Source organism: Dromaius novaehollandiae, chromosome 5 (assembly GCF_036370855.1).
Source record: "Dromaius novaehollandiae isolate bDroNov1 chromosome 5, bDroNov1.hap1, whole genome shotgun sequence".
NCBI classification, from domain to species: Eukaryota; Metazoa; Chordata; class Aves; order Casuariiformes; family Dromaiidae; genus Dromaius; species Dromaius novaehollandiae.
In genome coordinates this window covers 21951788-22073683 of record NC_088102.1, presented here as the reverse complement: position 1 = coordinate 22073683, position 121896 = coordinate 21951788, and the positions used below count along the sequence as shown (strand labels likewise).

Below are 121896 nucleotides of genomic sequence, written 5' to 3'. Positions count from 1 at the left end.
CCCACAGACCTAATGGTCCCTGACTTTGGATATATTCAGAATTTGGAGCTGGATTTTTTTTAAATGTCATTCCTTTTACAAGAAGATAAGAATAAACCAGACTGAAATGTCTTGTATTGTTCAGTTCTTAGGATATGAAACCCATCTTTATAACAAAATAAACTTCTAGTAAAGATGGGTGGAAGGAATCTGAGAAGAGATTAAGCAAATTGTTCAAGTCACACTGCAAATAAATGACTAAGTGACTAACAAAATTCAGAAAATCACATGACCATTCCCCTGCTCTAATCATGAGACAGAGGAATGCGGTCTCCCTGTAATAGTTATTATCATTATACATACTGAGGGAGCTGAAGGGATGTTCTATTTACATGTTTTTTTCAATTCTTTTCACACATCTCATATGTGATAAAAATGCATTAGCATCATTAGTTTGTGTAACATAATTCATTTGCACATGGCCAGGAGGTCTACAAGTACAGGTGGCTGGGGAATTCTTACGTGTCATTTTGTAACATATCACACGGCTCATTAGAAATCTGCAGTGCAGTTGTGAGCAGACAGATGCCCTACCAAGAGGAATTTCACCTGGCTGCCAGTTAAACTGTAGCCAAAACAAGTTTCATCATCAGAATATGGGGAAGGGTTATAGAAAGTGGAGAAGTGAAATGTGAGTACTCTTATATTATATTTATATAATATATATACTCTTATATTTTTTCCACCTTGCCAACCACACAGAGCCAGGATAAATTTAGATTTATCCTTAAAATCCACTGGGGGTAACAGTGAAGCATTAAGAATACTTCAATGCTCAGCAGCAGCTATCTTTTTTCAGTTCCTTCTATGCAGTACCAAAAGTGACATTATGTATGAGACAGGATGGGTAGCTGGGAGGATACCAGAGTGCCTTGATGTGGAGGAGTCAGGGAAGCCAAATCCATCCTTGTGCTTCGCCAGTGCACATACGCAGCCCATGTTTTTACAAAATGCTCTATGCTGCAAATTCCTACAAGTCAGTTTCCTCAGATATAGGACAGAGAATAACCAGACAAGAATAGAAAAGATCAAGTTTCTGTTCTTTAACACTTAAAAAGTAAGATTTGAGGAAAGAAGATTAGTAGGATTTTCAGAAGCAGCCATATGTATCAGTTGTCGTTTCTGAGAGTTGTTTTCTGCTTTTCAAATACAGTCATACGTTGTAGAGCTTCCTATTCTCCATACTAGAATGCCACAAAATATATTGTTCTTCAATCAATAATTCTTCAATTTCTTCTCTTTTTTTTTTCTTCCTGAAATGGAATGAAATAACTATAACTTCTTTCTGCACACAGGTATCCCCCCAGAACAATATTCAAAATTCGCTTGATAAGAACTTAAGGCTCCATTCAAGTGCTCAAGATTAGATTTAATGTGATAGTAATATTAGATCTTTTCAGTATTATCATGGAAGTATCAGCACGCGATACGATCTTAAGATGTCAGATGTCCCATTCCTCTTATCTGAGGCAGGATCAATTATTTCTACAGTATTTCCGGCCACCAGAAATGCTTTCAAAGATCTCAGTCCTTCTTCCTGAAAATTATGCTGCTTACTTTTTGTCCTACAGTGGTAGACTTGGACAATATTTGACTACTTTCCTCTCTATAACAACCTGTTACATTTTCAAGCATTATCATATTCTCACTGTTCAGGCTCTTTTCTAGACTAGCCAGATCCAAGTTCTGTCAATTTTTTTCCTAAGATATCATGTTTTGTAAATGTCCAAACTAATCCTTTTTTGAATTCTTCTGTATTTCAAAGCACTTCATACTTAAGGTGCAGAGCCCAATACTGCAAACAATACTGTAGGTGAGGCCTCACTTGTGCTGAGAAGAGCTAGATAATTATTTGTGACACATGACTGAATTATGACACTTCCACTCCTGTGCTACAGAATCATGTTTGTGTTCTATTCTTTTAATTTTACAGGAGCATCTTTTGTATTGACACACATTTTCTGTGGTATTTGCTAACCCTCATTCACCTTTTGTTAATGCTTTGAAATATTTCCCCCTTTATTTATTCCCTTTTTCAGATATTCTTTTTTTATTAGGCTGTTTGTTTATTCTTCAGTGTAGTTCCTTTGCAATGATCTTCATTGAATTTCCTCTTCCATGTTTTAGACTCATTTATCATTTTATGGCTTTTTGGATTCCAGTCCCAGAATCTCACAATACAAATTTTAGGTGCAATTTACTCTGTTAATAAAGACATTGAATTACTCTGGAAAAGCCTCTGTGGAATTCACCAATGACAACAACCTTCTATTGGTCCCATAAGAGTTCAAGAATAAATTTAATCAGCGATAGCTTAATACATCGAACTTGTTTATGTTTTATTTAGCCTACTAATTTTCTACTGTCCTGTGCTCCTACCACTTTGTTGTTAGGCTTAGCTGTGTTAAGCATCAGATTATAATGAATTTTGTGAAGATGAAAACAAAAGGCCAATGAACACTTCCTTCAGCCATTACTATATGAAAATTAATTTTGAAATGAAAAGAGAAAAGGTTTTATTTTTAGAAGCTTAAAATGGAATATTTCAGATGTCTGTATTTGTGTTGCTCTCATTGAATTTGTGGGGTATTTACTATTTCCTAAGTAAAATGTTGTGATACAGGAGTGTTTCCATTAAAACCAGTTTCATTTTGGTCACATCAAAAATTTTCAAGAGGAGAATGTTTCACTGAGTGCAGTCAGATCTAGCTGTACACTAAAAGAGGGATGGTTAGCACAGCTTTCAGTTTGCTTGTCTCCTGCTTTGCCTTTCAACACTAGATGCCTCTCACCATAATTTAATTTACTATATCCTTTGCACACAAAATTTATAGAGATATTGTGTAGTATAAGAAGTACTGAAAACTAAATACAACTTGACTGAAAGACAAAGGCATGTAGTTGTTTATTTATGCATTATAAAGATGTTCTTTTTTAAAGAAGATGATATAGCTGAGTGGCTGGTACAGAATAGGAACTTATCAATAACTTGTAGTCTGTAGATCTGTGTTCTAGTGTTTCCTTTTCAGCAGAATATTGAAAATGTAGCATACAAAGTTATTTCAAAAAATTTTGCCTGCTATGAGAATTTAAGGAATTAATTTTGTTAAATTTTATGTAGAGTTTTTCATAACTTAGGAATTTAAATAATTTATTTATTTAAGTTTTTGATGACTTAAAAAGTTTCACGTTTGTTGGCGCCTGAAGATTGTTTGAATAATTCTCAGATGAGGGAATAGAATTAGTATCCAGATAAAACATTTGCATTTTAAAACCTCCTAAGAATAATTTAGGAACCTTAGGCCTTTGGGCAATATTGCCTCAGCCTCCTCTGCAGTGCCTGTTGTGGTGGTGACATCAGCAGAAGGTGCGTCCTTGCGTGGCTGTGGGTCAGGCAGGCTCTCCAAAGATAATCTTAGAGGGGAGATTCAGTTTTACACATGGTAGGTTCCAGGGCAACGTTATCTGAGGAATAAAATTTCCCTATGTATATTCAGCAAATTCAGTTCTTTTGCTCTGAAGTTCAAGATTTTTCTCCCTTTTTCTAGAATTCACTACCTTAGTGGTTCAGATGAGATCCTTGGCCTTATCTTTGGCCTCACGGCATGCCTGTAGGCCCTTGCAGGTCTGTAAGTCTTAACAGTGATCCAGCAGTGTGTGTCCCTTGCAAAAGAGTCCTCAGGGTCTGTCTGTGCGGCCACTGACAGGAATTCCGCACTCGGAGTATCTGCACATGTATCCGGTGAGCCTCAGGGAGCCGTGACATACTACGTGGCACACCAGCTCCCTGGTCACACCATCACCACCATTGCTTTATTTTCTGTGGCTAGGCAGAGGACTTGGATAAAGTCCTGAAGAACCACTATCAGGAGTGGTTTTCATCTGGCAGCTGACGAAGCTGATAGGGTCAGAAGCAACTATGACTATGGAATTTGTTGGACTAGGTCAGACACTCTTTGGTTACAAAGAGGACATTCAGCAGATGCATGGTATCTAGAGGTATAGCCTCCAAAGCAAGCCCAGCTAGCAACTAAGAGCATTTCCTTACCTTAAGAGAATCCCAGTTTTTCCTACATCTTGTGCTCATATTCCCCCAAGCACACAAAAAGGATGAAAATATTGGGGAAGGCAAGGATCTGCTGATACGCAAAAGAGATCTCAAGAGTCTTCTGTGATTTGGGGCAGATAGATAGGAAGGATTTATTACAGTAAAGAGCAGTCTAATTGCCCATACTGTTAATCCATGAGCAACAGATCTTTTCTCATTATGTGGAGTGGGAAATAGTATAAATGGAATAATATTTTATATATTATTATTAATGCATTAGCGGGCATCTGAATTTGCTTAATCTGTTTACTGTGAAAAGAATTCTCTGTAATGTCAGTCTAGGTGACAAGTAATGGTAACTCATTTTGGTAATGCGATATGATTTTTTGGAATTTTTTGAAGTGGAATAGCATACCTTGTGTTGTTACTGAGTGAAATATCTGTGCTTTGATTATAGTATTTGTTATTAATTCTTCTGGTGGATAAAAATATTGCCAACATGAAGGACCGAAAATACATGGATTGTGGCTTAGAGGGTCATGCAGCAAACTTAAAACAATCACACTTTTAGATCACGGTAGCCATTGGCTTTTTTTTATGGCTTCTGATGTTTTGAACCTTCACAGATTCCAATTTTTAGCATTTATTTTTTCCCAAAGAAAATCAAAAGAAAGGTGAAACTCACATCTTATTGCAGGATCCAAAAAATGAAGCTTTAAGAAAAACACCAGATTCATGTCAAGCTCAAAAGAACCAGCAGCATTACAACAATTTTATGGTCAAGTCATGGAGAAAGGCCAGGAATTTGCTCACTGCACTTTTATTGATAAGGAGGCATTTTCTGGATAGTAGATTATGCCATGCACTCAATACTCTGCATAAAAATCACATTTCAGTTTTCATTTTCCTAAGGTCCATTTCTCAGTCACCTAGACAAGATGGAATATGGTTTTATTTTATGTGAAAAAGGAGCCTCAAATGGACCCTTATCCTAAGTCCACTTAGTGGACTTGGGAGCTGGTCTAGAACTATGACTTATCAATTATTTCTGTGGAACTAATTTTGTAGAAAATGAACACACAAAAAAAGGTGCTATCCACACATCTAGGTACCTCTTTTTTTCTGTATTTGTCCCTATAAAAATACATCCCTGTAGAAATCGTTACTTTATGAAATAGAATTAACATGGTCTTATCCCTTTGATTAATTCAGCTCGTATTCCTCATTAGAATTGGAATTGCTTTGTCTAAAAATATCAAGAGCATGAGTTGACCTCAATTAGGTAGAAGTCAGAATGTGGCTGTTGGTCACAACTGTGCCCCTGGTACACTGCCTCAGCCTCACAGCAGGACTGACACAAACAGCAGCCTGACACAATGGTATAAATTGTACTGGTAGAAGTGTTATCCTTAAGATAAGATACCCAGAAGATGGGTTGTTGCTTTTGGATGCTCAGGAAATAATCATTAGGAATATGGAAAAATTAAGGTCTGTGTCTGGCCAACAACCCTGCACACTAAAAGAGCTTCTCTGTATGGAAAACTGTATAAGCAAATATCTCAGAGCAAACAGTAGATACACCAGTTTTCATTTGCAAACAGTAAATATCAAATGTATTGATTATTTAAATTATTAACATATTTTTGTTTTTGTCTGTGACTAGTTCCTCTTTGCTTCACCCAAAGGAACACTGCATGTGGTGAAAAAATTATTATCAATGTTCCCGATTCCTCCATCATGTGACTGGACAATATCTTCATAGATTTGATGCAACATTTTTTACCACATGTGCATATCTCTGTAAGTTTGCAGATAGCCAGCAACATCCCCAATATGTAACTAACTACAAAAGAAACAAGTTTCCAAAGATTTTTTTGTTAACTGAGGCTTGAACACCTGACAGAGTTCTTGTGCATTTGTACACCTAGGCAGTCACCTGCAGTGAGGATCTGGCTGGCTATGGCCAGAGATGGGCATGTGGCAACTTTGAGTGAGAAAAGGGGTATGTGGGAGAAAGTCATGATGTCCTTTATAACTAAAGGCCATAAAAATTAAATACTCTTCACTCTGTAACTCGATAATGAATAACCTATTCTGTTCTTATTTTGTACCATATAGTTCTGAAACTTCAGTCACATTATATTTGTGCACGTGCACACAAATACAAGTCTATCTGAAAATTTGCTGTTGCAATTCACACTAGCTGAAAAGCATTACAACTATCATCAGTTAAGAGTACCAAGTATTTTTATAAGTATTAAAGTTTTCATCATGGTGCAAAGTAAATGGAAAAAGTGACTAAACTGTTTGATTTAATTTATTCATTACATTTAGTTTGGCTAGTTGCTCATGTTAGTATGAAGTTTATAAATTTCTTCTGTTAAGCATCTGTACAAGCAAGGGTGAACCAGCAGTAAGGCTGAACTGATTGTTACTGAATTCAAGGCTTGTGTAGTTCATAAAACACCTCTTATCTTGGCTCTGACCAACACATCCTAGTGGTCTACAAAAAAACCTCAGTCTCCATCTCTTTTTAGTGTAGATATTTCTATCTGCAGATTTATTTTCTTTTAGAGGCCTGAGCTGGCGAAGCAGCACAGCGCTCAGCCATTCTTGCCACCACTGTGTGTGCCTTTGGGGTAACTTAAGAAAACATGATGTTTTGCATCTCCACATCTTTTTCCACTGTGGATTAACTTGCCATATGAAGTCAAGAATGCTTAGTGCTGGAAGAGGCTGGGGTAAAACCCTCTGAATCGATAGCATTTTTATTTAACCCTGTCAAGCTCTCTGAAAGCAATTTATGCAAAAAACATTATATACATTCAAACTGTGTCCTTGCACTTTTTCTCTCTGCGTTTTCTCGCTATTCTATTTCTATCTATTGTGATATCTCTTGAGCTCCTTTAAAACAAAACAAAAACAAAAATAACCTTCTTATGGCTCACATGCTCTGAAACAACAGAAACTATCAGTTTCCACTCAAACTTTTGAAATGAAACATTCTTTTAACCTGGGGTCAGCGCACACATACTGTTACAATCCCATGCAAGCCTCAGTCCAAAAGAGCTTATTTCTGTGATCTGATTGGACCAAGTATGCATCTGCCAGGAAAATTCATCATTACCAAGGTCAGCGCCATGCCAAATGTAAAGAACCAAACATTTAAAACCTGAATAAAGAGGAAAAAAAAAAAGAGCTATGAGAAGAATACCTTGCTGGTACTGCTTACTGACTACAAGGGGCAATTTGCATGGTTTTAATTTGATATTGGTTTGTAGTAGGAGTAGAAAGGACTTTGACAACACTCTTTCTCATGTAAATGGAAAACATGTTTCTGTTAATGGGGTTTTAGTCGGCTGTGCCAGCTGGTATAGCACAGCAGTCTAACATTCCTGGTTATTACATAGGTGTGTGTTCCAGCTTTTGTCTTATGAATTTGATAGGTACAAGGTTTGAATTCTGGAAAAGGCAGGTGAAACCATGCATCACTGGCTTCTTTTAATTACTTATCCATTTTTTAATATTTTCTTACCATAATAAAATTAGTCTAAAACTTAGTTTTTTATGAAACCTCTAACCCAAGATTTTCAAACTTAAATTCTCATTCGTTTGGGCACTACAGTCTTCACTTACACACTTACTTAACTTTAGACAGACATCTGAAAATGTTGCCTTTAGCTCTAAGAATGGCCTTGTCCTCACCTGTGCTTGCTTGTAGCCATAACTACTCCAGGGACTAAATCTGTGGGTAGGAAATGTGCCCGAGCGCCAGAACATGTGTGATCACAGCACCAGGATTTTAGTCCTTCCCACCTTTTCAGACTCAGACAGATACAGATTCAGATTGAGTCCTGTTCTGCCAACATATCCCTTGTGTTATCTTCATTCCTGCATGCTCATTATCTTTTTTATTCATTTCACCTTTTAAAAAAAGTATTCTGTTTTTCATAGTGCTTTTATCTGTTTCTTTTTTTCATTGGGCAATAGATTTCTACCTGTCGCTCTACTGTATCTTTCTCTCATGGTTACCAAGGCCCTACCATTTATTATTCTGGAGTTTTGAAAGAAATCGGCAATCATTCTTTCTGAATGCCTCTGACAAACAGTAATGAATTCATATGCTTCACTTAACTGTGCCTTCTCTTGGGTTATAAGTGAATACACTTTGTCCTCTTTGCCTTAACTTATCTCTTAGTGTAATCAGAATTCTTTCTTTTTTCTTTTTTCCATCTGAGATGACTAATTACTAACAAATTGGATGAGGAAGTGTCATTCCAAATAAAGAGTCAGTCAGAAGTAAGTGAGGGCAAGAGAGGGATGTCAAAGACAAAATTTCATAAGCTGTTTTTATAACTTCTCAGTTCAAAGAAGGAAGAAATTTTATGAGATGATCTGCTTTTGCACAGGTTTCACAGTCTGAATCATAGGCATTCTCCTAAATCAGCCAAGATTTCAGACAGTTCTGATTTTTAATCCTTTCTGTTCAAAGACAGCTGGAACAAAAACTGTCAAGGTATGTTACAATCTAGGGATTGCTTCCAAAACTGTCTGCAAATGTAAAAGGGATTCAGTGTGAGTCTGAGGTTTTGCTTTTTTTTAAAAAAAGTCAAAATACGTAGTGCATCCTAGGATGCATATATGTCTCTATCTAGACATCTTTGAAAGTATCTTAACTTCCATTAAAAAAAATAAAAAACAAACCCCAAATACCAACCTCCCTTAACACCCAACCACGTAATGTTGTATTGTCTGTAAATGTCTAAGTACCTACTTACTGTTTAAGGAAGGTGAGATTTGGAGGGACACAGATCTGCATTTCCTTCTTGTATCAGTTGGTCTAATAACTTCTCAAAAATCTTGATCTCCTTAAAGAACAAACGTTATCATTTCCCTTTTATTTAATATGATTCAGACTTGCAAGGACTAAATAACAACACTGCTGTTCCTTTTAGGATCATTTAAAAAATCACTTAAGGAAGCTGCCAGTTCTCTAGATTCAGGAGGGTTTCTGGCTGCCATTCAACAAAATAAAGGGTGTTGAAGGCATGTCAATGATCAGGGAAACCCAAAACAGTGGGTAACAGATATTAAGTTCTTAGAGTACCTCTGAGCTATCCAGATAGCCAGGCAGTGTGCACTGTATGCCAAATAACGCAGAAAGGCATGTGCAGCTTATCTCGGCTGTGTGCAGAGCAGTCTGTGAGCCAGCTGGTTGATGTAGTGTAAGATGGAAGAGGACCCTTGGGAGAGGCAAGATATCAAAACTACAGTTATACAGCAATATTTTTTTTGCTCCTGACTGCATTCCTTCCGTCTGTTGTTGTTTCTGGCTTTTAATTTTAAATATAGTTGCATTAACTTCTGATGAGATAATAGTTGGTCCATCTCCGGACAGTTATTCTGGGATGATATCCTCTGTTTCTGAATAGTTGACTCACAACTTTATTTTTTCCAGGAGAATGTGAAGGATGGAAGATTATCAACCTGGTAACAAGTATTTCAGTTCGTGCTCTGATTTTTGTCCTTACTGATATAATTACTAAAAAAGAACAGGATTTAAATGACACACAGTTTGTTATGGAGTTTTAAAGCACCATTTGCTCTGGGCTATTATCTTTCTCATGTTAATGGAGGCTTCAATGCAAAGAACATAGGTGTCTTTAAAATACATTAGATTACCTAGACATGCACGTGTATATAACTCCCTCTAGAAGATGCTGACTGATTATGCAGACGTTTTTATCCTGAATACATACTGCCTTGGTTTCCTTCTGTTACTTGTCATGATGTATCTATACTTTTAATGCAAACTGTATTTACATTTCCACAACAATACAACCAAACAGAGGAGATTTGTTTGTTTGTTTTGTTTTGAAATTAAGTTAAAAGATACGGGCTGTACAGCCAGCACCATTATTCCTCCCACTTAACTTTGGCTATTTGCAAGTTTGCTTCACTATCTATTCCAGAACTCTAGGCCTCCTAAATAGACACTAGAAAAACACAAAAAATCATCAAAGAGCAGATCTCAAATAGTTGTTACTTCTTTTTAAAACCAGATAAATTGCCCTTTGGATATGCATCTTTCAGCAGTATTTAATGCAAGAAACTAGAGCTTATTTGCTTAGACCAGATGCCTAACCTTTAGATAGTTAAGGTTGGGAAAAATGATTTTTCTTTATGAGGACTGAAGACTTCCCACTTCTGAAAGATATGTGGAATTACAGGGTAAGTTTTCTATATCCTGTCCTGCCACATTTTAGAAAGATTTTTTTTTCTAAAATTGAAAGAGAAATTCAGTCTCTATAGTCATAACGTGTTTTGCAACCCGGGTGATATTCCCTGCCAGTGGACGAAAGAGAATGACTTGGAATACTCTGGTTGCAGGGGTTTAAACATATGTTAATTTTGAGCATGGACACCTTCAGCTCATTTTCTACCAAACATCTTCAGATGGCATCAGCCTTTTGTTTCCTAACAATTTGGATCCAAAGCAGGAATCTGAAGTAAAAGCCTTTATGCACCCTTATTAAGCTCTTGGGTCTTCCTATTCCTCAGCCACAATATTTATTTACTTACTTATTCATTGTGAGTGCCAAATTAGATGGAGTTATGCTTCTGGATAGTTGTAAAATATGTCATCGGCTGCTAAGGACTTCCTAACCTGAAAAACAAAAGAGATACTAACTAAATTCCTGAGAGAGCAATGCTACCTCCCTCATCTGCTTCCAGCAGGACTCTCCATAACCGATACGCTACCACGAAGGTACATTTGTGGTTCTAACCAGCGCTTTCCTAACGCTGGCTGTCACAACAAAGTCAGTGTCCCTTCCTGGGGGAAGGACCTGCTAACACTGGTCATTAAAATCTGTGGGCACTGCCCATAAAAACATGTGCAAAAATCTGACCTCGGATTTTCCAAAGATGGTTTTGCATTCTGACCATAAACTCCAGAGTGGCAGCTGTTGGCTGCAGAGTGGTTCTGGATCCTCACACCCAGAGCAAGAGTGGTTTTTAAAATCTGTTCGCACTCACGAGTGGTGAACTTGTAAAACTCCTTCTTGAAAAAGGCAAAGCTACATGATCAAATATTGCTTTCCAAAGTTCAAGCTTAATTTTAGCTTGCTTATTATGGCTTAAATTTCTTAAAATACTCCAAGCAAAGGAGGGGATTTGTTTGTCTGCAACATCAACAGAGGGCAAACAATGATACACAGATTCAAGCTAAAAATAAAGAGAGCAGCCATCTGTGACTTATAAAAAAAATCAAACTGCTGGGTGGAATATATATGGGTGGAAGCTCACCAGAAAATATTATCCTTCAAGAAAAAGAATACCATCCATTCTCAATGACTTAAGCATCCGTGTATCTTCTATCTTCTTCTCTCCCTAAAGCAACATCCTCCGTCATTTGAGCTATCTATAAATACTGGAAGAGGTAATTTAAGCAAGTCATCTACCCCCTTAACGACCAGATTGAGCAGCGGGGAAGGGGAGACCTTTTTGTGACGGGTTCACTACCTGTCTCTAAAGCATGAATATGCAGATATTGCTCCCATTATATCTCTAATCTAATTTCTTGCCTATACAAGCATATGGAAAGATAGCCATCTGTTGGAAGAGACTCTTTTGCCTTGGCCTGTAGAGGTATTAATTTTATAATGTTTTATTTCCCCTCATGTTTTTCTTGCTGTTTCAAACTTTGTGCATCTCCAGACTATATTTCAAGTCTAATTAAAAGAAATCTGTCCTCTAACATGAAAGATATTTCAATCTTTACATTTTATTGTGAAGAAAATCAACATAAAAAATAAATTGGTCTCAGGTAGAATAAAACAGATTAATCAACAACTACAGGAAAAGCTACAATCTGACAGTATCTCAAGTCAATATTTTAGAAAATATTAAATATAACCTTTTCACAAACATTTTTTGAATAAAATGTTTGCCTACTTGAAAACATTTTTTTCACTTTTATGTGCAAAATATCTACAGAAATGTTCATGTCAGAAATTTGTTCCACAGAACAGAATTTTCATGTGTCTTTGGTGGTCACATAGTCATGGAGCAAGAATGCTACTTCAGTGACAAAACTCTCTGTTCAAACAATAAGTCACCATCAGCAATACTTAAATCATTTATGAGCAAAACAGAAAGTGAAATTTGTTTTCATAAAGTTATGACATAAAATTATGAATAATTAATTAATTCTCCATGATCAAAGGGAAATAAAGATCATCCAAACTGCAATCATGTCTATGATTAGGGAAAGGAAAAAAAAAACAATGACTGAAGAAGTAAAGTATACTAGTTGGCAATTCTAATCCCTAACTGCTAATCTCCTCAAAGGATACACACAAATAGGATCTTCTTGGATAACACATTCAGGACACTTGCAAGTTTTTATGTATTTCAAGGTCTATCCTGAAAATAGTTTGATTATTCTACTCTTTTTTTTTCTAATAGAAAGATATTCAGAATCTTACTAGAGAGACAGTTAAAAATCTACTGTTTTTTACGCTAAATGTTTTCATGGGTAGTATTGCCCATTCCTTCACTTCCCAGTGCTGCCTGCTGGAACCCTCTCCCATGGAACCAATAATACTGCTTCCCTCCATTTCACTAGGAAAAAAGGAAAAAAAAACTCTAAATGCCTTTAAATGTTTTGTGGAAAGAAGTCTCTTTTGCACCTACCATATACTTCGAGACAGAACATTTTAACAAAACATTTTTTAGCCTTCCCTTCCCTTAGGTGAATGGCTAAACAGAGGCCAAACTGGAATGGGGTGATTATACAAAATGCACTGTTACTATCACATGATTGAAACTGTACACATCATAATAAGACTGTAGTGTAGGAGGCTAATGTCCCCTTAGCTGTCTTGATAAATCCAGGCCTTGTCACTTCCACCAGTGACAAAGTGGAATAGTATTGCAATTTGTTAAACTCTTGAGCTTTCCTGAGGATGCCAGTGTACCTTTGCCCTGTCCACACCATTTAGAATGAATAGAAGCAAGGTCATCCAAGATCATGCCACAGCCTCAAGTTAGTAATGTCGTCCACCAAAGATTGTCTTGACTTAGAAAATGATGCATGAACAATCTACTGCGCATTCCTTTGAGACCTTCTTTGTGATAGATCTCAGGCATGCATTTGTTAAAATCTAGTAAATAGTTCTGATTATTACTTTCATTAGTACATAACTGCCTGAAGAACTGAGAGAAATTAGAGGGTAGGAGAAAGGGAACAATGAAAAGGGACACTGATAATTTTCCTGTCTCTCAGGTGAAGGTAAAATATTTGCAGCTCAGCTGACTGTGCATGGAAGGCTGCATTGCATAGGCCTGCTTTGGTAGGAACATCACTTGGGACAAATTAGGTCCTGTGTAAGTACTAAGTATTGCTCACAGTCTTTAATTAAGCAAAAATGGTTGTTTTTGTCACTATCCAGAAGTAGCTTGAGGCTTCTACATGAATTGACTTTCTTCCCTCAGAGTAGCTTCTCTGTCTAATCAAAGCAAGACTCACTTGCATTGGACTATGTTAATAAAGTACCAACCTGATACCATTCTGGCAAATAAGTAGTTAATATCAGATATATATTCCATGATGCTATTAAAGTTCTTTCAAATGCCTAGACAGCTAATTAAAGATAACAAAATCAGGTGCTGTTTTCCTGTATGTTCCCTTGATTAATATGATCTCAATGATCTTACATAATCAAAACAATGAGATTTCCTTTGAATAAAATTTTTATATGAAATTTACATCTATTCAGTGCTCATATACCAAAATAGCTTTCTGAAGTGGTTTGATATATGAGAATGAATACAATGAGCTTCTTTTCCTTTTTATTTAAAATAGTGGGGGCTTTGACATTAAAAAATATTCATCTATATAATATAAACTTGAAATCAAAAGTCAGAAATTAAAAAAAAATGAACTGATTTTATCATATGAAAAAAGAACTACACCAAGGAAACATGTTCAAATAATATTCTAGAGTTTTAGCCTCTTTCTCTGAGTTCAAGAAAAAATAATGATTTCCTCAGTCAGTCATTTTCAAATATTCTGACAACTAAAAATACAGTTTTCATGATCATGACTTTTTGTAGACAGTATCAGTATTTATGCTTTTTAAAACTGAGATCAGCCAGAAAAGTCATATGGTCTTGTTTCTGTTCTGTAGGTGAATGCATAAGAAAGTGTTTCTACTGTCACTACTTGACTTCTGTGATTACTCACAGACAGGGATCTGGAAATTGAGTTCCAGAAATATTGCAGCTAGTAAAGTTCCAATTCAATTGAAAATGAAAGCCCAAAGGGTCAGAGTATCACTAAAGAAAACCACTTAGAAACCTCTTTTGAGTAGAACAAAGCGTATAAAAATAATGAATAGTGTAGGCCATGTAGGTGCTTGTAGCCCTTAGTGTTAATGGAGCAGAGCAGGAGAGAGTAAAAATTTAATACACCTCTGCTAACAGTAGAAGGCATGTAGGAAGTGTCTCGGAAAGCAATGAATAGTGACTTATTATACATACCTTTTCAGGAAATCCGATTTCCATCCTGAAAAACATTTTCTAGTTTTCAAAAATTTCTGAAACCAAGGAAAAAGCTGACATACCTCACAACAGCAAAAGGATCACTCAGGACATGACTCAGGTTCAAACTTCTCCCCTAATTAATACATATGCAAAACTCAAAAGAGATAAAAAGAGATCCTCTCCTGAAGAACATTAAAAATCCATCTCGAGTATGGGGGACTGAGGTTAAGTCTTTGCTGAGTCAGACAAAGCAAAGACTTCAAAAAGTTATTCCTTTCCAGGCTAGTGACCAAACTGTCTGTTCTGGATTGGACTATGTTTTCCCTTTATACTCTAGAGGAAAAAATCCATACCTTTCAGAATGGTCACGCATTTCCTGCAAAAAAAGGTGGCTTTGATTAATCAACTTTTTCTGATAGCAGAATTTGTTGTCAATACATTCCTGAGGAACTTCAGCTACTAGCCAGTTTCACAGAACCATTATTTATTTCAATTACTTTGTCATGGAGTTGCTGGGGGGGGGGGGGGTTCCCCCCATCATAACACAAAATAAAATAGTGCTCCATAAAAATAGGAGAAAATATCTTTAAAGTTTCAGGTATCAGTTAGCACATGATTGTGTAAGCCCTGGTCAAAGGAAATCACAAAGTTGATTTAAGCAATAAAATTTATACAAACCAAAACAGGATATGAAGATTCACTATCTACAAAAATAAGGATATGGACTATTAATCAATCCTCATGCTTCAGGACATAAGATGATCACCAGCTGAGGTCAGGAAGAAAATTTCCCCAATGACCTATTTTGCTCAATTAGGATTGTTTTTTTTTTATGTCCGGTATTGGCGAATGTCAGACGCAAGTTAACAGACTAGCTGGACCATTAGACTTTTCCGGCATGCCATCATCTTTCATAGTGATAAAGCCTCGAGCTTGTCATGACAGGAACAATATGGAATAGAGGTGAGACTTACAAGGTTAGCACCTTTGATTACTTTATTCTAATCAGGCTCGTTATATGGAGTTCTTAAAAGCTCACACACCTCACTTCTTTGCTCTGAAAGGAGGATTCCACCAAGAAAGAAAACTGACAGAAAAAAATCCTATATATGTCCTGCAGTCAAAAAACCAGTTCCCAGAACTGTTCTCAAATAAGCCAAATGGAAACAGTCAAAACACTGTGAGAGTGACAATTAAATTTATAAGCCAAGAAAAGAAAAGTAAAGGTAAAGAAAGTTCAAAGAAACAAGAAAATAAATAGCAATAAAGAGAAAAAAAAAAGAGGGAAAGTCAATGTATGTTTCTGTAGTTTGTATGGAAACTGCATTTATCTCAATGGTTCTGGACTCTGCTCTGCTCCAGGGAAGGTCTCACTACACACTATTCCTCAGTCTCTTCACCCATCACTAAATATAGTTTTTCAAAGGAAAAGAAATAACAGATTGCCTCCTCGAGGGCCCTGAAATGAAGGAGATGAATCTCTATGTTTTTCCCCCCTGTGTAGTGGCTTGTGTGCTGATTGGAGCAGACATCAGGAAATTAAACCAAATGGTGGTGTTAAATCCATTAGCAAAATGACATGCCCTTGTGAAGAAAAAAAATTACAGAACTTTAACAGTTTGGGCAAGGAAAAAATGTACAGCCAGGACACTTAACTCCTTTGTGAGTTATTATTCTGCTAAGTATTTGTTTAAAGTTTCACCATATGTAGAGATTTGGCACATGCTACAGCTTGTGTTCTGAAGTTATTTAACAGGCGTACTCTAAAAACAGATCATATAGTTGGAACGTTAGCTATTTGGTAAATAAAGCTGCTTTAAGAGGGAAAAAAAGCTATATTCCTTTGACACGGATGTCTAAGGAATTTCTTTGTGAATGCAATATATTAAACATGTGGCACATGATCATTTTTAAGAGAATAGAATTTTAGGTATAGAAACTACTTCAATTGGTCTCATAATTAAAAGAAATTAAAAGGAAGGCCTGTATATGTATGTATGTAATGTATATATTTCTAGAAGAACATACAAAATTATAGCATTCTATCTTACCTTCTCCAAAGCAGGAAATGTTTAGTGCTTGAGACTATCAGCTTTAGGGAAACATTATCACAGTTCTGACACTAAATTTGAAACTGCAACACTGAAGTCAAGATAGGAGGGAGACCCTCCATGGTGTGGTCTGCGCTCCTGGACCCTTGGTAAGTTTTCTGGTCACATCCTGGCTGCCTGCTAAGGGGAGAGCTGGTGCACGCCTGTGTGCACTGGTTCCCTTGGGGAGGTGGCTGGACATATTGACCATGGAGAGCCAGTATCCGGGGACCGTAAAACTGGAGCCTCCAGTCTGGACTGCAAGGGTCGTGGGGTTACTGTGTGTGCTGTGGAGGACTCCAGCCCTACAGTACAAACACAGTCAAAGAGAGCTATGCAATAAACACATTTGGGAGAAATGAAGGCTTAGGATCTAAGAGTAAGAGAACAAAATGGCTTTGCGGGGAAAAGGCTAAAAAATTAAGGACATACATAGCAGAAGGATGGACTGCCAGGCTTCTTTAAAAAGGAGTTACTTCTTCCTGCAAGGAAAGGCAAGAATACCTGTTCCTGACTAGCAAACTCTGGCTCATGGTCCCCAAGGACATACATAGCAGAAGGATGGATTGCCAGGCTTCTTTAAAAAGGAGTTACTTCTTCCTGCAAGGAAAGGCAAGAATACCTGTTCCTGACTAGCAAACTCTGGCTCATGGTCCCCAGGGGGTTCCTAATGTGGTCTTTCCCACTGCAACTGCATGACCCAGCTCTCACTGTTGCTACAGTGGAAAGGGATCTTGGTGCTTGGCACAATATCATCCACTCCTGTGATTGCTCTCACTACATTTTCAACCAAAGCACTTTGTAGCCCATCTAACTGCAAGACCATTGCAGCATGTGGTGTGTCACGTGGCTGGTGTGCATAGAGGAACTGTGGTTGCAATGCATATAGTAGAGAAGTATTGCTGAAGATCTCATAAGCCATGCCAGGAGCCAATTTCAGCTTGGGGTCAGAGGGAAGGACAGGGAAATTCACTACATTTTTGTTTGGACTTCTAGCAGCCCACAAATGATTTTTGTCAGGTTTACATTTGGGTGCTTTAGTTTGCATTTTTGAGACATTCAATGTTATTTTTAACCTAGTTTCTTCAGCAAATGCACCTTATTCAAATGTGTTATCTTTCTGCCTGTCTTTCTTTTGCTAACAGTTTCATGTCTTACTGACACTTGACAGAGACTTCACAAAGAAATTGAGTCCCTATGAGTTTTGTGAAACCAGGCAGCCACATAAAAGAAGAGACACTGTCTCGCACTGAGGGAAAGGTTCATCTAAATTATATTAAAAGATACCAGAGAATCCGTATGGGAGAAAGATTTGATAAATGAAAGCCACAGAAAAGGAAGCTCCTTAACTTCTGCTGCTCTTGGAACTACCTGTTATGTGAGAAATTTTGGTTCATAGTTAGATCACAGTGGTGGAGACAGAAGCAGGGGCATTATAATTTGCAGGATTTCTCTAGAACTCGACACTTTTCTGAACTGCACTTTTTGGCAACTAGTCATGTAAATGATCTCCTAACATGAGCTCATCCCATGGTGTCCCAGTCTTTTTACTAGGGATTGTCATTAAGGGAAATAAGGTGATTGGTGAGGCTGAGTGCAGTGTGGTGTAAAATGTTCTTCTTATTATAATGCTGGCTTTGAGGTTGCAGTTTAAGACTTTTGGCAGGTAGCCTGATGTGGCGCATAAACAAAATGTAGTATTCCTAGAAAACACCAGAATATCTGCTTTCAGAATCAGTCTATCGATATACGAACAAAAAAGGCACGCATAATTCAAAAGCAACCTGTCATCTATTCTACTGTAATACTGTGGTATCCCACAAAATCCGTGGAATAACTTAGCCGACTAAAAGAGGGTTTTCACACAATGAAAGAGGGATATTTCACTGCATTTACTATTTTCTAGTAGAGATATGATTGTGCATAGGGACTGTGGAGAAACCGATCTACACGTGCCAGGCTGCTGTGCAGTAACTTCTTCACACATCCACACCTAAAACGCGTACTAACTGATGCTGGAAAAAATAGCAATACTAGTGGCAAAGAGGTACTTTTTCAAGAAGTTTTACAGTATCCATCAAAGACTCTCCATGACTGAATCTTCCAGCTCATTTTTTCAGTGCAAAGATGTTCTCTTATATTAGATAGCCCTCATACCTGTAGCACCGGAAGAAGTAAGCATATTGCTTCTCTTTGCAAAAAGAGCGTATGATGATTTTGTTTTCCTACACAAGCACAGTTAATTTTACTATAACAATTTAGTTTTGCACTGCCTGTTTTGTGAAATCTGTCTTGGAGGCTTGGCATGCTCCACAGATCATCTGCACTGAGAAGCTTTTGTAAACAGGAGATTAAGCTGGTGAGTCATGAATTATAGTCCCTAACTCCCAGTGTGATGTGATTTCCTATTTTATTGAGAAAATACGTTTTTGAATTGGAAGAGGAAAAGCAAAAATGCATTCAGAAGGTGGAAATACATCCTCTCTATTTCAAGCTAGACAGTGACAATATTCAGAAGAAAATAAAGAATTTACCACAGAAGGGTGCATAAGCCCATGGCAATGCCCGTGTGTATAGTGCTATACATTTCTGAGATGAGCCATTAGCTGGTACCAGCTGAGGCAGATTTGAAGCACAGTGCAAGCATTTAATGCGTGCTGGTTTTAGTTAAGAGTAAGAAGCCCATTAATATAAATAAAAACATAGGTTTTCTTTAGATACCACAAACTCTTCTGACATAATCACACCAATGAATCTTGTGGTGGTCCAATGAATTTCATGCTGCTGAAGAAGTGGATAGCACAATACTGAGCCTTCACTGAGGAGATGCTTTATATGTATTTGACATAGTGTAAGTAATATGACAGGCAAAAACATCAGTCTGAATTTTTTTCATGTCAAGTGAATCTCCAGTAGAACTGTGAGAATATTAACTAAGCCAGTACACACACATACACACCATAAGACACAGAAATATGCAGATGGCTACAATTTTCTTATTGTCTCAAATAGAGCGTGAATACACAGTCAACCAGCTGCACTATGGTAGTTTTCCAGAGACTGTAGATAATTTATCAGCTGAACTTCAAAGTCATATTTGGACTTTCATTTCTGCTATGAAGTAGACAAACATGTAACAGTTTAAATGTAATAATTTTACTTTAAGTGAAGATCAGCAGCTTTGAATTGCTGTACAGTTTCTGAAATTAGGCTTCATTCCTGCCTTCTTGTTTCCTTGAGCTTGCACATATTTAATTATTTGGAGACCTGAGTAATAGAGAGCTCAGCTGAAGCCAATTGGTGGAACATTTTAAGGCTAAATTGTACCCTTATAATCACCTTGTTGAGGAGCAGTATATTTGCCATCTCAAAGAGGGATCAAAGAGGGGAGTATGCCAGGCTACCAGGAGAAAGAAATCTCTGTCTTTCTGTCCAGGCTGGTACTATTTGTTCCATTGAGCCAGTTCATAACAACACATGCAACAGTTCTGCACCTTTTCAGCACAAGTTTGGCCTGAAAACTGTAATGTAGTATATGTCTCTTACTAAAAATGGACCTCTTTTTATGTTTTGTATTTTCAAAGTTTTCTCTACAGTCATAAAGTTTATAAATCTAATGAATTATTTCAGTGAAAAGCATTAGGCCTTCTCATGAGAATTCCCCCTGCTGTCTGCAAGGCTAGTATTTTGCACGTGATGATCTCCTGTGACCTGCTACATTGGGAAGTCACCACCTCACTCTCTGCTTTTTTTGTGTGTGAGTATTCAGATAAAGCATTACAGTAGTTGCGAAAATCACATATTCACAAGGAGGAGAGTCAAGGGAGTTGGAACAAAATGAGTGTAAAGGTTAAATGACGAGATTTGAGGTCCTCTTCTTTAGGCCTAAACAGGATATGATAGTTTACTATCTTCTATTATAGTTTGTAATCTTATGGTATTTTACTATCTACTATTTAGATGTACCTGCCTGCTGAGCCCTGTGACTTTCCATACGTATCTGATTAGTGATTCAGTGGTTGCTTCTGCATGCAGAAGTTAGAAAATATATTTAAGCTTTCAGGATATTTTACAAATTTGAACATATTTACATGAACATATGCTCAAAACTCATAAAAAAAGAGTAGTTTGTTCTCAGAAAAAAAATCTGTGAATGAATATTTAGGAAGTCAAATGTGTGTTATCAGGGTTTCAGGACTTTTTCATGGCAAACGGGATTGAGTTCTTATCTCCAGACGTATCCCGAACCTGATGGATTAAAGTATGCTTTGTTGTAACAGACAGTTGAAACAATCTATCCACATTTACATGTTCCTGGTTTGCCCAGAGAGCTTGTTGGTATAACCCCTGGAGGATTCCTCATTTTGTAGCTGTTGTTAATACTGATCACATAAGTATAAATGTCTGAGAGATACAAAGTCAGATTAGTTGACCTAGTCAGCTGAAAGCCAGGGATAAACTCTCAATATCCTCACTCCCACTGACCATTTTATAGATTTTATTGAATTCTCTTTTGTTCCCAGTGTAAAGGTAAAAGTTTATGGTATATATACTAAAGTATATATCAAAGTCATGTTGTGTGTAACTTTTTAATTTACAGCAGTGCAGAGGCTGGGTAGTTATCATACCTGAAGATATGAGGTTTTAAAATACTTCTTTAGTACAGGCTAACCAAATGAGGAATGTTTTATTTTTCTAGCAGAATTTCCAGATAATAATAGACTGGAGAGAAACAATCCCTGCATATTCTGAAAAGCAATTGTAAATTAGCTGTAATCTGTTCTTCCCTAGCATTTTCTACAAGCGCAATGATAAGAAACGAGAGCCAATCCAGAAAGCAGAACACATGAAGTATAATTACCTCTTGTAATGAAGATAACAGCACCTCTGTGTGTGATCAGAAATAGATCCTTTTCATAACAGAAAAGGTCCCCAAGTCCAGATCACTTTGATTCTGACTGCACATTCAGGAATATTGATATACTTGCATATTAAGAACTTATATATTAAGACTGTATGTACTGGTGAATGAAAAGAATCCTAACAAAATATTTGTGCCAGTTACTCTAGATACTATTGGTCCTGAAATATGAAAATCCACTGTGAACCAAAGGGAACTCATTTTAAAAATAGTTTTTTGTCATAACTTGCATAGAGGAATAAAAGTGCATGCAAAGATATCAGATGAGATCTTTTCCTTTTTATTTTTACATAAGCTTTAACAATTTGAATCCTAACTACATCTTTTCCTCACACCTCATGCTCCTGCTGACCCACTAACGACTCCCATTTGAGACTGGAGAGAGTCATTTTCAAAAATATTTGAATAAAGACAATTTATCCTCTAGGCCTAGAAAATGACAATCTTATTATCTCACAAAAAAATCAATGGTTAATATGGGAATCTAATTAGGCCTCTGTTATTTTTAACTTTCACTGTAAGTAGAAAAATATGCTGAATTGCAACAACCAGCAGTGGAGAGTGCTTGAGCCATTCATGAAATTGGTCAGCATTAACTGCTGCTTATTATCACAGTGGCATGGCAGTCAAAATTTACACATTCTGAGTCATAACATCTCATCTCTCCCGATCTGCAACCTGTAGATCATTACGGGAGACTATAAAACAAAATAATATACTTTGTTATGAAATCTCATGAATTTTCCCTTGTCCTTGTGCTAGGAAAATTAATGGGCAGGGTATTTACCAAAATTTAGTGCTACTTAATTACTCCTGAGCTCATTCTCCCTTCTATGTTCTGTGGTAAGCAATGCTAGTCAGTGTCAAAAAATTGAAACTAGCTAAATGTGGCAAATCTAAATGGATTCAGGTAAATGATCAAATGTGTAACTTACTTTTCCATCCCAGATGGTGACAGAACTGTTCATAAGTTCTTGCTCACTCAGCTAAAGGTGATTCTTTATTACAGGGTTGGTGGCAGAGAAGTGCCTCAGCTCCCCACAGTCACTGGTAATAATTTGAGAATGTAAAGATCCCAGAGGGTGCCCCCTCTTTGGTTTCCATTTATTGAAATAACACTTAGAGAAAAAAAAAAACTTATTTATACTGATCTTATGTGATATCAAAGCATCTGATACGCAAATCTTCAGCTACGCTTTCTCAAGGCTACTGGTACGTGTTGGTTTTCACACTTTGCCCACATGGTCAGGCCCTCTGAAACTAGATGGAAGCTTAAAGAGTGATACCAGGCTGACAATAACACTTTCACTTCTATCTCCTTTTTCAGCAGCTGATAAACCTACTGTTAGAATAACCTGATTACTCATGTGGTCATCAAACATATAAAATCATGAAGGTTATTAAATCTACCCTAATTCCCTCAGGAAGCTTCCATTAAAAAAACATTGCACTTGCTTTCTTCTTTCCTTTAGTAAAAAATCCTCAAAGAATATCAGCTTCTATTTTCATTTGGCTGAAGGCATCCAGAACTTTTTCTGTAGATGAGGATTGGTTTAATTTTTTTTTTAGATAGAGTGGAAAATTTTTAGACAGAATATTCAGTAACTGCATATGTTATATAATTTTTCTATAGCTTTTACCAAACTTTAAAACTCCTTTAATAAATCTTAAAGTTATTATTGCGTAGTGGAGAGTCAGTTAGTAGACACATACACACACACAAATGCAGTAATGAAACAAAACTAAAAAACCCAGACCAGACAGGTATCGGAGGTATTCATCTGTTTTGATTTTGTTTATACTAATATAATTTAACTCTACAGATTTCAGTGGACTTTAAGTGACTTAAAATAAACATTATATTAAAGAGCATCCTAATAATTTATTTAAAGTAAGCAGGTCCTGAACTGTATCTAAAAGTGGATGACCACTGAAAAATCATTCATTCATTCAGCTTCACTGTCTGTTAAATAAAAGAATGTTTGGTTCCCAAAAATGTTTATGGTGTGGCTGGTCCTGAAATATTCCGTTATTCTCTCTTCGGGAAGGATTTAGTACTTTTTCTTTGGGGTGTGCCCAGATAAGTTGTCAGGTCACTGAGAAGGCTGCTCACAAAGACCAAAGGGCCTTCGTGGAATTAGCCCAACTCATTCTTTATGACCTAAAGAGCTGAAATCATAAGTATTTCCTCCTTTTAGGCTACATAAAGATGAAAGGCTGTGTACTAAAGTGTCTAGTGTTGATCACAGTTTCACAGGCATCACTTCTTTGTGTTGCTTTTTATAAACAGAACAAAAGTCCTGTTGAGCAGTGACAATTCTTAATATGAAACTTCTCCTTCCTGTCATTCAGGTGTAGTAAGATATAATTCATATCTTTGAAATGAAAGAAGAAAGGTTAATGATATGCTGTCCCAAAAATTAATTCAGCAGAGCTAGTATACTTCTACTGTATTGAAAAGGACCGTTGGGCTTTCTCTCAACAGCAGCACAGGATGGGCATGATTTTGTTTATTATTTATGGGTTCAAATCCTTATTCCAAGTAAAATCTGTATGTACATTTAGATTTCATGTTTATGTATACATATTTTTCAAACTTTATATTATATATTTATTTAAATGTTTAATGACCTTCAGTGTGGGAGTGGAAACCTATTTAGCCTTGTGTTTAACCCAGCCTTTCCTACAGGTGAGCAGAAGTTATTTCTGGAACTCCACCTCCTGGCTTATTGATATATAATACTCTACTATACTTTCTAGCCTCTCAAATGGTTTTCCAGATTTTCTGGTCTTCTACAGTATTATTCTAATACTCTGTTGGCAAATCCTTTTTGTTTGGCTCCTTATGTTTCTAATCCTTCAAATTATAGACTTCTTTTTCTTGTACAAAAGATCTTGTATGTCTAGCGATATGTTATTTATAAAGATATAGTCTTACTCTTCAATTTTAGCAGTACCATTAAATTTGTTATCCCAGACTAACATGAACTAAACTGAGATACTTTCTATGTACTGATAATGCCTAGAGAATTTCTAATGGCATATATGGTACTTGAGGCTTAATTCTAGTTAACTCACATTAAGCTAAGTGATAACTATACAGAAGACCAGAAGAAGTACACATAAACCTAGTGCCTTTATACAAAACTATAGCAAAAAGGAGATAAAATAAAATATTTAGGAGGAAATTGGCCTTTTACAATGACATTGTTTTCTGATTTGTTTTGGCTTTCTGTTTAGTTGGGTTTGGAAACAAAATGCACACTGATTACAGTGGCATGAAAAACCCCATCTATACATGAGAAGCAATTTAAAGTACCCTGACACGTGCTTTTTAAGGTGTACGACCCTAGTCAGATCTTGGATGGATCAGCAAATAGGCAGTAGAATTACCAAAGTGGTGATATGTAGCCACTCTCTTATCAGTCACTAGTTCAAATTTGGCTAAGTCATGTTTAATGGCTACAGTTTCACTACTATCCGATCCGATCTGTTCAAAGCCCTCTGTGTAATGTGTTGCTGATTGCAATCCAGTTCCCAGTGGAGCTGTATCCAAGTCACAACACACATCATTCTAATTGACGCTAAGTGTCACTCTTGTTGGCAGAATTGGATGGAAGGTCAAGGATTAACTACAGCACCGGGATCAAATTCCCTTTGCAAGAGACAGTCCCTACAGAGGACACTTGAGGCTGTAGGGAAAATCCTGCTTTCAGGCTTTTGTGGCGGAACTGAGTACTTGCATCAACAATATGTTGATGTTGATCAACATATGGTAGTTTACATTTTAGGAGATAAAATAATCTGTCCTCATATAATCATCTAGAAGTCACAATGATATCTTTTGATTTTGAATAACTGTTCTGCTAACCAAGGTGCTTCACCAAAAATTGCTTAAATCAATTTGTTCCAAGTGCTTTCTCTGAAATACCCCTTTATTCTTTTATCTCATTGCCAGAATCTAGGAAGTCACATTGTGGCATTTATCACAGTATGCTTACATTGTTCCTATACTTTTCCCTAAATGCCTATTAGACTGAAAAGAAATTACTAAGCTTGATGATCCAGTGCATATGTTTCCTTGTTCTTTATAAGTTCATATGTGTTTTGCAACTTACCTACTGAATATCCTAGCTGTTGCTAATTTCTCAAAAAGTAACACAAAGTAAAGCATAGAGAAATCAGAAGCCAAGAATCATTAGACTTCATAAATATGGTGATATTTTGAATAAAAGGAGAGAGAACTTTTTTTAATTATTCTTTTCATTTGGCTCTTGGTATCTCAGTCTCTTGAAATACTGTCATATTTTTAAATTTTATTTGCTCTCTGTGAAGATCAGATATAAATCCGTTATCTCAAATGAAAATGGATAATTTTTTTGCACTTTGTTCCTATGCTGGGAGAACGTAAGTGTCTAGGAGATCAGAAGTAACCTAATAAAATGACCAAAACTATCATCTATTGCTGCTAAAATTTCTAGTAAGGATAGCACAAAACCTTTCTTTTTAATTCGTCACTTTGGCTAACTGGTTACTGTTTCTTTTTGTCTCTTTATTGCCTATGTTGTGTCACTTAAGTTCTCAGAATACTGTTTCTGCCTCTTGGCAGATAACTTAAGCAGAACATGTCCTTGAATGAAATGACTTCAATATTTTTATCTGATAAATCATTTATTCAAAAATTAAACTTCAACATTTTTATAGTAGTCCTGCCTGGAAAAGCACTGCAGGATATATATATATTTATCTGCATTTCTGTTGGTTCACTTGCTTTCTGCTCAACCCTCAGTCCTCCCTTGCCTTCCCATTTGTAATATTCACACTAAGGTAGTGACATGATAAATTTTCTGGTCCTTTACATATTGCCTGCTCGGGTGCCCTCCTGAAAGCCTGACACTGTCTTACAAGATGCAAGTTGCCATGCGGTACAAGTTCCAACAAAATGAACTGGAATCTTTTGTTCTCATAGATAATCGCAAATAATTTTTTATTCTGTCATGTACACGCTTCACTGGAAATTGAGACATGGTTGCAGGTGGACTCTTTGCTCTTGATATGCTGATTTCTGTAGTCATAGGACCTCATGAGCACATGTGTGTTGGGTGGGTAAGGAGGAGTAGGGGAGGACTAAGGCAAGATGCAAGAAGGAAAATTTCCACTTTCAAAGCTTTGTAGAGGGAGAGCAGGCCATTTTCCAACCTTTTGCCTCACAGTTCTGTAGAGAAATTTACCTGTGTGTCCATGATGGTATGTATTTTGCAAATTTTCCTATTTGTCTGATTGCTAGAGAGAGAGGATGTGTGTGTGTCTCATGTCACTGAAATCCTCACTTCAGAAGATTTGATAAGGTTTGAAATGTGGCTTTCATTCACTTAGTCAGCATTGGAGTGCATAGAGCTTTCAAAGCAGAAATTTCAAGGTATGGAGAGGGAGCAGCTGAGCCCACACTGTCTGTAATAAAGGATTGCAAATGGGGACCCGAAAGCAAGACCGGATTGCAAGTCTTTGCAAACTCTTGGAGCTAATGTAATGCTATGCCATGTGCTCCTGGAAGGCCTTTTGTTTGGGTTACCATAGGGCTACCAATACTGTGACTAGTGTAAACCCTGAGCATAAAAAACTCTGAATATTGGAATTGTCTGGTGTTCTGCCTGACTGAGTATTCAGTTACATAGCACAAAAAAATGAAGCACTGAGGATCAATTGTCATTACTTTCATGAGTGAAATTGGAAAGCAAGACTAATTCTTAGAGGTCTTAGGCTCCAGCATGCCAATCAGATAGTGTAGAGGTGATCCGTATTTGGTCAGCCAGTGCTCTGATATTGGACATAAGTCAGCAATGCACTGTGCAAGGACTTTTGCATGCAGTTACTCTCAACATTAGTTGGAATTCATGTTCCTCCTTCTTGGCTTTCAGAGGTTACCTAAGAGACTTAAAATTTTCTGCTACCTAAAATGTCCTGGTTTTGTTTTCAGAGGGATAAAAATCAGCCTCCTCCATTCTTATCCATTGCCACAGTAGCATTAGATAAATCAGTGTTTTGAAAGGTCTTGATGTTTCTTAGTGTGTAAGCTGTGAGCATAGTACCTTAACTTCTCATACGTTCCCCACATAGAACAGGAACTGCTAGCAAATCGTTTTGCACTAGATTTCGGCATAAGAGGAGTCCTACCTGAATTTAGGCTTCCTTTTCAAGATTAATTAAATAGTTGGCAATCTTTGTCAGATGTTTACTGGACTTTCAGCTTTTGGCTGATACTACTTATGTAGTAGTGTGGCAGCAGAGTAAGCAGAGTGGCAGCATAGTACAGGAAAACATAATACCCTCTCACAGATCACTTCAGCTATGGGAGTGTGTGATTTGTCAGTGAACCTACATAACTTTACTTTTGGGACTGTGAATCACTTTTCAAGATACTTCACACCTGCTCAGCTTCTAACAACACATTCTCTGTAGATTTAACTTCTGTGTGCTGTACTGAGTACACTGTGTAAAATTAATTCCTGACGTAATACCACTCAAGTAAGAGGAATTATATCCAAGTTGAGTTTGAGCCATGATGTTTGATTATCGTATGGCACTTTCAATATAATATTTCCTCCTGTTCTATTTGCACCGCATCAATTTCTGGTTATTTTAAAAATATGCTTATCAGGGTGCAGGGATGTCAGCCAAACAGAGTGCACTATTATATAACTGTGTATTATATAACTGTAATCTCAAGGTTTCTTCACATTCATATGAAAATCAAATTCAGTGTAGACATTCCTCAGATGAAGCAAAAGTAGACAGAATGGACAAGGCATGAAAGATCCCTAAAATGGAGTCTATAACCATTTTTCAGAGGTATTGAAGAACATCATTATAATGTAGATGACCAAGCTAATGAAAAAATTCAGGTAGCAGACACACTCTCACTGAACAGTAGAAAACTCTGTGCTGGTATAGGGTTTGGTACTAGTGCAAGGAGACAGTGTCCGGTACCTGAGCTGGTAGCTTTATAATCAAATGACAGTTTTCAGTGTAAATATACCATAGATAATTTGGAGACTGAATTTTCCTGAATATCTTTTAAAAGCTAAAACAGAATTTACAAACTGATCTCAAAAACCTAACTTGGTTTGTTCAGAAAATCTGTTTTTCTGTCAAAAGATTCATACTGGATAAAACTGAAATGGTGTTTGAGAATCTATCAATTTCACTGGCCCTTCAATAGAAAGCTGCCTGTTTTCCTACCAGCTCACCCACTCGTTGGCATCCTGCGTTGCGCTGCTTCCTAGCCAGGAGTCAGCATCTTTGGGAATGCCAACTTATTCCCTGTGAATTCCAGCCAAAGCCCTCAGGACATTTACTTTCCATGATACATAGAAAAGTACAGCTGCTTGGTCTACAGGCAACTCAGGAAGCCTCATCAATTTGATTTTTTGAAATGGAAAAATAAATGAGATCCCACTTTTTCTAAACAAAACTTTAGAAGGGGAAGATTCAAAATATTGAGTATTAATTTCAGTCCAGAGGACTTTATGTTTATTTGAGAATTTTCTGTTTTATGGGGTGCCAGAATGTGAACACCCCTGAGCTACCCCTAGAGGCTTTCAAACAGGTCATTCCAAATTTTTATATTTTTGTAATGTATTTTATTATAGTATTTGTTCACGGTACTGTCCAGAAGAAATAGCACTAGTGTTTATTATAGGCAGCTTCGAGTATAGTAGCCTCTAATTTATATGAACAAAGTTTACTGTATTATGAAAGCTACCTCCAAGTATTTTTATGATTCTTATCACTGAGGTACCTTGCTGCGTAAGGTACAAAAAGGGGGAAAATCTAAATGGAGTGCTCTATAATTTTATTTATTTTATACTTCCCTTTCAACACCACTGCCACCTCTTACTGTTCTTTCATGTTTACACTATTGCTATTTTAATTCCTAAAGTACAAACTTTGATTTTGAGATGGCACCTGGATTTAAGATTTTGGGTTTTTTTGCTTTTTTTTGATGCCAGCAAACCTGTGAGATTTCAAACACCCTGAGGTTCATTACTCTTGAGATATGCATGAATTCCCCTCCATGTTTCTGCCTGGTTGAAATGAGACTCCATGTGAGGAAATCTTCTTTCTAATTCCCACACTTCAGCAGAATGTGAAAACGGAGTTTGAGTTCTTCCTGGCCCACCCTGCTCATGCTGTTTCTGATAAATACTGTTCTTATTTCTAGACCAATTGTTGTAATTATGTTTTTGTTGGCCTTTTTCATTACATTTCATCTCCAGATAGTCCTCAATGTGGGATTTTGGCTTAGGTCCTCAGGTTAAAAAAAAAAAAAATTACACATTTTTTTCCCCTCAATCAAATCTCTGTAGGCTTCTTTATCAATGGATAGGCTTTAAGAGTGTACCCGTGGGATGTTTCATATCTCAATTAATTCATTATGAGAGAGAATGCTTTCAAAGATCTAATTATTTACTTCAAACATAACATTTCATTTATGGTGGTGTGATGTATTGACTTGGAATATAACATCGATGCTCTGTCAGCCTTTAACAAATTTAGATATATCCACAGCTTGATCTTGGGCTCGTAAACTCTCCTTCGTGTGCCAACTTTCAACATGATTCTATGGCTGCTTTTCATTATATTGGGACAACAATGTACTATAGAAGGATAAGAAGGCTGGATTTTGCAGTGTGTGTGTTTTCATGTGTCTGTATCCTGAGTAGTATTAATGCTGTTCACTTGAAAGGAACCATTCCTCTAATCGACATCTGTGTCATTTCAAGGTTTTTTATGCTATTTTCAACTGTTGGCAAAAAAATAAGGGTTTGCTTCAAGGATTTGCTTCAGTAGCTATTACCAGCCTGAAAATCCAAGGTAGGGAAGGTAGAGGAGAGTTTTTATTTACCAATAATGATTTAAATCCATAGTTTAAAGCTTAAAGCCTTTTCTTTCTTTCTTTCTTTTCTTTTCTTTTCTTTTTTTTTTTAACAGTGGACCTAGACCACAACATATTTTGTATATTCCAGTTAGATTACTTCTTACAAATTCTACATATTGGAATTTTCCATTCTTTCTCAACTGACAATTACAACGTTGTTTTCAGAGTAAATTCTCAGACCACACCCGTGCCATTTCTTTTAACTTCTTGTTCTAAATCTCAGGCTTTGCTGCCTGCTGTTAAAATAGCTGACAAATTTGACTCCAGAGATGCACTTCAGTGGTATATGAGGGAAAGTTCCCATGAACTGAATTATGTTGAGTCAATCTACTATAAACTTGGCTCAAGAACTTGAATGCAAATCAAAACCTTTCCTACAGCATAACAACTTCATGCAAGAAATACTAAAAATAGCCAAAATAAGACAAATTTTATTAACTATACATCTTGTAACAATGTAACAGAATTGTTGTCAGGGGATATTTTACTGCATATAAGTCTTTAGGTCTGGCTGACATATAAGTGAGTAGTCATTAGGGTATTGGTCTGCCATATGTAATCTGCATCTTCATCTCAGAGTGTTTATTGTAGTGATTCTTAATTTTTAGTTTTTTAAAAGCACATTTTTATTAATCACATGTAGTAAAAAGGACTCAGACATGTTTTGGTCTTTCTGTGTAATCACTTTCTACTATGTGTTCTTCTTTACCGATCATTGACTTTCAAGCATATATTTATAAGAAAGTGGAGCAAAACATCTGATTTTGAAAATGATTTGGGAAAGGTGCTCAAAAGTACTACCTGACTGTAGTTACAGATCAAATTTAATGAAAAATGCAAGTGCTGCATCCATGTAGAAAATATAGCCACTGTCCCACATGTTATATATGTACAATAATCCTATCTGTGGAGAGAACCATGTTGATTTCTGAGCATAGTTTCAAGTCTGTCTGGTGACTGAATTGCACTGCTTCTATGGCTTTAAAATTGCAGACAGTATTATGAGGACAGAAACTATCCTAAAGTCATCTCTTTAATATCCAAGGCCTTGTCGCTGCTTGTTTACATGTGGTGGTGAATTGGAGAATGAAAGTCCAGGGAGGTTTGGCAATCAGAAAAGAGGAGAGTTTTGGTCCAAACTCAATGGATGTCAAGATGATCATTGACTCTAGTGAGCTTTGGTTAAGAATCTGCGTGCAAGTCTCTCTGTGTGTGTGTGCCTCTGTGTGTGTGCGCGTTTGTGTTATCTACATAGAGACACTAACACGCTACTGCTTTTTCACTTAACTTTCCTCTCCAGTGTTCTTTCTTGCAGAAGAGAGGTAATTATTGAAAAGCAAATAAATTTGGTTATGCACAGACATAATTTGGAGGAATGAGAAATGTTCTAACCAAATCCATTCTGTCACTAAAACTCTATTGATCTGAAATCTGAATTAACCTGTAGAGGAAATAACTTCATCATAACAACATCAAGGAAATGTAGCTAGTAGAAAAAAAATCTCAAAAGAGTCACATTAAAGCATTCCAGATTTTATGAAAATAACATTATTTTATCTCAGGGGTTGATTAATGTGTCACAGCAGATCAAATGGACAGGGAAATAGCATACAGAAAAAACAGTTTTTGTAAGCTGTATCTACAAAGACTATTTGCAATGGTACAACCAAATATCACATTATGAAGAGTTAAGGGAAGAAAGTTTGCTCAAGATAGTGTATTAAAGCATGGCCTTCTCTTGTAGAGCAAGCAATAGATCCATTAACATGACAGATTAATGTTCAAGCTAACATATCATTCCCACATATTCTGCCCTGTTTCTGTCTTGCATAAAGAACAGACGTAGATTTATTGCTACACTGTTCTTTGTCTGGGAAAAGTGAATTTAACTTATCAGTAAAGTGAACAGACAGATACCTGTATCATACTGTTTTGCACAGATGAGTCTGGAGGCCATCAAACAGTTCTTGCTCCCTATTCGCTTCCCATGTGAATATCATAAATGTTTCCTAGTCTCTAACTGTAATTCTTCGTTAATTATCTTCAGAAAAAGAAATCAAAAAGTGAGCTGAATCTTGCTACACTTATTCCATCAAAGCTTTGAAAATAAGAAAAAGCTACAAATTTGGCCCAATGTTGTCTATCTGGCTTATTTCTATAAGACCTTTGGCCGAGTTTGGGAAATGGTTATGGAGGAAAATGTAATTACTGTTGCTGCACTGTAGAGCTTATATTTTAATCAGACAAGATTGATAGAAGGCAGTTGGAAAATATTGTTATTCCCATTTTTCAGGTAGAAAGCTGAGGCAAAGAAAGATTAAATCATTTGCCCAGGAGGGATTCTCCAGCAGAGTCAAGGACAGGTATATTTGGAAAATATTTTGTGTATGTTTGTTTTCCTGCAGAAATGTGTTCCTTCTCACTGTAAATTAAAAATGTTTTACTCTGCAACATCTTACTTTAAAGCACCAAGGTGAAATAGTTCTAATTGCAACTAATAACTATATTCCAGGGGACTGGAAGAAGGGAGAAATTGCTGTTAAGTGTGATTTTGGTAAAACAGTTCTGGACCAAATTTTCAGATCATGTAAATCAGTAAGATCTTCCTAAGTCACGAGCAGGCTGGAGCATAACTGTCGGACAATACCACAGTAAACAATTGACTTGAAAGGTTGTGTGTTTTGAGAACAAGCCTTGTTTGAATGGTTGCATCTTCCTCAAGCATTTCTGACTCCTTGCAGTATGTTACCCAGGATATTTATAGAAATTTCATCAATTTCTATCCATAGCTGATAAAATGTAAAATAGTAAGTGTTGACATAACAGAACATTAAAAACAAATAAAAAATAAGAGGAATGACTGGCAATTTCACAATAATTAAATTTAAAGTGCAGAATGCTTTAAAATAAAACAAGATATCTCATGATCAGAATACACAACCCTCAGAAGTGAATGATAGCTCACTTGGGTGCACTGTGACAAGTTAATATTTATGTATGTCTTACAGCTTTTCCAGTGTCCCTTTAAAAATGACTTCCCCGTGACTTCCCCATCAATTGGTTGTGAGGTCATTTTTAGGGTCAGAAAGGAATCGTTCCATCACCAGGGTACGGCTGTGCTCTTTAATTGTATGCCTAGACGCACGCTAGAGAGAAGTACATTAAAGATAACTTTTATTAACTTAAAGAGTGATCCGTTATGTTAATGGCTTCACTTCTTGCCATGTGAAAGAGGATTATACATTAATAAATCAAGGCAAATGTGTTCTCTTCTTTAAAAAAAAAAATGAAGCAAAGTATTTGGTGCCCAGTCTTTATGGCTCCTATTAAAGGATAGTCACTCCAGGCTGGCCATAGCTGGATAGTATTTCTGGTATAAGAACCAGTCAACTTTAACGCAAACTAAATGAATCTATTATTTGTACAAATTGAGTTCAGTAATGTTTGCCTTGATACAATTTTAGAAAATATGTTTCAAAAGGTAGAATAAGTAAATAATTCCTTATGTTTCACTGCTGTAGAGATTCTTGTTGTTCAGACAGTGAACAGTGGGCCTGAAAAAGAACCAGAGAGCAAGGCTGTCTTCATAAATCACAGAGTTTTGTATTTTTTTCTTTTTGGCAGTCAAATAATAAAACCTGCAGCTAGCAGTTCTCTTTCATTAAAGAACTATAAACTTGTTTTTTCAGACCAAAAATATTGTTGGTTAACTTAATTTAGCCAAAAAATGTCATGGCCTTGAAAAACAATGTGAAAAGGAACCAAATTCAACAAAAATATTGATTCAGGTCTTTCACAGTGGAATTGACACAGAAAAAATTTGGACACCTCTTTTTCCTAGGTAATGGGACTACATCATACGCATGGGCATTGGCAGCATGGCCAGTTTCAGTAGTGCAGCTGGGAGAATCAAGTATTTCAGAACATGTCTTGTAAATATAGCTTGTGATTTGATGGGATGACATTTGTGCTCCTTTTACCTGAATGTGCATATCTGCATGCAGTTATTCATGACCAAAGTACACAAAAGTTGGTCATTTAGAAATCTGGGACCCATATGAATAGCTGACTGAAATGTCCTTTCCATGCATCTGGAGGGAGGAACAAATGGAAATAGCCTAGATATCCTTATGGTTGCTGAGTCTTTCTCTAAAGTGCTTCCCACTTCTTCTCTGTCTTAACAAGATCAAATGACCCAGAATATGAGATGACCTCCAAAGATTACAACTGCTTCTTCAGACAGGTATGACTATGCAATTTTAGGGGTCTCATGAGTCCCTACTTCACTGCTCCACAAAAATCTATCCAACACCAAAACAAAACCCCAAATCAAAACCCCAAAGCAATAATATTCCTAATATTTTCTCTGTACACCATGGTATATAGAAATATTTCAGTACTGACATTTGAAGTGATGCTGAGCCAAACTGTTGAACTTTGAGGGAGTGTTTAAAATTTCAGTCTAGTTTGCTCTCTGACCTTGGTCACTGGCCTGGGTCCAGGCCAAAGCTCCAGACCGTATACTTTGGAAAGCTGACAATCCCGCTGCAGCTCTGCACTTTGCCTGTTGGGATTTTTAATGAAAAGCAGCTAATTTAAGGCCAATTTAAGGCTAAATTAGCCACTTCTACACAACCCACAACTAGAATATAGCAACGACTGAAGAACAAACATGTCCTCAGAGAATATAGTTAAGTTGTGAGTTGGAGGTGATTGGTAAGTTTTTGATGATATATTTTTTCCATTGGAAAATATTGGTATCCTGAAGTGGATACTTTTTCCCAGAAATACTGTATTTTTAACTAAACTTTCACAAAAAAAGTTCTATTTGGGGGTGAGAGGGGCAGGGGGAGGTGAGTGTCTGTGCAGAACTTGTGGCCCAAAATGAGAGACAGAGTGTGGCTAGAGTGCTGTGGTTAGAACAACAAACCTTTCTTTTACACCCTGCCTCCTCCTTTGCACCTACATTTGTGAAACAGAATAAAAACACCCCCAGGACTATTATTTCAGTCATGCTGGAACCTGCTGGATGCTTAACCACTGCGAGATAGAGAAATGCTACTTATTCTCTCTTCCCTTGTGAGAGAGCACAGAACAAGTGAAATTCTTTCCCTTATGTATTTACTATAACATGTTTCAGCAGTATGTATAGGGTGAAAAGTCCTTTTTTTGAAAGGGGTGCATGCATTGATTCTCTCTTCTCTTTTACTGGATTAAGTCAGTAATTTAATTTGTCTGATAATTAAACACTAATAGACCTATCTTCTGCACCATCCCTAAAAGAATGTTTTGGAAATATCTGTTCAGAAGTAATGATATCCAAAATAGCTCATATATATATATATATGCATATATATATATGCATGCAGTTAAGCTTGGAATTTTATCCCGTTGTCATTATAGCATCTTCTATTAATGTGCACAATAAATATACACTCTTGTTGCTCGCCTGGCCTATATAGCATTCCTGAATGCTGAAGTAGTAGGCTTCTAGCAATTTAGTTCAACTCAGATCTGTTCCTTTAGCACTGATGATTACCACTCTAGACAAAATAATGATATACAGGAAGATTATTAAATTACTGTACATTCACTTTCTTTGATAAACTTAATTTCTTGTTTGCTAAATGTGTTTCCTGCTGATTATGCATGGATTATTTTCTAATACAAAGAACCAGATAGACACAGTGTCATAATATTCTGGAAGAGCTGGGCGGCAGCAACAGGGTAAAACAGTAATGAAGAAAATCTGGTTGTCTGACAGGGAACTGGCTAGTTGCTTCTGGAAGTGATTGAAAGTAATCTGTCCTCTGAATGCAAACAATCATGTTAGGAAATGTGGATATACACACATGCAAACATGTACATACACACCGCAGCAGAATGGCTGCTAAGCTTAGATTATATAAATGAAGATCTTATCTGATGTCTCAATTCTTGTTAATCAATTTTCAGTCTTGTAGTCTTGTTACTCCGGACTTTCAGAATGTCAGACACTTCTCAGCAGTTCAAACTTGCCTGACCACTTGAAGGACTGATCTTTTCCCGCTCAAAATGTTATATTATTTTCTTGATCCAATTGTGCTTTGTCAAAATTAGTTTTTAGCCCCACTAGCAGTTGAAAAAAAGTCCCTATTGTTTGGAGGCCTTTTAGGATCTTTAGCTACAGAACTGCTTTGTTGTGCTCTGTAGATTCATTTTTTTCCATAGTGGTATTTCTTCTGCTGAGCTACATACACTAAATTTCCTATTGCTGTTTCATTCATTTTTGCTTCCTGCTCTAAACTGTTATGTATTACTTGGAGATATTGTCCAACAGCCACTCTTTTCAATTCCAGAAATGTCTGCATCTCAAAATGTCAGATACATGAATCCTGAACAAATAGTGCCAAAAGGGGTAATTTAGATTATAAAGCGAATCTTTATTCTCTGAAAAGTCATTCAGTCAAATTTTATCATCCTAAACACCGACAGAAAGTTGAAAATTCTTTCCTACAACAAACTTTAAAATTATGTTCCATGAGAATGCATAGTACAGATCTGTTTATTAGCTTATATTCAAGCTAGAATTAATAGATTTATGTAAGCAATCATAACTATACACTGCAGTTTGAATTATAACTATCCAATACTTTATAAACTAATAACAGAATGTAGAGTCTGACTTTCCACATTTTTCTTATTTTGAATAATAATGAATGCATTTAAAAATCAAATGTTTTGTAAAAGTCCTGTGAGCTGAAAAATGGGCTTACAAATTTTACTACAATGTGACTTAAAATATGGCATATACATTTTAATAAATTTATACAGCTCTTTGCAAATATATTATAATAGGTCAAAATGAATCATTGTGATTTTCTATTATTATACTTTTATTGCTACTAATGATTGCTCAGAAACTGAAATAGAACAAAACTGACAGTTGTATTCCTCTATGATTGCTATAACTGTGCCTGTAAATACAGCTAATGAAGTATCTTAGCCACTGAAGCTAACTTTGATATCTTTGTATTTCTTACCATGTTAAAAATGTTACAAAAATTGTTGAAGAAAAGGAGGAACTGGCAGGAAATAGAATGGGTGGAACATCTAGAAAATACTTATTGAAAAATCACATGCAACGGGAAAAATGGAGCTCTCTCCCATAGTTCATCTCCAAAATTGTGTGTAGTTACATATATATGCATGCTACAGATACTGATGAAAGAACTGTCCCAATGGAGAACTGGCCCAAGTGGAGATTTAGATCAATCAAACCATTAATCAATCTATTGTAGTGGGAACCTTTGGATGACTATCATCTTATTCATCTGAAATACATGTTGGAATTGATAGAAACAATTTATACCATGTAGCAGAGATATGAAAATACATTAAAAATATTTTGAAAGTTGAAAAGTAAAAGGTTTCACATCAAAATTTTCTAATATTTGTTTTAAGATATTAAAAAGAATAACTAATAATAAACAATATTTTTGTTGCTCTGCAATGAAAGTGATCCTTCAAAAGATAATTTTTCTTCCAGGAAGAATGTTTTAGATAAAATATTTTCTATGAAGTTTAAGTAAACAAATAGAAGGCTCAGGGGAGATCTTATCAATGTGTATAAATAGCTGATGGGATGGTTTTAACAAGATGGAGACAGACTCTTCTCAGAGGTGGCCGGTGACAGGACAAGAGGCAATGGGGATAAACTGAAAGATAGGAAATTCCTTTTAAACATATTAAAACACTTCTTGACTATGAGGGTGGTTGAACACTAGAACAGGTTGCCCAGGGAGGTTACTGAGTCTCCATCCTTGGAGATGTTTAAAACCCAACTGCACATGGTCTTGAGCAACCCTGCTTGAGCAGGGGGTTAGGACTCAACAGTCTGCAGAGGCGCCTTCCAACCTCAACCATTCTGTGATTTTGTGGAATCCTCCCCCCCAAAAAAACAATCATTTGCCCAGATTTTGTTATACTTCCTTCTCACTGAATACTTTTAAAAAGAAAATTGTAATTTATATATACACACTTATGAACTTTTGAAAAACTACATTGTAGCTAACAAAGCCAACTTAGTTTGCCTTTAATGTTTCATATGTCATATAGGTAATTAATATATGTTTACATTTTGTTGTTGTTGTTGTTGTTGTAGTCTTAAGACAGGTCACTGTACAAATGTTTGTGCTCCAGAATGTTTATGATCTATGTAGAAAAGGTAGAGAGTAGAAACACTGTTTTCATCCTTAGCAGTACAAAGAGCTGAGTCCAGGAGCCATGTGGACCTGGCTGTGAAGACTCTGCAAGTTCTTACAATACCAGTGAGTTCCCCAGGACACTGTGGAAATTTCCCCTCACTGTTTAGTGCCTAGATTCTTATAAGAAACACCCAGCACATGAGAAATCTTTTTCAAAATCAGAAATGGTACCAAGTTCTTCTGCATTCCTTTCTGTCTTTACATGTTTATTTGAATTCCATTGGATACAGCAAAGATGTCTCTGTAGCAGGTTAGGCTCCCTAAGCGCCCCACACACAGACGGAAGCTTTTCTATGAGCCAGGGCAGGAGTTAACTCTCTGTCTCCAGATGCTCAGTCAACAAAAGGCTTGTATATCTGCTCTCGACCTTTTCTCTCTTTTTTTTTTCTTTCTTTCTTTCTTTCTTTTTTTTTTTTTTTTTTTTTTTTTTGGAAGTATGTGCACCAGAAGACATTGAAGGCTTTCGGTGTAGTAAGGCATACATTTTAGAAGGTACAAACATATAAAGTAGAAGAGCAAAGCAACTTTTTAAACAGCACAAACCCACGGCTGTTCAGCTAACCAGATTAAATAAAGATCTGAGAAATCCTTCCTTCCTTGTCCACACAAGATGAGTTCTTTTATTCCATCCTTCTTTGCAGCTGATCATGTTTAGTGTTCTCTTATGCAAGTGCCACAGTGTATTGTAGTTCACTAGAAAGGTGTTTTGCTTTTTGTCATCTTTAAGGCTTGGCGATAGATTTCTCTGTTGCTACAAGCAAGACCCCTGCTACTATGAGGTTGGGGCTGATCTACCCAAATCTGAACACCCACATCTACTCTAGTCCTCTTCAGCTGCCTTTATTACAGTGGAGACAAGTAAGCGTTTTTACAATGTGATTTGTGTCTTTCTTATAGATGTGATCCATCTATATATGGTTAGATGAAAACTGCACACCTAAAAAGTGCCTATTTCCTCTTATTTCCCCATTTGATATAAAAGGAGATAAGGATATATAGCTCAAATGTAGCTCTGTTTATCATCAATGACTAAAAACAGATTAAATGGATCCCTCCTTCAGTCTGAATTTGTGCTTACTGAGTTCCTCATCCTCACTCAAATCCAAATGGTTGTCGCAGCCTTGCAGTCTTGGTTGCTCCCAGAGAAGCACAAACTTCCCTCCCCTACAGAAGGCTCCTCATAACCTGCAGGAAGCAATGAGGACCAGGTGAACTGCTCCTTTGCTCTCTGCTGCCCTGCCGTAGGCTTGGAAACCAACCCCAAAAGTTTGCAACACCATGTAGTAAAATGTAAGCAAAATTATCAGACAGTCCTATCAACTATTAAACTCAGATTTTATTATTCTCTGTAGAGTTTGGCATCACATTATGGGCTTCTTTTAATTAGATACACATTTATGTTAATTACACACTTGCAGTTACCTAATGTTTAATTACTATCTTGAATCCTTTGGCTATTGCTGAGTTCATTAAATGAATAGGCATAATGATTAGTGTGTCTCTTGACAAAAACAGACTTGTTTCAGGTTTCTTTCTTGTCTCCTAGACCACCTAGCAATGAGATTTCAGATTCTTGCATTGATTTTAGAATGTTTATTAACAGAAACATTGAAAAATATACAATTTAGTGGTAATTATGATCATATGTCTTGACAGATTCTGTATTTTTTTCTTTTCCATCTTAATTTCACCAAGGAATATTTCCATGAAAATGGGTTCTTTTTCATAAAATGGCCCTGAACATGCTACTTCTGTTTCCCACTAAATTTTCCATTTCCATTTTTCCATTTTCCAACTATTCCAGTATCAGAGAGAGTCTGGGGGGAAAAAAAAAAAAAAAAAAAAAAAAAAAAAAAAAGCTTTGAAATCATTAGACTGTCAGACTCTAATACAAGTAGTTGGGAATTTTCCAGTGAAAATGTTTGAAGATATATATTAGGGAATGTATCAATTTCTCTCAGTTTGCATCTATTCCAAATGTCTTATTTTAAATTTCTCTCAAAGATACCTTACCAACATTTTTCCTGTTATCTCTTTGGCTTTCAGCAGCCTTCTCTGGTCTTTTTCATTCACAGAAACACATGGCCACACAATAAAATAAATATGCATCTTGCTTTTGCAGCTTAAGCCCTGGAAAACTCCGCATTCCACATAGTTCAGGTCTTTGGCTGGCTTGTCATACTGGTCTGTCATTTGAGTAAGAGTTTCCGCTGTATTAGTCACTATATAAAATATAGATGTTTCTTTATTTAGTCAAAAGGAAGACTGTTGTGCTCACCAGCTTCAGTTTCTTTCTTTATAGGACATATTTTTTTACCAGGTCATCCAAATTAAAGTGTGTTAGGAACATGTGCCCATAGAATATTTTCATTTTTACATATTTGGCATTTTTTTCACTCTTCTCTCATCTCCTTGCTAGAATAGCTTTCCCTTGTTTTCTGTGAGCTAAGCTGTTGATACTTAGTCTCAATTTTTTTCCTAGCCATCCTTTATCTTCCTGAGAGGAAAAGTTTAACTTTTAAGGTCTTTCTTTCATGATGGTTGAGATGCTACCCTGACTGCAGGTAAATGACTTAAATCCACCCAGAATGCCCAGCTGATTCAGCTTTTCCCTTCAGGAAACCTTTTGAATATGCTTCCTGTGAAATTCCTTGATAACAGGCATACAGCCAACACAATATCCTCTGGAAAATGCCTATTCTACTTCAAAGTATGTTGTCCGTTAGCTTCATGAAGCTGTAACTTCCTGAAAAATCCTCTCCCTTCTGCAAAGGATTGATGTGGAGGACTTTCAACATCTATACTTTTCTGTAGGGAGCACCCAAATATGGAAAAGGCTAGTTTCTGAAATCAGAGATATTATTGTTCCTGGTATAAAGCTGCATATATGAGTGAGGGTGAGGGGAGCAGAGGGGACTTCACTTTGCAACTTGTTCATGTGTTAATTTGAGTCAGCACACACCACCAAACTACCAGAACTAGCCCAACTGTGGTTCATTTGAGTGATTCGTAAGGTTAAATGTAAAGAATCAAATTCTAAATTCTAAACATGTTTAATAAGGCTGTGCTTGTTTGCAATCAATAGAGCCAAACCAGCTGATACTGAGGCCCAAATTAATTAAATTCCCAAAGTGTAAATTGTTAAAACTACAGGATCATTCTACAAGCCTTTATGATGAGTACTGATAGCTGAAATCTCATGCTAGAAGATGGTGCACTTGATAAAAACTTCGGCCTTGCTTTGGGGAAGTAAGAATCAGAGCAACAATTAAAAAAATACCACCCATTATACAAGGACGATGTTTAAATGTGACACAAGAGTGCATGTTTAGTGCAACCCAAAACGCCGGTCTGGGCTGAGCACCCAGGTGGAGCAGTCTGCAGCTCCTGTCTGACCCCTCAACTGGGTTTCGTTTCTTCAGAAACCAGGGCACAAAGGATGGGGGAGGAAACACAAATCCAAGTGTTGCTGTGTTATGGGCGTCATGTTGCAGGAGACTGTGAGCCCAGAAGGCCACCTAGACCCTTTTGGGCATAGCCAAAGTGAGACAACATATAAATGCAACAAGGTGAACTTCATCATAAGGAATGAGTCTTTGTCTATCACTTTCTTCCCCCACACAGAGAATTAAAAAAATATACTACAAAACAATACATTGTCAGTGATAGTAAGAAGCTATCATACTACTGATGGTTTTTGCCATTATATAGGGCTCCTTCAGTAACGGTACACAGCAGTGTTTCATAAAATGCCATTCCCATTTGGTTCTTTACTGAGATGTGAATATTTCTTTGATGCTGTACGGTCATTTCCATCAGTATCTCTGAGTGTTTTTCATGCTGAAGGGTGAGTCTTTAGACATTTCTGACGTATCTACTGGTGTGAAGAATATAGATGTATTTTCCTCTAATACAGAAGGGGAAATGTCACAATCAGGTTATGTCTTTTACAAGCTGCCAACATGAGTTCATAGGGACACTGGGCCAGATTCTACCATCCTTACACCAAACTAATCATAAAATGTTGAATAAAACATGTGAGATGAAAATAAAGTGAGTATTCACACTAAGGAGAGTATTAACTTCAGTCATCTGATTTTAGGTTCCTTCAGAAGGCAATTGAGAGATCCTGTGTTAACCTGTTGCAGATGGTAAATCACAGCAGGAGCCACTCTTTCTCCCTTGACTGTAGCAGAAACTAACCTAATTTAGGCTGTGGTTTTACGGTCACTTGAAGTCTGCATAAATCTCCATAGCCACAAAAATGGACAATCTGTGCCTCTTCCCCCGCATGTTGCACAAATCCACATCTGGGATGACTAGAAACTGACCAAAGAGGGGAAGAGAAGAGTAGTTTTTAGCCATGTCAGTTCCCAGATCCTGTTCACCAAACAGCTGCATGAAAGCTTTTGCTGACAGAAGGGAAGAAGTGAGAACTATCAACCAAGGATAAGAGAGAGGGGAGACTGCCTCTTTGGGCAGCACCATGATTTTATGCTCTATTACAATGAATGTGAAACCAGGGTGTTAGTTACCTATAGGCAGTATTTAACGTTAGGACGTGTTAATAATGTACGTCTTGGTAGATCTGATTATGGAATAAACTTCCAAAGGATATGGAGCAAATCTAGTGTTTCATTACACATTAGGAGTGCTGCCAAATCTTCACCCCTGATAAAAGGCTTCTACCTGAAACAGTCATATTCATGATATAAATCAACCTTGCTCATACCTGAACTATCAAAACATTTCATGCTAAGAAGAGTTTCTGTAACCCTGCAAAAGAAGTGCCAAAGGCTATAGGAGTTGCTGCAGCCTTTGTGATCCAATTTATGTGAAAAGTATTCAGATGTTACAGAGCCGGGAAGACATAGTACTTGCTCCTACTTTCGGAGGAGTGACTCACAAAACATTCCTCAGCATGTGAGAGCTCCAAAGGCTCTCACAATCTGTGCTTAATATTCAGCAGTGTTTTACAGATGTCATCACTGCCTCTGTTGGGCTCGGTTTGGGATTTTTGTGGTTGAAAGCAACATCTGAGCATTTCTTGGTTACACATTGCTGTTAAGGAGTTCAGGCCACTAATCTATGGTGTTCACAATGCATTGGAGGTCCTCAACCTATTACCTTAAATTCAGAAGACAAATATCAGAAACCTGTAAGTCAGAATTATGCCTTGAAACTGGAGTACCTATACTTACTTGAAGTATCCATACAGCTCATCTGCTATGAGGAATTATAGCTAATACCCATCACTATACAGCTAAACAATGGATAATATTGGAGAATATTTTCAGTGTGGAAAAAGCAAAGTAACTGACTAAGGTATTGACCCTGCAAAGAAGCATTTTATGTAAGCTGTTTTGCTGAGGAATGAACACAAGAAATCATATTTGCACAGTATAAGGAAATATAGAGTTTTAGATACTGTTCATCTGTCTTCCAGGCTCTGAGTTCAATAGCAGAATATAGATCCTTTTTTTCAGTCCTTACCAAAAGTGAACTCATGGTTAAAATTGCTCCAGCTTCAAACATAGCTGAAGAATTTTTATATATAAAGAATTTTTTTATTATCCTCAGCACTATGCTTTCATCATTTAGAACCAAATCCTTATGTTTTTACATTTTCCTCCTTATTCCTTCTTACTCCCATTACAGAAAGTGTGATTTTTTTTCTACCCAAAGGATTAAGTTTTAAAACAAAGTGCTTGAGTTGGCCTATTAATAATAATGTAAATGTTCAGCCAGTAATGGAAGAATAAAACATTAGCCCCTTCTCATTTCCCTCAGAGAGCTCAGCAGTCTTAATTTTGTATTTGTACCCTGAATTCTTGAGCTGTTCTGAATTTTAGCATCCAGTGATTTTGTTATATTCAGCCTCTTCTGCTTCACCTAGTGCTGGATTCCATTTATTTCATTTATGGTAACATCTAAATCAAGTTTTAAATTGATGTAGCACTCTAAGCTAATGGCTTTTTTCAGTATTTCTTTATACTGTGTTTATACAAACTTAAAACAAACACAGTTTAAATTCATATAAGTGGATGAAGCATAAAATAGCTACATGACAGATAAAGAGAGTAGGAAACCAAACAAACCTTTAGAATAATTAAGTGTTCATGTTGAAATATGCTGTTATTGTAGGAAGTAGAATGGTAAATCACTTTAGAAATCCTCAGAGGTGAATTCACTCAGAGCTATTACAAAGCCAGAGTAAAATACATACACACACATACCCTCTCCCCCCACCCCCATTTTACAGCATCTGTTAGTAACCCCAGAATTACCCACAGAGAGGAAGCAGTAAAATAAAACAGTATCACCAAGGAACAGTTATTACCCTATAATAACAAGGTAGGTGTCCATGATCAAAATGCACCCTTTAAATATACAATTAATTAGAAAATTCAGGTAAAAAAACAGCCCTATCAAAATTTTGTCAAGACTAAAAACTGTAGCCAACCATTCGAAGATTTGAACTTCTGGACTCTCTATTGCTAGTTACACTGTCCTCAGCTGCTTTTGAAATCCCTAAGGTAAGTGGTTAGTTGTTGTTTTCTTCTTATTTTTCACATCTCACACTGTAACCTGAGGGTTACGTTTCTGGACAATTCAAAGGTTTATGGGAATGGAACCACAGAAGGCATATGGGACAGAGGGAGAGAAAAGAAGAAGGAAGAAAAGAAGAAAAGAAGAAAGGAAGGGAGAAAGGAAGAAAAGGGGAGAAAGGAAGGGGAGAGTACCCTGAACAGCATTACAACCATTACAGGGCTGTTTTGCTTCAATAGACAAAGTCCTTCAACATGCAGCGTGCTTGAACTTTCCATGATTACCATCAGTATGCTTCCTGCTGGGAATTTAGCTGTGCATTCTTTTTTGCTTCTACTTTCAATTGCAGTCTTGATGTACCGATACACAGATTATTCATAAATACTCAAAAAAGGAGATGATGTAAATAATTAGATTGGCCTGCAATTAGTCTGGATCTCTGTGTGCTTTTAACTAGCAAATATTAGCAGCATCTCTCTAGACACCTGAACTGTGTGCTTCTATTTCTCGGTACAATATATAAAAAATAAGCACTTCATATAATAGCTAAAAGATATAACAAAGAATAAAAAACACATTATAGAACAAACTATCAAAAAGAATAATTAAATCTGCTAAACACTTGGGAAATTTTAGGGTTTTATATTTCTATAGATGTCCAGAAGCAGCCTAATCAGCTGAAAATAAAACAAATACACCTGAAAAAGACAAACTAATTGCTAGCCAGTTATTTATTCGTGTCAAGGCAAGAAGCCATTTTATCCAATAATCTTTGTGATTTCAAAATAATATTTCTACACATCATCTATGAAGAGGGTTAGATACTTAAAAATGGAGTCATATCACTGGCTAACTTCATGAAGATGGTATAAGAGCAAGGGACTCTACCACCCAAAAATTGAAGGATCCCCCCTCCCCAGCTCTGGATTCACAGGCTCTCTCCTAGAGCTATGTGCCTACCTCTGCCCTTCCTTCACATAGACAAAACATGGTAGTTCCATACAACTAATAGACCAGAAGTCAAAAATCTTAATGAAGGCCTGGGAATCCAGGCTGAAGTCTTACCTGTGCTTGCTTGAGCTTTTACTGGCATGAACTATGAGCGTGCTGTGCCACTGGGCTACAACATAAACCAGACTGAGTACTTCTTGTCAAAGATGACCCATTTCGTAGCTTGATTAATAATTGCTCTATGGTCCAGTCCAGTGACAGGAGTTCTCATCAAAGATATAGAAGACAGTTTTAATTACTTTCCCTTTTGAATATTTAACGATGGATATCTATTTATACACCATGAAGCAACTCCAATAGGTATGATGTTAATAAGGAATAACTAGGGATTTAGAATGCTTTGCAGCACAAGACTGAGATTCCAGTCCAACTTCTGGATTTAATTAGGCAGTAAAGAGACTGAACCTTAATCTTTCATGTCCTGTGAGTGCAGAAACCACTGGACTGTAAGCTGTTCTGTGGCACATAAGATGGAATCATCTTCTTTTGACCAAAAATGCCATTTTTGTTGGAATGTAATAAGTTAGTGTGTTCTAACAAGAGAAAATTCATTTCATCTATGATAGCAGGATCATATTTTTCTGGACTTCCAACATGTTTGTTCAGTGTTGCCTGTAAAGAGCCCTTTGGCTGAACACTGGTATTTCCTGCCCAAACATAAGCTCGAATTTGTGTTTTCCTTGGGGAACAGGAGGAGTTTGCAATTGGAATTGGGCATTGAAATAAACAAATGCATTACAATGCTTATAAATCGCTGTTGGATTAAACAGACACTATTTTACATTACATTTAAACACTTTATACTGTACTTGCTATAAGAGGGAAATGAGCTTATGACCCTTGAAACATGTCTGATTTCCTACAATTTATGCTTAACGGATGGAAAATAATGGAAGCTACTCCAACAGGAGACATTAAGAGAAGATTTTCCTGTCAAGGTGGATATGCAATTGTCCAGGGCAGGGTCTTCAAAATTAAAATAGGTTTCTTTTTTTTCTTTTTTCCCCCAGTATTTCAAGCCCATTTTTCTGCCTTTGATGCTGTATTTAACCCTTTTGTTAGTAAGAGCTGAGCTTTTTTCCGTTTCCTCCCCATAACAAAACAAAATGCCACAGTTTTAATATTATTTACTCCTCGGAAGATTTGGATGATATAGTTGTCCTGTCAAGACAACAGGACAGACCCTATCTGATTCTGACTTTAATATTTTATGAACTTTGCAACTGACCTCTTCGTGGAAGACAAAACAAAGTATACCTGAAGTAGGCTGTACACAAACACATTCCTACATTTAATATCACTTTTTTGTATTACTGAAATTTATTATCACTGAGAATTTATTATCAGTCACTGAAATTTATTATCACTGAAATGTATTATCATGTTTCAGGGCACTTTACAGAGAATGAGGTACCTGCTACACATATAGAAAGAACACAGACCTATTACCTGGTGAAAACATCTGGTGAAACATCTAGTCTAAAGAGGACATCTGGCAATCTTTTGTAGGTGTATATGAGAAGGGCTTTGCATTTTCTTTGTAAGCAGATTCTATAATGCCATTCTTGCAGGAAAAAAACAGATTTTTCTATGTGGCAGATTATTTCCATTTGTAGACTCATTGGTTGCTAATTCATAGTCATAGAGCAAGTCTCCGATAGCTGTTTTCAAAAAGCATTATCTATCAAAGACATTGCTTTCCTGGTAGGCTTTGTTTAACTGAGTCAGTCTCAAAACTTCTGTTTCCCTCACATTCTTTGGAGCTGTATTACTCTGACAGGGCAGGCTTTGGCAATGCGTACAGGGAGCATAAATAGGACCAGATGTGATTAGCTATTACAGTACCAAAACCCCATCATGCTTCCTTTCCATGAGCTGAGTGCCTTGTCTGTCAAAGTACTCACCATTATCAAAGATGGGGAGGATGAGGGACATCTGAAATGTCAACAAGAAAAGGGAATAAATGTCCTTTTATTACAACTTAGTTCAATTGTTATTAATTATATTCAGTCAATAGCAGCAATCTGATCATTCTCATATTAAAAAAAATGCTAGGACAAGGTCAAACACAGGTGGGTAGGGAATGAAAAGTGTTTTATGCATTTATTTTAAACCAGCTGTGCAGTTCTCACATACTTTGGTAGCATTATGTCTGATGATGCTTTGCTGAGAACTCGAACCTGATGATACAGCTCGACTCATTCCATCTGATGCAAGTACCTAATTTGTTTTGCTGCTCACTAATGTCTTTTGCCCTTTTTGGTCTGTTAATCACAGAATCATAAAATAACTCTCAGGAAGTCTCCAGTCCAAACTCCTGCTCAAAGCAGGGTCAGCTACGAGATTAGACCAGGTTACTCAGGGCTTTATTTGGTAACATCTTAAAAACCTCCAAGGATGGAGATGGCACAACGTCTCTGGGCAACCTGTTACTATGAGAACAGATAGGTGGCTGCTTCAGTTTGCACAGTAGGCTTTTCAGCAATACCCAGTTATTATCCAAGAATTGCACTGTATGCCTTTCAGCAACACCTAGTTATTATCTAAGACCTACACACATTACTCTGCAAACAAGGCATGGACATAAGGGAGATTGAAGCTGAGCATGGTCTCGCCTCCATGTTTCAAATGCATTGTAAAAATTTACATATATCTGTAATACAACACAAAACCTAGGCAAAACTGCCACATCTTGGAAAAATGTCCTCTCTCCGTTGGGTTATTAAGGGGAGTTCAGGCAATGGCTTGAATGTAGGCAAAACTGGACTCAGTAGGAGAGCGTAAATGAGAGATGCTTTAAGTTAAGACTCATCTGTAATGTGAATCTACTCTCCAGTAATCATGACAAGAGATTTTACTATGAGATACTTATTTAACTATGAACTTAGACAGAGCCCAGGACTTTTCTGCTTTGTGATACCTATTTTGATTATTTTAAAACCAATATTAGTGGTTAGTAATCTGTGTTACAAGCACAGCAAATATTAAGTTCACACAGGACCCTTATAAACAAAATCATTGTGTCTTTCCCCACACTTTTAGAGCTCCTAATTTATAAATACATTGTTTCATTTTCCTATTTTTGTTCTTGTCAGTTTTATGTGATGGGAGAGGGGAGAGCTTTTTAACAGATAATTCAACTAGACAACCGCTAAGTTTTTTAAAGGCTAAAGAATCCTCTGTAAACATTTAATCAATTTTAAATTTCATTTTAAATTTCTGCTGTCAGAGACTGGTTTGAAACTGTTACAACTTATGTGGTTGACTGACATCAGTTAAGTCAACCACATTCCATTAGCAGCACATGAAAGCAGTGCAAGAGGATCATGAATAATAATTACTATTATGTAATTTAACACTTCTTCTCATCCATGCATTTACTGATTTTTACATTCTCATGCCACCTGTTTGATCTAACTATTTTGAGTCAAGAGAAGGGTGTAAGGAATTCCCTTAACTTTTAAATCTTGATCAGTATATTTTTTCCAGATGTGAACCCATATAAAGATATGAGAGTCAAAATTCTAACTAGATGTCCTGAAATTTAAAATGTGAAGTTATTATAACATTAATAGAGCTGTATAATATAACAGATCTCTCAGTCTAAACAGTTGAACTTATATACTGGAGTAAAGAAGATAAAGATGACACCACTCATTATAATGTTATATTTTTGGGGGGAATATATTGTTGGGATACATTGTAAAGACAATACAATAGATATGTTGTATTATTATATATGAGTGAGCAGATGTGGGCTGAGGTCAGTCTGTATTTACACGTGAACAGGAAAACTACCTTCTGTGCCTTGATGAGGAGATGTAGAGATATGTCCACAACTAGAGTAAACTGTGAAACTACCCACTCAAGCTTTGACTGTCCTCTTCAGTTAAATATCTGCCCCCAGGTGCTATTCTTGGCTATGTCACAGAATCTTCTATAATCTTACCCAGAACGATAGACCTGCCAATTCCTAAATGTCTATCTGAAGATTATTCAATTTCAACTCACAGGGAGAGTTCAACCTCCTGTTATAGAAAAATGCCTTAAGAACATGGCTAGTAAAATACTACAGATGTGTACAAACTTCAACCACTTTTTTTCAATCCCATAAATGGGCAGTGAGGTAACATTTGAAGAATTCACTCAATCAGAAGTAAAATGAGAGGCAGAGACCATTGTGGGGAGAAAGGAATGTGGACCGCTCCTTTCCATCTCAGCCACTTATGGGCATGCAAAGGGACCACAAAGTGAAAGAAAAATAATGCTAAGCTACCACATTTTCCAAAGCCAGGATGTAAGAGATTATAAGAGGTTTAAGGCAGGGAAGACAAGCCCTCTGTCTATTCACGGCCTTTTACATTCTTCCTTCCCCCATTTTTAAAGGTACCTGCTCCAGGCAGGATTCTTCTAACCCATCTCTAATTAATACTTCACCTAATCTTCTTGTAATTCTGCTAATTGTTCTCAAACAGGCGATTTAATCAACACTCTGCTAACAGGCGAAGCTTTATTCTCTCCACTGTTTTGTGCTTCGACACAGGGAGAACTTAGGCAACTGTGTCCCAATTGCTTTGTTTCCATGTAATTTAACAGCAAGATGTTATTTTCTCATAAGAGGTGCTTTGAATTTTTACTGCTAATGAATAAATTAACTAAAAAAGGTTAATCTGCCTACATGTTTATGAAACATTATGCAAATTGCTCTCAAAAAGGTTTAATGGTAATTGAAAGCAATTGAAAACCATGGTACATTTCACTCTATTTTAACTTTTTTTTTAAGTATACAAATTGCACTCATTTAAAATTTTACAGATGTGTAGGGCACAAGATCATTTTTATAAGTTTAGAGTAAAAGGGGAATTCTTATGAATTTTCAATTTGCTAGATTTCAAAGGTTATGGTGATTCAATTGAGGTTAGAGCAATGAATTGGAATGGACGACTGTGGTTTAATATTTTAATTACTAAACCAATAACATTGTTTTGACATATATTAAAAAAGTTGACAAAATGTTTGCCATACCAGCTTTCTAGAGAGATGGTTTAAGATCTACTCTAGGGTAGCGTGCGTTCACAGGGGCTGAATCTTGCAGCTGTGATGCAAACAGCTCCCACTAAACTAAAGGTTAGTGCTCTGAATAAGATGGCACTTCTTTAACACTTAAGTAAAAGTAAGTCTCTCAGTTTCCATGGTTTTGTTCCAGATTCAACAAGGGAATACATTAGATCTGGTCTCAGAGAGATGCAACATGTTTAGAAGTACAAAGTAAATCCAGATTTTTGCCTTTATTGACACCCCGTACTGTCTCTTTTGCTGCAAAAGAATGGAAGATAGGAAGAAAGGGGAGAGAGAAAAGATATTACAGCAGAATTTGGTCCTATAAATGTTTGTAAAACATATTCATGAAATGCAATAGGTCTGTACGTGAGGGTTTGTATTCAGAAAGAACAGGATAAAACAGCTAGTCTTCTAATTGTGAAAAGAGATACCCTTATGGCTTAGGAAACACAAATTTGCAGGTAAGTGCCTCACATTTATTTCATTGCTGTATTCCCTGTTTAGGTTGGATTTGAAAACAATTAGGATATTTGTTATATAGGGGATGATATGCATTTCTAAAAGACAATAATAACTTTACCTTGGAAATCAATGCCTGATTGGCATATCAGTTAAAATGTTTTATGTATTTCAATAAGCATTTATGTTTTAGTAACAAGATAAAAATAATTTGTTTGTTTTTTGGTTTAAACTTTCCTAAGAATTTATAAAAAGACTCAGAATATTATAAAAATTATTTTAAAAAATGTTATCAATCTTCTTTCATTAATATTTTTGGAAAAAAATTTCTCAATCTGCTGTGATTTTTAAAACCTTTCCTTTTTGATTTGATAATTTTCCTTTATTTTAACTCTTTTTTTTCCTGTCATCCTTTATTTTCCCTACATTTTCCTTTGCAGGCAGAAATTGGTGAGAAGAAAAGTGAAACAAAAGAAAAAGAAAATGATGAAAACAATAGTTTATTCTGAACATATTCAGTGTGAAGTAAAAGGACATTTATCCACATAAGAATGCCTTTGGAAATTTTCAAGCACCTCTGCTTGCAACTGTCTAGTTCAGATATCAAGATCGATTTGCTACATTGAATGCTATTTAGAGCGCTGGCTTGTATCTATTTTGGAAAGTAAGAATGGTGCGAAATGTGAGTTCATAGTGCATGTGGTCTGAGCTGACTGCCAACAGACTGAATTTTAGGGGATTGTCTTTGATGTAAGAGCTGCTGATTTCACATGGTCACAGTGCAAGTCGGCAGAGCTGCTGAAGCCGGCGCTGTGCGGGCTGAGAGGGAAAAGGTCTGCTAGCCGATCGTTCTTTACGAGTGGCCTTTCGCTCTGAGATTCACTTCTTTCTTTGCTTCTGGTAGGCCAAAGCTGCTGACTCCTGCATTTCAAACCTTACTGCAAGCATATCGTCCTCATGTGATCTTTTGCTGAAGGGCAGTTTTGCTTTCAGAATTGCAGTAATTTTTGCCATTTCACTTTTGCTGTGAGCTTCTGCTACTCACTATCATTTGCAGTGGAGAATATTTCTCATTTTCTACTAGTATCTTAAATAACTGACAAGAGATCCTTGAATTCTTTTACTTTCTAGTATGTTTTTATCAACAAATAACCACAAACTTAGGAGTCTTTTTGCTGTTGTTTCAGGCAACCACTGTAATCTCTTTTGAATTCTATCTCAAAGTCGTTGGCGTTCTTGCTCCCACTTCTAGGCAATGACTTGCACAGCTAAAACTCTCTCATATTGTTTTTCTGATTTCTCCCATAAACATGGATATTTTATATCCTTTTCTTCCTGTACTTGAATAAGTTTTATAAATCACTGATGTTTTTCTGATTCTCCTCACTTCTAGTCATAAAGATAAATCTTTTGTCCTCTAGCCTCTGCTGTTTGTTTTTTTTTCCTGCCTTTATAAATTTTGCTGTCCTTTCCCCTCATAATTCCAAACTAAGTTTGTTTGAACACAGGGGATCAGAAATCTGGTTAGAAAGAGTAGATCAAAATGTTTCAAAGGAGGTCCTAGAAGTACATTTAATAATGTTATTAATACTTCCCTTTAATTACCTGAAATACCTCACCTGGTGTGTATAATTTGGACAGCGATAACTGAATAACTCAGATTGAGGGAACAGATCTTCATTTTCAGCCTGGGTAGGTTCCTCTGTTTCCCACATTGTAAAGAGCTGATTTGTCTGTGAATACACATTACAGAAGACTTAGAGCTGCTCAGACTCACAACATCTTGTGAGGCAGGTGGTGAGGATTGCTGGAGCACTTCCCACTTTGGCAGCTGCCACACACCTTCATCCAAGAGGATAGAAGCGAATAAGAGTGTTTGAGAATCAAACTCCCAGCTTTTCATAGGGTAGATAAGTACCCAAAGGGCTCTCTTCAATATGTAGGCCTTCACATTTGGGGCATGAGTCACCACAGAATAATCTTTCTTATAGAACTTACAACATTTTCTACTCCTACCCATGTCAGAGAAATACCATATGAGAAAGCTTTCTTTCAGCAGTTTTTTTCCCAGAACTGGCTTGTGGCCAAATGTTCAAAGTTCCACATTAGTGCAAAAAGCAGCCATGTATTTCTCTTTTTTTTTTTCAGGAGAAAAGTTTACCTTGTTTTCTGCTCGCAGTTCAGATGACTTTGATCGAATATATAGAAGCCGGTCACCTGGTCACTCCTTCCTCCTTTATGACTGTCTGGAAATCTGGCAGAAAAAGATACTCACTTGCTTCCAAATCATGAAAATGATTTGGGGTTTCTGCTTTATGCTTCGTCTTGTTGCAGTAAGCGCAATATATTGCTCTCTCTGCTTTCCCAATAGTTAACTATATCATTAGTCATTGCTATAGCAATGCAGCCCAAGAAGCAATTAAAGACTGTAAAAGTGGTACTGCTCAGACCATGATGACTGTTTTCCACCCATTGCAGTGTTTGGCACACTTCAGAGGCAAGAGAGGACATGGCCACTTTCCACCTGAAGACCTGGGCAGAGGACCAGACCAACCCACTGATTCCAGGTGCAGAGCATGGAGACATCAGTGACTCAGTTAGCTATATCTAACCATAGACTGGAGTAGTGACCTTATGACTTCTAGATCACCCTTCTTTCGGAGCTTTTTCTGCTTCCGGTAACAGGAGACCTGGACAGCAAATAAAAGCTATTGGAGAGGTTAGTTATACAATCATAAATAGATAGCATATACCCTCAAATATTTAATAAATCTGAACTAAAATATCAGACTTTCCGTCATCACTTCTGATCTGACTTCTTATCTCACAGTCCTCAGCAAGACTAGAACTTCAGTTGGTTTGGACTATTTACTGCCAAAATGTTATTTTTTTAATAAATGAAGCTTTTTTCAATTCATAGAATCAGAGAAAAAAGTGCCTTAGTTTATCTATATTTTTGTGACTCAAAAAATGTTGAGCATTTTTTACTTTCCCTCAGACCTGAGAACTCTTATGCCAGTTGATGCCCAGGGGAAAATATTTACCTGGTGTTATAATGGGAAGCCTGGCAGGTTTAACACATTTCTCCAGTGTTTGCCTCAATTAGATCTTGTTTCTGTTATTGGACACATTTCAGATAGTCCTGACCATCGGCCCCTTGTAAACTCACATTGCTCACAAAGTTACCCAGGACAATATTATTGCAGAATGATTTAACGGTCTCCAGATACGGCATATTAGCAAGGCATACAAAACTCTATAAACTTAAGTATGAATGATTTATATTTTTATAGGGATTAGCAAAGTGATTTGGGCAAAACAAGAACCAGCTAAGGCTCAGACTTTTTTTCCAGATTTGAAGTTGATCAGTTAACTTCCCATTCATATTATTGGCTTTTTCTCAGTGTCTTCCTATTTTCACTCATACCTCTAGCAAATCTACTGATAACTTCAGTGGGATATTACTTGAAAAAAAGATTGAGTATAAACAGGATAGAAGTAAAAAAATTTCTTTTTTGGAGAAAACTTGCAACAGAGAGAGAGAACATCTGTAAATATGATGGACTCATAAATCAAACCTTTATGTATATTTTTCCCTATTTGTAAATAATACTCTGAATCAAATTCAAGTAGCTATATCAAAGGAGTGACTTGGATACCTAAAAGAGGAATTAAGTGAAATACATATAAACAACAATAAAAATGTATACACAACACAAAACCAAAACATGTACAATCCCCACTTCCCAGTGTGGTTTAATTCTTGGGGCGTGGACTGTTCCATGCTAACCAGATAATTCTTTCCTATAGGCCTGATGGGGCTCTAGATGGCACGCAAAGTGGCACCTAAATCCCTTAATCCTGTGAGTATGTCCAGCTTACATTTCTGTCACTGAATTTGGGACAAACCATCGACTCACAGCTATTGCCACTAAATGCAGTACTAATGATGACACTGTTTGACTCCTATATAATAGTTCTATAACCAGAGACCTCACATGGGAGTGGGAAACTGTTTACCTTTCTGAGTCCCCTCAGAGTGGATATTTTCAACCTTTCAGAAGAAGACTGGGATGGAGAATGAGTTCTCATTTAGGTGTCTAAGGGATCTGACTCTGAATTTTTGTTTCTGCTCTAAGACTTTGGCACATAAGCATCTTTCAGCTATTGTGGTGTTAGATGTAGTGGCAAACCGTTCCTTGGCTCAGACTCAAGAGACAAACCCCTTGGACTTTACAGTGTTCAAAGTCTGACCTGGATCCCACATTCTTAAAAAAAACCTTTTGATCTCACCTGTGGCATTTCATCCCTAAAAATGGAGCTAGCTTCTCTTTCCCTCCATCCTTCTAGCTTCTGTTATGGACTCAGCTTTCACAAAGCTAATAACTTGGCCCATAATTTAAAAAAAACATGCATGGCATAGAGTTCTAACTCTGCAGAACGTATTTTACAGATACATTATGTATAGAACTTAAAGCTAGTGTAAAGTATGCAATTAGCTCTCTTTAAAAATCTAATGTACAATTAGTAAGTATTTCACAGTAACAGTCAATACAAGTAAATGAAGCTAACAGTTCAGTGTAATCACGCATCAGCACATCAAATGCAGACAGATCAGCTATATTAAATGGAGTAATTTTTTTCTGCTATTGATTTCAACGGAAGCTGTGTTTGCTGACCTACATATGCCACGTTGAACTTAGTCCATAGACATTACAAGCTGTAGGATGTGATGTTTGAATCCAGTGATCATATTCCAAATGAGCATCAAAGAATGAATTTGTATTTCTGAACATTTAGGACTTCAGCAACCCACTAGCAGCCTATTAACAATGTGGGTCAATAAAAATAAATTGAGATTTTTGGAATTCTGTTTTTCAGAAAGTCAGACATGTCAACACAGAGAAGTATTTTTTTTTTTTTTTGAGTTATTACACTTGATGTTTGGTGTGAAGCTATCTATCTTCACAAAAAAGGCAAATGAAAAGATAGAAGAATCCACCATCTTGCAACTGAAAATCTGCAAAGAGCGATCAACGTATTTGATTCTAATTTCTCTTGTGTGTTGTAGTAAAGTTGGTAGGCGTGACTCACTCATGACTTACACTAAACATGCCTGTGTGAAACTGGCCTAAGAGGGGAATCAGATTTAACAAACTAGCACTTGAGAGGAAACACACACTCTGCTATGCTACTGTGCAACCTCTCCCTCTTCCCTATTGTCTTTCATGTTATATTTAGGTGATCACCCTTTTAGAGCACAACTCATCATACTTAGATCTGTCAGAAAGCTATCACAATGTAAACAGCAAACAGCAGCAATATTAAATGTATGCTTCAAAAGAAATTCCGGTTTCCTCTGACACATTTATGGTGCTGTCCCTGTAATCATGGAGTTTCAAAATAATTGCTCCAACAGGAAATCTTACATTATAACTTGAACAATCATTTTGAAAACCCAGTCACCTGAGCGTTATCTGCATTTTAAAGAAGATTGCCCAAGTATTAGTCTTGCATGAAAGTTAATTTTCCTTCAGGTTGAACTGACAGAAACTTTGGTTTCCTTTGGTTACCTGTGTTCCTTCCCTGTAGCTCACTTGGACAGTGAGTAGATTACTATTCAAATAAAAGCATATACAACATAAGAAAACAGAAGGAAGCAGAAGGAAGAGGAAAAACACTAAGAATTCATAGCAATGTAATGGCACCATATTCTTGTCTGCTTTACATTATAAGAGTACTGTGCTGAACTGTCAATAGTTTTTTATATGGGTCTAGAGCCTAAGTGGCTTCTGGCTACTCCAGTATGAACTTAAATAATTTTTAATAAAATATGTGCAAGGGATAGACTGGAAAACAATGAAAATGATGAGATTTTCATGGCCACATAATAGTAAGTTATTTGATCTCCCTGAAATTCCAGATGCAAAGCAATTCCATTCTCATTGTAGGATGTTGCCCTGCAGCATGTATTAGAACTGTCGCTCTGCTGTTTCACTTCTAGTGCATTACATATGTGTACAATATAGTTTTGCTCCCCGAGGTTGTTTTGCTCATTGTACAACCAACACCCTGAGGGCTAACACATACAGTTGAGGAAATATTATTTTGTCAATTTTGCTATAGAACTCTATCCAGCCATGTGATGAAAATTTTGGTTTACTATCCTACTTGTGCATGTGTTCTTTCTCTGAAACAGATTATTTTAATCTTGTTCATTTTAAAAGGCCACACCAAGGAAAAGAAGTGGAAATGTCATCTGTGAATAGCATTTTCATGCTGAGTGAAAAAAGGAACAAGGAAACAAAGATGAGTTAACTTTTTTTAATCTGCAGTAGGCATTGTCTGCATGACTGAACACTGCAGTCAGTAGTAGAAATGCTGATATCCAGATTTATCATGTGGATGAGTTCAGTTCAGATACCCAAATTCATCAGTTCTGACATATTTGAAATAGCTGAAACCTCTAAGTTTAACGTTATGGACTCCTGTGCACTGTATTAGCTTAAATGGCCAGTTGGTATTAAGTGTCCCTCAGCTAGGTCCTTTTACAACCGTTTAACATATATAGTACCCTCTATGCTCTCTGCCTTATGCTCCAGTGATAAACACAAAGCAGCAGGCTATGTTAAAGGTTAGCTTGAGATACATCAATAAGGGTAAGTCATAAATAGAAGAAAAAGAACATGATGGAAGGCATCCATCTTTAAGATGAAAGGCAGCAGCCATCCAATATGCTCAGCTGTAGTACAGGATTAAAGAAATGGTGCATGTCCAACCCAAAGTGCCATGAGATTTTCAATATTTATGTACAGCATCTGTAATTCCATTAATGACTGGATCTAAAAGTTTCCCTATCAAAAAAAAAAAGTTTGTTAAGAATTGTGTTTGCATCTGAAGGAAGATGGGCTGAATTGAATATTCACTTATTTTAGACTTTAGTCTAGATTAGAGTACAAGTGCCCTAACCTGATGCTTTGACAGTTTTCTTTTTTTTTCCTTTTTTCTTTTATCCAAATGAGTTAACCTTTTTGTAAAGAAACATAAAAGGTTGTATTGTGTTGTGTATTGTATATTAGACATTGCTAGAGGATTGTTCTTTTGAAAACCAGTTAAGTATGAAATAAGAAGGTCAGGTGTATCAATGATTTTGGTCAGTGCTACTTCCTTGGGCTTCCAAAAGGTTTATCTAAAAATAATGCATCTGCAGCTTTAGAAAGAATTAATTATGCTGTCCTTTTAAAGTGTTTCACTTAGTTAAATGATCTTGAACTTCTGAATGTTTCTTAGATAACTATTGGTTATGTAATACTGTCAATTACAGTGGCATACATTAAAGATCATCCAGGACAACAGTCGTGATGGGGCAATGGAGTTGTTCTGACTATGGCATAGCCTCTACAACTATTTGCAACATTTAAAGCTAATACATGAGAGGCAATGAAAGAAAACGTCTTGGATGGATTGGGGATAGCCTGAAATATAAAATGATTGCTTCATCTACACTTCTTTATTTTATTTACAGTAGTGTAACTCCATATAATTGCTTTATTATATATAATTTACAACCTTAGCTTTCATGGAGCATACAAGGTATTCTAATGAAATCAAAATGACTAATTTTTTCTCTAACACTGTGTTGGATGGGTCAACAGAAATTCCTCATCGAATATGCACTATTACACTGTGGAAGCAGTTTTTCATCACCTCACCCTTAATCTCCTGTGTTAAAATAATCTATATGATATCTGAAAATAATATAATGATAGCACATCTTGAATAGGCTTCCAATATCTAAATGTAAGCCAAAAGTTCTCAGCTCCTGTATATCTGTTGTAGGCTACCCCATCTTGTAAGGTCTTATACCTGGGAAATACAAAATATGCATCTACACCCTTCTATGGGGTTCATTTGGACAATCACAAGATTAGCTTCCATAAATTCTGTAATCATCTAGCTTTAGCTAGTAATGTTATAAATTACTGACAATCTTATCAAATCATCACTCCAGTCAATCCTTCCACTAGTGGACAGTGCACCTTGTGTCTGTGGGCTTGTGCCTTAGGAAATATTGTGATGCAGTGACACTTTCACAAGTTGGCAGAATAAACTACCTTAATTTTTTTCATCAACATATATGAATGAAACATTCACAACATATTGATGATTCAAAACACGTTCATGTAAAAAAGCTTTGGAAACAAATAGAGTCAGCTATGGTGCTTGCCTTCCTCAGCTGACTACCAATATCTAATGGCTGTCAAAAAATATTTTGCAAAAGAATAGTAGAAAGATATTCAAGACAGTATAGTTACAGAAAGGTAGTAAAATTTAATTCTTTTTGGTCTACAGAAAGCTATTTATATTAATTTCTGAAACTGATTATGAAATCCATGGAGACCCAAAGCTTCAGATTGTGCAGTAAAGATGCCAGCATGGCAAAGGTGTTTGAAAAGATGCCTTGAACTACTTGACATTTCACAATTCTGTGGAGTAAAAAAAAAAAAAAAGATTAATATAAATGATCAGTCAACGTGGGCTAAATTATTAAGCCTGTCTAACTATACCGAAAGGGGGACACAAAATTAATCTGTAAAAATTAAAATATGTGAATAAAATCCTGTTAAGGAGAATTGGCATAAGATCTGTCTAATAACAACCCTAGCTACTTCAGATAAGTGATAGTTATTAGATAAAATAATAGCAGTGAATCACAGAATCTTGTAATTGGAGAACAGAAACAAAATCATTAAGGAAAAGAGCTTGCATAAAACAACTGTTCCAAGAACCAAAAGGGCACTGAGAATCCCAATATTTTTAATTATTACATATTGGAAAGGTCTGAGGTTAATGCATTAGACTCTCAGTAGAAACAACATCATTTAACGAAGCAATTCAGTTGGTCAGTGGCTTTATGTTCTCTCAATGAACAGCCTGGTATGATATTTATTTTCAGAAGAATGGCCAGCACTTATGGAAAAGTTGCTTTGAAAAATAATATTGGAATCCACAAATCAACAATTTCAAGGCCAGGGGTAAGTTAATTAAGGCCTGAGGAGATTACAAATAGTGGTAAAATCTGTGTTTGAGATAGTGGGAAAGGTTAGGAAGAGAGAAGTATATGAATGAAGAGGATGAGGAAAAAAGGAAAATACTAAATCAGTTATTAAAGGAAAGTATGTTGTGTTTCTCCCCACAAATGCTAGTATAACCCTATCAAGGAGGTAAAGAAGCTAGATAGTCTAGTAAATAATGCGGAGATCTATATATATCTGTTACTTTAAGTCTGAATTCAGACTCTCATCTTAGTTTGACACAGAGAAAGAAGAAAGTGATAAGAAAATAGGCTAGGAAAGGCTTGTAGGCAAATATAAATAACATAGAAATGTTTTATTAGACCATCTAGACAAGGAGGAGTACACTGGAATAAATCAATATCTACATAAAAGGAAAATCCCAGTCCCAACACTTCCTTTCTTTTATGTGATTTTTCAACTGGCATTTGTTGAACAAAAAATAAGGCAAACTGTTTCAGGTTTAAATTCCAGTTCATTTCAATAGTCCCTGAGGGGTACTTCTTTTGGCATACATGTCAAAATTAGGACATTTTGTCTTGTTTTTCCTGTGATATGCCCTAGAGAGACTCAGAAAGAAGTGAGAATCATTTGGGTCACGCACTACTGTCCAAGAATCATATCAAGCCAGACAGTGCTTGTTAGAGTTAGTCATGGTTTCATTGTGAGAAACATGTATTTTTTAAAACAAATCTATATAAACAATATATATATATATAAAAACCCCAAACCTAATATATCCAAATGTAGAGAAATGTTTAAAGTAATCTGATTCTGGTATGTCCATTGCACCGATGGAGAAGAACCTAAAAAGGATGTTTTGAAATAAAATGCTGATTTTTAGTACAGTCTTTTGGACTGAGGAACCTGATGTTGTCACTTTTGGAATAATATATATTTATAAGAGCTTTCAGGCCTCTTTGTACCATTGAATGTTTAGTTTGTTTGCAGGCTCTGGGGCAAATGATCACTTAAGCTAAATTTATGAGAGTTCAAAGTAGCACTGTTGATCCTGACCTTAAGAGAGGTGGATTTGGTACTAAAGTGGCCATAGAAGCTGCATTCTTAGCAAATAGTCTTGTGGCCTTGTGAATACATAAGTTTCTATGTCATTCTCTGTCCAACAGGGCAATATAGAAGCATAGCTATGGCTATATAACTGTTATAGTGGTCACCTTGGAGTCAGTGTTAGCTAATGGGAATTCTAGCTTTGCAGAAACTTTCCCATATCAAATATACATGAAGTCTCTTGACATTCAGAATCCCACTAAAAACCTTGACACTTTATATTTTTATTATTACTGTGAGCATCTGTGTGTTTCAGATGGATTTAACACATTTCAAGGTAAGCCATGTAAAAGATTACCCATTTGACTTGGTTTTAAGAAGCACTCTCAGAAAAGTCAATGGGATTTCATTGTAACACAGTTATGGACTTTGCCCAGTGATAGATAGACCATAATGTAAACTGAGTCCTAACTGAAAAGTTTTATATAAATATGAGACAACATCATTTTTTTTCCCCGAAGCTTCTGCAGTCTTATTATTAGTCCATTATTTTTTCTCTCATTAAATGATATACGTGCCTATATATCACTGAGATTATTTTTCAGCTGGCTGCCATTACTTGCTGAGGCCCATCAGGCTGGCACCTTATTCTGTAAACTGTGAATGTGATAGAATCTCTCTTTTGCTTCTTTCCTTTTACAGTTTTCCAAAAGAAGGATTTATAAAGGCTCAGGTTCTGTCAAAGAGGTTTAAAATTATCACCTCCCTTACAAAACAGATATTTTTAAAGTTTCCAGAAGTCGCTTAGACAAAGCTAGAAAGCAGTTGTGACAGGCACTCAGACTTTTTTTATTGTTTCATTTTTCCCATATGCTGTGTCAATGGTTCTGTGTATACTTTTATACCTGTACTGTTTGCTTGTTTCATGTTGTATTGAGTGATATGAAACAAACCTTCTGTAAAACAACATTCTCTTTTCTAATTCTTAGTCTCAATCTTAGTTATACAGAACTTCCACCGGGCATGGTGGCAACTCCTAGTGATGTACAGAATATACAATACAGGTTTGATCTGTGCATGCATTTTTAAATCCTGATCAGAGACAAGACATAATTACAAGCTCATGTATTTGAGATAAAAAGACTGACAAAAACATTTTGCTCCTTATGAAGAAATTTTGAGAATATTTTCTGATGATACACTCACAATAACTTAATATTCAGAAGTATGTGAAAGTCCCTGTTACACATGAGATATTTAGAAGTTATTATTGTTATGCACAGAAAATAAATCTCAGCTTTCATTACGACTTACTTTTATTTTGCATTAAAGAAAACAATACAAGAGAAAACTGAAGGGAACACTCCATGGCAGAGTACAGGGCACCTATTCTTGGCTATGCTGCTTCAATTCACAAGATGTCAACTACCCCTGAAAACCTGGGCTTACCAAAGAGTTCATTAAAGTGAGACCAAGAATTAACTTGTCTCCAAATCCCTAGCCAGATTTCCTGTCAAATTTGTGAGCAAAAATCACACCTTTCAATACTTGATTTCTGTGTAGCTTTCCCAGAGCGAAGGGAAACAAAGTCAAACAAAGACAAAGAAGAAATATGACCCTTGCTATTGACCTATGCATTCAGCCACCAAGGTGATCAGGGGCTGGAGCACTCGCACTGTGAGTAAAGGCTGAAGGAACAGGGCTTCAGCTGGGAGTAGCGGTGGCTTTGGTAGACCTAACAGCAGCCCTGCTACTGCTGAGGAGGTTGTAAAGAAGACAGACCCAGGCTTCTCACAACAGTGCAAGGTGGGAGGATAACAGCATAAATTGAAACAAGAGAGGTTCAGGCTAGATATAAGAAGAAACTTTCTCTCCATGAGGACAGTCAGACCGGCTAGACAGAGAGGGGTTGTGCAGTCTGCATCCTTGGAGGTTTTCAAGACCCAACTGGATAAAGCCCTGAGCAACCTGGTCTGACCTCCTAGTCAAACTTGCTTTGAGCAAGGGATTGAGCTAGAGACCTCCTGAGGTCCTTTCCAAACTGAATTGTCCTATGATATTCCTTCCCTGTGAAACTCGGATAGACAGCTGTTTTAGGAAATCCTCAAGTATATGTCACTTCTGGAGACTATGTAAGAGGCCTGATGAGCTACTAGTTCAGTTTGGCAAGACAAATGCTGTACATGTAAATTAGCAATTCTGGAAGAAAAGCTGGGAAAATGAAATCCAAAAATACAGATTAAAAAAACTCCAAACCTCTTGGTATACAGCAATAAGCATAGTCTCAAAGTTCATTCAACAGTTTGAAATTCCCAAATGGCATAGATGCATTATAGCTAATTTAGATTATTTTACATTTGCTTGGAAATATATTGGCTTTTGCATGTGTTAGAACATATCTGAATCCCAAAGAGCTGACAATCTAAAATATCAAGACAAATGAAGTGTGAGTGAAAGGAAACATTATTATGTCTATTGGTACAAAATTGAGGCACAGTGTGATTTCATGAAACAAGATTGGCCACATTTTGTGACAGTGGGGACTGGTCTCAACTTGTCTAAAGCCCAAGCAAGTGTCTTAATTGCAATCACATTCATGTTTTCTTTACAGTTACCTATGCCCATATAAAAGAAACAGCACCTCTTCATTGGTGAATACACAGTATTAAACTGAATTTATTGAAATAAGTGCAAGTGTGCATACTCTCTAAAATTTCTACCGAACTTCTCATGAAACACAAACAAAGGGGTCTATTCTTCCCTTTTGAAGAACTTAAAATCTATACACCCAGCTCTCATTAGTGTTAATAGGAAGTTATACATGTAAATCCCCTCCTCTTCCCTAATATCAGTGGTGGAACTGATGCCAAAGTGCTCCATTTTTTTTCTCACTGATCGTTTTCAGATGTAGCATAAAACAAATCTCTAGAACTGGAAGAAGTCAAAAGAAAACAAAAAATCCTCACTTTCAAACTAGTGACTGGGCTGTTTGGCTTTTTTCTGTGCTCACAAAGCCTTTTTGTTTTCCCAAGAGTGGAAAAAATCATAAACCCAAAAATAAGGTATTTCTTTCCCCACCCAAAAATCCCACTTGAAGCATGGCTTTATTCCCTTTTTACAGTGGTAGAGTTTATAATGAAACATTTCCTTGCAAAAACTGTTTCCGCTCAACTATTCAAACTGAAGTTTATGCTATGCTCCACCAAACCTCTTTTTAAATTCCATTTGTTAAATATGACATTTCCCCTAAAACCCATTGATTAAAATCCTGTGTTCTGCAAGCTCAGTCACCGCCTTCTTTAATTTCTCAAGGAACATTTCAGCCTATTCTGGGACTTAGTTTTACAGCTGATTTTATGATTTTTCTATATGAGACAACAGCAGAAGATGGATTTTGCAGCATAGCTATGGAAATAAATACCCTCCTTTCCTCTTGCCTCACACACTTGAACACGGTCTATGTTTATCTTTAGGAGAGCTTTGGGATCAGGTAATGACTCTAAAATAATGGATACTCTTGAGATGCAGATTTATAAATATCCACTGCCATGTAGGTTGTCCAAACCCAGATAGAACTAAAGCTCCGGTTACCCTCATTTGGCTCTGGGTCAGGTATTGCCAGAGCCACTCTTGGGCATGATATCTCTAAGGGAAGAAGTGGGTGGAGATGATAAAGCTTCACACAGAACCCATGGTGTGAAGGGAGGTCTTGAGTATTCTCCAAGTGCAATTCACCTGCAAACTCCTCTTAGATCTACCAAGTAGACCTTTCTGCAGTGACCAGAGCCATGCTTCATTATGCATGGGATGGAGATCGGCTTCCAGCTCAGCCTAAAGGTTGGCACTGCACAGCAGTGTAGATGCACCCATTTGTTCCATAATAGGAGTGTTTCTATAGTTTATTTTGGAAATGAATTAAACTAAGCAATGAAGAAGTTTTGAGGAAAAAAAATCACCAGGGGACATAGTATGGAACAACTAAAATTTGCATGGTAGCTAGTTCTTCACTAGTTCCCAGCATAGTTAAAGGCATAATGTGTCAGAAGCATTTCTTGGAAATGCGTCATTTTGCTGCTGGCCAGACAGCTAAGTAGCTTCCAAGGTTGCACAGTTTATCTGGAGGCCAATCACAGATTGTCCACTTTAAATATTCCAAAGGCAAGTGTTTTCTGCAAATTATAACTTAGCTCCAAGTTTAATCCTCTGTTATTCTCTCAGGATCTTCAGGTCTCTAGTGGTGTTGAATTATTTGTTATAAACTGACAAAAAAGAAACCAACAACAAACCTAGAAGGTCATTGGGCAAATAAACTCTGCCTTATTGAGACGGGTAAACTTTAGCTAACTTGTAAAGCATCACTATACGGAAAACAGTGGAGTAAGTGAATTCATCTGTCACTTCTGAAAAGGAGTTTTGGTATCACTGCTTCAAGGCTGAACGTGGAAATGCTGATTAAATGACCGTAATTCCTCAAGGTCAGGACATGGCTGAGAGGAAAGGAAAGCTGTGATCAGAAAATATAAGGAACAGAATTTACAGTGCTGTGGCAGCTCAGGAGGATTTTTCATTCTCAACCACCCCACAAAAAAATATAAATAAAACAAAAGAGGCTAGGCAGTTCTCTAGGCATCTAGATTGTCTAATTTCTGGTTCCATATTGAGGTACTGTCGGTTCACTTACAAAAATCTGATTTTACTGTTCTAGCTGAAAAAGAGGCAGTTTCCACCAATTGCTGTTTTTCAGTGTTTTATAACACTCATTAGCATTCTTAGAAACTAACCGCTTGCAGTGGGAATTTGAAGCTGGCATTATCACATATCAGGTGATGCTTGCTATTGCTGTTGGTTTCCAAGCCTTCCAGGAATTCTGGATTTCCACTCAAAAACTCCAGCCAGAAATTAATGCGGCTCAAATCAAACAATACTGAGTAGTCACACTGGCAGCAATGCTCAAGAGAAGCTATACTGCCAGCAAGGAACAGAGCCAGCAGAGAATCACAGAGACAAATGCTGGCTTTAAATCTTGCCCCTAAGGATTGAATGAGTCCTTTTACCTTGGGAAGATTATGTATATGTTTTATACAAATGCCTTTCTACTAAAACCAAGAGAAACCTAATAGCTGTTCTATTTTACATAGTCCAAAGATCTAAGCATTTAGGCATTTTATATGATTAAATCTGAACTACTTCTAAATTTCCTATTCACAAGAAATGTCGAGTCTAATCTTATTTGGACTCATTTAATTATACCACTCTGATTTAGAGCACCAGCAAAATTAGAATTGGGTATTCATCATTCATTTTTTACATGTGTGTGGGGAGGTGAAAATAGTCAACTTAAAAAAAAAAAACCCTCAGGAAAAGAAGGTAGCAGCTAGGTCAAAATTCATAGGGATCTTGTTGATCCTGAGCAGGTTAGAGCAATCATGGAATCCAAGCCACCCGTAGCTTGTTGTTTGTACCTTGTAATTATAAAGGCTTGTGGCGGGAGTCGTGCCTATAGAAGAGAAAAAAGCAAAATAATATAATAGCTCACCGAAACATAGAACTGAGACCTTTTTCATGTCTTTCAGGGATTGAGTGTGCTTATTTTAAGGAAATACTTTTTCTCTTAGAGGTTATTGGTGTCTAGATGTCTATAGCTAAGCTCTAGGAACTTCTACCAAGTTCTTTGAGAGACATAATTCTCCTAAAGTATTGAGTGAGAAGAAGGTCATATTATACATGGATATTTCTACTTGAAAGTGGTGGTGGTTCTCAAGCCAGGTTTGCATGTTTATTCTCAAGCCGACTCTTGGACGCAAAATCCATTGTTCAAAGTAGTTGTTAGTTTGAGAAAACAAGATTCATGAGACTCATCTCTCAGGAAAAGACAGTTACTGTTGCCTTGTAGGAAATCTTGCTTCTCTGCAATCCTCTTTCTTCTTTAAGACTGTGTTATTTTAGATAAGAAGATAAGGAAAGGTAAGATAAGAGGAAAGGGAAAAAGGGAATGTGATTTTGTAATTTGCAGTTGTATATGTGCAGACATCTACTCTCCGGAAAAAAACTTAAGAGTTCCTGTGTATCTAACACTTTTCTAGGAGCTTTTTTGTCCTGGGACTCCAGGCTTTGGGGAAGGCTGGTACCAACACCCTTCTCTTTTCTTCCTGCTTTTGATTGAATTGTACAATCTTTGTGGTTTACCTGTATTGTCATTTTGAAGCAACTAAATCTTCCTCACCTAGACACAAAATGGGGTTTCTAGATATTTTGCTTGGGTGTCTGGTTTTCACACCATGGCCTGAAATTCAGGTGGCATTCACATGCAGTTTAGTAATCCTTTCTCTTTTTCTGGATCTAAGTCAATGTGCATTGTAAGTATAAGATGGTCATAGCTTTAGAAAAGGTGAGTGTAACATTAAGCTACTCCCTGTTGCCACCACTGGGTCAGGCAGTGTCTAGCTTGAAAAATCCACCTCTCTCAGTTCATGATGTTCAGTTCTAACCTACAGTGGTAGGTTAGAAGAAGAGTTCCCACCATGTTATCAGAATCAGTGTCTCTTAAATACTCAAATGACTGATTAAATGTGACATAATATTGTGAATGCATTCACAAACTGTCAGAATTTAGAGCTACCTTCTTGGGGTTTTCTTTAGGGCTAATCTAAGCCTTCCATGTAAGCTTTCTCCTGAGCCAGCTCTTCCCCTTAAACTTTCCCTATTAGGTACTTCCAATTTCAGGAGCTTCATTAGTGAGGTGTGGCTAGTACAGATGCTCTCAGACCTACAGTAAGAGTGGTCCTTTCATTCCCATCTATTCTCCAGGTGCAATACAATGCCAAAACCTCTGCACTTTCATGTAATATATTTAGGACTACTGTGTCTTTCCTAAATCCCGCTTCAGCATACAGCGATGATTATATTTCCACCTCCTCAGAGAAGAGATTTTATTTCTTTATTTTTTTGGTGTTCATGAGACAATCTCCTCTCTATGCTGTTGATTTGAATCATGAACTGGCATATCTTCTACCATGAAACTACAAGAGTCAGCAAAAGCATTTTACTTTTGATGTCCTGCTCAAACCTGGCATTCTGTCACAAATGCAAATTTTAGGCTAATGACACCTGGCACTGCCACTATTGCAGTTGATTTTATTACTCTATCAGTAAATAAATAATGAATTGTTCATAAAAAGGGATACATCTATGTCATTTTGAAGTTCTTTAGATCAAGAACTTCATCAGCCCAAGAATTTTTATCATTTTTTGTTCTAGTTCTTAGACTTTGTCCCTTAGCAGCACAATTTTCCATCCCTTCTTTTCACCCTTGTATTTTTAGCAGGGGTGGGGTCAGAGAGAGAGATGATAAAAGACTGTGGTCCAATTGTTCAACAACCATGGGAATCCAAGTCTGCGACAGATGAGCAAAATGAACTAACTGGGAACTGGGAAAGTTCAGTAACTGGGAAAATGAAGAGATGAATGTCCTGACCTTACCACAATGGGCAAAGTTTCATGACTGTAAAACATAAATGCTCTGTGCTCCACCTACCTCTATTGGAAAGATTTATTCTGGGTAGTATCTGAGGGAGGTGTGCAATTACAGTCCATCAATAAAATGGGAAGAGCATCACACCAGCAAACAAATAATGCTAAAGATAGCAATATTCCATATATCTATAGGCACTTTCACTTGCAGTTTTTAAAAGTGCTTATCATGACATTCGATAATTAAACCTCAGAAGACCTTCAGAAGCTAATAAGTAACCTGAGCTGAATTTTACAATAGGATACTTAGGAGAAAAAAAGTTTAAGTGATTTACCCAAGGTCACACAGTTTATCAAAGCAGGAAGAAAACCAAAGCCACTGAAACCTAAAGTTTTGCTTTTACCACTGGTGCCTGTTTCCTATATTGCTTGTTATCTGTTTTACAAACTGTCTTGGAAATGGTTTGAGGGACTACTGGAACCAACATTACGCACTCTACAGAAATGTAGTCAAAATGTAATTTAGTAAAGGAAGTCAGCTGGAATGAGTCAGACCACAGTTCTTACTCAATTATCTGGGCTGTTTTCCTCTGTTAGCAAGGAACAATGATAAGTTTCACAGAAGTCAGATGGACACAGTGCAAAAATATGCCTTGGAAGCTGGAGTCAAAGAATACACAGTCATTGACACTAGATGGCAATGTAATGAAATCCTGCTTTCAATGGTTCTGTTTCAACAGCCTAACTCTGTCTGAAATAATTATAATTATTTTAGGAAGTGACATTGCAGTAGTGCAAATGGCCTAGGATCCTGCCATGCTAGCTGTCCAGCCACAGAATGAAAAATGACTTGCAAAAGCTTATAATCAAAGCATTTGAAACTTACAGCATTACATAACATGTTCACCTAAAATTATTAGGTATTTGGTATGTATGTCCTAGATATGCACAAAGTTTGTGCAACTAAAGCATAACTGAGAGTTGCCTGGATGATGCTGTTTCTTAGCTAACTTACTGAGGCCTCATACCAAAACTGTCACAGATTTTGTGTGCAATCTTTGTCAAGTTACTTAAGCGTGGTCACTGTGAAAAATGAGACACTTTTCTGTAAAATTCCCAGTTTCTGGTGCTGTTTTATTCCACAATAGTCAAACCTTTTATTTTGAAAGTGGCCTGTTTCTAAGCCCAACTGTTGTGAAGAAAAGCTTGTAAATAGGTGTCCTAAAGGCAACAAAATAAAAAACCTGATAAAAAATGCTCCAAGGAAAAAACTATTACTTAAGAAATACAACAAGAAAACATTCTGACATTTTTTAATTAAAACTCAGATGTTGAGGACTCAGCTAATAATTTTGTTATCTTAGAGAAAGACTGGAAGATACAGAAAGATTTACAAGCCCCCAGACTCAGAATATGATAATCCCTTCAACCTGTTTATATTTGTATTTCTAGTGACTAATGCTTTCTTTTTGAAATGTAGCTATGATACTAAAATTGGTATAAAAAGCATACTTTTTCCCACTCTTTAACCCCTAGCTGTGGCAGCAATGTTCTCTACAACAGTACAAAAGACTCTATGATCTTAGCTCTGTGATCTAGCTTGAAATTTTCTACCCTTTCCCAAGTCACTGCATTTGAAGCTTGAAGATCTTCCATAAAATTAATTTATGGACTACTAAAATGCATTTCTGAGCCAGAAGTAAAATATATAGAGTGGGAGTCCTTTGGCATCTGGTGCCTTTCTACAATGAATAGGGAGTCCTGCTCCTAAATCAAATACAAACGTTAACTTGCAGTGTCACAGGACAAGAGAATGTCGTCTTCTGGCCAGGAAAGTAGTGAGCTGCATATATTTATAATACTTCACATCTGTCACGCCGGATTGGTCCCTTTCTTCAGACATTTTCATCATTTTTCTTTCTAGTTCTTAGACTTTTGTCCCTTAACAACACAATTTTCCATCCCTCCTTGTCACGCTTGTATTTTTAGCAGAGGTGGGGTCACAAAGAGAGATCAAGTGCCTGCTGAAGGATCTCCACAGGAAGCTTTGGAAGTCTGACAAAGACAGTAAGTTTTAAGCAATGGGCTTTACATAAAGGACCAGTCATAGCTATTGCAAAATTTTCAGTCGATTTGTTTAACCTATGTCCCTTAAGGTTGGGGTAGCTAAGCACCTCACTGATTTGTTGTTCATACAGACAGGGGGGTGGACAGAATAAATAAGAAGGCTGAGCTGCCAGCAGCTGTGACGACACACACCAGGAATGCTGCACCTGCTGATGCTGAGGGGTGGCAAGGGCTAAACCCAATTACTGTCACAGTAAACCCACACTTGCAAATATGGTATTTCCACATGCACGAACAATTTGTAGACGTAACTTGTACACCAGCCTTGGACAATAATAATGCACCACTTTCCATACCAACATTGAGAAAGCATAGACCAAAGACACCACAGTGAGCAGAAAATAGCCTGAGCATTTGCTCCCAATCCCTTTTTTGGCTGTTAATGACATGGTGAGATTTTCTACTGCTTTGTTCAGAGCTGACTGGTTTCCTAGTCAGTCTTATTTTTTTCTTTTTTTTTTTCTTTCTTTTTTTTTTTTCTTTTGCTTTAGAGGCAAAGCAATAGAAGATTGGTTTATACTTAAATGTTTTGTCACAGCAATACAGCAATTTGAATATAAAGAGTATGATCTCCTGGTTAGCTTCTGACCAAATGTCTGGATTCTTTGCTGTTGTACAAAATCCTCTCTCTGGCTTGCTGTGTGACCCTGCCTATGCCACTCTCTGTCTCTGCTTCATCTGTACAAAGGGGATAGTAGTATTGCCTGGCCACATAGGAGAACCATAAGGCTTAGATCATTTGTTAGAAAAATGCCTTAGGATCCTCAGTGGAATGTGATAAATTGTAAAATATTCTTCTTCTTCAAAGTAACCCAGTCATTTCTTCCATCATTATTGATGTCTCTGGAGAAATTATAAATCAATAGCTGAAAGAGAAGGGGTATGAGAAAAAGTCCTAGGAAAATAAACATGACAAAAATTATAAAAAAAGAGAAAGAACAACATTCTTAAATGAATAAAGAAGGCTTACTTGAAATGTTAAAGAGAACTATCCGTACTAGTCTGGGTGTTTCACAAAGGGGTCAAGAATAATATGAAAGGAGCAAGACAAATTCGAGCTGTAGAATACAAGACCAGTAAGACCAAATGAATCAGTTTTAAATGACCAGATTTGTGAGCCTCAAGAGAGCACTGTTGCAAAAAATTCCAGTCTCATCTCTTCCTGCCCACACACACATTTTCTAGTAAGATGAGGAAGACATAGGCAGCTACATGGCCTATTTCAGAGTAATTCAGCTACCTTAAGGAATGGACACATTTTTCATTGATTTCACCCTTTCCCTCCCCTAATAATAATAATAAAAAAAAATGTAGTGATGACAGCATCTGTCACGCAATGATGCAGTGTGGGATCTGAATAGCTCTGCTTTCCAGGTGCTCATGTCCAGGACACAGGGAGAGCTCTGGGATCCCATACGCTGGTAATAATCCTCATCATGATGAACTTAGTAATGTAAAATCTACCATATACTCCAAATCTTAGAGAACTTTACAAACATGCAAGCACCAGCTATATTTAACATTGAAATGAGCCAAGCTTGTTTTCACCTGTAAGTTATCTGCAGAAGTTAAGATCCTCTACATAGGAATCAGCAAACCTACATAAAATTAAAGACAAAATCTTTGGAAACAATTAGGCTATCTAAACTGGTTCATTTCTGTGAAGTGTGATCAGCTTATGTTAGGTATGTTACTGAGCTTCTTTGACAGAAAATGCATTGAAAAGCCTCATATAGCTAGAAAGTATTCATCACTACATTTGTTGCCAGCAGATATGACTGCCAATTTGCATGGTATCAGCTGGTGGATCAAACAAAGACCAAGCATGTACAGGTACAATAAACTTAAGACAAATGCTCAGAGCATGATCAAAATTCTTCTCTGCAAAGGAAACAAAAATAGCCCCACTTCTAATTTCAGTGAAAGGAAAGAAATCATTTTCAAACTAAGACCTGAATCTTTTTAAATTAATGTGTCTTTCTGGGTACCAATTTGAAAAGTAACTGTTGCTTTGTGTCTGGTCTTTTTTAATACTTTATCTGCCTTGAAAAATAGTGTTGTAGAGACTAAACATGAAACCCTCTCCATTGCTTCAACCCAGAACTGAATGATGCTCTCTATTAAAAGTGTCAGTGAGAGATTTCTTCTAATTGTAACTAATTGTAAACCCAAACTGCTCATATGGCTTTGGAAAGGATTATTGCCTCTAGTTATTTCTCCCTCCTCTTCCTCCTCTTCCTGGCATGTTATTTTCCATATTCGTACACAGCATCTATATGCTCTGGCTTGGGCTGGGACTGCGAGCACTGGAGAAACTTTTGTTTTATTATGACATGACTTTAAACCAGGTGTTCTCAGCTCCTTGCATCTCATTTTATTTCAAGTCTATTTTGGTAAAAGACAAAACTGTTTGGCAGGACTTTGCTTCATCCACTAAATACTTGGATATTCCAAGAACAGTTCTGGTAAGAATATGACACAGTAAATTGTATTATTGTCTGTGATTTTCCATGAGATTTATGTATCGCTTAGTCTAAACCTTTTAGTTTATGAAAATGACACAGCAGCTAAACAAATAGGAAAAAAAACTTGCCAGGGTAATTCCATCAGGTTGCATCCAAGGGCCAAATCTGTGGAAAAGACTTACAAGTTCAAACTCTAGTTTTGGGAAACAGTTATGACATTGGAGAGATGAATTCAATGTAGAGCATTAAAGATGATTTATTCACCAGGCCAAGAGGGAGACAGGAAAATAGCAGCTGCATGTTGTACTTACAGAGGGAGAATGGGAAGAGATAGGTAGGCTGAGCAAAGGCAATGTAAAAATCTAGTCTAGAGCAAAATATAAATTCACAGATCAAAGTTTCTATGTAATTAGAGAGTACAGAAGGGCACGGACGTGGCTTGCTCTTCAGAGGAAACAAGCAGTTTGCTTGCAAATACTGTACCCTGCATTGTGAGGTCAGATAGGAGTGAAATATGCTACCCTGGCACATTTTGCTAAATTCTCTTGTCTGTATCAATACATACTGCAGACACAATATGTCTAGGTCTCAGCACTGTCCTCTCCTTCATACCATTTTCTGATCTCTTTTCTTAGCTATAGCTCCTTTTTTCCACACTTCATGCTTTTATTGCATTGCAAAAAGTCCATGCAACTTAGCCTTCACTTGAAATATAGAATTTAAGTAATATCAATGCCACCAGTTCATGCCAAAATTTCCTGCCACCACCACTGTGGATACTCCTCCCTTGGCTTTGCTTATCAGTTACATTCTAAAGGACCTGTCAATGAAGAATTGTTTAATGCAGCCAGTGCTAACATTAATGGCGATAACAAAGAATTGTGGTACCGTAAAGGGAATTGATATATAAATCATAAATACGTTAAGAATTACCTGCATGTAGAATTGGAACTAATCTTCTGCTCTTTGAGCTTCAAAGTCTTACCTTTTTAACCTTTGGTCTACGGAGTATTCTCCTCAAAAGAAAATAATGGATACTTTATCCGCTGTGTGAGGCAGCCATTTAAGAGAATCCTTTTTTCTCACTCTTGTACATGTGCACACACACATCCTTCATTGCAACAGGTTAATCTCCCAAGATTCAGAGGTTCAGTGCAGATTCTTGCTGAAAGAAACCCGAGATTCTGATTTAGAGTTTCTAGCAATCCTCTGGGCAAAGGTTGCTTTGAATAATTTACAGTATTTTGCCATTTCATTCTGTTCAGAAATACAGTAAAGATAACAGCATGTACTTTTAGCTAAAACCAAAGCCAGAATAACTGGATAAATCTCTCTGTGAAAGCTATAAAAGTCATAGAGTTCAGTCATGTGAGGTACTGGCTCTGATGGCTTCCTGTGAGATATAATGCATTGAATCCCCATGTAGTCAATGGGAACCAGAGGACTTGAAATCAGTTCATCTGATTTTGAAATGCAACCATGACGAATTAGAGAAGGTAAAAATACGCTACATCTAGGCAAATTCTTGTTTGGGTGAGGTTATGGAAAGCCATGGTTTTGAATGGAAACTGAAATGGTACCATTTCTGTGATAAAACCAACACATCCTGGGAACAAAATGCTCATTTCTCACCTGTATTGCAATTTGCAGCCTTCATGAAAGTAGTACTTTTCATATAGGTCAGCAGTGAAATGTACAGCACAATTTCTAAACTATCCTCTGGCCTGGAAATGTTGATTTCAGTTTGCAAAATATTAAGCTTGAACTTTTTTTCTCTAGCTTCATCTCTTCAGCAGACTTTGAGCTCTTGATTTACATTTAATATCTGTGTTTGGGCTTCTCCTCTATAGTATTGAACAGTCACAAGGGATCTTGATCTTCTTCTTGGAACCAAAGTAAAAAGGAGACAAAACAATATTCACATCTCTGTTAGAGAGGTCATTTCTATTATGACTTAAAGCTGGATTAACCCATTTCTATTTGTAGTGATATCAAGATAAAGACGTTTTCTATAATAAAAAAAAATAAATAACACAATTCTTCTAAAAAAAAGACAGAAAAGTCCCTGAAATTACAAGCTAAATGAGAAGGTGAAATATCCATCTTTTTTCTTTTCCAATGAGAAAAAAAAAAAAGACACTATTCACTGTTGCAAGTGATTCCACTTCATTCAGTTGTCAGGTTCAAGTTTGCACTAGGCTAATGCACTAGACTAATGCTGGGAGAAAGACCCAGATCTTTGGCTGTGATGGTGAACTGAGGATTTGAGCAATGTATGAACATGGTCATAGGGAAATCAGTTAATTTATTTAGAGGTCATTTTCTGGTCATATTTGTAGTGCCAAGCAGGATTTTAATTTAAAAGCCCTAAAGCTCCATTTGCAGCCTCTATTCAGTTCAATACATTCCAAAATTATCTACAGCTTTCAACACCCAAATTAGGTTAAGTATCTAACTAAAGTCCAGAAAGGTATAAGAATTCAGAGATTATAGACTGCTAACTAATGACGTGCTTGTAAATGTACTTTTCCCCATATTTAACACGGTAAACTCAATCTATACATGTTTTGGGGAGAGCGCTGGTCCTATTTGTCCTATTTGGTCCTATTTGTTTGCAGGTATTTGGATATTTACGATCCCTGATTACTGATACACATCTGTGCTCCTTGACTGGATAGTAAAAAACTTGAGTTTAACCTATTTTCATTATCTCATAGTTAAAGCCCTATCTAAGGAATGAAGTAAAAGAAAACAGAGCTCAGGAGACTTGTCAGAAGTTGATTATTTTTCATTCATCTCAGCACCATGGGTTTAAGGGTCTTTTTTATCATTCTTATTTAGTCTTTTTTTTAACCTTAGCATTTCTCATCAGAGCATCCGGTTGTTTGACCACGTGCTGTTTTTATTCTTTTCACCTAAGTTATGTAAAGCACCTTTCAAGCGATGCTGTATGGTCATTGCTCAACAAATCCACAGAGGCTGAGATAATATCCTCAAAGATGCTTCAATTAGACTTAAAAGATTTAGTTTATAACTAAGTTACTGAGTAGAAGTGTAAGCTTAATAGCTTCTGAGTCTTAGCCATAAATTAGAAGGCAACACTGCCTGCAAGGTATCATGAACAGATCTTTGTCATCATGTTTTCTAGAGATTTCTGAGGTAATTTCTATATTACAAGTTTTTTGTGAGTTTTGTCCTAATTCTTTGTGAAGATTGTGTAGGCTTACTAATCCATACAAGATTTCTTAAGAAATATGAACCACTTTTCAGATTTATCAAATTACACACGAGTATGACTTGCATCTGAACTTAAGAATAGATAACCAGCTAAAAAAACTTTAACCTCCTTGCTAGGAATTATGCTTTACTCAGGCATTTTAAAGTTAACACTTAAAATTAGATGAGGTAAAATTTAGGTTTCCAAGTATGATTAGCCAATTAATGGAGCTGGAGATTTAGAATAGAAAGTAAGGAAGAAAATACGAAGAATGTTATTTTTGCTATTGTGTATTGGTGGGCTTTCTTCTTTTGTTAATTTGGTCATGCCTTACCAGAGCTGATTTTCCCTATTTTAGATAGTTTCAAGCACAACATAAGATTAAATATAGGCTAAGAATTTTACAAATCTGCATAAATAATTTAACATCAGATCTAAAATTTTATTTCAAAAAGTATTTGTCCAGAAAGTCTTCAAACCACTTTTCATGAGTGTCTTATAGTCTGAGTCTGAGTGTATGTCACTACAAAACTATCACAGAAGGTATGTGGGTTTAAGGAACAGTGAATTTTCCTCAAAATTTTTGTAGACTGTTCCTGAAAGCTTCTTTTTAGTACTTTATCTTTTCTAGCACCTGTCCTTCTCAGCTCAAATGCTTTTATAGTCTCTGTAATGCCCCTGATGTTTATCCCAAATGGAATTGTCTGTGCAGCGCCCAGCCTGAGAGCCTCAGAAAAATATATGGTTACTTGTTTCCTCCACACCCTCTTCAAACTGAAACTGAACCCTGTGTCATCTTTTAGTGGAAAGTTTTTGTTTTGGATTCATTTTTTTCTTGCTTAATTGACCACAGTGCACTCACCAGGTAATAAAACACCTCTTAAAAGAAACATATGAGGCTATATCCACTGAACTCCAGCACCATTAAATATTAATCAATACAATAGTATGTTTCAATGTGAAATAAACATCAGGCTCTGTAAATTTAATAGTTTCCAGTGAAGGGAGTGGAAAGGAACAAAAAAAGAAAGGAAAAGAAAAGAAAACCCTCCCAGAGCTTTTGCAGTCTCAAGAACTGGACTTAACAAATAAATAGTTCATGATGTGCCAAAACTGAATTGCCAAATGATTGACCACATCCTATATTGCACAAGGAAAAGGCCGCTGTTGTTTTTACAAGTGTGTTTCATTCACTGTTTGACTTCATTGTATAAATATTATGGAGCTAGCTTTTCAAAATTAACCTTTATTATAGATTAGCTGCAGACAGGGTTGGAGAGGGAAGGAAGCATAGAAATTAGGGGACAGGAGAACCCCAGAAAGTCTTAATCCCATATTTCCTGAATAAAACTGCTGAAGTCTAAGAAAAGTTCTAGGGGACTCAGAAAAAAAGAAATATATTTTAAAAGCTGTTTGTTCTTACAGCTGAAATGTAACAAGGAAAAAAATGTGTATATACATTTAAGGCACTAGAAGCAATTTCCAGGGTAATAGACAGATGAATAGTATGTTGCTAGATTTCTAGAGTTGTGGAATATTTTCAGATTCATTTTTCCAATCAGAACTTTTAAAGGATATTTGACAGAGAGTTTTGGAAGGGATTTTAAAAAACTCTTAAATGGCCTAGGAACCAGTGCATGTTTCAGTGTAATTTCAGTTTCTAAGGCTCTTCAGTTCATTGGAAAGTTCTTCATCAGAATATTGAACATCAGCAACAGAGTGGCAAATCTAGACATAGTACAACAGCTTCCATCTTACATTTCAGTGATACTTTCATCATGAAACCTTTGCATTGGTAATTTAACAGTAAAAGTTTCTGAGATATAGACATAGTCTTTTCCAAATTTATGATGAGTTTGAGAAAGGTGGAATATATATAAAATTCTGACATTTGCCATTAAATTTGGGCTAAAAATATCAAAACAGCATATTATGTTCCTAAAATTCAAAAGCTTTCAAATTCTTTGTGTGTTGAAGGTTCTTCCTGCTTTGGAAAGTAAAGAGTATTGAATAGCAGCAAATTCCTGTAAACAGCTCTCTTCCGTGCTTTTGGTCTTGCAGTCTGCTCCAGCCAGGATGGATTTACAAGGTAGAAGGAAGATGTGGACTGACTTCATTCTTCTAGATGTGGCCTGCTTCGTTGTCACAGATCATGGTCACAGCTCCACAGCCTCCTTCCCCTTTCTCTGCTTCCAACAGGTCAAGACTATAAAGCTGGTTGTTATAGTTCCTTTCTTCTTCCAGAAGATGTGAGCATAGAACTTAGAAAAAGATCTAGACTGGTTTGGTTGCTTATTATAAAGTCAAAATAGAAAGGAAATGGTGTGGTCAATTCAGGGAATTCCTTGTTTTAGTGCACTATTTGTCACCAGAAAAGTGACTTTCCTCATGTGTCAGATCCTTGATGTAAGACAGAACTAATAACACTGCCTCATCTCATGGACTATGTACGAATCTTTACTAATTAACATACAAAAAGTGCTTAGAGAACTCAGTTAATAGAGCCAAGGGAAGCAGGGGTTATTATTGGTCACTTTTAGCATATGCATTTCAAAATATATACACCCATTTACCTGGCCACTGGGAAATCCTTTAAGCAATATAAAGAAAATGAAATCATGTTTTATGCATGTGCACTTCTTATTCAGGCGAATGCATCTTAAGGTCACTGACAATATTCAGAATAAACCTAAAGGAGTGAAACTCTTTGTTGGCAATAACAGTTCCTTCATTCTAAAAGCAACCACAGTATGCTGATTAACAAAACATACTGCTAATGCTGTACTCCACATAGGTTAACCATGTACAATAGTTCAGATCCCTTCAGAATTGTAAAGACTTTTTCTGGATGAGAGTTTTCTTTTTCATTAGTTATTACTTTGCAGTGCAGAACTTTCATTTGTATAGCATTGTTCTTTGAAAATACAGAGCTAGTATCTATTTCAGTAGCACGTAACAACTTCCTCCCCTGGGTTCAGCTGTGATTCAGTGATAAAAATTTGACAATAAAGGTAAAGAACTGGTAGAAACTGTAAGTCATGTAAATAGTGAATGTAAATTCATCATGTAAATAGTGAATGGGTGTGAGTTCTGAAGACAACCAAGAAAATGATTGGAAAATGAACATGCTGGAAGCAGGCTAAAATGGTAGCTGACCTCATGCATAAATTACAGAAACAGATGATTAGGCTGCAGGCTGGAAATGTATTAATAAGGAGTGGAGTTTAGTCTAGTGGTTTCAAGGATTGTAAGCTGTGAAGAGAGTTCCAAGGTCCAAAATGAAATCCAATCTAAGATCAGATTTTGAGACAATCTGCTGTAAATTCAACCCCAAATTCAAGATGGAAAATTTGCATCTGTCAATATATTGGATAAAGACTTCTGGGGACCTAGCCAAACCTGACCTTTATTGTTACTACAGGATACTCTTATTTTTCTTTTTTTGCAGTACAAGTAAGTGTCAGAAAAAAGTAAAACAGTAGCTGAAATCCTGCTGGTATCCTATGACTGCTGCAATAAACTGGTGGGGTATGGTGCTGGAGAAACAATTGCATCAGACACGATTGGAAAATGTCTATTGATCTTCTTTTTTTCTCTTCCCCATTCCACTATTCCACTGAAATTAAGACATTTTTAAATGTTTTTAAAGAATAATATTTTTCCCCTAACTTCCAATCATTTTCGATATTTTTCCAAACTATGAGTCTAAAGGTGAGGGTCACGACCATCCTCACTATGACGGACATATCCTCACTATGAGCTGATTCATTATTGAATGGTGCAGCCTCAGTCACTTTCTTTAAAAGAGACAATCCACAATGAGAGAATGGTTAATTTAGAAACGTGGTTTCTGCCAAAGTCTTTCTATATAACATTGTCCAAGTTATGCAATTGCTGTGTTTCAGTCACCTTCTTGTTAAATGACAATAGTTGTTCTGGTCATCTATCTTTTGTATATCTTTTCTACTTCAACTGTAAAATCTTTGAAGCAATGTGTGGCTCTTACTATTTATATCACTTAGAATTTTTTTTCATCTAACTATAAAGATACTGGGCTCTTGCTCAAGTAAAGTTGGGCTTTCACCTTCATTTTCCCCTCACTCACAATTTTCTATCACTTTAACCTAAACTTCCTGAACCCCCCTATGAAGATATAGTTTTTCTGAGTGTAAGGAAAAAAAAAAAAGTCTTCACAATGAGGATGGTCATTGGAACAGGTTGCCAAGATAAGTTGCAGAATCTCCATGTAGAAACTCAACTGGACAAAGACCTCAACTGGACAAAGACCTCACTCAGCAAAGTTTTCAATCTCATGTAACTTTGAAGTTGGTCTTGCTTTGGGTACGAAGTTGGAACAGATGACCTTCAGGGGTCCCTTCCAATCTAAATTATTCTATAATTTTACTCTGTTTGAATTCTTTTGCTAGTATTCTCAGCTGCTCTATCAGACTGTTCCTGTCCAGTCACTGGTTTTGAAATGACTGGCCTGGGAAACCAGTTAGCTATTATAGGAGTGAGTGTTGCTCTTTCTAACAGAGCTTATGCTTCTCAGAACAGTGCTCAGCTTCCTCTTCATTCTGTGTTTGTTATATGGGAGAAAATGTTTATGGCTGTACTGGTGGAAGAAGAGGACATCTGGAATATTAATGATCCTTCTGTGCACAAGGAGAAAGTAAGTTTAGTCTAATACAACTGCTAATTTTATTTAAAGAAGATGAAATTTCAAGAAGGAACCAAAATAAAATATTGCTGACAGGATGCAGGGAACATGTATGTGTGCCTGTTTTAAATAAAGGGTTAAGATTTTTAGGCTAAATGAGCTGCTTTCTGAAGATACAATATTTTGAAAAGCTTTGCAGAACATTTTGCATTGGCTTTCACTGAGTTTTGTACAATTAAGTCACCCAAGTGGTTCTGCAAACCTGACAACCCCTAGTAAAGGGGGGAAAAAAAGAAAGATATATATTCAAAAGAGTTTTAACACATACCTGGGGGGAAAAAAAACATGGGAAAGGGATAACTAAGTTCAGAGGAATGAGGCAGGAGACAAAGAGATGGAGATAAAGAAAGAAAGAGAGAAAGAGAAAAAGAGAGCAAGAAATAAAGCAAGAAAGAAAGAAGAGAGGGAGGGAGGAAGGAAGAAAGGCAGGCAGGGAGGAAAGTGAAAAGGCAGAAGAAGAAAAGAAGCAAAAAATTTCCTGCTGTCTTTCAAATCTCTTTATATTCTAACAGTTCTGTGCAGTAAGTATTGGGAGTGGAGAATTATATTTTGAAAGAAACAGATGTCTCAATTCTTCAAACAAAATAAGTCTTTTTCAGGCATGATTTTTTTAATTATTATTATTTTTGCTCTACCCTTTTGCTTCTTAAACTAGAAGACCAAAAGTGCTATATACTAGGGCAGTATCTCAGGTATTCCCAGAATAAATAAAAGTAGGAAGAACAACACAGGTTCAAGCCTAAGGGATTTTGGAATTTTTCAGGTTCATCTAGACATGTTAAAAAAAAAAATGTTATGTGTTGAGGCACTCTCATGAAATGCTACATGTTACATTTTCTTTTCAAAGAAACAGATTACAACTGTTTGGGGATTTTTTTGTTTTTTGTTTTTGATTTCTTTTTTGTTTTGGTTTTGCAATTACTTCACCTATAGCCTGTTAACAATGTACGTTCTTTGGAAGACCTGCATGAGACCAATTTGGAGGAAGGAAATCTAAATAGTATAATATGTTATTCACTTAACTCTGTGTGACAGAAGAGCATATCAGCAAAATTAAACATTTTGTTTATGGTGTACCCAGATTACCTTCGTTCCTATGTGACACATTGTCATCTAGAATCTCTTAATACCCAGAAGGCAATATGATACATCCACATCTCATCAGCCTTCCTAAGTGCCAGATGAAGTAAAATCAGTTTCCCTTCTCAGAGAGGAGACAACTTTCTAGCCAGTTACTGCTGTGTGGCCCTAAAGTTAATAGAGGCCATTCGAATATTCAGAAGTAATATTCACAGTCAGAAACAAGAAGGCTGACAGTGAGATTGCCAGCAAATCTTTTTTCAGGGAGATAAACTGTTCTTTGAAGGTGAGGGAGGTTCATTTATATTACAGGTATATCATCATGGTTTAATCTAGCTGACTCTAAATGAAATCATTTGCATGGGACGAAATCTGAGCTTCTCTCTCCTCCACAGATGATGAAACCTTGTGCATTTTGACAGGCTGGAAGCAGCTTAGCTCAAAGTTTCTATTTTAGTCTCAAACTGGCAATTTTTAATAATTTTTTAGAGGTTGTTGGTATAGCCCTCAAACACTCTAAGGAGATGCTAGGCAAGGGAAAAACATGGGGACCTGTTATATCAGCAAGTTTAATTATACCATTTGAGGAAATGCATAAAACCAGTGTTACTGAGTGCTGTATAACCTTTTTCCCTGAGTAATAAAATTCTAAGCTCCATGAGCTTATTCACAACCCTGGTGAGAATAAATGATCTTGGAAATATGTGTTCTGCCTTTGCAGTATTTTATTCTCTTTTTGGAATGTGCAAGAGCTAGGGATGTTGTGAAAGATACTTTTTTGCCTCTTCAGGAATTTAAGCTGCTTGGAAGGGATAGGGCGAATAGCCCAGCACATCAAAACCCTTCCTATTTCAGTGTAACTATGAAGTTACGCAATTTACACTTCTAGAGAAGGTACAATAGTTTTTGTTTTTGTTTTCGTAGGTTTTTTTTAGTCTTTTCTAAGATATTAAGTTGATACATAGACCTGGAAAGGAAGACGAAGACCAGGTAAAGTCATAGTTGACCAACAATCTTAAAATACAATCACACCATTTTTATACATAGATATATATATGCACACACACATACACACACATATATAAAATTAATTTCAGTGCAAAATACATTTTGAGATATCTGTAATAATTCTGGTTAATTATATTTAGATTGGCTGTCCTAATAGTTTATAATCTCCCAACCTATTCCAACGCCCCTGTCTCTGACATGTTGCTTTAGCAATATCAGTTGTAAAAAGCAAAGAGGGATGTTCTGTCTGAACTACAGAAAGCTGCACTCAAAATCAGAGTCTGCAAACTAGTGCACATGCAGTCATATATAGTGTCAAACATAACCCAGAGCAATACCTGATTTGGGGGCAAAGATGCAAGTACCACAGTGGGATAGCTCAATTTCATGGGATTACAAATGTAGACATTGGCAAAGAAGATCCTAACAGCACCACTGGTTCACAGGAAATCTTTGTAAGAACAGTGAATGATCTTGCAGTAGAAGATGAAGCAATTAGTACCCATGAACAGAAGGAATATTAATTTTTAGGTCAAGATGATTGTGCAAGCCAATGTAATGATAAAAATAGAGACAGTAACTCCCTGTGAAAAGCCAAAGGCAGAAGTCAAGTACACAAAATTTAGAGATTAAAGGAGAAGGTTATTCCTACTATAAGAGCAAGTGAACTAAATGTACAGAAAAAAAGATTCTTAAAAATTAAGTTTTCAGGAGTCAGTTTTCAATCAAAATCTTTCCCAGTGATGGAAATATTTTTTTTTTAACGTCAAAACATTTTCATGAATTCATGTCCTACTTCCTCTCTCTAGTTCCCAGCTAATTCTAAAATGTCATTGTACAAAGCTTAGGAGGAAAAATGTTTTATATTATAATAGCGGTTTCACATATTCATAGGTATGCCACTTCTGCCACTGTTATTCAGCATAAGATAAAGGAGACCTTTGTGAAATACTAAAACAGCACTGTTCTGATTCTTAGAGCAGAATGTTTAGATTTTAAACTGGGTTATGTGACTATTCATGTAACTGTATGTATTCACTCACAAACAGCAAAGTATACAAGGCTTCACCAAAAAGTAGTTCATTGTGAAATATAAAAAGGTGATGGAAGGAAGGAAGAGAAAAGGGAAATGAAATAAATAATAATAATAATCCATTACAGACAAACTACTACTCCACAGAATATATAAATGAGAGTTTGAGTCCCTGTCTTTCTAGAGTTGGTGGGATATCCAACTGCCAACTTGCAGCCCACCACAATACAGTCAAAGTTTCTTGGCCTGAAAGAATCTTGAATTTTCTGGGCTTTAGCACTGATCTTAGGATAGGTGTTGGGTAGCAAAGTCTCACCTAAGTAAAGGATGATCTGGAAGGCTCAAGCTATGCTCTTTATTAGCTGTGTTTTGCAGATGCCTCTTCCATTCTCCCACATGACAATTTCAGATCTTCAGAGAGGGTACAGAATCTTTTCCACAAAAAAAGAGGAAAGCTTCCCTAAATTAAACCATTCTCTAATTTAATAAAAAGCGTCCCCATACAAATTTGATCCAAATTCTTTATCCCAAAACTAGAAGCTGCAGACTTAGCTCGGAGTGGCCAAAACTTGCGACAAAGATTTGCTGCATGGGATTTTCACAACATGTTATTCATCTCTTAGTTTGTTATGCAGATGTTTTCCACAGAAGTAACCCATAAGGTAGCAAAATATTGAATAGAAACAAAGCCTGCCTCATGTGTGCTTCAGTCTCTTCCATTCATATTCTCTTGCTCCCCAGTCGATGACAGTGGTGTGTTTATGCTGTTCTGGACCTCCATTCTTCTGCAGCCCCCATGGAATAGCTGCTCTGCTCTGACACAGGCTTACATAGGAAATTATTGAGTTCATAACAATAACCAATGTCTCCGACACATCTGCTCCTAACAATAAAAGTATCACACACAAAAAGTACTAAGTTATCTTAGCAATATCTGTGCACAGCACAATGGTTTTAAAGAGCCACCTTTAAGTATCGACCTGAAGTTAGAAAAAATATATATTCCATTATGTTATTTCTCCTTCTACAATATCCCTGTTTTCAGGATAGAACACACTGTTTACACAATCAAAGCTCCTTGGAGCATTTTCTTTTGAAAAGGTTACAGTCAATGTGACATGTTTTGGTGGCTGCCAAAAGAGCTTTTTTACTACAACACCTCACTATGAGAAGAAAGTATAAACTATGAAAGTACTCAGAGACTGTAGTCTGAAAAAAGAACACAGTGGGGGGGGGGGTAGAGTGAATAAGGGAAAACTTCAGTAATATAAAGCCATGAACACTCATGTTTTCATTTGAAAGTACATGAACAAGAGTGTTTATTTTAGCCACTTAGAACAGCAATAACTAAGTCAGGAAAGATCATTATACAGGAATTAAGGAAACTATGCATTTATAAAAACAGTCTCCAATAACAAATTCCCTTCTGGAGAAATGCTGCCTTCTCCACTGAATAGTAAGTGATCATTTTGTGCTGAGCTAATTATTAGTAGTTTGAAATGGACAGAGTTAATAAAGTGCTGCCCTATAAAGTTTTCATTGTTGGTGGCAGTGTAACTCTGTTCCTAAATATATGGAGATTTTCTTTCCTTCCCCTGCTGTTTCTATTCAGTACATTTTTAGAAATCAGTACATTTTGGCTACTGTCAATTTTGTATAGAAAGAAAAAATAAGCAAAAACTGAAAGCAACTGCCAACATAAAACTGGAGCAAATCCCATAAATGAAAGATGATCTTACAAAAATAGATCCTGTTTATTTATAAAGCTTAACAAAATGAGGACAACATTGGCAAATAGTGGATAAAGCTTTGCAGTAACAGTTTTGCAAAAATCACCAAAATTGATAAATGCTGCTACATATAAGTGAACATTACCAACAACCAAACGTTGGCCCTACTAAAATCTTTGCAGAGCCAAATGGCTTACAAAATTACAAAAGGTGTTGGTATTGACATTCTCTCTCTACTGTTAGCAAGCAAGCTGCATGCTTTAGGAAAGAATATTTATAAAGGAAATTTGTTCCCTGAAGTAACCGTGAACTGCTACTAGATTTTCGATTACGAGTACCTAAATCAGACACTTAGGTGATCAATCAGTAGCATAAATATACAATACATACGTAAATCCCATTGAAATCAAGGGCCATGTAAGTTTATGCTTTTCTGAATAAAGATATATTTAAGTATATACTTGAAGTTAAAAGCATGTTTTCGCGCTTGGCTGAATGATACCTGGATTCTAAAATTAGGCATTTAGATGTGGCTTCACATTTTCAAAGGGAATCAGTACACAGCGATCCAGATGCCGTTGGCTGCTATTTTTATGTTATGTATGCTTGCTGGAGAGATTTTTTATCTCAATGTAATTTCTGATGTAATTGCCTTGCAGTTATTTATTACGCTGAAAACATGCTCGTTCTGGTTTGGTGCCTAAATAGGAATTAAGGCTGTTAACCAGAGGTACATGGGTGTGAAAACAGGAGCCTATATCATTTCCACATTGTAAATGTACTTGTTTTCTCTGGTTTTGTAATAAATTCTGTAGTTCACATTTTAAAAGTGCTTTTCCAACTTTTCAAGCTATTTTAAATCTCTCACTTGAAAACATTTTTTAATAGAACTTTTGAGCTGGTAATAATAAAACCACTCAAAAGAAGGTCTCTCAGATTTTTAAAGATTTGACCCACAAAACCTAGTAAATGCAAGCTTGTATCTCATGTTCTTGGAGATAATTTGTAAAGATGGAAAAACAAATTTTTCCGTCTGTTGCAGATGCCTAATTCTGGAATTAGTCCAGCTTTAGTATATACTGAGATCAGAGTCTACCCCTAGAAGTCATCCTACTCCAATAACTATACCAGTTACTGGTAGAAGAATTGAGTTTGGAATCCCATTTGAGGGATAAAATAATAGTAAAAAGGTATTTGAAAAACATACGCAATGTAAGTGTATATCTAGATTAATGGGGTGTTTCTGTGATTCCTGTAAGTGGAACCCTTGCTGCACTGGAGTTCTGTCCTTGCTTGGATATGCAAAGATATTCAAGGATGATGGTATATAACTATTTTATAAGAAATAAGAGCTAGGTGAGCCTGAAAGAAGAAAAATCCCTTTTAAATATTCTTTATAGTTATATCATAGAATTATATTAATTTCACCTAGGCACTAACTTTAGCTCAAAGTCTAGTGCCCCTTTCCAGTCAATGGAGAGAAAGCAAGCCATCTCCAGATAGCAAGTAGTCCGCCTAAGGTATAATTCACTCTTCAGAAGTCTTTCTCTCTGTACATTGACCAGAGAAGGACCCTAGCAAGGCAATACTCATAATACATGCACATATTAGACATTTCGGCGTCTGAATGTTGGACGTTTGTGTGCCTAAAGTCAAATAGATTTAACCTGGACCTTCATCTTCAAGAACTTCATTCAATGAGATGACAAAGCCGACATGGTAAATACCTGAATCAGTGCTTATGCTAAGGAAGAGCGTGGAAGATGATTTTTATAGGGCAAAGGTGGATTTATCTGTTTTGCAAAGGCAGGGCCAGGTTCAGCATGTGAGCTGCTGGCTGACAGTAGGAGCTTTTTAATTTTTTTTTATTTAGCGTTTACATTCATACTTTAGAATTACATGCTTGCTGTCTGTGCATTTTGTATATCAACTGTAGCTTTTTATGTGTGTATGTGTTGGGGGTGAGGCAAGTACAATTTGCTATTTTATAGCTTAAATCTGAGCTCAATCAATCTCTCAAAGGAGAGCTTTTCTATTCACTTTGTTCAGTTTAGCATCAGATCCTTGCAGTTTTTTTTCCCTTCAGCCAGCAAATGCAAGCAAATCTTTACTCTAACCTCAAAAGCTGATACATGTCTTCAGTAGGGACACAGGGCTTTGTGTGATTGCTGCTAGATTTGATTTGTATCACATAGCACTACCAAGATGGTGTTTAAAACTGTCATTGCTCCTAATGAAGCCCAGTAGCAGCAAGTTGGAGCAAACATGGCACTAGTGTACTCTGCTGCTTGGAGGCAGCACTATTTCAAGGTTTGTTGACATGTTTGTCCAGTGTCAGAACTTGCTAGCACTGCATTTCTTTTTAAGAATGATGAGGGGCTTCGAGATTGCCTGGCAGAGGTATGCAAAATCATTGCCAGGAAGAGGAGGGAAATGAAGAAGAGTAGGGAAGTGACGCCAGGAGGGAAACTTCTGAATTCTAATGTTTGGCTTCTAAGTTGAGGAAGAAAGCTTGCTCCTGAAAACAGAAGCACAAAAGAGAAACTGAGCTTCTTTAACAGACATTCCTAGGTCTTCTGAAAAAGATGGCAGAAATCCATAAGTTTGCAACACATTCTGCTTTTATTTGGAAGGGACAGAGAATTCTCAAGTGTCGTTCAGAGCTCACTACTGCTTAGCACGTGGTAGCACTATGGGTTGTCTGAGGCTTTGAACTATCAGATTTTTCACTTTTTTCTTAGCCACAAGAGAAGACTGAATTTTGAAGTGGACAGATTTACTGGGGCAGTGCTGGCAAAAAAGTAACACGACAGTGCATTTGTATTCTAAATATATTTAACTGTCTGGAGAAAATTTTTTATGCGTTCAGATTACAAAACTATATTGGCAAACACATTCTACAAGTATGAATACTCTTGAATAATGCATTCCAACACGAATGCTTGAAAGTTGCTCAACTAATCAACAAAAATGCAGATTCTGCCTTTATAGTTTTCTTTGCTTTTGAATAACAAATGAAAGCATGTTCTCACAGACTGTTTAAGTATATAAGCAAACCATTCAGGGAGCAGAAAGAGTAGTGTACAATTAGAGCTGATAAGATTCAAATTTAATTTATTAATAAACAATAACAAAAATAATAGATTTAGTAATTAATACACTATTCTGCTTTCTCTTCCAGACACCCTGGTTTAAAATCAGACCAGTTTAAGCTTCCTCACCTCCACTCTCACTTCTGTCTATCCTTCTGGATTCTTTTTGATCTTTTCATCTTTTTACCTCTTCTAAGCACTCTCTCCCAAAACTACAGCACTGTCTCTTTTCTCCAGGTCCATCTGTCACCACTGGTCAGTCAGATCTCCTCTTCTTGTCGCCCTTGAAGGACAGAGATACCTATGTCCTTTCATATCTACAATACAGCTGGAGTGGTCCCTCTGACTCCTTTCTTACAATACAGCACTGTCTCTTTTCTCCAGGTCCATCTGTCACCACTGGTCAGTCAGATCTCCTCTTCTTGTCGCCCTTGAAGGACAGAGATACCTATGTCCTTTCATATCTACAATACAGCTGGAGTGGTCCCTCTGACTCCTTTCTTACAATAATGGATCAGCTTCAGACTCTCTCCAGCCAGCACTGGTCACAAAATTTTAATGAATTTAAGTTTTCCCTGGCTCCAAAACCCCTCACCTACAGTGCTGCCTAACACTAACATAGTATGGATCCATAATATTTACACAGCATGGTTACAAACAATGCACAAACCAAGAATTATTTCTTTCAATATAATATTTGAATAACTCTTAATTAAACGAATATGAAGAAAGTTTGTACATAATTTCATCTCTAATTTATCTGATATCTGTCTAGCTTGTTCTGATACATTTCTCCAACTTTTTAATTAGCCAAAGCTGCATAATAGTTGATAGAATAGTAAGATAATTATTCTTCTAGCTCAGAGTAACAAAAAGGGATATATTTATAATATATAACTATTATTATCATACATATTGCTGAGACAAAGACCAGAGATGCACTGTGATAGATAAATGGTCCCAATCTGCAGTTCAACAATGTGATGTACACAAGGGCCCTGTTGCTGCCCATGACTACGGGAAATTAAAACGTTAAAGTGGAGGCTGCCATTAGTACAACTGAGGTCAAGGGAGAAAGTATGTTTTCTGCAGTTTGCAGTTGCTCAATATTGTTGACCACAAGATACCAAAGGCCTGGTCCACTGTGTTGGATGGTATGTAAGAACTGAACAAAAATGCATTCTCTATCTTAAGAGACTATGCTCTAAGATAAGATGGAATTGACAAGATATATTTGCAGATGTAAACAGGAAGGTATTTTCATTAGGTGTGACAGCTAGGGATTAGTTTACAGTGCCTTCCTTTTGTAAGCATCTGCCTGTTCCTTGCTGCCAGTGCTGTATTATCAATTTAACCATTCCTTGGCTGCTTGCTTGTCCCAGAATCCTGCCTTTCCTACCAGCCAGTAAAATGGTAGAAACCAGTGATCAAGTGTTTGTCCTTTCTGTTTCAGAACATGAAAGGTAGATGCTCCAAGACCTTTACGGACTGATCTTCTCCATGATTAAGGATTACAGCAGCCTGGCTGAGAGAAAGAAGGAAGTTTTTCTTGAGTACAAAAAATCGTAATACTTTTCCGTGCCTTAAGTTATTCTGTCTTATTATTTATTGGTTTTTTGTTTTTTGTTTTTATCATAAGCTGTAGATATGAAGGTAGAGGGGTCTACCTCCTCATTTGCACGACGTGGCCATGAAAAGATAGGACACAGTCTAGCTCATAGTCAAGCTCATAAAGGTATACAGTAATTGGGAAGTGTCAAGGAGTGATATTTGAATTCATATTCACAGGTTTTGCATAGACTCATTTATATTCATCACAATATTCAGTTTAAGAATTTCCTATTTTCTTCTGTGGTCTCACAGAGGGAAAACATTTCTCATTTCACTGCTCTCTCCTAGTTATTTAACATCTTAAGAGAGATTAAAGCTTTATGCATGCTCAAACCATTTTTAAAAGTGAGAATTTTGCTTATAATGAATTCAGTGTCAAAATAAAAGAGAGAGGAGAAAAGGGAAGGAAAAGAAATGCCAATTCTTCTCTTGACCCTGCAGTTTTCCATCACCTCCAAGATGAAAAGTAAGAATTCTTAATCATAAGACTCACAGAATTTGAAGCCAGAGAGAAGGACATACTGCATGAGCATATACGGAAGGCTTTGCGTTAGTTAATTGGTTGAGTCCGGATTGTATCTGTGTTCAGTCTTATGCTAAATGTTCCAGATGGTGGCACTTTATTTATCTTGGGGGGACCAGTGCACACTTTCTCGTTGGTGTGAAATATTTTTGGAATACGATATAGTTGACCCTTTTTATTATTTTAATCCAGTATCTTCTTCTTTCATTTTCTCATACTGCAACTGTTGTCCTTGCTTTTACTCATCAGGTAATTCTGGATGGTTATCACAGCCTCATCACTCCTTCCTCATTCCTGAGCCAAGTTACACACATTTAGCTTATTTAAACTATTCTGATAAATCATTCTTTCCAGCCCCTTAATGTTTTTTGTTGCTCTTCTCTGAACGCCTTCCAGTTTGTCGACATGATTTGAATGAGGAGATGCCTCAAGTTGAAACCACTTATCTCAGAGACATCTCAGCAGTGCATATCTGGCTCTGCAGTTTAGACTGTAAGCCAAATATTCAGCTCTTTTAGCCTCTCATGCTTCCTTCATACATTTGTAGTAACTTATAACAACAAAAGAAAGGAAAAAACAATTCACATATGAACAAAAAAAGTGATTTTAACTATTTCTGGTGATCTTATGGGATGGAAGTTGAGAGAAAATTGAGCAGTATCACTTAAGAGACATACATTGCGATGTATTGTGTGTTCAGATTAATTTTGCAGTGAATTGCGCTCAAATACCTTGTATATCTCATGTGGGTGGCTGGCTGTAAAAGCTCTCCTCTGTGTCAAACTGCATTAGCATGATTGTCAATGTAAAATTAATTGACAAGCCTGGCAACTGGCAGAGCTATCCCTTCAGGGTTCTGAGGTTAAACATCTGTCTTAAGTGATGTTTCCTAAAAAGCTTTACGTAACTGTAGCGATATTTCGGGCAAGCACGTAATGCTTGAGCTGATGGAAGTCAGCAATGAAGAATGGACAAGACGCAGACACTTGAGGGGATGTGTTGGGTAATAGCTTGCTGACAGCCTCACCACTGCACCAAAGGTTACAGTGTTCAGGACGTACAAGCTTTTAAGCCCTGTCTCAAGGGCTCTAGACGATTGCTTTGCGTACAAGGTGCTAGTGACCCAGCTGATATGCAGCATTTTCTACTAGATAAGTGTTTATCTTGAAATCCTCATTTCTTATACATGGGCAAAAATGTTAGGTCAAACTCTTTGTCAGCACTTTCAGCTGTGTTGAGAAAAAAACAAAGGAGAGTTGCAGTGTCTAAGATGCCTTTGTTTTTATCAGCGAATAGTGTGAGAGAGAAACCAAAAGACTTTATTCTTTCAAAACTTTATTCCTGCCTTACCGTAAAAGCCGGCCAATCATCTCAGCCAGAAAGCAGTAGTGGTTTCCATATCTGAACTAATCACCCAGGGTTTCTTTCCTTTCATTTGTTATAAATAGGCTTTTCTATGATGTGTTCCTTTCCATCTTAAGGTAGCATGTATAACATACATAAATTTAGATTAATAACACCTGCTAATCTCTTATTTCTCTTCACTAACTGGCATTCCAGTTTTGGTATTCCTTACTTATACTCACTTACTTACTTATCCTTACTAAGTCTATGATAGATTGCCCCTAAAGGAAGAGTCTAAATGTCTGAAGTTTCATACTTGTCTTTCTGCATACGTCTCATTATGCTCTTTCTGAGTCTGCCTGAAGTCTTGAAGGCATGCCTTCCTCATCTTTTGCAGACCATCCGTTGCAACTTGCAAAACTTTCTGAATCCCATTTTCCCTGAAGGAAGGATTATAAGGTGAATTCCTATGGGATAAGAAATCTTCCCATCATTATAATACATATTTTTATAAAGAACAAACAGATCATGGGTTTATGTCCAAGTCCTAAAATCTTAAGTGAATTGCCTGTGGGAATGCACAGTAGGATATAATAAGCCAGAAAACAAGTCTGGCCAGCAGGCTTGCTTTATTTATTTATTTACACTATTAAATTCTCAGGGCAAGGACAAGCTCAATTAAAGTCAAGTCAAGTAATTAAAACTACAAAAAACTTTAGTAACGGGCACGAGATTATGATACAGTGTTTTCTTTTTAAGACATTGTTACCTTTGGGTTTAGCATTTCTGCTGGCTTCTGTGTTTACAAAGATCTTCTAATTTTAAACCCTTGAGCGTATTGGCAGTAACTATGGTTCTTATTCTGAAGCATCAAGTAGTGACTACACGAGGGAACACAGCAAAGAACATCAGCTTAGTGCATATGGTGGTTTCATTTATTTATGCAAATTCATCCTGTGGATTTGGTAATGCTAAAAACATTGTTATATATTTCATTACCAGAACAGCAGAGTATTTCTCCTCAGAGTCCTTAAAATGCTGTGAACAGTTTAAAATTTTGTATGAATTACTTTTATCTCTATTTATTTGTTAGAAATAGAGATGCAGAGAAAAAAGGACAAAATCTACAAATTAACTTCCAACATCCAGTGCAATGCTTAATTTCTAGGTGCATGTTGCTAGAATGAAAATCACAGTTTTAACTGATGTGGTAGTAGACCTCTGGTCACCAAGAGTAGAGATCCACAATCCAGCAGGCAATTCATCCTCCTGAATGTGGTGCCGTCTGAGCTGGATAATAGATACTTCTACAGAAAATGTAGAAAGGAAAGGATGCATGCTAGGACTCTCATTGGTGAGCTCAAAGTAGGAACCTTCTAAACATCTGAAATTTACAGCCTTGAATTCTTCCCTCTGATCTACACTGTTTCTAGAGGAAAACACAGAAGAATCACCCCTACTTCTTTGGTGGAGACTACTGAGAAAGCCACTGAAAGATGTGAGGCAGATGGCTGAAAGCATCTAATTGTTCTTTTTCTGTTTTTAACTTCACCCCCTGCAGAGCAAAAAATGGTTTTGAATGGTCTTGTTTTTGCTGGAGTTGAAGAGGAAAGTAGAGTATTTTCATCTTTCTTTTTCAAAACACATAGATTTACGGAAATTTTCGGCAACAGCTGTTAAGCTGTCAAGACACCAGCAAAATGCAGAGCTGAGAATAGAGGCCAATCTGTTAGATGTAGCCCTGCCTGTTGGAAACTCATGAATTTCAGTGCCTGAATACTATTTTCTTAAGAAACTTGTTGCCTCTGCAATGTAAAGCTTGTTTTCTGCAATGGTCTTTGATGGTGAAATCTAGCTGCAGAATGCAGCAGACAGCCTAGGAAATAACTTGAACTCTGAAAGTAGATCAGCATTTGAATCTTGTCTATTTTGAAAACGTGATTTGATGAGTGATAGGTGAACTTTTCAATGTTCAGAGGCCTGGAGTAGATAAACATAAAGATTCAATGAGTGAAATTCTGGCAGTAGTAGAGTCATTTGGATTTTCTGTAGCCCGTCTAAACAAACCAGTTTCTTGAAGCCAAACTCAGACTTTGTGTTTGTGGAACTAATCCCACTGTTTTCATTTGGCTGGTGCTCATCTATACCAGAGCTAAGTTTAACCCTCCAATGTTGCAAAGTTGGTAGGTGTCAAACTTTTTTACTCCCCTTTAAGAATAACTGTTCCCATGGATCGGTACACCTTCCTTCTAAAAGAGGGCCCAAAAGCAAATTGCCTAGATATACCACAAAAAGGATTTTTTTCATGGTATTTTATGTCTTATTTCTGTTTCTTCACTGAGGACAGAATAAAGAAAATTTACACTGAAGAACATTAAATTCAGTTTGTATGTTGGGATTTTTTGCATCTAAAAGCGGGAAAAAAACACTCATAATTTCAGGACCCATGCCCTAACTTTGTAGCCCTTTTGCCAGGGTTTTGCTTGTTCACTTGAGTAGACTCCTTATATGTAGGAATGGAAAGTTTTCCTAACTGGTCATTCCTCTGATTATATATGTAGAAATACAGGAAAGTCTCCATTATTAAGTAGGAAAGACAAATTTAAGTTGCCCCTATGGACAAGTTGTGGGAATTCCCAGCTGGGGCTCCATCATTGTTCCAGTCCTCCATGTTATTGTGGCAGAAGAGCAGCTAACATGGCAGCATTGCAGCAAGGGAAGTTATGGCAATCCTACTTCAATCTTGTCATTTTAGCCATCAGACGACTCAGAGTAGCCCAATACCTTTTGGAGGCAAATAGTGATAGCAAGTCCTTTTCATTTCCATTTCAAAAGTGTCAGCGTGGGCTAAGGAAGTACGTCTACATATAAAATGAATGTATAAAGCATTTGCGAAAATCTCATGATAAGTGGCTTTCGGTAGTTCTGAGGAAAAAAAAGAAACTATTTGCATTCAGTATCAATTCCTGATTTCATGACCACCCATAAATGTAGTTTTTGTAAAAGCTTTTGGCACAGCTGAACTAGAGTTTGTCATCTAAACATCCTCAGATTTTGGGGAGGTGAGTTGACCTTTTAGCTTTATGGCTTTATAGCTTATGTCCATTTCTAGTTTGTCTTTTTCTCTCTTTCTTTGCTAACACATTGTAATTAGAAAGTCTTTGTGTGTGCATGTGTGAATGTGTAGGAGATACAAGAGAAAAACTTTCTTTTACATGTCATGGAGATGAACATGAAATTCTTGAGAACTGTGGGCAGTCCTTAGAGTGCAAAGCATGTATCTGAGCTTTGCCATTGCCACTGCTAAAGCATGGCCGTACGTGCAGCAAAAGAAAATTTCTTCAAGTAATTGAAAGCAAGAATGTTATGATTTCCTCTGGATAGGCAGCACTGGGAAAGGAAGGCAGAAAGAAAAAGATCAGAAATCAAGAAGATCAGATCTGAAAAAAGATGTTATCTTAAAATAGCATCTGAATAATTGAGCTTATGTCTATCTAGTCACTCAGTTATTGAGCTGGGCCCAAATTAATGATCTAACATGTGATAGGGGTACTAAATCCCCTGTGCTCAAGATATATAAAAATTTTAGAAACTGGCACAGCTGAAGATTAAAAAAATTACAGAAGCCTTTTCTGGACAATTTCCCTCTTGTTCTTTATACTATTTCATGTACCATCGTCTTAATGAGAAATAGGTCAGAGTAACTCCAAAATTTTTCCACCTCAACTGCATGTGGTAGCAGATTTTGGTTACCCTTGGTCCTGGTCTGTCTTCTCTTTCTGTTTCCTTCACATGTATTTGAGGGGCACATAGCCTTGGTTTTATGACTACCTTTACCTCAGTTTAATTGTTTCAATGTGCACACAGCTTTAATACTTCAAGCCATAAAGTTTAAAGACTTCAGAGAATTCACTTGAATGGAAAGAGTTGGTGATGGCTGAAAATGACATACACTACTGTTAATTTAAATAAATACAAATCAACCTGTTGTCCAGATGGTTTGTTTCTTTAGCAGAAATAATGGGGTGGGTAGCAATTCCAAAGAGTTCATTAAGATTTAAAAAAATCCATTTGCTAAAGAAAAAATGCAAAACTTGCCAATAAAAGCTTTTCCACAGCCACAAGAATATTGCTTTCAAACTTCTTGAATTTTTAATGCATTTGAGAAGAAGGGAAGAAGAGAATTAATACAAAAGTTTTCAGAGTGAAATATTTCAACATTTTTAATGGACTTAAAAACCCAAACTCTGCAGATTCTGTGCCTACTGCAGAAGCAATGCAGTTATGTCATTTAAATTGGAACAGAGAGAGTTTTTTCATTGCCAGAGAAAAAGGTCTCAGACCACACAAACTTACGGAACATTTTTGCTGGCTAAAGTCTACCATCCAATGCCAAAGAATATCTTCTTGAATCTCATATGTTTTTTCCCCCTTATCATTATTTTTTTTAATTCTCAAGGAGAACTACTGTGTAACTTCTATATCCGTTAATGTGAAGATCATGCATATGAAACTTATGTGTCAAATGTATTTACTTAAATGACAGAACATCTTTTTTATTGTTCCTCCAAAGGGCATATTCTGCAACAGTGCATTCAAGAATGTATAGCACAAATGCCCATGTGATACTACAATACCAAAAGTTATATTTACCTTGATGGTGTTTCATTTTCTTCAAGTTTTACTACTATTAGGATTTTTCTCTTCTTCCTGATGCACTCACTTCACTTAATGGTCCTCTCACTCTGCTGAATGAAGCATCCTTATTGCACTGGGGTTTTTTGCTGCAACTATATCTCATTATAAACTCATGTCCAATTTGCTTTCCATTATGGTCTCTTCCAATATTACTTTTTCCCAAGTACTTATAATGCCAGGTACTATCTGTATTTCAGATCATCTTATGGCAGATGCAGTTGATTTTTTCTAGGCTCAGTCTCATTTTATAATGCTTTAGCCAATGCTTCTTATCTATTCTGGTCTCTTCGAGGTATTACTGTATTTTCACTGGTATTCACAACTCTTTCCAAGTAATTATCATTTGTAAATTTAAATGTTAACTTTGAATATCTCTTTCTAAAGCATTGTTATGTTATGCTAAATAAGACAGACAGTATTCCTGATTACTGCAAACTGAAAAATTTTAAAACTTGCAGGCAGTTGAATTGTTTACAGATTTGGTCATATGTATTTGATTTTGGTCCTTCTTACTAAGTACTGATTTGAAAGAATAACATAGATATTTCTATCTTCCTAAAGCACTCTGTTGTGGTGTATGTGTGTGTATGTGTGTGTATATATATATATATGTATATATTTATGGCACAGTTATCTCAGATAAATGTATTTGTGACAGGGAAGATGACATATATAGACAAGTGTGATGTTTTAAGGAGCTGACTGTTGGCTGGTCAGTGACACCTGGAAAATAAACAATCTGCCTATTTAGACACATACTGCTTTGAAGTGAATTACCATACATACACCCCCAAAAACAGCTCATGAAGTGATTTGTATACATGCAAATCAGTGGGTTTGCATATGCAAATAGATGTTTGTACCTTCACCTTGCTGACTTAAGTGGAATCAGTGAAAAGCTGACCTGCCTGCTGACTAATATGTCCTTTCATTATAATGGTAAGCATTTTCTCACTAATACAAACATAAGACAATACTTTTTCTGGACATCTGAATAGCTCAGCAAGGCCAGTGTCATTATCTACACTCTTCTATTCACTCTTCTCCTTTCTTTTAGCCTTTTCTTCTGTTCTGATTTCAGTCTTGTTTACCCTTTTAGTCTAGGTGTTCATGTTATGAGGCAAAAACCTAAACTGCCTGTTAAAACGGCTCAGCAGAGAGGTTCAGGTGCCTGGCTGTGCTAAAGTACACTCACACCTTATTTTGGTGCGAAATTCCTTTACCACTGAGTGTACTGTTTTCCTGAGATAGAGAAATCTGCTTTTAGTAGAGTCACTTCTAATAGCTGGTTCACTGAGGAATCCAAGGCCTTAAGGTTGGAACATTTTTTGAAATTATTTTCACTCCTTTCTCAAAATCTTCTCTTCTTTAGTCTAAAAATGTTTTTATACCAATGTCAACAGTAGAGTAATGGGCTTTATTCTGAGAACACAAAGAATCATAAACATATCTCTGTAAGATGGGACTAGAAGGAGAACTGCACTTTTAATGTCATACTTTTATAATAACACCTAATAGGCAAAACTGTCATGCCTGTATACCTGTTAACATAGATTTAGTATTATTACAACATTTTCATTACAGAAGGATTTTTTCCATTTGATATATAAATATTTTCTCCTTATGTTAGATTTAAAATGGTCTAATCCCCTGAAGTTCATTAGTGAGTTGACCCGTGGGATCAAAATGAAAATGGATTAATTTCATTCCAAACTGCACTGGTTCCAGCTCAGGTTTTTCTGATGTGTTAAAAAAAAAGACTATAGTGAATAACCTTAATAAATACACAGGCAATATTTGTTTTAGCTCAGGCTTGCAAACCAGTTATTACCTTAACTCTAATCATGTTCCTGCCATGCATGCCCCAGGAAAAGCAGTGTTAGCATCTTGATTTCTCTTATAAGAACAAAGCCTGCAGTAAATATTTAAACATAACTAAGTTTGAGGTGTTGAAGAGATTATATAAGACCCTTTAAAATTAGAAACTGGGAGAGCTATAGGAAGCTGAAGAACTGAGAGAAAAATCAATTCTTTAAAATTTTGTTGGTGTCACTGAGGTAGAATGAAAAAGTGCCTGACGAACAAGGAATTCCTGCTGGCTACTAACATTCAGAAGTAATCCAGCATATCTCCATTCTTCCATTGCTGCACCCCTTTGTCAATAATGATGACCCATGAAAGCATGCTGTGAAAGGCATGTTGTAGGGTAGAGAGCAGTCTGTTTTCCTGATCATCAAAAAAGCCATCTGCTGGAGAAGAATCCCCTTGACTAGACAGGTGAAGGATCCTTCTTATGGACCCTGAGTTTACTGAAGCTGTAATATTTTGTGCCACCTGACAATCTGGAGCACAGCCTGCCCAGCCAATGCTATGATAAAAGTACCAATATGAAAGACACCTCGTTAGTCTTCTCAAATATCTGTGTGCTGCAGAATCTTCACGCTGCTTTGAGCACACTCCCTAGCTGGCACTGACTCCATTACACTCCTTGTTCTTGATTATTTTTATGTGTTGGTTTTTAAAACACACATTTCCCTTATATTCAGCACTGATTTGACAGCACAAGATGCTTCACCAGTGTGTTATGGAATACTGTCGTATTCACCCTGCTTTATCAATATTACCTACATTTTCTTTGGAAAAGAGATCCCTGGTGGTGAAACATTTGCCCAAGGTTCAGCACATTAATCTGAGGACCTATATTTCTGAGCAGCCTGAAGCAATTTTTTAGCATTAAAATGTGGATAGTGCAGTGTTTTAAGATAATATATGGCCTCAACACAGAGAAAATCTTCATAGTGATTCATTTTTGCCTCACTTAAAACTACAACAGTTCCTTTCATCTTCTTTTAATGACATCATTTTATAACTTTTCATTTTGGGTCTCACTTCTGCTTCTTGCCAAGTGATATCTATGGGCCCTTATGAAGGGATATGCAGGCTGCCTCATTTTTTTCAATGTAAAATCTAAGATACATAAGAACAGATTTTGGAGAAGGCATATAAAGGATTTCAAAAAATGGAAAAGGATTTCAAAAAAGGGTTTCCAAATTGCTATAACATTCCTTGAGGTAAGCAACCCAAAACTAAAGCACTCCAAATCACTCACAACAGGGCCATGACAACTATTGTGTATTTAATTCTTTATTTTCCTAGCAGAAGCGGAAATTACGGGAGGATAGATAAGCACTGGTAGATAGTTCACAGGAAGAATCCTCAGTACTCTGTGTGTGCGTATGTGCGTACGTGTCTGTGTGTGTGCATGTGCGTGTGTGTTTGTGTGTGTACACATGTACCACTAACCAGAGTTTTGTCTGTTCTCCAACTTTATGAAGCAGCACAATCATGCTTTTTTTAAGAGAGAAGATTGATAGATAATCCAAATATTTTCTGTTACATTGTCACTTAATAGTTGGTAATTCATCGTATTAATATATTGCAGGGAAACATGCACTGCTACCTGATTCAAGATGTTCAAGATTATCAAGTCAGATACAGCAAAATAATGATTAGAGGTAAAGGTATAGGACTGGGTGTTGATGAAAGAACTGTCATGAAGAAAGATGTTTTGAGAATCAAGGCTCTAAAGGAAAATTTGGAGCACCAGGATTCATTTACTCTGCCTCCTCTACATGTCTCAGTTTTGAATGTTGGTGAGTCGCTGACATTGTTAGCTCAATGTTTCCATCAGGAAAAAAAATTCAAGCTTCTCTTGACCTTACTATCTTTTGCCAGTAATAGTCTCTTTTTATGTATAAGTACACATACAGCATCCACAGCACCAATACCTGGTATTTACAATTTTGATCTGCCACTATAAACCAAATTACAATAAGCATTCCGATCACTGTTAAGCCAATGAAGTGGCAAGCTTAGAGTACAGATATATCCATTGATATTTGTGGTCATCTTTTACAGAATATTGAAGATGACTAAAATTCTTATTTAAACTTAGAAAATAAATTGTCTGGTATAGGTCTACTTAAAGAAAAAAATATCAACAAGGAAGGTTAAAAATGAAATTTAAAAGAAAATATTGATCTTGGGAAGAAAAGATCAAATACATGATTAATTCTACAGAATTTTCTTTGTCTACAGTTAGGTTTTTCTTTTAATCTGTGGCTAAAATAATTATTTCAGTGAAGCTGGACTAACCTATGGTTGCAGTAACACAGTGGTGAATTAAGCCTTCATCTGTGTCTGATTCTGAACTAGCATTAATAAAATGCTTTTGCTTAGGACTGAGGTTGTGCAGACTTCAAAATGTCAAAGAAATTAACATGGCATTTCACAAATATTACATATATTTATATATATACACGTATGCAGGGAATTCATTTGGGTTGAATTTTAATAATGGAACATGAAGTAACTATGGAAACTAGCTCTTTAAAGAATATTTCAGGAGAGTAATTTTCAGATAACAAGTACAACTGAGAAATTTTATCTGAGATGCCAATTTATGGTGTGCCTAACTGCACCTGACACCGGTCCCACTGTTATGCATACATATTTTCTTATCTTAGTTTCTAATCAGGACAGTGATTGCCTCCACATAGGACATAGGAGAGGGCAACAAGCAGGAGAAAGTAGAGTTAATCACAGTGTGAGAGCACTATTCCAAAGGTCCTCAAAAAGAATGAATGCCTGAGAAATAGTCACAAATACATCCTATCTGTAATGATCCATAGAGCTGAGCCATCACTGGAGGAAGCATTCCCTCGATATTCAAAGGCAGCTGTTCTCCCTACTTGCAATTTTTGGTGATACTAACACACCACTAGTACTCTAAAGAGTAGCCCTAAGAATATAACACTCCAGCATGAGAGAGGTCATACAGAGAAGGATTATCGTACCCTTTTTCTCCCATCTATCCTATAGTGATGCCTACAGAGAATCCTATCCAGTAGGGAAGATTTCATGTTATTTGTCCCAATTTTTCTTGTCTGCAAAAACATGAAATACTGAAAATTCAGGTCCTGATTTTTGTTTAATTTGGAAATTAATGCCAAATTTAATTTGACATATTTGAGCCCTGTTATTTAACCATTTGTTCAAATAACTCACCTTTACAATCTCCCTTCAAGTGAAGTCTGAAGCTGGACTGTTTCTCTAGTGCCATATTTCCATTTGGATCAGCTGCCACAGTGAATTAGAAAAAAATGTTTTAAAACATGGTAATTTTTGAAAAAAAGTCACTGATTGACAAGAAATCTCCTGCTGTTTCTTTTCCTCATCCATTTCAATACAATCTGCCTGGTATACTGCAACTAATACAGACAAAATGTAAACAAAACCAGTGGAGATAAGATTTGATCACAGATGAAACCTGAGCACAGAGAGGTCTGGTAAAATCATATAGTCTAGAACAGCATCTCCTGATATCTATAGCTGCAGAAGGCTATTGTGCAAAGTAAAATGTCAAAGACTCACTGGAGTCTGATACAAAGAGGGATCTAAGAAGTCATATATGCAGAAAAAGGACAGCTTTTTAGAGTGCTTTCAAAACCTGAAAAAGCATTTAACACATTGAAAATAATAACCTTAAATAATCAAATAAATTCTGGAAAGGAGGACAGAATGGTCATGTTTCTTTACATTCCTTGAAACCAATTTTTGATCTTAAATAGTCCAAATGATTTTATTTTTATTCCTCTTTCCTTTTCCCAGAAGTTTACCTAGGGTCCTTTATCTTAATTTTATGCAGTATTTTATGTCTTTGCAAATGATCTGTGGCTCCAATCTAAGATATCTGTGGCTCCAGTTCTACTCCAGTCCAAATACTGGATAATCTATGGCTCCAGTCCTGCTCCAATATATATCTTCATAGGGCAGTGAAGCTCAGCCCCCTACCTACATCCAATATTCTCCTTGCACTGGCTCCATGGAAAGCCACATGAAATCATCACCTTAATAGATGTTACCTTTGCTAATGTATTTTCTTCTGGCATCCAGCAAGTGTTAAGCTGCAATTAGTCAGTTAAGCATTTTTTCTCATGAAGTGCAATTTCTGTTCTGGAGTTTAACATGACAGTCTGTCCGTGAATGAACTTAGCTGAGAAGAGGGCAGCTGTTGTTTGAGAAGTGCGTTTGCAGTCACTTTTTAACATTGATTATTCATACCTCTCAGTGCCTCAGATGAGGAGTCGTTGATGGCTAGATAGTTTAGACTGCTCAAAGGTATGTTGATATGCCGAACATGGAAAAATGTTTATAAGTGCAATTTTCCAATCTGTTTCAAAAAAAAAAGAAGAAGTCTTATACAGTAGAATATACAACTGTTTGAGACCAATACTGGCCATTCTACAGCACACTTTCTGGATCCAAAGAAACAATTAAAGGATGAGGAAAAATTAAAACCACAGTCTTTACTGATGCAATTCCTGAGATGGCTAGACTCCAAGTCCTGTACGAATCAAATGTTCAAATCCCACACGTTCAGTTTCACCTGGAAATTAAAAGGCAACAGGTGCAGGAACAAGGAGTAAGGGATTTCTGGCAAGAAGTGTTAAAATAACAATTGAGTGTGTGTATTCTGAACTAACTGCTATATTTACATGGTGTTGAAATACAGAAATGAAAGATGCATGAAATTGTACAGGATTTTGATTATGAGATGACAAAGATGGCAGTGGCAAGATCCGTATGTAATGAAAAGCACCTTGGGCCAGATTTCTAAAGGTATTTAAGTGGCTAAAAGCATAGAAGTTGTGTTAAATGAGATTTAGAAAGCATTTTACTAGTTTGAGTGCCAGACTCTCAGTGAAGTTCAGGTGGTAAATCCTCCTGCAAATTCTAGTGGACATACACTCTAGATGCCTAAAAATCTTCAGAAATCTTCACCTTAACCCCTAAATGCTGTTAATGCAAAACAAACCTAGAATCTGCTATTACCCAAGCATCTATGCATTTCCAGCATTTTTCAGTATACCAAAGCTCTACTTGTGTTTCTAAAGATTTCTGGCTGGATGCTTACTATAGTTCACATGAAATAACAACTGTCTGATATATCCAAAACAGTGTAGTTTTCTAAGGAGTCTGGTTGTCCAAAAGGATGTAATTTCCTAAGAGGTCTGATGGGGCCTAGAATGCTCTTTCTTTTGTGTTTTATATAGTTTTGATGATTAGTTGATTAGCTAATTTTATAGGCCTTTTCTAAGGGTGAAAATCCTGTGTGCTTAAACAACAGCTAAAAGAGGTAATGGTAGAGTCTTTAGTGAATCTGCTAAAGGTGATCTTCCTCTAAAAGGAATTTGCTTCTCTTTTATGTTATTTTTTATTATCTTTCTACATTTTGAAAATATGAACTCATTCTTTATCCTGAACCACTTTTTGTAGTCTGTTAGAAATTCTTTTGCTGGAATCAGGAGACCTGCATCCAATCCACTATTTTCAAATACATAGTAAAAGCAGTAAAAAAAAGTGAGTCAAAGAAGGTTCTGAATATATTGTGTGTTCAATAATTAAGCATCTCTGAAAGAGAAATGAAGTTATAAACAGAAAAGTGACCAAAAGGAACATATGAACAAGGTCTTCTGCGTACTGTGTGAGACAACTGTATTTCCATTGTAGTTATGCATTCAAGTTAAATTACTAAAAACACAAAGGACGATAGAATTTAAGAAGGGTTAAAGCAATCTAATCACTTGTCAACATTGACACGAGACAATTCTCTAGTAAGTTTTGAACCCTTCATGGTCAAACTCTATATAACCATGCAAATTTTACATTCCTTGACCAGAATGCTGCCTTCAGTGCTATCAGCCAAACTCTTCTTGAAAACTTACGTGCTTTTGTTTTCTTGACCCTACCTTCTCCTGGTCTTTCAAAAGATAAGAAATATCATTTTCTTTCCTTCCACCCTTCATATTTAATTGCTTACTCCATTTCCTTCTGTTTTTGTAGGCCTGTTTTCTGCAGAAAATGTAATGCACAAGCAGAATTTACAAAGTCAGATGATCCTTTTCATGCTGATGGCTTCAGTACAACTTTTTTCTCTGACAAATGAAGATCTTTCCCATAACATCATCTCATGGTGATATCATCAGTGCAGGTTCTAAAGCAGAATTCTTATTCTAAGGTCCTTTCTCCATGATAGCAGCCTGCTTCACGTTTTGCCTTTGATTTCACTCTGGCTCCTTATAGCCCAGTTTTCTTTACAGCCTGAGTAGGGTGTAGTTTCCTACAAATTACATAGCTAAAACTCTTGTCTAGAATCTCATCTGCTAGCTTTTCAATTACTGCAGTGTTTCCTTCCATCTGATTTGACATCCAATGCTGACCCAGTCATATTCATCCACTGTTTTTTCTTCATTGTTTTTTCTCCTCTCTTTTTAAATTCTTCCATCAGCTACTTCATCTCTTTACCATCAAGCATAATCCATTTCCCTTCATTTTCAAGGCTCTTCACAACCTTGAAACACCCTACCTATCATATGTTATTTGTGATAAAATGTCAACTCACACCTCAGATGGATGCACCACTATTTGTTATATTTTCAAATAAGCTTCATGCTTCCACTCAGACATGGGAGGAGTTTCTCAGAAATATTTACAAAGCAGGCAACTGTTATGATATTTCATAACTCTCCTTAAAATACTTCATCATCATGCCTGTGAAAAAAAAATGGTATCAGTCTGGCTGCTGGAGCTCCCTTTCCTTCTGCATTTTGAGTTAGTTAATATTGTCTCATTGTTTTTTTCAATTATCCACCTCTTACCACTGGTTTTGTGCATAAAACACAAATTAATTGGGGCAGGGCTCATTTCTATCCCCGTGTTTGAAATGTTTTGCAGCTTGGATTACAGGTGCATGAATGCAAAAACCAGCTGTGCTTTTAGTATGACAGAAGAGAATATTATGCTTCAAGTGATTGCATTAGATTTTTGATATTTTTGGCCGAATAAAAGTAGAGGTTGAAGGAATTTTGAAAGAGCTGAATCCGAGCTTTGCTCACATCTGTTTTTGTAGCCATTGCTGGTGTTTTTCTTAGTCATGCTCTTTCTTCATAGGATAGCTGAACACTTCCACTGTCTTGTTTTAAGACTGAAAATATTTGTGACTTCCACATATACTATCCTATAAAGAAAAAAGATTATACCTATTTCTTATATTATTTATATGTATATAATAAGCAGAGATGACAGAAACAGGACAAATAGCTTGACAAATATATGCAGCCTGACCACTGCATTCAGAAAGATAAAAGCTATAGAGAACAACATATTCAGGATATTGAAGAACCATTGATTTGTATAATGCCTTTGTAAAATTGTTTTTATATCCTTTATTAATTAAAGGTACAGCCTTGTATCATTTGATTACTTTTAACTGGTGTTGCGAGGTGGACATATGTTTCCATTGAGCTATATATTGTAAAAGACTGTGTTAGAAAAAGGAAAAGAAAGAAAGAATAAATAATGAATAAGTAACTTTAAAAAACTGTGATGGACTTATATTGCCCCCATCAAGCATGACAGGCACTGTTGGGTCATGCTGTTGAGCCTAGCATAGGTACAAGGTCTAAGAGGCTGTAGTGGTACATTTGGAAAACAGGCAAAACTTCAAGCACATACAAGAATATACTGGCTGTAGTCCAAGTGATCAAACAGCATCCAGTGAGCCAGGACACCACACTTGTGTGAGTCAGATCAAAATGAAAATGGAAACAATTTGAAAATCTTCTGTATGTATCTTTTTCCTCTACTCTTCTGACTGATTTATCTCTCTCTCATTCACTCCTGCCCAACTGGCCAACAGGCATACATGGCTTTGGTAGTACCTCACCAGATGTGGAACATCGTGTTCTAATCAACAACCAGCAAAAGCAGCAATGATTTTTATTGAAGTAGCATCTAGGTTTGAGATCCTTTAAATTAGATGCCTCACAAACAACAGCAGTGAATCATTTTCGCTTCTTTGAACCTCTGTCTATAGACAGTGTCAAAAGATAGCAGACGACACAGTGACTTGTTAGGAATTACATAGCAGGTCAGTGAATGAACAAGGAACAGGGATCAGAAATGAGATCCACAATTCCTACTTTGGTTTCCTAAAATGGAATTTAGAAGGAATTTAATTGCTCAATACCAAGAAATCCATTCACAGTACTTGTACTTAAAAGGTATGTTAATCTTGGGGACTAAACACCAGGAACACATACTGCCTGGGAATATAGCTTCTGCCTAAGCAGAATTGTTTATTGTCATTTGGAGAATAACCTAAACCCATTTAATATCCTCAGAAGCGTCTGAAGACCTACAATCTGATTCAAACACAGTGCACGATAAATATAATGTCCCATCTTTTGCTTAACAACATATTAGATAAAATATTCACTTTGCAAGCAGGAGTCTTGCTTTACATTTTCACCTCAGCCTGAAGAGTTTCAAACCCACACTGCCTATTTCTTAAAAACATAATTTAACTGCTTACTATAGACTAGTCTGAACAAGGATATTTTGCGCATCCAAGAATGCCATAGTCAAGGGCTAGAAACAGTGATGAAGCGCTGAGCATGACACATAGGGACTACTAGTTAGATTAATCAGCTAGCACGCAGATGTTCTCAATTCTGGTCTTCCTCCTAGGATTATTAATGTCTAATATAAAGGACAGACAAACCTGGGAGCTTTTCTTTCAGATCAGAAGTAAAACAAAAGAAGGGAACAACAAATGTGCCAATAATAATAATTTGCATGAGAACAAATTAGAGCATAATATAACCTAACTGTGTAAGTAATCCTATTATTTTCTTCAGAGCCCTGTTACCTAACAGACACATACTTAAATCCTAATGTCACAAGGGACAGAACTACATATATTCACAAATAAATGTTTTGGTGGTACCACCATCCCAGAGACACTGCAAAGCTGGAATGCAGAAGCTACCTTAATAGTTGTAAGAAAGAAAAAGTGTTGCAGACAAAAGTGTGTGTGAGTGTGTGTGTGTGTGTATTTTAGCTCAGAAAATGAAAAACATTATTTTCTAACTTAACAGGAGAGATTTTAGGGTAAATGGAATAACTGGAATCAGTCCAGGTAAGAATGTGTAAGTAGCACTTGAGTGAGCTGAGAGAGGACTTCTATCTTCATTGTTTATTATTTAATACTTAACTGGTATGTGTGTGCACATGTACCTGGGGAAACAGACATTTGCTGGATCTTTATTAAATCCTAGAAATAAATAAAATTGATTCCAAAATTACTAGGTGTAATCTAACATTATCTTTATTAATCACATAATAGCTGTTTGCCTGTTCGATCCAAGATCTCTTCGGTGTAATGATAATGGCAACCCTTTCGCAGTAGGAAATCTTTGAAACAGGAAATCTTAGTTTCCTGTTGAACACTGAGACAAATAATAAGCATTATAACGTATTCTGCCAGAATAGCAAGGCTACTGTGGCTTTGTGTCCAAAATTCAGATCATGTTTGCAGCAGTTAGAAAGGATATGGCAGTGCCATTTCTGCCAACATGTGATCACGTTTTGATTTATTTGTTTTGTCAGAGCAGAAGTAGGATACTTGTTAGGGAACTTCTATTTCCCTTTGTTTTTGAGAAGAAAGCATGTACTTCTGCATGCATTTCCCCCATTTTTGAGAACATTGATAGCTCTGCACCTGGACCATATGTTTTAAAGTTATCCAAATACTAAGGTAAAAAATACAACATCTAAACATTACATCTGGTTTCAAATACACGCCCATATATTTAAGAAATACACAGATGTGAATGCAATAAAATAAAGGTTGTTTCTGAATCATCTATTGTTATAATCCTTTCATTTCCTCCATAACAATCTTTTTCTTTATTAGTCCAGATTCGCAACTATTCTTTACTGGCAGTACTGTGTTCATGCCAGGGAAGCTGTGCTGATTTATACTGGCTGAGAAATTAAATCTTTGTTTTCCAGTAACTGCATTTTGTGAGTAGATTTTTCCTTTTCTTCATCCCCCTCCCTTTAATTTATATTTCAAAATCACTTTTTTTCTTTTCCTGAACAAACATTTTTTCTTATATTATTGCTGGCCATTGTACTTTTTAATTGCACTACTAATGTCACCCTGCAGCATTCCTTCACATAAAAAGGACAGCGTATTTTCAAAGAAAGGCTTCGAAAGCTTCCAAGTGGGGTGTGAGGCCTCAGTGCTGCGTGGGTGTGTGCACATGCATGCATGTTATTTGTGTGGGTGTGTGGTGGTATTTTATTTAGGTTATTTCTTTATATACTTAGACCTTTTTCTTTCTGATACAAGTTTAATAGTCTTTTGAATTTTTTTGGCCTAAACTATCACAACTTCCATATAAAATAGGTGCAACTCTGTTAGCATATTTAATATTATTTCAGCCTAAACCTCTAGCAATTATTTAGTGGATTAGGTCTTTTATTTTTGGAGATCTTTGGAAAGTAGGGATGTTGTGAACTTGCTAAGTTTTTGTCATTTAATTGAATGCATATGAAGAGAATTTAAAGTATCAACATTCAGTGCTAATCTGTAGTGTTTCCATTTAAAATGAGCTACATATTTTTAAATATATGTTTCTGAGTTAATTAATTAATTAATTGGGATTTCTAAAATTGTGTGGGTAGAAACCCATTGTTATGAGACCAGTCCTGTGCCCACTGAAAGAAATGTGCATCAAGTAGGCTGCATTATTGTGTTTTCATAACAACAAGTTATGATCTTATTTAATGTATTATACCTAAATCTTTGAACTTGACATACTAAAATTAAGAAATATGGGCATAGGCCCACTGGAGTTAACAGAATTAAAGAAGAGAATAGAATTACTTTGTAAATGACAATATCTGACAGAGATCAAATCTTGTTTCCCAATAAAGTTTGATGGCAACTGCTCTAGGTCTCAGGCAATGGATTGTAGAAATTTGTTAAAATACTCAGAAAATAGGACTGTTGACTGTGTAGGAGATTATATTATTCTTTCAACTTTGCCAGTCATGCTATCCCACTGTTGAAGTGTCACTTTAGAAGCTGCATAAACAATATTTCACATTGTTTTCTGCAGATTGTGTGACAACACCACATTAGCAGAGAGTGAGATGAGTCTCTTTTCCTTTTAACAGTACCTGCAAGAGTAGTAACTGCTAATGTTAATATTCCTGCTCTTTTTTAGATTATAACTGATGGGTATACTGAAAATGGGTAATCTCCTCATGGATAACTGAAAATGTATTTAAGGATAGTGGTGCTAAATAACATGCTCTGCTGAGAATCTAGTTCTATCTTAAAATGGCACAAAAAGGAAAAGTAGAACAAAAATACAAAGAAAAGATTTTTTTTTTCTCATTCTGATATGACCATAACTTATGAAAGAAAATCAAGAAAATCATACCTTTGGCTTGCTCATATACACCCATATCCAAATAGAAAGTAAAGATTGCATCAAAGCTTAGATTCACATTTTTCATGCCACATTATTTATCAAGTGGTGCCCTTTAGTGATTACATTTACTCTCTCTCTCTCTCTCTCTGTGAGAAAGTTAGACATTTATGAGGGTTTATACTACCATCTAGTGTAATCTTCTTTCTTTTATAGGAAATATTGTTGTACATATTAAAGGAAAAAGCAACAGTTACTGATATTACTGAATAAACTCTGTTGAAAGTACATTTGCCCATATTTTAAAAATAATGATATTTCCTTAAGGTCAAATATTATTTAAGACTATGATTTTAACTTGGCAACATCAGAGGCATGTTTTATTAATTAGAGAAGCAAATCTGGATTATCATGAAATGGCTGCCCTCCATAATCCTTAATTCAACTAGTAAAGAAATTATCTGCCTTTCCTGAGATAACTGAGGCTTAATTGGTGTCCCTTCCTTCCTTCAATAGCTTTTATTAAAGAGTGGCAGATTAATGTCTACCAGGAAAGGATGCAAAATTAAAAGAAAGATGAAGGAACAAGCTACGTTTTAAATGCAAAGACCTGTTATTTGAGGCTTGAATTCAAAAGTTTTCAAGCATACTTTGCTGTTTTAATTTTAAGAAGATGAAGGAAAGTGGTCCAATTGAGCCAAGATACTTAAGCAGATTCCAGTGGGACTGTTTAAAGTTCAGCATTTGCCCGTGAGCATTGGTAATACACTTGAAATTTGGCTGTATGAACAAGCAGCAAAGATTCTGTAACGAATATATAACCTTGTATTGTGGGTGAAGCATGGTTCTGGGAATCACCATTTTATCCTCCTAACCGATGCACAATCAGACTGGACCAGTATAGTCTGATGAGAAATACAAGTTAAATCAATGAGAGGTCTCACGAAGTAGGATGCAAACAAAAGGATGGGCTGAATTTCTTGCTGACTGATTACCAACACCTCATCCCACTCTAATGAATGTTACAACAAACATAACATGAGTCCTGATCCGAAGTCCGGGTAAGCAACATTGGCTTGAATACAATTTGCATCCATTAGCACATACCAGTTACATTAATTTAGATCTGTTGTACCTAGAATTTAGAGTTGAGGGGGAAAAAAAAGTAGATGAGCCAATATTCTTCAGAGAAGAGGGGTAAGACCCTCCCTCCTACATTTCAGATGCACCCCCCCTTCCCATGGCATCAGGGCTAGTATGTCATCAGAATTATCATATGTAGGGATCTGGTCATTTTAGACTTCATAATGATCAAAACTTTCTAAATGGAGTTTCTATCTCTTGGCTGTGAAGAGTGCTTGACAATCCTCAACAATATCTAGCTTTCCACAGCTATTGCCGTTTTTCCTTAGAGGTTAGTTTGCTGCTGTATGCATCTGCTTGTTGTTTCTACAAATCTGCTGATTTGTAGAAATCTGTTAACACAAAACATACCCGTGTCCACGCCTATCATCCTTTTAATTCAATTCAATGCATTTTCTGTATTTGAGTATCCAAAAGAAACTAGTGCTCAAGTGAATCTATTCAAATTCTCCTTTTCCACCTGAAAGTCAGGTGCTTATAACAGTTGTGCTATTGCCAAATTTTGGTATCTTTTCTCTAAATTTAGGAGTTGATTTAGAACATATATTTTGTAGCTTCTGAAATGAAGCTGGAAGCCTGCAGTGCAATGGTGAATGTAGATAAGATGAAATAATTCATAAGTGAGTAACTGGAAAATTCACAGGTTTCCACATGGGTTTGGTTTCATTCTATGCATATGCTTCATCAGCACACCAAGGCAAGTTGATGGTATCCAGAGGGAGACATCTGAAAACTGAAGAAGAAAAGGCTTACTGAAAAACTAGATTAACCTCCTGAAGTACTAGTCTAAACCACAGATTGTATTTACCCATATGAAAATCTATTTACTGACATTACAGAACTGATTGAGAATTGGGATTTCTAAATGCTGACGCAACAGCACAGCAGTTTTACAACAGTCATGAGTATAAATACAGTCTGGTAGCACTTTATGTTATTGTAGATAACCTTAAAGATAAGCCTGTATAATGTATTTCAAATTGACCCAAATAAAATTAAATTTGGAAATTCCTTTGTCTGATGATTTCCAATGGAAATGTTCCTGTTAAATAATTTCTTTCTTTTTGAAAGATGTTTGAAAGAATAATTTAATGTCAGCAAGGTGGAATTTCTGTCTAAAAAAAGGATTAGTTCTAACCCTTTAATTATTGGAGATTATCTCTCTTTTAGAAGAACTAATTATCATGAAAGATTTTCTTCACAATAAAAGTTTAATTGGAAATGCTCTAAAATTAATGGAAATTGCTCCTTAAAACATTTGGTATAATATTGACACCTGTTCATACTGACCCAATGTAGTTTAAAACCTATTTTCTTACACTTTGTTTTACTCGCTTCTCCCCTTTATGTCTTGCTATCACCTTATACACTTTAAAATATATCCATTTGCTTACACATTCATTCACTTGATTTTAATTTAGAGTTCAGTATGCAAACTCCATACTTGTCACTGTAATATCCGAAGGCTCATCACTAAACCAGAACCTGTATAAGTGGTTCTGGACTTGCACAACAAGACAAAGTTTGCTATTAAAAACTTGTATATAAGCATGTGATTTCAATGGGTCCTGATAGCTTTTTGGCTCAATTCAGCAGCATAGCTAAAAGCATAAAACTTTAATTAAGCCAACTAAATTAGATCTGATTCTCTCATGTTCAAAACTTCGGGCACCTTACTGAATCATTGTTTTCTAACTTTGCAGTATCCCTTGGGTTTATGATCCTAGGGCCTTATACCAAACCATTAAAAGACAAAGTAATATCTCTTCTTGACATAAGTGATATGTATCAATAGAGTCTTTTAGAGAATCATCATTATTACTACTTTCAAAATGGCAGAGAATATTTCTAAACAAAAGACAAGACATATATCCTGCTGTGTTATCCTTTACTTTTGAATTTACAGGTGAATTCCACAGTTATGAGAAGTATTAAGGAGTAGAGAATGTCAAATTTGTAGTATATCCTGCTGTATTATAATTAGGATTGTCAAAAGCTTAACTGATATATGCCCTTATGTCTAGAGGATAGCAAAAAAGGAAACTACCGCATGATTTAGAGAGCTAGTTCAGAGGACTCCCTAGTTTATAATACAAGAACAGTAGGGCACTCAATAAAATTGAAAGGAAAAAAATTCAAACCTATGAAAAGAAATATTTTTCACTCAAAATGAGATTATGCTTTGTTACTTCTTCACAGGGGAAACTACAGAAGTCAAGAATGTAACCAGATTGCCTTGGCTGCTTGGATGGATATTAACAAGATTCAGTAATCAGACTTAACATTAATAAACATATTAGACTATTTTAAGGATTACACATAATTATAACTAATAGCCAGCCTTCATGGTTATCTGCTAAAGATGTCATCTAGATGCATGGTAGGGGAAAATATGGATCTCTGGTAATTCTTGTGTCTTTGTGGAATTCAGAGAAACATCTGTATCTGAAAATGGCACCAGAGAAGTAAAACAAAGACAAATCTCAAAGCATTGAAATCAGTAGAAACCAGGTTCTGCACATCTATTTAGAGCTAGATTTGGGCAGAAAGTTACAGGAAAAAAAAATCAGAATTTGTTATTTTTGTGCAGAAAATACCTATCTGTGAAAAGCAAATTATTTTTTAACAAACTTCTGTGAAATATGCCCATGGGAACCTGCCTGGTTCTGTAACATCCCACCAGGTGGGACAACTGGCAGGGCAATGTGTGGCTTCAGGACAGCTCTGCTCACATGGTGACCAGGGTCCAGGGACTCCTGGGCTTCCCAGCTTTCAAGTCTAGATTCTTAACTAGACTGTTTTGTCACTTCATGTATTGTAGCTGTCTTGCTCTGATAGTCGGGGGGGTGGGGGAAGTGTAAGATTACTGTATAATTCTACTCCTCCTTTTGTTCAGACTAAATTGTTGAGTCAAATTTTCTTTCTCTAGTCTTCTGTTTGGTACTCATTTAATCCTCTTTTGTTGTTTGTTTCAGTTCTTGTGCATATCAGGATTTCTTAGTCCTCTATCACCCTAAATAACAGAAATATCTTTTCTTACTTTAATAATAGGCAATACTTGCAAAAAACAGGTGTATTTGTAAATACAGGAAAAATGTAGCTAAAATTTAATGGACATGTCTTTACTCTGCTGACAAAACCCAGCTAAAGAATGGGTGTCTCTCTATATGTTGACTACTAAGAAGAGCTACACTATGCACTCATGCTATCAGGTATTAAACAGAAGTTCTCAGTTAAATCAGATTTGCTTAATAATGTGTTCGCTAGGCATCTTAGTCCTTTGTTTCTGCTACAAGTTGCTCTGAGCTGGGTGTTGCTAAAGCATATGGGGTCTAATCCATAACTAAGAAGTAAAAAAGAAAATACAGTATTTATTGCAAAGACATTGCCAACTTTATATACCAGGACAGTGGAAAGAGAGAAAGAAAGAGAAAAATATATGTTTCCTATAAATCAGCCAAATGGCAAGGCCAGGATGTGTGCGTGCTATAGTGAAACAATGATTAACTTGCTTTGTGGGTCTTTTGAGGCTGCATGCCTGGATTTTAGAAAGCTGGAAATTGAACACAGACAGTGGGAGAAGGGATGGAGAGGGGACCTGTAGGTGTTCACTGCTGAGACTCTGTAGAACACACGGTAAGCTGCATATTGTAATAATTAAGGCATCTCTTTGAATCGCTCTCAAAATCTAAGCAGATCCAGAGGACCTAGCGAGAGAATTAAGAACTAATTACATTAAAGCAGTGAAGATCAATTGCATGTATGCTGGTAGCTTCACTTTATTGTTGTCCTAAATTGGTGAAGCCAATCATAATAAGGAAGGATCAAAGGTAGTTAACCTAATTCCCTCTGATTACGGCATCCCTGTTTTCAATGCCAGTTAAAGGTTTGTCAGCATTTCCACAATTATCTGTATCTTAAGAAGTTTACATTTACATAGTATGAATTGCCTCAGACTGGAATTAAACATCCAGGTTTCTCATATTTAGGACAGATCTTTGACCTATTTAAACAAAACAAAAAACAAAAAACAAAAAAAAACCCTCTGGATGCCTCTAAGCTATAGATTCCACAATGGTAAAAGCAGCATCTGGACACAAATAAAAGCTACATACACTTAAGTGAAACATAATTAAGCTAAACTTGTGTCTATTTTAATTATTTGGTTTTTGACATAAGGGTAAATTTGACTTTTCATCAAAATACAGAATATTCACTTTATGATAAAACTTTGATTTATATTTGTACCTCCTTTGTAGTGCATGATTTTACTAAGTTAGCTTTAAACAACAAGTTAGTCCAACTTCATCCGGAACAGTCCCAATCATTCTACTGCTTATATGTTTGGTTTTGTGTATGAATATGTGCTACTGTATGTATGCTTCTGTCTATATCCCCCAACATGTGACCAGAGCAAACAGAAATCAGGAGTTCTGAGTCCTGCCCTAGCTCATTTATGGAATCCATTCAGAAGCCCAAAAAATCACATATGCTTTATCTACCTGGCACAATATACTTTGCAGTACTTTGCAGAACTATATCTAGCTAGTCCATTTACATGTGTAATAAAAAATGCAGCTCAGCAACCACACTGCTAAAGTGAATTGGCCTTAGAGCTCATGACTGCTTTTGGCATCCTGACTAGTTTATATGTATCTATCTTGGCCAAGTTTACATGGCATTTCATTGCATTGCATCAACGCACTTATTTCTTTACACTGAAGTCTATCCACTTGTAAAAGAGGTATCATATGTACATGTTACCCTCAAGTATGTTGTGAGGTTTAATTAATTCCAGCAAGTACTCTGAGACCCCCTAATGGAAAATCCCAAGTGGATGGAAAGTTAAAAGATATTTCTATAAATATTGTTACATTTTATGTAAATTACAAGTACGTGAAAGCTTTCTCAATTTTCAGAAGATCTGCAGCTGGTATTTATATTATTTTTGCAACAGTATATCAATATGTAAACCTGTTTACTGCTGGTCTCAGATGAAAAGTAAGGATTTCTCTCAAATGATTTTAGTATTTGGAACAACTTATAATTAATTCCTATAAAGAAAATTTCAAACTAGTACCTCATGTTATACAATTATATAAATTTTTAAACTCAGAAAGTTTGATTGGGTGAAAGAGAAACTGCACAAAAAGTTTTGTTTAGAGTCAGTGGGATATTGACTACTGTTTTGTATGAGCCAACATTTTACCTTTGCTTTCCATGCAGCAGTAGCCAGAATGTTGTGACCTAATTTTGTTTCACTGTTACACATTTGATACTCCCCTGAAAATGAATTCATACTCCCTATAAAGAACTAGTCACTCTTTTTAAATTAAAAATTAAAAATTAAAAAAGAATCAAAAAGAACTTTATAAATTGCAAAAATGCTTCATTTTTATATGTTAAAATGGAAATATGAGTCTGTGATTTGGTTCACGTTTTAAACATTTTTTTCTTTGAAATATAAGTTAGTTGTTCTTTTTTAATCCAAATGATCAAATTAATAACACTCCAAATTCTTTGAAACAAATCAACAGAAAAACATTGAAAATTCTTTTCAAACCACAGTTTGTAAAATATTATCGATATTAATTTCTCATCTGGACTGGAAAAGTGAAAACTTTTTTATATCTCACACATTGCCATACTATAGAAATATCCCTTCCACACTGTCATGCTCTGCTCATGTGTTCTGGATTTGTACCCTGCTTAGATATATATTCTCTTAAATGAGATCTCCTGTAAAAATATGCTTATGCTTTTCCTCGTTGTTCATGGCTATAGTTTTTGTTCATGGTTTATAGTTTCCAATTACGCTGACTTCTTTCCATCAGTTCTTTCCAAGACCATCTTTCTAGCTAACTCACTGTGGCTGATGTGAATAAGTACAAATACAAAAATGGAATTTATACAAAGAACCTTTTGTTTCAAAATGCAAATTAATATTTCTGGAATTGTGCAGCAGTTTCTGCTCCTGAACAAGACGATGCTGATGATAACAGCTAAGCCACTTTACAAGAACACCTACTGACACACAGCTGCTATCCCCCATGAACCAGGGAGGAATGGACCAAGGGAAGTGTACCATCAACTTCAGCTTAATGTTTCTATAAGCTCACGAAGAATAAACAGAAGACTAAAGCATAGAGCTAATAGATTTTTTGTTAGTTTATATTTCAGTATTTTTCTTTCAAAAATAATTTTACCAAACAAAAGAAAGATACATTGTTATTTTTATTTTGTTCACAGTTTATCATATGCATACATATTGAATGAAACCATATTCAATGTTTTCATATTCAAAGTTATTACAATCTGTATGCTTTCTGATTTTAATAAATATAATAGGAATTCTAGTTTTTGAGACCCATCATACAGTACAGCACATCAGGAATAAACATCTGAAAAATCTTAAAGTGAAACTATGAAACAAGGATAGTAAGTTCTAACACTAACAGACTTTTCAGAGCTGCTTTCTCTCTTACAGATAGATGGATTGTCTCATGTCAAGGATACATTAATATCTGTTTAAAAATATAATTGAGGAGGAGACTTTGTTCTCAATTCTGTAAAAAAGTGATTTTTTTTCTCGTAGTGAATAAGTACTATGGCATTTATACTCATCCTTCATCCTGAACGATCCCAGTCACGAACACTGTGAATTTTACCAACAGTACATGCCTATATGTGGGAATCACTTTAGTTATGACTGAAATGCAGCCACATTCAGAGTGGAAACTTTCAGCTCTTTTTTAACAGCTCTCTACTCAGAAATTTAAGAAGAGAAAAACTGAATCCTATTGAAGTTTCACAGGAAAATCTATAGGGCTATAAATGGGATTTCAATTTTAAAAAGGTTTAAGCTGGCTTTCAGGACAGGGTAGATATCACTTGATACCAGCATGGCCAAGAGCAGCATGAATTTCAGAAAAAAAAGAAAACAAAGCAGTCTAATCACATAACACTTTCTCTCCCCCAGTTGAATTTGATAGCTACAAAAAGCACTGCTGATCTCTGATGGGCATATACTAAAAACTTTCTTGAAGTGCCAAAATACATATTTATTTACCCAATATGCCAGAAAAAAAGGCAAGTAGCGGTGTAATGAACATTAATAAAACACCCTTGAGGTTCTCCAGTGACCTGAGTAGGAGGATGCCAAGCGAGGTCTCGCTTTCCAGCCAGAGCTCACACTGTTGTGCCTGGGTTCACCTTCCCATCCCCACCCCTGCCTCTCTCCACTGTATGATTTAAGACCAGAATGCCAGCCTTAATTTTGAATTTCCTGACTTTTATGGTTTAGGTCAGTCCCTTAATGTTATCTAAACATACTTTCTTGGTATTTAATATAAAGAAGCTTTGGTTCTGAAATACAAAGACTTTGATCTGTTGGGGCTAGAGTGGGGCTTCTGGGAGAACAGGGTGTGATTTCTATTATTTCCTAGCTCTTTCCACTGTGTTACTTGTGACATGATTTTCCTTTTTGTTTTCTTCTAACCAACTACCAAATCTTTATTGCAAGGAGGACAAAAAAAGTCACATGAAGGATAAAAGTGACTTTGCTAGACTGGCTTCAACAACATCTCTTTTGCTTCTTTATATGGATGTGAAAAGAGCATATCCATGCAATTAGTTTGAAAATGTTACATTTAGACACCTTTTACCCTCCGTTCCCCCATGCTGTTTACAATGGTATCTACTTGGATTTACTCAGTTTTGGCTTAAAAATACTCTCTGACATACTGACATAATGAAATGCATGTCAACACAGATGCCTAGACTAGCAGACATCTGATCTGACAAGTCCATACAGTACTGCTAAATGATGCGCAGCTCATGTATAGAAATTATGGAGCTGCATTTAGAAGGCTAATAGGCAGTACCTACCTGGAAGATCATTAGTATGGGTGCAGCATTGAGCAAACACAGCTGCAAATGCATAGTCATTTGTGATACCTCTGCACCCATGAGGCCAAAAGGCCCTAAGCATTACTACCTCAAGCCCTGGAAATATGTAACAAAGAGACCTAAATGAGAGACAAATGAAGTAGGGAGGTTTCATAAGGAATAGTTTCTGAAACCACAAAACACATCATGATTAAGTGAAGAGAGATCTATATGCTGTGCTTTCAACATCCTTTGCTGAAAAGAGCTTTCTGAACTCCATGGAAACATAGAAAAAGATAATTATCAGCCTTAGTGATTGAGTGACATGAGAGGGATAAAAAAGGTCACTTATTTACACGTCAAAGTGTCCATCATGGTGTGAGTGGTTGGTATGGGAACATACTGCCTTTCTTTAGGAAATGAGTACATGCTGAGACAAAATATCTGTTCACTGAATACTGGATGAATGTGTGTTTTCAGAGAAGTTAATCTGAATTTACAGTAATGAGAAAACAGAATCTAATCTATTGCATCTCTCTCTTGTTCTGTTTCCATAGACAGAAGTAGGGCACCAGAAAGGACTCAAAAATTGTTGTGACACATTCAAAAGCATCAGAAAACAGGCCACTATTGCCAGTCGCAAAATGATCCAAGAGAGGCTGCCAAAACTGAGGGAAAAGGAAATAGGAAAGAAGAGACAAAAAAGTAACAAAAATACTTGGTTTGGGCTACCAAAAGAGGTTTCTTCTGTAGGTCAGCAATGATGCAAAGTTGACAGAGAGAAATTATACCCAGCACAATGAAAAAGAAAAAATAAACACTGCTTTAGGCTTGCCAGATAGGAATGAGATTTAGAATCATAGATGGCACTGAGGCTAATTATAAGCACTCATCCATTTATAGTTGCCTTTAGTACAAGTATAGTTTTATAGTTATCTTCAGGGCTGACGTCAGTACTAGACACAAACAGAAAGGGGTCTTTATTTATGTGAAATTTGAGTTTTCTCCCAAACTTTCAATGAAAGAGTGAAAGAGTCCTGAAGCAATATTTGGGTTGATTGGACAACGAAGAATATCATCACTCGGTTGTCTGCTGGTGGCTCAGAAAATATAATATTAGACTCAGAAGTGTTTAATCACTATGATAAAACAATGAGCCTAGATAAAACAGAATAACAGAGAGAAAGTGGCAAATATTTAGTTTGCTGAAAACATTTTTATAAGTACTTAATGGCCCAAAGCACTTCCAGAAATCTAGATGCCTCCTGGAAGCACCTACAGGAAAGATGCTAAGTACTGCTGTAAATCTATCATCAGGAGCCCATATAAGGATACCTGGTTCTCTCTTTAGTCTGCAATATTTGAACAGTTTGTGCTGCACAATGGGAAAAGAGATTTAAATAAATCATA

At 36.4% G+C, this 121896-nt stretch overlaps 1 long non-coding RNA gene across 1 annotated transcript; it reads right to left on the bottom strand.

Annotated features, from left to right (window-relative positions):
- Positions 1–730: 730 nt before the first annotated feature.
- On the bottom strand, positions 731–46759 carry LOC135328462 (uncharacterized). Its single transcript, XR_010389349.1, has 4 exons — positions 46445–46759; positions 10670–10754; positions 8866–8955; positions 731–1292 (listed from the first exon to the last, which is right to left on the bottom strand). It is a non-coding gene; the product is annotated as an uncharacterized LOC135328462 (long non-coding RNA).
- Positions 46760–121896: the final 75137 nt, after the last annotated feature.